The following is a 121896-nucleotide window of genomic DNA, read 5'->3' on the forward strand; positions in this document are numbered from 1 at the left end:
GTAAACGAGGATGGTATTCCATTTGACCTCGTTATGCTCTTGAGCCTCCATAGCCTTTGGCGATCTAGGATAAGAGTTCGGAACGATGGCATACACGTGAAGCCGATAAGGCTATACTTCAAGGAAAGTACGAATATAATTACAGCTGTGCATAGAGTTTCAAGCCTCAGAGCCTGAATGGCTCCCTAGGGTTGAAGCATTGTTAAACATGCGCCAATATTAACGGATTCACGCAATAAGGCCACTTTCTAGAGACTGGTTCCCCGAATGTGTGTTATTCTGTGCTAGTGCTGCTGAATGTGGCAATAAAGAAAAGAAAAAGAAAAGTCACCGTACCGTCGGGGAAGCGTGCTCGTCTAGCGCGCCTGAGGCCTGTGCTCGACTCACACCGAAATTTGAGAACTTTTCTTTTTAAATCCAGTGATTTACTTTGTTTACAAGAACCTACTTGGGAAATTCGACGTCACTCCGAGCATTTTTTATTTTATTTTTACTCCACGCTGTCGACAATTTTTGGTCGCTCAGTGGCGACGCCGACGGCGCCGGATTTTTCGCATAATGGAGTATATAATGCTTTCGCATTGAAAGTAACGACTGTTTGGAATGACTCGCATGGCTCGTAGCCAATTTTCACTGACTGATGCCTGTCGGTTAAAACCGAATTCCAGAAGAACAAAAATGGTTTGGCGTACTTTCTCGTTGTTTTATTTTTCTCTTCCTTTAAACCCGGAAACGCCGAACCGTGACAAAAACTAAAACTGCCATTCTTGTACAACAAGTTTTCTAATGGCGCCTTTTCTCGCCGACGAACGCGCACTTCCGAACTGGTGAAAACTATCACCCTGTCAGGAAGATGCGAACCCACGGAGAAAGGAACAGCCATCCATGAGTGGAAGTTTTTCATTCGGGCGCTTCTGCAGCAAAGCAGGCAAACTCGCTCCAATTTCTGTTTGTTAGCATAGTGCGTTTCCAAAAAGAATGACAAAATGATGAGAGAATAAAATATCGTGCACTATAATAACATCTTTGGTCATTCGGACAGGCGGAAAGTAAACGACGGAAAGAGTGCATTCCCGTCGACTTTTTGTTGTTGTTGTTGTTGTCGTTAACGTGATATATTTGAAAGAAACGATGCTTTCTTAATAGCCTTCTGGACTGGAATCAAACGCACACCGGCACTCCTACGTTGCGAGGAATATTTTGCTTTATTTCAGGCTTAAAAAAAAGAAAAACACAAGAAGACTAAATGAACCGTATTCAGTGACGTTTTTTTTTTTGTTTTACATTGCAGGTTGCATTTGCTAACGCCGTCGCAAATGAATAGACGATCACTTTGCGCATTAAGCGAGCCTTCGATGAGTCTGCGAGGAGTCGGAATTTCGCTTTAGTAGAAAGTGATCACGGCCCATCGTTGATTTTGTTTGCTAGAGCTGTTAGACTCTGCACGGTCATTAAAAACACATGACGGCGGGCATCGAGATATGTATATTTGCTTACCGTTACACACATGCTATGTTCAGGTGAGATGCAAGGGTAGCGTGTGCGGATCCACGCCTTTCCAGTGAACGAGTTTTAATCACAGCAAGGCTTCGCGCACTTGTGTGCAACGTGGCACCGCTTGGCAAGCGATTTGTGTACGCGCCGGTCAAACACCAAGAAGAATGTCGTGCTGAAATATCACAAAGAAGAAAAAATATTATCGGAATCAATTGTTGCCAATGTTGCGGGTGGAAAGGCTGCACGTAATGCATCAACTGCTTCGCCATTCGTGACGAAGTACCGATGGTGTTTCTTTACATAATGCGCATAAATAAATCTAGTTTCACAGGGAGGCTGTGGGCCATTATTCGCGGAACCTATTTCCTCATTTTCCAGCATGGAAGAAGGAAATACATTGGTAAGAGGCATTATATTCTGCAGTCAGTCTTGGCAAGGCAACTCTCCGTGCAGCCATTCACAGAGATTCCACCCTACAAAAAGTGGGCCCAACACGTGACGTCCGGGTCTTAGCTTCTTGACCGATAATGTTTGTTTCCCGATAGTTTCTAATCGATGCGCACTTCTTCGGCTGTTCTGCCTCCAGAGTGCGGACGGACCGGGAGCACAAAAAACAGCCCGTGCTATGGTGTCACGATCACGTGTTGGGCCGACTCGTATGGCTCCAATCATGTTTCGCCAATGCTCCCACCTAATTGTTTCCTATTTCCCACGTTGCCCATCGTTCAACCGCACCTTATTCATGATATTGATCGGCCTGACAACAAGACAATCAGCGCGGCAATGGCATGTCCTGTAAGGAATTTTTTTTCCGCGGACCCGGTCTGGTGTTTCGCGTTCAGTAAAGTTCTCAATGCCTCCCCCATGAGGAAGGCTCTCGTTCACTGCTTGATGTGGCTCCTGCGGTTCGCACAGCCCATGAAGCAAGAAATATTTAGGAGTGGAAACTCCGCTGTTTGCGGCGACCAGTAAAGGTCACAAGCCCGCGGATATATTTTCATGCTGGCGGCACCTGGCGCCATAGGAAGAAATTACCGCCGTTTCGGTTGCCAGGGCAACCGGTTGAGCGTGTTGCTCCCGTTCGACCGCGCGCGCCTGACTTCTACCACGGAGCGGCCGGAGCTGCCGGAGCCGCCGAGCCGCCTGCCGGGCGCTGCTTTTTTTTTTTCGCTGCGGCTTCTACGACGCGCCGCATGGTGCCGCCACTGCATACGGTAGCGTCGGCGCATGCAACAATTGTGACTTTATCTGGTCGCCCGCGCTCGCTCGCGCTGACGGGAGTTTCACCTCCTATATGTCTTACTCAGTGGCACAGCCCAACCATGGGAACAGCAAATCTCGTGTCCACGTCGGAGGAATCACTCGGATAATTGCTCGTTCATGGCGGAAACGAATGTTGGAGGCTATATATAGAAAGCTTATTTGTCAGGAAGAGATCTTTTAGGAGGGGTGGTCGGAGCGCCCCAGTCCAGAACCCCATTGGCCTCTGCCACCTGCCTGCAAGTCGGAACGGGCGAGTTCTGTCTCCCACTGCTCGATTGTACCATTGCTATTTGGCCTATGAGGGCGCTTAGTGCATTCCCAGGTCACATGTATTAGGGCGGGTATGCCACCGCACCAAGGGCAGTCGGCCCTATAGTGAGTTGGATAGATGGCGCTTAGCAATATTAGATGGAGGAATACCTCAGTCTGTATTTTGCGCCAATCGGCGGCCTTTTCCTGCTAAGCTGTGGGTGAGGCTAAATGGCCGTCCCCCACAGAGGTGCGTTCTTCAATATAACGCTGTAATATACATTATTGGAAGTGTTATTTCTAATTATTACTTTGTCAACAGCGGGTACTGAGCAAAAAGTTACTTCCGATTCTGGGCCCATATTCACAAAAATGTCAAAGGCCTTCGCCGCAAAAGCAGCACAGTCACAGCGTAAGCTGGAGGAGCGGCTCCATAGGAGCTCTATTAAAGAGAAAGCTTTACTGGCCGCGAACTTGCGATTTCGCCGTGGCCGTGCTCCGAGAAGGCTCATGACGTCACACCGCGTTCCTCGTCGTTGCGTTTGCCTCCGCTCGCTTCGCCAGCTGCGTCTCATGTCTGATAACATGTCGGAGGATTGAAAAGGAGAGCTCGCGTGCGCCGCAACCACAGTTCAGGCGGCAGTATGGACGGCGACAATTCTGATAAGCAGGAGGAGGCCTGGAATCGACATCGGAATCGCCATATATACAGTTGAAATGGTTACATCCCCCAGCTCCGCACACTGTGCGTTCTATCGATTGGCCAACATTTCAAGAATCTGTGAACACCGCATATCAAGCCATCCAAGCACCGTCCAATATTGAAGATGTCATCGCGACAACATTACGCGACACAACAAAACACCTCAGCGCACCTTCACCTAGATCACCTATTGATGACCAGTACGAGCGACTTCGCGCGATACGGCGTCGAGCAGAACGGAAATACAGAAGGACCAAATCACCATTAGACGTCACTGCATCACGCCGGGCTCAGCGTGATGTCCTGCGCCACCTTGACAAGCTTGACAAACAACGCTGGAGATCATGCTGTGGCTCTCTGGATCCGAGAAAACCTCTTTCTAGAATTTGGAAAACTGTACGAAGCCTCCACTCGCCTCCACAACAGCTTCACCCGTTCAGCGCTGTGGCCATACGGCAAGGCCGGCGTGAAGTTGAGGTCGCCGATGACTTCTGCAAATTGCTTGTGAGCTCCTCTAACGATATACCAACGCAATCACGACTGACTTTCCCACCATCTAGTGATCACCGTCTGGACGCGCATTTTACTATGCACGAGCTCGACGCTGCGATATCTACTTCCCGCCGGTCAACTTCTCGAGGACCAGATGGAATTACATAATCCGCGATTTGTCATCTTGGAGTAAAAGCTCGTGAAATTCTCCTGACGCTCTACAACTCTACGTGGGACATAGCAACTGTGCCTAATCACTGGAAGTGCAGTCATCTTGTGGCTTTGCTAAAACCTGGGAAATGCTTATCGGCCAATAGCCTTGGCAAGCTGTGTCGATAAAGTGATGGAGCGGATGGTACTGAGCAGACTGGAATGGCTACTCGAGAAAAGTGGCCGACTTCCTGATTTTATAAATGGATTCAGAAGAGGCCGATCGTCGATTGATGGTGTGATCGACATAGTATCTTTTGTTCAACAGGAAAAGAGACACCGTCGTCTGGCATGCGCAATATTTCTGGATATCAAAGGTGCCTACGAAAACGTTTTCCACCATTCGATTCTTCGGGTGCTTGAGGATATTGGAGTTGGTGCTCGGATGTATGCATGGCTGCAGAGTTACCTCAGTGGCCGCACCATTTTCATGTCCACTTCGGATGGCGAGACTGATAGACATGACGTTCGCAGGGGTGTTCCACAGGGTGGTGTCCTTATCCCAATATTGTTCAGTATCATATTGGTGGTCTTTACAGACGAGCTACCTGATACAGCGCGTATCATTACGTACGCGGATGATATCTGTATCTGGTCATCTGGGGTCACACGTCCACAAGTGCGTGCAAGGCTTCAACGTGCGGCTACCATAACGGCGAAGTACCCTATTTACTCGATTCTAAGCACCCCCTTTTTTTCACGATCGCGATGCCCAAAGTGAGGGGGTGCTTAGATTCGAAAAATCTAGAATGACCTCCCCCCCTCCCTCTTTTCGCTGCGACATCACGACAACACGGGAGCGAACCCGTGAACCCAGCGCTTGTGTCGGATGCTCAGTTACTATCACTGCCACTCGAGTTCGTCGCACCGCTTGAACCGCCGCTCTCGGTATCCCACAGCAGGTCGTCTTCCGTTCCGTCGAAGTGGTTTGTGATCGAGCACTTCTTAAATGATGTGACCACGACGTCCACTTGGACCCGCTTCCACGCGTCCGAAATCCACTGTGCGATGGTTGATGGGAACACTTTCTGCAGCGTCCGCCGTACAGCCGTACAGTACGGCTGTGCGACGTACTCGCGCCGCAGACGCCGTGCCACCTCGGGTCTCCAACGGCTCCGGCTCGATGACAGAGTGAGCAAGCGCTCTTGGCGGCCTTGGCTACGCGCTCTTCCTAACAAATAGGGGGTGCTTAGATTCGCATGCAAACTTTTTTTCCAGTTTTTTTCGCGAAAATAGAGGGGGGGGGGGTGCTTATAATCGCAAAAATACGGCACTTGGGCCGTAGAGGCATGCAACTCTCAGCAACTAAGTGTGCAGTCATGGCATTCACGCGCAAATCAACGTCACATTATCCAATCGTTGTCGACGGAACGGCGCTCCCTCTAGTAACCACCACACATTTCTTGGCGTGATAATATACCGCAGACTTTCTTGGACCAAAGATGTTACTGTGCTTAGGGCTAAACTGACCAACTTCATACACGTTCTTCGTGTAATACCAGGACTGAGATGGGGCCCCTCTGAGCGAAGTTTGCTCCATGTGTACGAGGCACTTTTTGTGGGCTACATACGCTACAGCATGCCTGTGTTATCTAACATGGAGTCATCTTGTATACGCACGATGGAGAGCCTTCAGGCACAAGCACTACGGATATGTGTTGGCTTGCCACGCTGCACGTCAACTAAGGGCACAATAGCGGAAGCACGGGCTTGTCCAATCGACATATACAGGTCTTGTGAACCTGCGCGAACCTATCTTCGCTTGCTAACCAGACACCTACACCATCAACTGTCAACACTTCCAAGCACCAACCTTGACTGTAGTTTTTCTAAAGCTATTGCATGTCACGCAAGCATTATACCTGCAAGATTCCAGGCCACCGACATCCCCGCGACACCTCCATGGACATTGCCAAGACCACTAGTGAGGCTTCAGATCCCGGAATTATGAAGAAATCTCACGTTTCCTTCATTGGCTTGAAACAGTTAACCCTGTCCCATATATTTACATTATATAGTGGGACTGTACAAGTATATACCGATGGTTCGGTCAGGCCATCTGCCACAACGGCCTCATTTGTAATCCCACAACTTGGAATTACTCGACGATTTAGATTAGACCACAAATCGACATCTACGGCTGCGGAACTTGCGGGAATACGGGAGGCTGTCCGTTTTATGAGAACGCAGACACCTCATAAATGGACGATATTGTGCGATGCCAAATCAGCGCTACAGGTGCTAAAATACTTTTTAAAGAGAGGAACCTACTACCTGCTCGTGCAGGAAATCGTCGAACTTCATCACAGTGCCGAGTTAAGTGGCCACGTGATCACCTTTCAATGGGTGCCTAGTCATTGTGGCGTTTTTGGCAATGAACTCGCTGACAGTGAGGCAAGATCGGCCTCCTCTTCCTCTGATGAAGCACGGATTGCCTACTCGCTACCTGACACCAACTCCATGATCAAGGCACTCATGCAGGACCTTACAAAAGCTTACAGAGCCCACTATGACAACATTCACAGACGTCTACATATGACAGACCCAGACGGTAAATTCTGTTTGCCCCCGAAGCTTACACGGAGCAAAACATCATTGCTACACAGGATTCGGCTGGGCGTTGCTTTCATCCGTCGCTACGCGCCAATCGAACAGCCCTGATTGTGAACACTGCCAGAGGCCTGAAACACTGCAACACGTACTGTGCGACTGATCAGCATATATGCTGGAGCGAAGGACGTTAGAAAGTTTCTTAGCCAGCGTTGGCACGCAACCACAGTCGGAGGAAGCTATCCTCGGCCCATGGCCTGACACTGCAATTTCAATGCGTGCAACAAAATTATTGTTGAAGTTTCTGCAGGACACCAAGCTCGACGAGCGGCTCTAGCAAGACAACTGACTCATGTACATAAGCACTCACCACTTCTCTTATCATCATCATCCATCCCAGTACTTTCACTCCCCTTCCCTCTTCCCCAGTACAGAGTAGCAGACTAGAGCGCACTAGCTCAGGTCGACCTCTCTGTATTTCCTATAAATAAATCCTATTCCATCCTTGCACACGTAGACGCTACGCGGCGCACATTTCACGTGGCGGGGCGAGTGCCACATTTGGATGCTGATGATGCTGATGATTTATTGGTAAAATGGCAAAGCAGGCTAGGTAACAGTCACCTAGCCTGCTTGAGCTAACCAAGTATGCTTTATCAGTACGTGTTCTTCAACCTAGCATTTATATACATCTCCTTAGCAATTGTATGGGCACTCCAAGCGCATTTCTACCACCGGCGTCGCCGGCGCCGTGAGGTTCCGTGTAAAGTCCAAGGGCGCGTACGGCGCACATACGGCGCGCGGGGACGCGTGCTGTATGCGCGTGAAAACGCGTGCGAAGATGATTCGGCGATCGCGGCTCCATCTCGCGTACGAGAGGGAGCAAGCGCGCCGCCTTCCGTCACGCGCAAGGCTCAAGGGGGAGGGTAGGGAGGGATATAGCTTTTTCCTCCGGGCGGCCCGCGCGCGCGCCTGGGCCTCTGTATCCTGAACATCATCTTGAAAGACGCCTGCGATGGGGGCAAGGTCAGCCTTTGGAAGGAAGGGCATCGCGTTACAAGTGGCACGATACGATGTTAATGATGATGATTGTAATGATTTATTAGCATCGCCTTTGAACAGGAGCGATGACAAACAGTCACCTGGCTTGCTTGATTTATTTAGGTATGCCATACACGTATTTCCTGTATGTATGGCGTCGACCTATGACTTCTTTCTTCCTCAAGAGAATCCAACCATCTTTTGCCGATCTCCCACAGTGGGTAGGAGCCTGGCGATAACTGCGATGTACGCCGGAAACCGGCGGCGGCGGCAAACAACATCGCCAATTGAAGCGGCTATTGGAATGAGCCCATTACAGCTTAGACTGTGAAAGCTCTTACACTGTAGAATTGCTCCTAAGGGCGTATGCCGTTACGAGCTCGTGTGCTGCTTAGAACCTGAATCGCTGAACGTTTTACTGTAGCGCAAGCAACAGCAGTGGTATAAGTAATATCTGCCTGGATTCTACTCAACGAGACATCCCACGACGCTGTGCGCGCGCTTAACGACCGCGCCGTCACCCCCGGGCAACAACGTCACGAGTTGGAGGCAAACAGGGATGCCCCAGTAATGTACAACGAAATCACTATACACTTTTACCTGGGACGACGTCTCTGTCCGCCCCCGCACCCCAAACTAAACAGGCCGCAAGCGCTAACGCTACGCTTGTTACAGACCCATACCTGTCCCAACCCTGCCACGTTACACATCATCTACCCGGACGCCTACCCCGACGACGAGTGCCCCTCGTGCGGCGACACTCAAACACGTGCTCTGGGAGTGTAGAAACGCTCCGCCCGACTCTACCTCGGATAAGTGGGAGAAGACCCTACGTAGCCCGCTACTGCGCGTGCTAATGTATGTGCTGCAAAAAAATCCCGGTAAAGACTTGGCACATCGTAATGGAATACCAAGGTATTCATCCAGCGAGACCAGTAGGGAGTGTCTACTTTCCAGAATTCGTTGGGATTCAATGAAGATGGAAGAATTAGCTGCTCAGCTGTCACGATAAGTAAGAGACGATTAGAGAATTGGTGGAAAAAAGGCAGGCAACAGATTGATAGAAGCGTAGCCATCGCAAGCGTAGGTAATGGTACAATATAGTGACAGAGTTCTTAAATACGAAATATCGAGAGCAGATGGGCAAAAGGCTAGATGGCGCTTTATGTAGTAAAACCTGATTAAATCAAGCAGGCTAGGTGACTATTTCTCCCCGCCCCTTTTCAAAAGGGTTGCCCCCGTAAACATGCCCATCAACGGATAAGAGGAAGAACTTGAAATCAAGGATAATTTGAGAAAGCGGTGGTAAACCAGCTGAAACAAAAAGTGAGCCCGAGTCTCGACATTAACGCATCGAAGCAAATCATGTTTCAGTGTGACAGTGGCTTTGTTTCTTTAAGTGACTTAAACTGCCACATGCGGCAATCGAACCAGGGTCAATAAAATGTAGCGACACCCCCCCCCCCTCTCTCTCTCGTTCTGTTCCTTTCGCATCACCCGTAGCTCATGACAGATCGATCTTGATGACAGCGTATGCGGGGCACCGCCTAAACCTCTGATGAAGCGCGAAGAGGAAACGAATTGGAATAGAATTGCGGCGTTCCACGCGCTGCGTTGTGCACGAATCGTTCCCTGTACTTTCTCGCTACAAATCCGTCAATACATTCTTATCACGTGAACGCTGCTGCAGTACTACGCTCCTCATTAACGCTCCTCGTCTTTCTCATACGGAGCAGCGACGCATCGGGCGTCCAGTTAGAAGCAAGCGAAGGCTCTCGCCCGCCTCCATCCAGCGTGCCACGGATGCACGCAGACCGCAGCTTCCGGAAGACTCGTCCAGAACCCATTCCTTACACGAAGCTCCCCGAAACGAGCTTCCTATTTGTATTTTTTCGCCCGGAACGTGCGGCCACCATAGCTATCGGCAGACCTTCAGCAAGCCCGCGGTCACCAAATCACGCAGCCCCTATAATGATCGCGTGCGGCCAACCCAGTTCCGGGAGTTGCGGCTCACAAAAAAAGAAAGGCGGGGAGGGGGGGAGCGGTGCCTCGTTAGCTCTTCCTCGTCTCGAAGGCGGAAGTGGCCACCGCCGCAGAAATGAACACAAAGCACCAATCCTGCATACAATCCTGTATGCACTCGCAGCTTAATAACGACCACAGAGGAGCAGGAACACATCGAATTCGATTCTCTGGAACAAAGGGATCTCGTTTGCTCGCAGCGTATTAGTTCCTTCTATAGGCATAGCTACGGCCGAAAAATTTGCCTCTTTGAGCCATTTCCACATTCTATGTTTTTGGACGGTGTCACGGGCACAAGTGCATGCATGGAGTTCTCTTTTCCTCTTGCTCACACCTTTGGCGCGGAAAGACAGGGTTCTACTTAAGTTCTCGACAATATATTATATTTTCCCTATATTGGTCTCACAGATAATCGTGAACGGTCAGTGCAGCTTACTCGTCGCATGTAGCTTCCAGCGCTGTGACCCCCGTAAGTCCAGGCGTGGTCACAGCATGAACGTGACGCATTAGCAACACAAACGAAAGCTGAATCGCTTTGGAGCTGATCAGGTACAGACGAGATGCGTATAACCCCTATGCGCAATTCTGTGACACGTGCGCTAGCAGCACCTAATATCTGCCTTGCATTGCAATACCACCTTACGCAAATTCCAAAAACCATGCGAACGTCATACCTCCTCCTTCTTTTTGCATATCTTGCTTTTTATAGATACTAACACAAGGATAATAAATTTTACATTAGCAAACGCGACACTAGAACAAACGACCAGCAACCATACCCGAAACAACCTCGAGGAAAGGCCAAGCTTAACTTAATGTAATACAAGAGAATCGCAAATTCATGCACGAGAGTTGAGACGGACGGTATCCCTGGAAACCGCCCTTGAAATAGAAGCACAGAGAAATCACCACAACACTCAACACTTATCAATAACGCAACTGTACCAGTAACGGCTAAAAACGAGAACAGAAACGTTGTGAAGGCGGTGTCATGTAGCATTAAGACCGCAGGCAAAATGGCCGTGAAAAGAAAACATAGCCCTTCGGAATATAAAAAAAGAGGAGAAAGAGGTAGATGTACCGCATAAAAAAGAAAGTGAATCTTAAACCGATCTCTTTCGGTTATGCTATTTTCCTATAGCCGTATAGCGATGAGTGGCCGAACCAGCTGATAGGGCGGCGCAACGCCAATGACGAATTAAACGATAGGAAAAAGCAAATAGTTTAGTAATATCGACGCATGTAAGAAATGGACGATGACGAGTAGGGTTTATGGGTCCAATGACCAGAATCCCGTTTGATTCGTTATCGCTTAGTTTCCCCAAGCTCTGGCAAGGCCTCCTAGATAGCACAAGGCCTGTGCACTTCGTTCTACGACGTCATGCTACCTTACCCGACTGCCATAAAATCTAATGGGGTTGCTCCAAAGTAAGGCGGGGTGATTTTGACGTCACATCTTTCGTTACGTCGGGCTTGACAGTAGAAATTTCGGTCCAAGTAGCATGACATTATAATGCAGAGTGCACAGGCCTGCTAGCGGAGGCGTTGGTTCAGCTCACCATCGTCCATTTCTGTCAATGATTCAAAGATAAAGCTGATGGTGGCAGTGCATTGTTGTCGTTGTTGAAGCAAAGGCCATATATGGCCATGACAGTCCGACAAAGTGATCCGATATGGTTCAATGACCGAGTGTAACACGAGGGTCTATGAGACACGCAGTAGTGGGGGCCTCCTATTAATTGTGTCGTACAGCGAAAGCTTGGCACACGACCGTTTTCGACTTCTATTCCTATCGGCCGAGAATCGAACCCACGACCTGGCTGCTCTGGCTCAGCGGCAGAGCACCCCAAACAGAGAGCCACAGCGGCACGCCATGTCTACAAACATTGAAAGGTATCTGTATAGCGCAACAAAACAAGGACACAAGAAGAAACGAAGACGAAGACAAGCGCTTGTCTTCGTCTTCGTTTCTTATTGTGTCCTTGCTTTGTTGCGCTGTACAGATACCTTTCAGTGATGACTGACCAACAAGCCCATATCGCCACGCCCATGTCTACGAACGATCGGCAGATTCCCTCTGCCACAGTGAGCCTAGCAGACTTCAAGCAAGCGATGTCCCGCCGTGCGTAGTCTGAAAGGGCGGTGAACACGTGCATTTCTCAACTGTGATGACCAACGCGTGCTACGTATTTCCGATTCTTTCGTAGGCCTCCCAAAGCTGTACAGACATGTTCGGCGTTTCACGAGCTCGTCAACTTGGCGTCACCACGTGCAAAAGTGAGAAGAATGTACTGCAGTTCAAGATGGCAGCGTCCATGACCAAAATCATGGAGGAAGAAAAAAAAAGAGGAGGAAGCATACTGCAATGCGATTGAAGTCGAACATGGTGGGCTAGTGGTGGCCCAACACGTGATCATATGTCAAAGTGTGCGGTTGGTTTTAGTGTTTTCGCTCTGCAGGCAGAGCCACGGCAGGGCAGCTGAACAAGTGCGCACCAAATAGAAAAGACTGACATAGCTACTAGGAACAAAACGTCTCAGCAAATCTCGATTCTTGCTCCGTGATCTTGACACAAGATGTCACGTGTTGGGCCACCACTGTTCGCTTGCCAAGGCTGTCTGCGTGATGTAATGCTCCCTCCTATATTTTTCCTTCCTCCATGACCAAAATCAATTTAAAGGACATTCTGCCCTCATCTACTAATACAAGGAAATGTGACAGGCTCGAGATCGGCTTATAAGCATAGTGGCGGCGTTGCGGTTTAGGTCGTTTGCACTGACATCATCGTGGCCGTCATCTTGGGGTACTAACACGTCGAGAAGCTGCGTAAACAAGAAACATGACAGCCCGACAGGCACTTCTTGCGCTAACCGACAAATTGATAACAGTGGTAATCGGGTGAAGTACAGCCAACGTCAAAAAGCCAAGCAATGCAAGCGTGGCAATATAGTGAGCTTACGTCATCGCAACCGGCGCGTTGAGACATTGGCATGATGAGAAACAGCGTCCATGACGACACGTGAAAACTATTCTTACTCATTTGATCCATTTCAACCTACCTAGCCTATACGCACAGAGCGTCGCGGCTTGAGCGCCTTCCTCGATAGTAACGTGCCACCTTTTCTTCGGCCGACCGGATCTGTCCCTGCCACTAAAATCAATCCTCGTTTCTTTCTTACCTGTGTACTTCCCGTCCATTCACAATACGCATTCAAACCACTTCACCCTTTCTTAAGCCTTACGCGTGACTGTTCCTTTTACGGAATCATTTGAACCCTGTCTTTACTTTTATCTCTCGACATTGTTACGGTTGGCGGGGACGGGGTGCTAGAGCACCCCGTCCCCGTGCAAAAAGGACTCTCGCCCACCATGCCTCATCGAAACGAAGTGCGATTGCCTAATTCGCTATGGTTGTTTCGAGTGTATGCCGGTCTGGTGAAAGCCCCGCAGTGTTTACAGACCCCTTTTGTGTGTGCGCGACTTTAGAGGGACCCTTTCCTCGGACTGTCAAGCTCTGCAGGAGAACTTCCGCGAAACAGCAACGCGCGAAAGAGTTCAGCTGTCTACTATTCCCAGGACCGCGGACTGCCGCCTGCAGAGGCGCGCTCGCGAAATCGTCAACTGGGAGAATGGATCAGTCGCCCTTCCGCAACTAGACGCCCTTCCCGCGAACCAACGTCGCCTAGAAGAAAGGAAGAAGCGTCTACATTCCCAGACCTGCGGCTTGGTATATCCGGAGGCGGGAGGCTCATTCCTTGCTGCAGGCTTGGTATCTGCGGTAGCGGAACACCCTTTCCGCGAACCAACGTCGCCCAGAAGAAAGGAAAAATGTCGACGGACCTGCGGCTTGGTATATACGGAGGCCGGACGCCCATCCACAAACCAGACTCTGTGCCTGTCACCTGACGTCGACGGGAGCAAGATCCCTCCCACGATTGTAGAGAGCCTATTTAAGGGGCTCCGAAATGTACTTTTAGAACACTTCATTCTCTTCTAGTCATCTTTCACCAACCTTTGAATAAACCGTGCAAGTTTCGCACTAGAAATAGTCTCGTCCTTGCCTGGTCGCCATGGTCTACCGCATGCCTGCAGCCCATCGACAACGCCACGCTACTCAATAGTAATGTCGGTCGAGCTTCGATAAACAGGCGCCGCTACAACTCGGCAGCAGTACGATACGCTACCCTGGAGTACGCAACAACATCCACCTCCATCCTCATTTGGCCTCCGAGTTATATTTTTCCTTTCCTTCGTTCATCCGTTCCCTTTTTCTTTCTATTACATCTGATTAGGAAATTCCGGCGTTCCGTGCACCTGAGAAAATGCCACGAAACCGCTTCACTGAATATTTACGTAAACGGCTATCCCACCACGGTTTCGCGAGTGCAACAGGAAGCGCAGGTCACGTTTTGCTGGCCCTCTTGATCATTCACCGCTATCACAAGCCAGAAGCATACTTCTTGCAGCTCGAAGTGGGACAGCTATACTGCAGTCATTTCTTTATCGTTCAATGATGGCAGTCGCGATAGACTCCTGAATAAGGGACCGCATCTGTGCTCCTACTTTTCTGTCAGAGATTAAGCGCAAAAATACGCGAGGCTCCTCGAGCTATATGTGCGCGCTGAAATGAAGTGCGAGCATTATCCTGCAATTTAAAACCACGCGAAGCGGCCATCCGGTCCATTAGGCGGCTCTTACAGGAGCTTCGGAGCGAGCATTAATGGTGAGGCATATACTCCAGCACGCGATAAGACTTTACGCAATCCAAGCTATGGGTCCTAAACATGCTGCAAGTATTTGGGGCGGTATCGCGTTCAAAATTCATTAAGCCACGTCTACTAGACGTGCCGTAATTCTTTTCCTTGGTGCGAGAAGTGGCGGGAGCAGAACGGGGAAGAAGAAAAAAAAAACACATGCAATTACCTCTCTAATTTACAGTGCTTTCTTTCGTGGCTGTTATTACCTCGTATTTTCAAGACTTTACCTCATATTTCACACAGATGCTCAGGCAAGTGAAAGCACCCTGCTCATGCGCTCTGCGGTTCGTTGTATGGCACCCGTTAAGTGAATGCAAGAAATGAAGAAATTTCATTCTCTTCTGCGAAGGAGTCTCCGGGAAACGCTCGACTATAGCACCTAAGATGACTTTCACAACACATTCTCGCGTATTTTGAGCTTCCTAATACCATTATGAAAACTTACGCGCTCGCTCGAGGATAATAATGGATTTATCATGCGCCACCATAGAAGAATGGGGCAACAACTCTCAGAATTTTCCCCTCCGACACTCATTAAAGGGCCACTGCTAGCATAAAGGAGAGTACAGACACAGCTGCTTCTTGGTAGTATGAACCATCAAGACGGCTCAAGGATTAAGCAAGGTTTAGCTTCGGTGGGATTGCTTTTACCTTAAAACATGATAGTCAGCAGTCTTTCTCTGTATGATACCGTAGGAGTTTTACTATTGAGGCTTAGAATTTCGCCGTGCTTATTAGTATATACGAAAGTTGACAGATGCTCTTCAATGCTAATTTATTTATTTTCCGAGAACAGATGCATTTCGGTACGCTGTCTTTCGAAGGTATCGATGCTAAGCGATTATCGGGGAATAGTAAAAGGAGAATGGCATTATAAAAGCGCCGAAATAAAACTTATCGGCTTGATTGTGACCCCATACACATTCGCATGTTTTAAAAAATGGCAGGTTTATCCAACGTAGGCCCTTTTCCCAATAGTAATTTCGTGTTTTCCGGCAAGGATGTTTGCCAAGCTAAGGGCGGCGTATAGTCAGTTTTGTTTTGCTCAATGTTTAGAGGTTTTGAGAGCAACTGCTGCCGACGACATTTTGAAACACCGTGTTTAACTACAGCGAATTCCAGAAGTTCTTGAACAGCACGGCTATTATATAGGTGGGAAAGATAAATCAAGAAAAACGAAAACAGCATACTACCATGGCTGCGTTGCTACGTAGAGAGAGAGAGAGATGAAATAAAACATCAAGGGCAAGTAGGTCAATCAGATTAACTGTCCGGTTAGCTATAATCTGCCCTGGGAGATCAGGTAAGTGCATAAAAGACGTAGAAAAGAAGATATGGTTAAATATGTCCGCACAAACAAGCCGAATGCATTTCACAAGGACTATGGTTTTCCAACAAGTCCCGACGGATGCTTGTAAAAAATACACTAGCGCTTTTTGAACAACTGGGGCTGACGTCAGGGTGGACCTGGGTCCAGAAATTCTGGTTTTCCTAAGGGGACGGTTCTGACTTCTCTCTGTGCACTGTAACGACCATAGTCGTACAGAATGCTGCCGAAACCTGTTAACTAATCACGACGCACTAATACATATACAGGGGCGGACGGTACCACCGTTCGCTTAAGTTTCTGCATTTGCGTCACGCGGCTCACTTCTGTCATTTTTTTTTATTGCGATAGCACTTATATGGACACTCCAGGCGTATTTCCGCCGTCGTCGTCCCCGTCGCTTGACATTCCGTATAAAGTACAAGTGCAATAACATGGTACCGCGCGTGGTATGCTGTACGTGCGAGTGAAAACTTGTGAGGGCGAGCCGAGGATGGTGACTGGATGGTTGGGATTCTGCTCCAGCGGCAACTGCGTATGGGACTTCAGCGTACGGTGCAGCTGAGTGCCGCCGCGCGGGACTTTCTAGAAAGCGATCCCCGATGGGGACAGAGTCTAGGGACACCGAGGGTTGATAGCTCCGTGTGCGCTGTGTTCTCGCCGCTTAGTTCGCGTTGAAGTGAGAGGCAGCACGAAAGGCAATTCGCTCACTGCTGCTGTCGCGCTTCCTCAAGCCAGGGTTTTGACAACGAGTGTCCGCGGTCATCGAGTGAGATGTGTTCATGTTTGCCTGTGCACGCCTGACACCATTCGTGCTAATTTAGTTAGTACGCAAATGTTTACAAGTTTATACGGCCGATAAAACTACTATCCTTACTTCGTATAGATGTCTAATAATCTGCTATCGCAATCGATGTCTCGCCTTTCCAGCGAAACTGCGACTTTTTTCTTCCCTTCTTTTCGCCTTCTATCATTTAAAAGCCACCTTTCGCGAAATAAACGTTTCAGTCGTTAGTCAGCGCACTGTCTTCAAGTATTGCTCTCTTTTCAGCTTTGTTTGCTGCCAAAACAGAAACCAACTTACTCAGGTAGGCACGTCATTGATGCACAGTGAAGTACGACACATATCTAGAAACGTTTCTGATTATAGCGGATTGGCGAAGCATAGGCATATATATACCCTGTGGCACATATTCAATGGCCCAAGAAGCCCAAATATTTTGAAAAGTTAAGAAAATCAGAGATAAGTCTTCGGATATCTCATGCCTTATTACATTAAGAGATCTGTAGACACACCAATAAGCCGACATTATACATACAAGTTTTATATCGTGATTCATCGTTTGATTACGCAGCGCAGAAGTTCGCTCATTGTCACTGCTTTGTCGGTCGACATTCAGTAGCACGAAGTCATTCATTAAGGAAGAAACGTTACTTACGCACGGTGGGGGAGGGGGTAGGTATAGAAATTTTCGCTTTAAAGTTATGTATAAAGTCTATCGACAGCCCATCAAAATCAGTGACTGAAGGGAATAAAAGCGCTTTCGACTGCATTCAGCGGGCACAAAGAATGCGCTTCAAGCACTCGCACACAGAACGCGGCAGTGACGTTGCCTTGCGCGCTTCCAGACCCGGGAATCTCGTCTCCACGAAAAAAATGATGCTGCAGAAATCCTGAGAGTTGTCTACTATTGCGTAAGCATTCTTTGGCTCGACTGGTACTTCGCTTTTGTTTACTTATTCAGCTAGCTTATGCATGTCTACCCATCGCTACCAATTATCTATTTCACTGCTATAATGATTAGATCTCTAAACTTGGGCACTTATGTATTTATTTTGCAGACATATCGTATCAACTAAGCCGAACCACCGTCACACCCGTTTTTTTTTTTTCTGCCACACCACAGTTTTCTTCAACATTTTCCTTTTTTATTACGACCTTGACGCGACGGCGACGGTACTCTTTTTTAACGCTATAAATCATATAATATTACGCTATTATAACGATTACATGTGTTAACTCGACCAATTATGCATTTATTTTGCAGACATCAGGCGCCGTGAGACGGACATGTTTCGCCGGGGTACTCGCCAAAGAATGCTTACGCGTTAAATTACGTGGCAGCGGGAGGTAAGTTGCGCACCACGGCGCCCAGCCACGCCGCAAAATGCGATCCCGAGCTCAGCACCACCGCGCCCGGTTCGCTACGGGTCCCCCGGCATGCATACCAGCACAGCTATCAAGAAAGATGCACACAACCCACCGTCGGGGGCCTCCTACTCCGGCTGTCGACGCCAGTAAGCCAGGCCATACACAGGCGTCGTCGTTGGCGCAATGAAGGCAGTAACGAGCCCGCAGCACCGTCCGGAAAGCCACGGCGACACGTCTCAGAAATTGCGAGCAATGTCCTCTCGTCTTGCACAACATTCGCTTCCACCGTCGCCCTTCCCTCTCTTTCTCTCGCTTTCTCGCCCTCTTCGATTCAACATCTGGTGGCACAGAAGCGAGGAAGCGTCCCAACGACAGCGGTGTTTTGTCGGCTTTTGAATACCGCGGTGCCGCTCGGTCGGCGGCCGCTCGAGGCATGCACATAAATTAGAAGCCTTGTTACCACCTTCGCTGGCACGAAAGCCCCCCCCTCCCCCCCCCCCCCACATCTGCGGATCGTGTCGATCACGGCCGATGGCGTTACTTGCCTCCTGTCAGTCTCTTTATCTTGTTTTTATTTGTTTTTTTTTCTCCCTCCCCTACCCCTTTTCTTATAGCGACGTTACCGGCATTTTCGGAAAGAGGCTCCACACGTGATATAGTGCGTCCTGGTGAAAAACAGCGCGGCTATAGGTAGCAGCGTTACACATATATACATATGCCTGAGATGACATAGAACACTTGACAAACCAGGAGTCCCAGCGCACGCTCAAGGTCTACATGTGCGCAACACGCAACGCGTTGGTTAATCTACGCAGACGTTTTGCGATCGCAGCAGAAAAGAAACAAGGACAATAAAAAAAAAATATCGTAGGAAGCTTGGGTGACACACGCAGCAACATTGTAAATATGCCTGCCTTAACGGCAACGACATGCTATGAACACAGTTTTGAAGCCGATGCAAGCACGACAAACCGCACCATATCGTAACATAGCTTTGAAGCGATCACGTGACATAAACGAGCTTATGTTGAATTCAGTGATTACCGACTGCACAGGAAGTGGCTAAGAAGGGAACTCAGACTTTTTTTAACCAGGTCAAAGAAGTGGTTGTTTCGTTGTTTTTCTTTTCTACGCCTTGCCCATCACAGCTATTGTGGCTAGAGCGCAGAGCTTGAGGTCCCGAGCCAGCATATCTGATATTGGAAGAAGTGAGCTTATCCACACGAATGCGCTTGTTAGCATTGCTAACAGCCCCACTATCCGAGTCTACAGCGCTTTCTTTTTGTTTATTTACTTATGTATGTAGTTCGTTACCTACTTACTTAGTCAGTTAGTTCTCCCTTTCTTTCTTTGGTCCTCTGCAGATTCCACTTTTTTTGCTTGCGCTGGCTTCCTCTCACACAAACCTTTATTGCAGTGGTGCACCCTTTTCAGGAGGCACAAGCGTTGCTTTCGCAGCGCAATTTCGACTTTTTTCTGACATTCTCTTCATTCAAGGGTTAAAGTAGCTCGGAACACACGGGACGGAAAGAAAGACATGGGAAACAAGAGCGCTAACTGAAATTACAAGGAAGCCAACCGCCCCCCCCCCCCCGGGCGTACCGTTGCGCAAGCGCAAAAAGCAGCACCATCTACTAAAACGTTTACGATAACTGCTGATAAAACACGAGCTTACAATGACAAAACCAACAGAAAACTAGTTGATATAAAGCATAGAAAGAACCAAGAACGTGACCAAATTAAGGTTCACTTTTCCTTTTTTTCTTCTTTTTTTTCGAACCCCTTAGGCGGGGGCAGGACGCGGTTGTTAGTATGCCACCTGTGTTGTTAGCTGAAAAAGAATTGTTTGTACCAAGTGACAGATAGGCTTTTTCGGGCGTGTGCGGGGGGCGGAGACATTTCTCGTAATTTCAGTTGTAAGTCAGCGCTCGCGTTGTCCATGTCTCCCTTTCCATCGATGCTAGTTTAACACTTTTAATGATGTCGATGTACCAGATGTGTAGAGCCGTACAATTGTCGGCTGCAATTTTATCAACATTCTACGTAATAACTGCATGAATGTATGGGATAAAAAATTTAATTCCCTAAATGGCTTCTGTGCAGTCAGTATGTATAAAGTGTTCCATTTGTATTGTTTGTATTATGTTTTTATCAGTTTCATGGTGTTGAATAAAAACACTGTCTCCTAGTCCTAGCAAACCGTCTCTTTATCATTTTGTTGTGTGACTTCACTAATACGGTGTGTTGTTTCAGCTGCACAGAACTTTATAAAAATGTTAACTTTGTGAGGTTATTTTCCGATATTCCATCATGTTATGCGTTTTTGTGACCACTATGAACTTGGTATAGTGCAAAATATGGCAGATAATTAATAAGGATATCTTAAATAACTGCTTAATTACCAATTATAGAGGAAACATTGCAATTTGGTAATTGAGGACCTAAATTCATATTATTAGCTCAACAAAGACTTCTCTAAACAAAACTCTCTTGGGCGCTAGAGCCTGCAGTACTTCGGCACTGCGGGCGGCCCAGTATGGCAGTATCAAAAGAAATACGAAGTAGTGCACAAGTGACATCGATACCTCCATACTCTCTATTGCGAGCGCATACCAACAGTATAGCGCAACCTTCCGCTGGCACGGTCTCCACAGCGGCCTTCCTTTTTTTTTTTTTTTTTTTTTTTTGCATGGTGACGCCAGTAATCGACAGGGGGCAAAGCGTGCTCTACTGCCGTTGCCAATCTTGGGGCAGTACCGCATCTCTGATAATCACGTTTGTCAAAAGCAGCTCATAAAACAAGGCTTTATGGATCAGAATGAAGACAACTCGTAATTGTCATAGCATTGGCGCCCGCGAAGCACGGAAGAAGCTGGCGTTTTCTAATAGGGTGGGGAGGTCAATGTCACTGACACGCTATTTTAGTTTGGGTTCAGGGCTGCCCACAGCCAAAATACTGCACGCCGTATCACCTACGATGATTTTTGTGAAGTTGTTGGACAACACATGACTGTCGGGCTTCAATTTCGAAAATGAAATATAGCCTCTAAAATCGCCAATTAAAACTTTATTAAATATTTTTGTTACTTGTGTGCCATGATTTCCACGATGCGGCATCTGTAGTGACTGCCGAGCTTACAGTCGACAGCAAATGTTCAAGTGCGCTTATCACAAGTTATCACTGCGTTATAACCCTGTGTTATTTGGTGAAGAAAATAAAACCGTGTATACCTGCTACATTCGCGATCTCTGGGAACGAAAGCGAGAGGGGGGGGCCCCGGGGGACATGCGCGGTATCTGAGGCAGCTGCGCTGGTGCTGAAACATCCCCACAAATTTTCGATATCCTCGCATTCCTGACTACACACCGGTGGGTGGGTGGGGGGGGTGGGGGGGAGTGACAGAAGACCTAGGGGCCCCGGGTGCCAGACGACCTAGCTACGCCACTACTGGAGATAAGCCAAGAATCGGGCGACAAGAGGGTATAAGAATGTACATTAAGTTTAGAGAAATATATATTACGATATGAATAAATAATTGTTAAGAAACGAAGAGAAATGACGCGAAGAGGTGAAATTAAAGGGATCACCAAATGGACATATGGCCTTAGTAATACTGCCTAATTCGAGTCTACTCACGCCAATGGGGAAAGGGCAGCGCGGGAGTCTCTTTGCCCTCACACACAATATTGCTGCCTTCCTGTCTCTTCCCGTTATGCCCAACATTTTTCTTTCCACCGTCCTTAATTTATTCTCAAGCTACTTTGTTAACCTCCATGTTTCTGCCCTACATGCTAGCACCTGTAGAATGCAATGATTGTACACTTTTCAAGGATAGTGATAAGCTGCTGGGCATGCTTTTGCTCCAACACATTTTTATTCTTCTGTTGCAATTTCCTTATCACTATTAGGGTCTTCTGGGTGTAATTGGCATCAATAAACACACTTGCATAGATTTATTGCATATATTCATCATTCTCTGTATTCTTGTCTGGCTACTTTTAATAATCTTAGCAGAGAAAATGCCTTTATGACAAACCAATTAGCCTACAGAGCAGCCTTGCTGGTGCAGAAAACCAGAGAATGAAATGCTGCTCATATTAATAAAGGTTAGATTCCCCCACAACTTTGCTGTGGGATGATCGCTTTTGTCACATCACCGTCGTCATCTTTTCACTTACTACCACTAACCACACATCCAGTGCGACTGGAAAGGAGACAAAGTTTGTTTTCTGTTTCTGCCCATTTCGGCTCCAATGTTCCTTCAAAAAGCTTTGCTTTCTAAGACAGATCGTCAGTGACAGACCATGATACAGTGAACAACCGGCCAAGATCTGTTAGCTATCAGCCTTAACAGTCAAACTGCTGCCATAAGGAAGTCGTGTTGCTGCTTTGGCAACAAAAACGAGGATGGAGGGTGACAATGCAAACAGCAGCAACATTGAAAACATTGATCGAAACATCACGGGGCTATCATTTGATGCTTTTGCTATGATCCATCAGCACAATGACTGGTAAATCATCGCCGTGAATGACGCTGCCACCATTCGCGTCATCACCTGTATCCTTGCGTTCCGAAATTTTTGCAGACTAAAACTAAAATTTTGTGCTCTTCCAAGCATTTACAGATGTCACAGCAGGCCTCAGAATCGTCAGAGCATATGTGCAATGTAGTTGTGTGTTGCCTTTAGTTGCTGCTTAAACGGTCCTCATCCAACATAAACAGCTTAATGCCTGCAAACCTGACCTAAAGTGAAGTGAATGTATCAGTTCACGCTGACACAGAGGTGTGGAGGTTCAACACTTACACAATGTAGACTGCACAGACTGACAAATGTGGCTGTGGCATTGCGTAAGCATAGGCAGAAATAGGGAAGTGTGAATTGAAGCCATTGGAGCATGACAAAGGCACCAATCAGCAGTGCCACATATCAAGGACATGAAGCACTTCGAAATTTCATTGTTCCGAAATTCAACCTTTTATGCAAGGTACAGTCACCGATCGATTGCCCAATAATTTTCCAAATTATTGGGCAATCAAAAAAACGCAAATTTCAAAGAGAAAACTCATTTTGTTGAATTTGAGAATCTGCGACGAATGATACACTTTCTTGGCATGCCAATGATATCTTCATATCGGCAGTACGAACTAATCGAAGCCAGCCAAACTTTCGCATTCACTCCGCCTGCGTGACCGACAGGGTTGCCCGCACTGGGACAACGCTATTATCAAAAGCGCCGGCAGCGGGGAGCGTATGCTTCGTCGGCTTCTCGCTTCAATGGGTCTCCAAAACTCAAGGTTACGCAGCCTCCAATACTAAATGCGCGGTAAGCCAGCTTACACGATGTCATGCCGTCTCGGCACGCCCACTCTTTGCAGATGCGGCAGATTACATCTAAAACAGCGTGCGTGGCTGCGTATGCACTCAGGCGCGCTTACAGCCATGTGCTGTCATGGCAGAGACGCATGCCAACTTAGCCCCACCGCCCTTCGCGCACCCTTGATCGCGAGAACATCAAGTAGTGGGCTAACTGGACATGTGCATCCAGAGTATACTAGACATGATATAGTTGCTCTTTCTGTCAAATGTTCTCACTAGGACAGCATATTGTGTAAACTTGACAAACTCATTGAAGAATTGAAAATGCTTAATCCATTTTGCAGTTGTGCACCTTTCACAATTCTGACGATTCAAGAAATGTGGTGGAACTAAACTTTCTATGGAGAATGTAGTATTGGCGTTTGAAGAGAACAACAGATAGGTACTCTAATGCTTAGGGGCTACCGCACATGCTACAGCCAGTAGTCGCGGCTCATGGATTTGTATCACATACAACGGCACGCAACAGTGTTCAGGTCTGGATCAGCATAACAGACTGGTTGTTTCAGGGTGCTCCAAAGGTTGCATAAAACGGCAATTAAGATTGAATGCCAGCATGAACAGGCTCCATTGGCAAAGCCATGTTATCTCCAATAGATTTTTTTCTTGTAAAACAGCTTTCCAGCTGTGTTATACAAACCTCCTGACATTGCCAGAGCATTCTACAATGACCAGTAAGATGGGCAAAAAAATTCTTGCAGCATACATTTGCTTGGGTATTTTGCATATGCTTTGTCATTTGCCATAGCTACCTTTGCTAATTACACATTGTAAATGAGTGATGTTCTAGATGACCTAATTTTCTAGATATTTGTGAATGCTTGATTTCTTAATAGTTCGTTCCATTAATTCAGGAACCACTGAAGTTTAATGTCAGTAAATTATTCTCATTCTGCAACTCGTACGAAAACTGAAATCTGAAAAAGAAAAGCATTCTTGAAGTAAACTTGCTTGCCATAGCACACGTCGAGCTGTCACATTGAAAGAGGCACCACCAGCTTTTGCAACATTGACATGTAGACTTTATTCTTGACACTTTCATCATCAGAAACACCAAATAAAAAAAAAACAATTGAAGTAAATGGAGGAGTCCAAATATATCACTTTCAAATCCTGTGCCATCCCAGAAGCTCACTTCATTAAATGAGGTAACAAAATTGGTATGATAAAAGCGCAAAAATGCTGCTTTAATTTACAAAAAAAAGGAACAATAAAAAAAACTGATGCATCAGAAAAATATGTACACAGACCGTCGAGCACCAAAATCGAATGTAAAGGAAAACAAAAAAATGGTATTGCTGCTCACAGCTTCCGCACTGCTAAGGCAGGCCACTAACATCTAATACACACAGACTGCTCTCCCTCGTATGTGTGCAAATCGTCTGACACAGTTACAGTACGAGCCTACTTGGAATGAGGTTGAAGGAAACGACACCGGAAGCTTTAACGGGGCCAAGCAATCGACGCTGTTCTTTGGCTCCCTTCTTGGCAGTGCTAGTGAGGAACGTTCCTTTTCAGTCTTCCAAGTTGCGGAAGGCCTGCTGGATGTTCTCAAACAGCTCCTCAAAGTCCTGCTTGATCTTCTTCTCACCTTCCACAGCCGGGTCCTATGACAGAACACAGCATAATATAATTTGTTGTTGCCTACAAACTTAATTATTGCAGCCCAAACAAAAACATTTGAATTGTCCTTAGACAATTTTACAGCACCTAAAATAGAGTCATGAAATTTGTGGGCTCGTTATGTTAAACTATGTGGGGATGCATCTCATGTGTTCCCTGATATGTTTTCTCGCGTAGCTCCTGTCACCCGTAATCCAGCTTCGTCGTGCGGCTTTACGGCAGCAGTCAGTGTGCTTGCAGGGTAGCACAAGAGATGGCGCGAGTGTTGCTCTGCTAACGCCACCTAACGGCGGGGTTACTTGGGCACAAAAAGGGGAAGGCTTTTCCTCTTTGACTCGGGGTCGCCAAGCGGCGTGGACACGCGTGCACCGATCCATGCTTCTGTGAAACCGTCTAGTGAGGCCTATACCGGGATGGACGAACACGATCGTTCGAATGCGCCGCCATTCGCATGATCGTACGCACAAATTACCAGACATTGGTGTTCAGCATGGGGCAAACATATTCGCTCGCTATCCGGTCACGGTGAGTTGGACTTCCTGGACTTCTAGCGCGCCCATCGGCATGTTCTATCGATAATAATGCGGTCGACTATAGATTGGTGTATAAAAGGTGCAACAAATGCCCTTGTGATTGTCTGCATTACTGTGTTGTCATTCGTTTGTCCCAAGAGCACGACTAAGATCCCAGAACTAAAACAGGTGTCTAGCAAACCAAGTTTACTATGTCCACACTATCGCACTGTACAGTTAAACCTAGATATAATAAACTTCAATATAACTAAATCCTCGATAAATGAAGTATTTAATAATTTATTAAGGGTGGTGCGAATACCAAATAGTAGATTTCAGATAGAATACCAAATCAAATCAAGAATAAAAGCTGAATATCAAAGCAAATATTGAATATCGGAAAACGTTTCACAAAATTTAACACTTGCAAGTCTTGTACAAGACACCACTACACATGCTTGCAAGTCTCCTAGCATTGCATAACAAGAATGTAACAAGCTATCTCGATCATGGGTACATCGAAATCAAGATATATAGTATATACCGTATGGCCTACTCTTAATAAAGGGAATTCGAAATTAGTATGCCAGCAGTGATTACAGCCTAGTTCTACTATATGAAGGTCTGCAAAATTTTTTTTGTCAATAGATTGATGAATAAAATCAAGCATTTTTCTTCCTCTGACGCTAAAGAATTGGTGAAACCTCATTAAACAGTAGTTGGCCGGAGCTCGGAAAAAGTATGTACTAAACAGTAGTACTGCTTAAGAGGAAGCTTCAGCTCTGGCCCAACTCCGACCCGACCTATTCAAATACATGTAAAACGCAAGAACATTTTTCTGTGATAACCCCTTAACCGATTTTAATTAACTTTGTAGCATTTGAGAGAGAAAGTTAAACTATAGTGACTGTTGGAAGCGGAATTTTGATCTAGGGCCTGAATTTTGTGAAAATGATTTTTGAAAATTTGGAAGTTTGAAAAAAAGATGCACGAACTTTATAAATAGCTCTGCATCAAGAACAGATATCGTGGTTCTGTAAACAGCAACCATTAGATAATTCAAAGTGGACGAATTCTATATGTCAATCTATATGTTACATAAATTAGGTTGTGTACAAGGGTTCTGCAAAAGCTGTATTTCCATATTACCGAATTTTCTTAGATTCATGTGTAAAATATGAATTTTGTCTGCTTTATATGTACAATTAGATGCAATTCACAGAGTTGTATTATCACATTTCATTGCTGTGTTACAGAGTTGTAAATTTGATATGTTTTCTGAAAATTGCAATATTTACCAATTTTTAATCAAATATTGACGACCTAAATCGAAAATTCGAAACAGTCACTAGATTTTAAGTGTCTTTCAAATGCAACAAACCTCGTCAAATTCAGTGCAGTGGTTGCCGAGAAAACGAATTTTGCTTTTACATGTATTTAGATAGGAGCACCCGAGCTAAAGCTTCCTGTATTAAGAGGCACTTCTGGCAACTTCGAAAGCAAAATTTAAGGACATTGAAACTTCAAATGACTGTGTGAAATGCAGCTATATCTGTGGGCTAAGAATAAGGCCCACAAAATGTGTGATGCATGTATGTGCTTGTGCTGCGAGTTGTTCTTGCTAAACCTGCACCTTCTGCCTTTAATAATATTTGGGGCTTTACGTGCCAAAACCACTTTCTGATTATGAGGCACGCCGTAGTGGAGGACTCCGGAAATTTTGACCACCTGGGGTTCTTTAACGTGCACCTAAATCTAAGTACACGGGTGTTATCTCATTTCGCCCCCATCGAAATGCGGCCGCCGTGGCCGGGATTCGATCCCGCGACCTCGTGCTCAGCGCCTTCTGCCTTTGAGAAAGGTTGGTGTTCCTAGTGGCTTAAGTGCAAAATTCTGGAATGAAAGGAACTCGAGTAATGCCTGCACTTTTTTCAAATATTTGGCAGGTTGCTGCAGGCCTTACCCAAAGCAGTCTTATGGTACTCACTCAAGCCTCGAACTCTGCTCCGACTGCTATGCAGAATAACGCAACCACTAACAGCTGACTATGAACACTTTCATTAAGTGGTCCTCGTAACTTTGCCTGCCCTTGTTGCCATATGAACTTGCCTCATTGGCTTTCTCTCAGAGCTAGTCATCCTTCATGCCGTTCATTACTATTTGAGATTCCCTTTGCCTTGAAGCTCTTGACAAGGGTCTCTAACAAAACAGCACGCCTTGCATTCAATATCCATGTATGTATACACTTTCTGTGGTGCCTTAATGCACCTGAAAACACAATGCAGCTAAAGGTGCGTCAGCGCTGTTAATAAATTTGAGGCATGCTGAATCTATGCCACGCCATCACGATCTGGTGGGATACGATCGTGCTATGTAAGAATAAGATGGTACCATAAGATTTGGCTATCTTCAGCAGTACATTAATTAGTGCCTCCTTGTAGTGGCTTGCAGAAACTGACCAGTGTGTGTGTATGTATGTGATGATTACCAAAGCTTTTTACCAAGTTTTCGCGCTCCAAAAAGAAGGTGCAGGCCTTAGATGAGCAAATATCGTATTGGGAGCATGGTTCCGAATATAATTCTTGGGACATTTTCTTGATCAAATTAATCTTGAAAAGAAATTGTACTCATAAGAGAAAACACAATAGTACACTTGAAGCCCGTTGCTTACGAATATTTATGATTTGATTGTAAAATGCCAGATTTTTGAAGTTTCTTTTAGGGTTGTGCGAATTGTCAAATATCACTGAATTGAATCAAGTGAACATCATAATTGCGAATCAGGTATGTACTGTTAGATTTTTTGAATATTCGGTATATTCGGTGTAGATATTCACATAGTTCTGCATGTCGTGTTAACTGCAAAGCCCCTCATGCTCAACGTGGTGCAAGCAAGTGTCTCGCGTTGTTTTCGCCGCAAAAGGAGTGCCAAGCGCACCACAAACGGGCTGCCCCGGCAGATGCAGTAGTGGACTTCGTTACTGCGAGTGCTTCTGCCTAGAGCCCCTTCATCAACGCTATTCCGAGCTTTTCAGCGGGAAACGTCACGGATGGGCTTAACTGCCCTGCTCCATGTACTCCCCTACGTCAACCTGATGTGGGGATTGCACACACGGCACATGAAACGGTGTCGTGCCATTTAGGGCCACCTTTGCAGGTATAAGGTTCACATAAGTCGACAGACTGAACCAATTGAATCGCAACGTGGACAGAGGGAACGGCAACAAAGGTAGCACATATTTTGGAAAGTGTGAAAACCTGTGTGAAGATAGGCCCACTTGGCCGTTTCAAGGCGCACAGACTGTATTGCTGATACGCACCGATAAACTTAACACTGCTTCGACAGTCGCCAATCTAACTTGTATGCGATATCTCTAACAGGTCACTGATCGGCTACACATACAAATAAACATGTTAGCAGCAGGCATTCTACAACTTTTTGTGGCAAATACACGTCACCGTCGCACTGCCTAGGCTAAAAGGCCTAATCGGCACTGCTTCATCGGACATTAGTGATTTAAGTTACGGTTTGGTGCTAAATCATAGGAGATATAGTCTCAGCAGCCAGGCAACATTCGTAAAGCCAACAAACTACCTCGCAAATGAAAGCAAGTGTATAGAATGGCTTCAGAGTCACTCATGGTCGCTATCTTTGCGACATGCCATAAGATGGACTATCATTGCCCACACCATTTGTAGACGCACAGTGGTCTTTTTGTAGCTTCGAGCAACCTGTCACAGGACTAGCCTTGAATTTACATGGCGGGCACAAAAGTCATGCGAGTAGTGCGCTGATCACTCGGCTGCATATATTTGCACAAATGTATGAAGGGGGCATGCTGAGGGATGTTGTGTAAGCTTGCTGTGACCCTCTGAATATTGGAACCTTTGCCAGGTGGCAAATCACGCTGAACTTGACATTGAAGAAGTGCGTACTCTTCACTGTTAGCACTGACCACGGTCGACACGCACAGTGGCAACGATGGCCATGTAAAGAATGCTGATCGAGTCCCCGCCATGCATGGTCCCCACTTTCGTCTGTCGTACAGATTGACCTTACGATGGCCCACTTGACATAAAGATGGGAGAGCTGTTTTGTGTTTTGGAGCAAAACTGAAAAGCAATACTTTTGATGCTATACAAGGATGCCATGAAATGCAGGTCTGCTATTAAACTGAGAACCTCATTGGTATGCAATACAATATAATATCACTACAGTAAAACCTCGGTAAACCATACCTGCTTAAACAGTAGTTTCATTTTAAAAGTTGTGAAGTCAAATTCCTGACTCGGCGGCCATTGAACCTATTGCATTCTGTATCCGCATAAACCATACCAGCTTATCGCGTATGTATCGGTTAACATGTAGTGTTTGAATGTTTCGTAGCGCAATCGTGGCGATAGGTTGGCCAGGTAGAAAAACGAGCCTGAGAGATCAGAACGGCCTCCAAGTGCAAAAGCAGAGGGCACTTGGAAGGGTGAAGCCACATTAACATCAACATAATTTCGGCACCAAGCCAGAGAGCATTGTGGCTGGCTAGTGTTAGCCTGTGTTGTGGCGTCGTGCAAGCTAGGAGAAAACCCAGGTACTCAGCATAAAAGAAAAATTGGACATCGTTCACGCTATTGAACGTGGCACAAAGTCGGCACAGGCACGCGAGAGGAATCTACAGTTGACTGTTGTGTGTGGCATTAGGAATGCCAAGGAGATGTTCGGCAGTGCTGCTGGGATTGCGAAAAGATGTCAGCTAAGAGGTTCAACTTTTTGCCATTGTTGCATCTGTTATTGCCGAAGTGTCGCCTAACAAAAGTGATTAGGACGACACGGAAAGCGACAGCACGGCTGATTCAGGCCCGGCAGTGGCAGAAGCTCTACGTTATGTCAGCCTCAAGCGTGTATTTGCTAAGAGGGGGCTGGCAGAAAAGCTGGCTTGCAAATTAAAGGAGTTTGAGGTCACTATCAATGCTAGGCTGCCGCGGCATCAAACTAAAATAAGACTTGTTGTGCGAAATGAATAAAGATTGCATGTTTTCTGCCCTTTTATCGCACTCTCTCCAAGTTTGGTTTTTGACAGGTAAGTGGGCTAGCTCGCGCTATTTCGGTTAAGTTAGACAAACTCACAAGTGCAACCTCATTCATGTTTAACCCAAACATGCCTTAAGTGCTTTTTTGTTTCTCCTGCAGATGACAAGAGATTTCTGCTTAGGATGCCTTGAATGTGCTCTGAGTCTTCCAAGGCATTCAATGATCACTGCTTGCTGCCTGTACTTGCTAAAATTTGGGCCACTAGAGATGCATCTGCATTGATCAGGTTAGGTCTGTTGATGAACTACAGCAGAACTGGACTACTGACACCACGGTGCCCGCAGAAACTGCAGGCCTAGAATGTGGAGGTCAGCACATCGGTTGAGTACACAGCATCACCTTGAATTTCATGCTGCTGAGCTGGTAGAGGAGGTCCCCGAGTGCCTCGCGGATGAGCGCCCAGGTGATGCGGTTCTCACTCTGGGCAGTTGACTCCACCGCCTGCTTGGCCAAGTCATACAGGCCAATCATGTTGCGCAGCATGCCCACCGACTTGTAGAACGGGCAGAACCGATCGTACGGGGTGTAGCTGTTCTGCTGCAGGAAATCATCCTTCAGCAGACGCGCAACCTCCAGCGTTATCTTGTCAGTCTCAGCCAGGGACGCCTGCACAAAGTCAGCAAGGAGGAATCATGGAGATGCTATATCACACTCTCAAAACTTCGGTTGCAGCTGTTCTCAACTTTGACCACAAAAACGAAAGAAATTTAATGTCAGCACAGGAATTTTTGATGCCAGTAATGCAAAACTGCTTTTGATTCTGCATTCTGCAATACCCTGGCTTTCTCACTAAAGCTGTGGACTTAAGTCATTTCAATTAATCCCACAAAGCCTAATGTATCATTTGTTATACTGCGTTTGGTACCTTGAAGTCCTAATTTCAACATGCAAAAACTTAACAGAGAGCCCATATTTTTTATATGCCTAATGTGGAATTGTGTTTGGGCTTAGCGGGGTTAAACTACAATTAAGCCAGCTATTCTATGCTGGAAAAAGTTAAATTACAGTTCCTACTACCTGCAAAGACAACTGGAAGTCCAGATGCCTGTCTGGCACAACCGACATAATGCAGCATCTCAATCACAGTACATGTACTTCTTAAACGAGCTGTTATTAAAACCTTGAAACAAAGTGCCTGGCTATCTTGCAAATTTTCCTCTTTCCTGTGGATCTGCAGCTACCTATAATTGCCGAAGATCATCCTTTCTTCTTTCCCAAAAACAGACTGGTTCCATCACCAAGCAGCACAAGCTATATGCTTGTACTCTTCTCTTTGCAACAGCACTTTGATCTTGTCTGGAATTAGCAGCTCTATGGCCAGTTCCAAATGAAAGCTACACAGCAACTTAACAGAAAAATGTGCCAAGTTGTCAATAGACATTGTTCTTCACAGCTATCAAGCACAATTCAAGAAAAAGATACGTACATTAATGCATAGCATGCCTGACAACTGAAGCAACATGGCAGCAATTTGATGACATCTGCAGTAACGGCTTTTTTTTTTTTTCATCTGCACCCTCTGGGAACATTGCAGCACTCATGCACATTGTGCACATTTCTACCAGTGTTGTGGCAACTGTACACATGAGCCAGAATGCAAAGGCACAGGAAAGGCAGCATGGAATACCTAAAAAGCCTTCAGTTTTTGTTGGCCACATTGCTACCCTCAAAGTGACTTTCCAAGTGTAACAGTAAAAGGTCAAACCCAAGGTGGAGATTTAGTCGCGAACTGCTTCTCTTGTGATTTCAAACCGATAAGAGTGCAGAGTAGGCAGCATTATTAGAGGAAACGGCACGTAAAAAAAAAGAATGGACAGGTGCTGTCAACATTGACATTGTCTGTATACTAGCTGCATTATTCAAGCATACAAAAGGTCTCACGGGAGGTTTGGTTGGTTCCAAACCATATTACAACTTTGGCGAGATGTGGCACTACACAAATACAGAAAGTCAACTGTAACCACAACGAGTAAACTAGGATATTTCACAGGGCCAAAAAGGTTAACAGGACGAAACTAAAGTAAGGAACATAAGATAACGAAACAACACGAAAGGAACAAAGGTTTCCCTGGTGAACCTTTTCAGCATCCCACTCTTCCCACACCTGCAGTGGCCCACGTACTTTGTCAAAATAATACTACTGCCCACATGGCAGTGTCTTACTCCAGGATCTCTGGTCAGCCTTTTGCTGCCTCTACACTGCCGGATAGCTTGGAAAAGGAAGGTTAACTTTTTGCCCTCCCTCTCCACAGCTTTTGGCCCTACGAGTTCTATAGATGTAGTATGATGCAGCCAGTAAAGAACTCTTGCTTCTAGTGGCTTCTTCATTTCTTTTAACAAAGGCTACACAAGAGACAACAGCTCGCACTCTATGGCATTGTATATGTGATCTTCCACATATGCCTAACAGCACTGGAAAGCACTGGCAAAGTTTCTTTTCTTTCTTAAGTTTAACAGAAAAAAGAGCATTAGCTATTTGTCAGGCTCTGAACTCATTTACCACAATAGCCACACTTTGCCACTTTCCTTCAATGATCCCAAGTTGATGCAAAGCTCCCCAAACTCTGGAGCATAGTGACATAAAAATTTGGCCCACAGCTTGCAGCAAATTCTAAACCTCGGATGGAGTAATGTGCTAAAGACGTGCTATAGAACCCGGCTTCCTGTTTTTTAAATGCATAACAGGTCACACATAGCGATGTAATGGCGGGAAATCTTACTTTACCTTTCCGACAAGCTGGACAATTTCAGAAAGGTCTTCTTCCTCCTGTAGGATCTGCTGGCACTGTTAAAGAAACATCATAGTGAAAACCAAGTAACAGTGCAGAAGCAGCAAGCTTTGAACGCCAACAAGCCAAAGGCTAGATATAGATCTCTATAAATTTTTGCACAGGGAAATAAATGATATAGGCATAGGCAAAAAAAGCAAAAAGGAAGGTGCAGTCCGTTGCATGAATGAAGAGAAAAGGTCCTTGGGCCCAGGCCATCCCAAGCATCCTAGTGTAGGTTGCATCACATGCGTTACCCATTTCCTCTAACTTCATGCCACTTTCGGGTGGGTGAGGATAACCCTTTCACATGCCACTACATATAGGACGAAACGATCAAGGCCGCAGAATAACAGCTCACCTTTGTTCGAAGCTGTACAAACTCGGGAAAGTTCCTCTCGTAGTAGTCATCGAGGGCTCGTGTATACTTGCTGTAGGAGATGAGCCAGTTGACAGATGGGAAATGTTTGCGCTGGGCCAACTTCTTGTCCAAGCCCCAAAACACTTGCACAATGCCCAACGTCGCAGATGTAACCGGGTCCGAGAAATCACCACCAGGAGGCGAGACACTGCAAGGCACGAAGGCATGGGATGTCCACAATCCTTAAAGGGGCATTGAAACACGTTTTGAACACAACAAGAAAATGTCCCCTTTCTCTAGACAATCAATGCTGCCATGAGCATGCGACCAAAATCTGCATCATTCTGCTGCATGCCACAGGGAACCTACAATCCTCACATAATATAGATTCCTTGCTCCTTCTGATGGCTTTAGAGACCCGCCTTTTTTTTCTCACCCCACATGATGAAAGCAATGGTGTTATAGCAGACAATGCCATCCTGTCAACTTTTTAGTTGCTCTTGGGCACAGTTGTCAGACACTAAACTTGAAATCCTACTAGCAGCACACTACCGAAAGACCACGAATGGAGCAATAGGCATGACCTGGCTATCAGTTGTACCAAACCCACCGAGAAGAAACTGAGTTAAGAGGAAATGGGAAAAGCAAACATTATTTCACTTAGCCTATCTTCGTTCATACTAGGTCCGTTTATGGGATCGACAATTCACCAAAATGTGTTGGGAGACGATGAAAATGAAATGACCCTGATTTATAGTGATAGAATCTAGTACGCCGTTCACGTAAAGTAGGAATTTTAATTTTAAATTGGCAAAGACCAGTACGTGGCGAGGCCTGACAGTGAAAACATGGTACTTCGAATGTAGTCTACGAGATTACGTAAGTCAGTTACAATTAGGTACAACATAACTTTTGCTTAAAATTACAGTTCCTATACTATTAGACACTTGCACTTTATTCTATGCTTCAGAAATCAAAAGTGCATGTATGGCTAGGGCAGTACGCTGAACTGCGTATCACGTGCAAAAGCATAGTTTTGTTTTCAATCCAATTGGCTTCATTTTGACTGGTCAAGTACCAAAGCAGTTGGACAGACCACGAAAACACGTAGCTATCATCGCAGAAATACTTTGACAGTATGGAAAACATGAATCGCAGGAACATAGACTTGATAAACAAAATACAGTTAAGCCTTGATATAATGAACTTCAATATAATGAAATTCTTGATATAACAAAGTATTTAACTGTTCACAAACTCTTATCCATAGAACACAATGTATTCAGAACCTCAATATAACGAAGTGAGTTTGTATGCAATTTCAGTATGACAAAATTTCACTGCCGCCACAAAAGATGCCGACACAATAAATGGAAACTTCGGCGGATGCAGATAGTCAAAGGATTTTATGTTCCTATCGTGCCCCGAGCACTGTGCTTTAGGTGAGAGCGAAAGTGTGCGAGGGTGGTAAAGAAAGATGATGGCTTCACGAGTGAAGCCTTCCTGCACGAGCAAAGGGAAAGAAGGGGGGGAGCGAGCTCACGGTAACGGGATTAAGTGCACGCGAGGGGCTGGGCGTGAGGAATAAGTTGGCGCACGTCTCGGCCGTGGCGTCTCAGTCATGGCTGCTCATGACTAAGCTTGGTTGGGTGCACACGCAACTGTGCACCCTGCTTTAGAAGTAATCTCCACATTTGCAAAGAGTGGCATACCAAGATGGCGTGGCACCACGTAAGCTATCTTCCCCCGCGTTTAGTATTGGAGGTTGCGTAATCTCCCGTTTTGATGACCCGTTGGAGCGAGAGGCAGACGAAGCATTCACTTCCTGTCGCTGGCGCTTTTCCCGTTAGTGTCATCCCAGTACAGGCAACGCTATCAGTTGCAGGGGTGGAGTGCATATGAAAGTGTGACTGGCTTCACTTAGCTCGCACCGCCGCCGTGAAGATATCGTCGATGCACGTGGCATTAAACTATCATTTGTTGCCAACTCCCAAAATTTGCTTTTTTCGATTGCCCGATACTTTAGAAAATTCAGTGGCCCCTTTCCATGTAAGAAAAATCAATCGGCGACCGTACTTATTTGCATAAAAGGTCCAATTTCAATACAACAAAATTTTCATATAACAAAGCAAGTTGACGATTTCACCAACTCTGTTATATAGAGGTTTAACTGTAATACTTTCTCCCAATTACAGCCGCACTTGTCTGGCTCCCACTAATGCCGGCATAAAATGGCTATCACGCTCACCTATTATGGTTCGGAGCTTGTTGCCCTCTGAGGTGCCGTTAATTATATTAACAGGCTAATCAGTGGGCAATATTCTGCGACTCGAAGGCAGCCTTACAATGTCTTTTGTCATCTCTTCTTCGCGGGTCACGTGAACAACTCGTGTCGGAGATACGAGAAATGCACCATCACAGGGTCGCAAAAGGACACGACGTCGTGTTTCAGTGGCTGCCTGGTCATTGCAGTATCTCCGGCAACGACCTCGCCGACGAAGCTGCTAGGAAAGCACACGAAGGAGCAACCCTTGTTTCTGTACCTTTATCGCGGACTGACGCAGCCCAACACTTAGGCAAGCTAGCGCACCGCATGCCATTGGAGAAGTGGCACACACCTGATTTCACTCAACATCAATTGCGTTCCCTCGACCCCTCTAGGAAACTGCGGCTGTTACCAGGGCTTCCGCGAAATGAGGAAACAATGCTGTGCCGCTAACGCTTGGGCGTCGCATTCACCAATGCATATACGTTTTTGATTGGAATGGCTGATAGCGCCGAGTGCAATGCCTGTGGTGTCAAGGAGACTATAGAACATCTACCGTGTACTACCCATCATTTGAAAATGAAAGACATGACCTCTGCACAGCTCCAAATCAGATGGAAAACGGTTCACCTTGAACTAGATCTGGGGACCATGGCCTCGCATATCACAGCTACAAAAGGGCACAAAAGCGCTGCTGCGATTTTCGAAAGCTACCGGATTGAGTCACCGTCTGTGATCCGGACTGAGTAACCGATCAATATCCCCAGTGGTCTTTCTCTTCCTTTAATCTTTCCCTCCCATTTTCCTATCCCCAGTGTAGGGTAGCCAACTGGGCTCAGTCCTGGTTGACCTCCATGCCTTTCATTTATCATTTGCTCTCTCTCTCTGGCTCCAATGAATGACTACATCCTGTTACGATTGGCCAGCGTGAGTAGTGACCTTCTGGCCTCTCCTGCACCACTGCAACGAATCGCTTCATGAAGCTAACACTGTGGCCCCTCGAACAGACCTGCGGCGGCAACAAGGCGAGAGATGTTTAGAGGATCGAGTGTTGATTGTTGGTTCACTGTGGCCGTCACTGATGATGGGAGCAAGAAATGCCTGGAAAAAGGTGTTCTATGGCATTTCCTCACAGACTCCGGTAACCACCCCATTCATTTGACAGATGTTACAGCTAATTGGTGGGTCATTCCAGGAACCAAGACGTGCCAGTTTAAGTCAAGCGTGACAATCCCTACCTGCGAAGCTCCATTCCTTTCTGTGTGTTTAGCGAACAAAGGTGCAGGAGTGATTATGTGAACCCTCGCCCTCAACGCAAGTCCTTCGACGACTTTGGACGCCCCGAATGGACAAAGGTGGGATGGAAGATTTCCCTAGCCTAGGGATCTAGGGAGGACAGAGGGGATTTAAGTGGACTTTTTCGGCTCTTTAGTGTGCTTCAATTCAGTCATGCTAGATTTACGACTTTCTCCACTCCTCAATAAAGGGAAAATCAGACATCCACCTGTTCATAGCAATTGCTACAAAGGAAAGCCATATGGGTTCCTCGAAAGAAAAGCCTCACAGCTATAGAAAAATTCGTCCTGGTCCGGGACTCGAACCCAGTACCACCGCCTTTTTGGGGCAGCCGCTCTACCATCTGAGCTAACCAGGCGGCTAGCAGATGGCACAGCGATGTCGAATTTGTCAACAACTCGAAGCAAGAGCAAGAGTGATGTAATAGTTATGCAGAAACCCGCAAGGTGCTTGAATTTTTCTTCAACTCAGGTTTTTCTTTCGAGGAACCCCTGTGGGTTTCCTTTGTAGCAATTACTACGAACGGGTGGATGTTCGATTTTCCTTTTATTATTTCTCTCCACCTTGCGGGTTTCCGCAGAACTATTACGTCAAACTCTTGCCTTTCATCATCATCATCATCAGCCTGGTTACACCCACTGCAGAGCAAAGGCCTCTACCATACTTCTCCAACTATCCCGGTCATGTACTAATTGTGGCCATGTTGTCCCTGCAAACTTCTTAATCTCTAATCTCATCCGCCCACCTTTGGTTCGAGTTATCGACAAATTCGACTTCGCTGTGCCATCTGCTAGCCGCCTGGTTAGCTCAGATGGTAGAACAGCTGCCGCGGAAAGGCAGTGGTCCCGGGTTCGAGTCCCAGACCAGGACGAATTTTTCGTCAACTGTGAGGCTTTTGTTTCGAAGAACCCGTATGGGTTTCCTTTGTAGCAACTGCTACAAATGGGTGGATGTCCGATTTTCCCTTTACTAATTACTTCTCTCCACCTTGCGGGTTTCTGCAGAACTATTACGTCATTCTCCACTCCTCATGTAGATATCGTAAATAAACCCAGTACTCCTCGCTCTTGATAAGAACATGTTCCTTCCTTTAACATCATTAGCGTGGATGAGTCGGACGACAGCATGGGGCAGCTACCCCTTTTGACACGCCTGACTCCAACTCTTACAATCCTCACTGTAGATAGAAAAATTCCGATAAAAAAATGTTCCACACCATTTTCCGCTTTACCAATTCATGATTAGGCACTCTGACCGGTAAGCTTTCCATTGCATTAAAAAAATAGGTACCGTGCACCCGGTACCTATTGCACCCGGGGCCCACAGCCCCCCACCCCCCGCCCTTCCCCTTGCTCCGCCACTGTGTTTAGCAAAGTTGTGCAGTAAGCAGTAATATGCGAGAGTGACGGTATTTTTACATTCAGACTTCTTTCTGATTCGAGCTATGCACAAGCCCTTGAAATGGTCCGGCCTGCAATACTCATGACAACATATGCATATTTGGCTTTTCAAGACAGCAACATTTGGTAGTGTGTGTGCTCTACTTGTTCTCTGGGTGGATTTCTGTGTTCCTTTTGCTACAGCATCTTCTGCTATGCACATGCTCTTAAGATTTCCTAATTAGCGCAGTCGAGTTTCGTTTTTTATGACTGGTGTTTAAGTTGCTCATGTTAACGGCTAAACCTTAACATTGCAACAGAATCAGCAATCCTTCAAAGGCCCTCAAAAAATTTCTGTCCAGCTATTATGGCAAAGTTCGGAACTACAAGCATCTTGGCCTAGGCGACCGCAAATTTTGGAATAATATGCAGCAGCTTGTGTTGCCTCCGTGCATACAAACCACCTCACAAGTCATAACAGGCTAAAGTGGGGCGGGCTCACCGTGAAAGGAAAGCCGTTCTATTCAGGATGCCTTTCCCTGCTCCACGTGACCAAAAATGCTTGAACCATTTCGTTCCGAACCAGTAATCGTTATATTTTTCGGTTCAGCTTTGGTTCGGTTTCAGCCGCGTTTCATAATTATCGGTAAGAAGTACAGATTCAGTTTTGGTCAAAATTTCGGTTGGGTACGGTTGGGTTTTTTTGGTACAGGTTCAGTTTGCCACCCTGATCAACACCATAAGACATGCATACTCACGCCCCCACAATGGTGATACTGCCTTCTCTCTCTGGGTTTCCAAGGCACTTGACCCGGCCAGCACGCTCATAGAAGGATGCCAACCGAGCAGCCAGGTAAGCAGGGTAGCCAGAATCTGCCTCAGAAAAGTTTTTAAAAAAAGGACAGTATTAGGAGTCAACAAGAGTAAGTGCCCAGTTTCAACGCGTACTGAAGGACAATGAACCAAATCAATGAACCAAATGCTAACTTGCAAAGCTACTCACCCAATGAAAAGAAATGGTCTTACAAACAAGTTTTAGGGAATATGGGAGTGCTGCTTGGTAAGTGGTAGATTAAAACTTGCCATCACTTAATGCGTCATTCAATCTCATACATTTCTACTGGATGACGCTGCACTACATGGTAACTCAGCAATGAAAACTAAGTCTGGTGCTTTTGTATCTTTGCTACTAGCAGAGCATGTCTTAGCATGATATCCAGCTAACGAAATGAGGCATACTGGACAAAACATAATATGATGGCAACTTTGTTGATAGACCCGATGTTTGCAAAGTTGTGAGCTAGTGTATCAAGCAAAAAAAAATTTAGCAAGACACCACGTGTCCTCCAACATTACAAAGTTGCCATTACAAAGAAAGCCGGCAGATCACACGCCCTGTGGGAATCTATGTAATGTGAAGCAGTGCGCAAGGAGCCTACCAAGTTAACAAAACGCCTATGAGCACCAAGATGTAGGCAGCTGTTTCATGACCTACATAACAAACGTCACAATATTCATGTCATGACTGATCATTTGTGTTCGTCGTACACTCTTGTCACACTATGCCATTTTTGTATATACCAAAACGTAAGCGGATGTTCCGTGATACACAGCACACATGTCCTGACATATGATCTATCGTTTATATAAGTCACACATTCTTGTCATACTATGCCAATTGTGGCACATATCAAGTTAACGAAACAACCATGAGAGCACCAAGACGTAGGCGGCTGTTTCATGACCTACATGACATGCACGTCCTGACAATCATGTCGTGACCTATCATTAGAGAGTTTTAGAATTGGGGGCGCAAGGCACTGGGCCCCCAAGCCGCGTTGCGTCGGTTGCTCTTGGGTTTAGATGAGCAGCAGAGTTTGAGGATTGGGTCGAACGCAGACAGCGTTGGGTTGAGCGCTCGGGGCGCCGCAGTGTGGAAAATAGACAGGTGCTTGAAAGCAAAAAAAAAAAAAAAGAACCTTTTTTCTTACAAGTGAAAACGAACAGAATGCATTTTTGAGCAAAAAGAGCGAACAATGTAAGAAACGTAATCACTGTGTTAGTACCGGTTAGTATTACAAATTAAGTGTGCGATTCTAAGCCAAGCAAAGCCAATCGAAGCGAAGTGCTCTTAGTTGGTGTTTTCTTGTGTCGCGCTGCGAAAAAACTGAGTTCACTCGCGTGAAATGGCGAAAATCAGTTGAAGTAAATAAAGTTTGCTCTGCGACCATCTGCTGTACGTCATCACTGTCACCCGCGAGGGCGGCCCAAGACGGCTTGGGGGCCCACGCTAGTTTTCGATTCTTGGGTCTTGGGTTAACGCGAACGCAAGAACCCAAGACTGGCTTGGGTTCTGCGCATGCGCACTTGTGGCGCGCAATTTTCTTGGGTCCCCAAGCCGCTTGGGCCCCCAATTCTAAAACTCTATTTACGTTTGTCATACACTCTTGTCATACTGTGCTGATTTTGGTACATACTAAGTTAACGAAACGACCATGTGGAGAGCACCAAAATGTAGGCAACTAGATAGACAGATACAGTCAAAGTGGCAAATGTTTGCTAAGAAATGCTTTGCCATTAGTAGTTTTATAGGAACATTGCTGTGCAACGAGAAAGCTAAAATAGTCAAGCAGGTGTGAAAAACCTGGCTCAACAGAATTTTGCCCATCACCGCCCTTGAGAGTACACATGGCAGTTTGACATCATGCAATGTAGGGTCAAATATGCTGAATACAAACATGGCACTTTCACACTTCGTAACTTGTGCGGGGTTTTGTGTACATGCAGGCCGTGAGAATGGCTAAGTCTGTGCATGTATTTCAGAAGCCACACCAGACAAAAAAATTCTGAGACGATTACGATACTCCCTAATGCGAAATTTGAGCGCAGCTCTATGTTTTCATTTCGCAATATACTGAGGCAAAGAATTTGAGAGACATGTAGCAGAGTCGCCAATCTGATCTGCATGTCAAGTGCATCGGCATTTATACATGACTCGAAGGTTCTAGTGTAATCAATGGTGCCACGTGGCTTCGAGAAAGTACTACACAATTTGCATCACGCATACAATTAGATTACAAAACAATTGCAATCGAAACAAGTGCATCCGCATGACACCTGTTTCCTGCACGCATGTCACTGAAGGGGCCACTCTCATAGGTCTCTGCCGTTCGCGGCTCGCGTCTTTTATCTCAAGTGATGCATTCGCTCTTTCGTCTTTCGCTGTGCTCGTTCACTCGGTTACAATGCCGACGCTCGCAAGAACGGCTGCCTAAATGCTGCGCTTTAAAAAAAGTGAGAAGATGGCACTGTCAACTGTGAGAGCCTCCTGCTATTGCAGTAATAAAGTTCAAAGCTGGAGGAATTGCTAAGTGTGCTGAATTAATTTTTTTCCTGCCTCTTCAAGGTTTCCTTCACCAAAGTTTCAACTGACCTGCTGGCATTTCAGCCAAACGTCCCGAGATTTCTCTCAGAGCCTCGGCCCATCGAGAGGTGGAGTCTGCCATCATTGCCACATGGTTACCCATGTCACGGTAGTACTCTGAAAGTGTGATCCCTGGAAAACATAATAGAGGTAATAAGGTTTGATGTTGCAAAGCTCTACAGTGGGCTACAGTATACGATTCAACCTTATTTTCAACCACCTGGGCTGCTCTAACATGCACCACAATCAAGCTAACACAGACATCAGGGACAGGGGGTAAGGAACACCTTAGAACAAAGAAGAGGCAACAGGACAGAAAGGATGCTGGTCCTTAACTGCTTTTACTACAGTGAAAAATACACCCTAAAGACACCCTAAATACACCCTAAAATACACCCTAAAAATACACCCTAAAAATACACCCTACAGCAGCAAAGTGAAATGTCCAGAACATAATGCATGTGTCAGACCGCTTGTGACTACACAGTCACAGGTGTGACAGACACCACACTACACCATGCTTGACTAAGGTAATTTAAAATAGAGAAGGCCAATGAATCTTGGTCGGTTTCTATACCTGTGTAGATGGACGCCTCACGGGCAGCAACAGGCATGTTCGATGTGTTGGCGACTAAAGATGTACGGTCCATGATAGACACCCGCTTTCCGTTCTTTTCAGTAGTAAGCTGAAAATCATTCATGACTTCTGTGAGATGCCAAAGCACAACATTTTAAAATGCATAATATGCAAAGAAATGCTGTAAAAAAGTAGGGCACCTACAAGTATGCTGTATGCCCCACAACTTGGAAGGCAAACTAAGACTTCAACGTTATATGTATGAAGAAGTACACACTAGTATACCAAGCAAGTTTACAGACCACATGTACCAGCAAAACAGTACAGTCGAACCTATTTATAACAATGTTCAAGTGCCACGAAAATTCCATTGTTATAACTGACAGTCGTTATAACTGGGCTGCATGAAAAAAAAAAGGCAAAATAGTGGTACAGCAGAGCTGCTGAGAAAACTATAATGGTGTAGATGCCAGTGCCCCCCCCCTTCAACTTTCTGCATCAGGCTGCTGATCGTGTTCGCTCGTTTAGCTGTTTAACTGCTTCCTGCGCAGTGACCACACAGCTGTCGCGGTCAAGCCGCAGTTTCCGGCATTGAAGAATGGCACTGCTACAACAACTGCAAAGAGTGGTCATGAGCGGCAAGTGACATGTGAGCTCCGCCGAGGCATCGCTATGGTGGCCCCAGAAGGGGCCTATTTAAAATATGTGAGAAGGTTGCCGTGGCAGCCTGTCAGCTTGAGGAATCCAGAAGAAACACTGGGGCGAGATCGCCACGACCATCTCGCCACGTGCTTGCCACTGGCTTGCACAAGAAAACCTCATGTCCATAAGCCTTGCTTGTCTATGCGAAGCTTGTCAACCTCGTTCCCCAAGACATCCAGGTGCTCCACGTAGTGCAGCAAAAGGTCCCTCACGAAAACAAAGCCCCGGAGGGACTGAATCATCTGCAAGACCTCCTGCGACGACAATGTTGAGGCAGCCTGCCCTACCAGGTCATCACTGCCGTCGTCACTGTCGCTGTCACTATCCGATGCAAGCATGTTCACGACAACTGCCTCATCGGTGAGTTCTAATGTTTCTAATGCACCGTCCGCATGTAGAAACTCGGAGTCCTGAAGCATCCTTGTCAACTGCAGACCAAAGTTCAGGTATCACTTTGTCAGTAGGGCCTTCACAGGCTTCGCATAAGTCACTGCTACTTCACAGAAAGCACTCTTTCCTAAAGCAGGGGTGGGACTGCCCAAAGTCAATTTGGAGCAATTTGTAGAGCAAGTAAAATTGCATTTTGAAGCAGTTGGAGAAGACAAAATTGCATTTTGGAGCAGCTTGGAGCAGACTAAATTTCATTTTGGAACAATTCGGAGCAGATAAAATTGAATTTTGAAGCAGTTTGTAACAGGCCAATCAGAATTTGAGAGGAAATATGAAATATGGCAGCGCACTTCGAAACCAGGATGAAACAGAATAAACCAACATGAGCGCTGTACCGTAACTGTCTTAAACAACATTGTAAATGAATTTTGAAGCAGATTCCTCCCCATAGTGAAACCGTGTAGTGCATGCAAATTTTGGTAATAGTAGTGCCTTCAGATTTTTAATTAGTGGTAGCAACCACAAAAAACATGCATTCTGCAATAGTGAATCTGAAATTTCGAAAAGTATCATAAGACGCTTTCTATGAATACAATATTTTTTTATATCGTGACAGTGTAGGTGAAGACCTCACAGACAGACTGTATGAAGAAGCCAGAGTTATGAACTACCACGTTTTAATATTGCGATAGCAATTATATGGACACTCCAGGCTCATTTCTGACATCGTTATTGCCAGCGCTATGATGTCCGGAATAAAGTCCAAGGGTGATAATGTTGTCGCCGCAAGCCGTATGCGCAAGTGAAAGCATGAGAGGGTGAGTCGATGAAGGCGACCCAATTTCGAGCACGTAAGGGGGGAAAGTGGGGAGAAAGCGTGTCGCCTTCTGTCGTGCACGAGGCACCAGCGGGAGGAGAGGGGGAACATTTATTCCAGCGGCTGCTGCTAATGGCATGGCTGCATGAGCCCTATCTTGAAAGCGATCTGCGACCGGGACAGAGTTCATGCGCCAAGTGCTGATAGCTTCGTGTGCATTGTGCTTTCACCGCTTAGTTTGCGGTGAAATTAGAGGCAGCACGACAGTCAATTAGCCCGCCGTTGCCACGCTTCATCACTCCAGCGTTTTGACAGCGAGCGCATGTGGCAATAGTGTGAGATGTGTTCACATTTGCTCATGCGCACGTGGCATCATGCTTGTTACTCATGCATCATGCAGTTACTTAAAAAATGTGTAGAAGTTTATACAGTCGATAAAACTACTATCCTTACTTCATATAGCTGTCTACTAATCTATCGCAATCGATGCTTCGCCTTTCAGGTGAAACTGACTTTTTTGAAAGCCATTTCTGCATAATAGACCAGGGCAATTCAAAAGCACTTAATGATTAACTTTTTGGTATAATGTAAAACTACTACAATCTGTTTTTATTCTAAATCCGCCATTAGACCTTTGCGACAGGTCAAAATGGCTCACACCTCGCCACGTGGGCATAAGAACAGATTGGAATAGTTTTAAGTTATATCGGCCCTAGGGACAAAGACGCTTGCCCTCTGAACCTGCTGTGGCACGTCCCTCCCTAATATCTAGTTCGTTCGCAGCACCCTCAGCCTAATTTTCATTGTTTCAAGCCTCAAGGAACACTGCACTGCTCAGTCCACTCAACCGTATTCTAGTACACTAAATACAGCGACCCTGGCTGTTTCAACAGCAGCAACAACAGCTAGGAATGATCACATGCACACCGGTAACTTGCCGGAAGCACCCAAAAGTCCAGTGTTATCAGCACGAAAATTACGAGAAACTGTGCGGGAGGCACCATCACGCAGTGTTCGGAATGTGAATAGCTGCACTCTTATTGAAAGAATGAATCTGCTCGTTCACGGCCACTGCAGGAGCACCACATATGCCGAAGCCGTTCTGGCGCGGCGTGGTGCAATTTAGGTCACTTTTCTGTGTTTGTCACAGTTTGGTGCAGTTTAGCCCAGCAATTCGCATTTGTATCAAAACATCACAATTGGCGCAAGAGTGCCACTCCTGCTAAAGCAGTTCCATACCGTATAAGCACTCACTTCGAACCACGCACCACAGATAAACTGCACAGCTATCAACAGGTTGATTTTCAAGTCTGGTTGCTATCTGCTTGTCTGCGTGGCCATCATCGAGAAGACTAACTTGTTCAGGACACGGTGATGATACATGACCTTAAAATTGACGATCAAACCGGTGTCCGTGGGCTGCAAGCCTGTTATGTTTGGCGACAGGAAAAAACTTCCATGCTTGAAAGCTTAGGCATGGAGTGGTGGGCACTACAATTATCTAGGATGAGCGCCACCTTTCTCTTAGATTGCTCAATACATTGATTGAACTCCAAGAGCCACTCAATAAAAAGTTCTCATGTCATCCATGCCTCGTGGTTTCGACGGTAGCGTACTGGTATCCGGAAGCACCGCGGAAGCAGCAGGGATATTTTTATTTCCCAATGACAGATGCGGGGCACTTGTCCCTCCCGTCCATAACGGCGTACAAAAACACCGAGGCGCAGCTTGTTGTATTTTGCCACCCTTACACACGTCTCCTTTGAGTGCATGCATCCTAGATGGCAACATCTGGAAGAATAGCCCTGTTTCGTTGCCATCATATACGTCAGTGTCAACGTAGTTGTTGAGGATGTGGGGCAGCGTTTCCTCCACCCACTCTGCTTCTCCTCTACGTCAAGTGAAGCTCCCTTGCCGGTGACCAATCTGTTAGTGCCCTGCCTCTCTGAAGTGCTGTACCAAGCCGCCACGTGGCTTGAAGTCTACATTGTTGATGAGCAGGGAAAACTGCTTCGCCTTTGTGGCCAGAATTGGCCTAGTGATGGACAAGTACATGGCGCAGGCATCGAGAAACCCGTTGTAGAGGGCCTATTCCACCTCTCTATAGGCACCTTGTCTAATGTGTTTGAGCCCATTGTCTACAGAGCAGTTTTCTTTGTCAAACTTCTCTGCAGAGTGGATGATTGTCAACACTGTTGGTTGTGACATTCCATGCTTCTTCACCGAGTCACACACTTCTTACCATCTTTTAGTCCTTCGCAATACTGCACTTCACTTCCAAATCTGTAGCAGTGTGCTTTCTTTTCACCAGCAACATCATGCACAGCCAATGATCAGTGGGCAGATCAGCCATCTTCCACTTTGGCGTCACGTCAAACAAGGTGGGGAAACCCAATGAACAGGAATGACTTCAATGCAACCAACAAAGACAAGCATGCACGACTTAATCTACTGGCAGAACTGCACAAAATGAGGGGCCAGTGAGAAATATGGGAGCAGCGTTGTCAATGCAATTGGTGCCGCCCATTTGTGTTTCAGAGGGTGGCACGACACAGAGCTATGGACACCGCCCATTCGTGTTCGAAAGGGTGGAAGGGCAACAGGAGAGAAGCACGCAAGGCTGCCAACATGGAGAATACTGGAAAATAGGTTCTACAGCATGAGCACATGTTAGTCACTGGGGCAACGGGCTAGGGTGCAGCAGCTCAATTTTCTCTTTCTTTTTGAGGATTTCACATTTCATTACCTTTCAGCACAGACACACGGCAGCCAGACTTCATTATAAAGGATAATGCACCACGGGGGCATTCCAATAAGCAGGTTATTTCCCCATAGAAAACATACAAAAGCTGACGGTACAGCAGCTTCTCAATGTTATAACCAATGTATTGTTAAAACCGGTACCATTATAAGTGGGCTCGATTGCATTTACTGCCTAGGATCGCAATACGTAATGAAGTCGTGTACCCTATTCCAAGCCTAGAGAAGCGCAAACTAAAGGTCCTCAACTTCACACTGGATTCCGAGAGGGAGTCAATTTTTCACAATACGATGGGGTCGAAAGCTTGTTTCTGCAAGTATATACACTGCATGCTTAGAAAGTGCAGGAGTCGCATCTTCCATTGAGCCCTTTCAGAAATATTTCAGAGCACAGTGAAGAGCTAACAAAGTAGAAATGGTTATAACACAAGGAATGACAGACCTCATGCTAGCATAAGTTCCAAGTCTCAGAGTTCTCAAGTGAATTAAAGAAACTCCCGTCACTGCTGTGATGCCTGAAACCAGATCTTACATCACACAAGAGTGACATATGCCCATAAGAAGTCAAGATTCCATCCCCAGAGTGCCCGTTTCTACTTTAAGCTTCCACAGCACTTATAGGAAACCACGTTAACTCAGTTCTTGGTCCAAATTCCACTTGAAAATACTTCAGTTTCTTCACTCAACCTTTATCTAATTTGGAATGCTTCATTGACATTTTAACCAGTGTGTCAAAACAGAATGAAAACCAAAACAAAAACTGAAAAAAAAAACACAACTAAAAAACAATATTTCAGCCCGGAACGAGAACGTAACTGAATTGTTATTTTGTTTCGGAGTGAAACTGAAATATTTTTGATCAGTTTTCGGTTCGAGGGCAAAGTCGGCAGTCCGAAACAATAGACGTCAGACGACGTCAGAATTAGTCCATATATCTCGAGCAGGGATAGTGTAAGCAAAAACCGGTCAAGCACTCCACTAATCTAAGACCGTCACTCAGTGCACTAGCAGGTCAGCATTGTGGCAAAACCCAAGGCTTACCATTTTGTTCTCTAAGTGTACAGCGCCTTGTTACCGAAGATTTATCATTTGTTTATGTTCATTTCGCCTGAAAAGCAGTCTTGCATTTACGCGAATACACTCGATGTGCTGCTTCTGAAATCATGCTCAGTCTGACTCAAGGCACTGAGAGCATACTACTAAGTTTTTATCACTACTTCAAAACCGTTATGAACCATTATGGATCACTTTCTTTTTCGTGCTGGAGCAGAACCAGAATGGAACGTTTTTCAGTGGAAGGAAACAAACCAGAATGAGAAATGTTTTGTTTGAACACCCTTATTTTAACCACCAGCTTTATGGATGAAGAGAAAGTCACATGGAAATGTATCATGGAACCCTGCTGTCTACTTAATATACAGTGTCATTATGAGTAAGCACAGTTACCTATTGAAGGAATCAAATAATTATTTCATATTTTCTTTCTATGAAATGGCATGTACTGCTAACAGAACCTAATATAACAGTGCACACAAAAAGAAAATGCCAAAGAATGTTTGCGAAAAACGTCCAATGCAAGGTACAGTTAATGTTCTTTTAGGGCATTTTTTTTACAATTTCTAGATTATAAAGAGCCAAGTTCACTTTTACCTGCACAAACAAGCAGATCATATTCTGATTCTTTAAAGCAAATTTTTTCCCACGAGTGATATGAAATCCAGAAGGGTGTTGGGCCGGAATGATCCACCAATTCTATTCCAATTATTTTCCTTTTCGCACTCTTAACGGTCCAAATGCCAATCCACCCACAATATCACAAGGATCAGCCTGCTGAAAGTATTGGACAATAAGAATGGAGTAGAATAAAGCAAAACAAATAGTGAAACCTCGTTAATTTAGATTTCATGCCCCCTCCCCCCCCCAATGTCCAAATTAACCAGATGTCGAATTATTGAGGGTACATAGAAAATGATAAACAAATGCTTATCACGTCAACTCACTCTTGTTTACTAAAGAATCAGCAAGTCCTGTTTCTATTTTGCACAAACGCAGTGCAGAAGCTACATTAATCATCTCCTGACTGGTTAGCGCTCGCAGTGGCGAAGGCCTCGTGACTTCCTGCGCAGCATCGCTGCAGCGTACATCTTTGTCCAGCAAATGCATTTCATACTCACACGCACATCCCGATTAATTTCTTGCCAGTGAGCTGGTCGCCAATAGACCAGCCATCCCTTGCAATATAGCTGGTACTTTTTATCCTTGACAGCACCCCACGTGTTGAAACTACTCTTTGCCGCAAGTGCTCCGGACGAAACCAGTCGCTATTGATGCAATCGTGGACGGCGACCGAGCAGTTCAGAAGGCACTCAGCCGATGCGTGCACCCCCCAGAGTCAAAATTAAACTACTGCTTGCCACGACAACTGCGGACAAAACCGTGGTTTCTATAGGCACGATCATGGATGGCGACTACGCAGTTGTGACGACATGCTGCTAATACGGTGTTATGCACGGCAATTATGGCAAGAATAAGGGATATAAAGGCACAAATAGGCAGGAGGCATTCAGTCGTTTCTATCATTCATGTATGATTTCTGCCGATGACTGCGGCGATGTGTACTCTGCTGCTTTGTTTCGGTTGCAACACTAGCGCCGCTTTTGCATCGCACATTTACAGCCCTCCGCATTCACCAAGTCTTAACAGTTGTCCGAATTAACCAGCTTGTGTGGCCAAATACGTCCCAATTAACGAGAGTTCGATTACACTATATAATACACATGACTGCTGGTACCAGAGGACGAGTCTGAATTATCCAGATTTCCCAAATTAACGAGGGTCAAATTAATGAGGTTTTACTGCATGCTGTTACATTATGTACCAGCCCTGCCTTTCAACCTCTGCATTCACATCACAGTTAGCCCTACCTACCTAAGAGGCCACTTCCAGAACATGTTAACTATTTCTAATGTGTATACAGTAGAACCTCATTCATGCATGTTGAGAAAAAATGCGAGAAAAAACTTACTGACCGAGAAAATGTACAATTGAAAGTCACTAAAACATCAGACAGACTCAACTGTAGTTGACATCTACGTGATGCGAAGCATTGCACGAATTGTAGCAGCACGAGATGCCGATGCACATCAGGCAAGTGGGGCGCAAGCAGCCCGAGCCACATGTGGTAATTTTTACAGTTTCGACAAGCATAAATTGGTGCTTCTCAAATTTGGCCTTAGTCAGCAGTTTCTTTGAGCAAGGCATTTTGGCAGTAAGTTCTGACATGCCCACTCAGCCCGAATTGCTGTGGAATGAGACACCGATGTGCATCAAGCTGGAAGAACCAAAGCGACCAGACATGCAGGTTGCTTTCCTGTTGCGTGAACGTGAAACGAAATTGACCTGTTGGGTGACACTAGAATATGATGCTTGCAATGTCACCAGAGCGATACAAGATGCTCACTGTGCACCACCTGCAGAAGGGAACAGCGGCACCGCGTTTGAGCTATCACCTGTTGAAAGTGTGTAGTACACTTCCAACATCACTACGGGCCACGTGCTGTGAAACATAAGCGAAGATGCCTATCGCAATAGGGTTGGGAGCGAAGCCGTGAATGAGGTGTGCGACAACCGTGAGGAGATTTGTAGGTAGTACATGTACGTACTGAACAAGATACTTAATGCACACCAGCTTTTTCATGTGAGACAGGCGGGTGAGTACTGCAGGGAAGCTGCTACGGTTGTGGTTATAGTTTTCGATTGTGAGCACCTTGCGCCTCGATCCCATTTACATGGTACCTAGCGACCGGAAACATACCATACAGTCGCAGTTTGGAGATGTACTGAACATTGGTGCTGAAAGATTGTGTTTTCCAGGAATGTATGAACAGGTAAAAAATAAGCATACCTGTATTGTGCGATCTTGTGTTCTCGATTGCAAACTATGGGGCTGGGAAATCGTAATGGGATCACATCAACAATTTCTGCTGTATTGTTTCACTTTATTCTGGCCTGTAGGTTTGGATTGCATTTTCAAAACTACCTTCTCTGGGGACATTTCCGAAGTGTCATCAGTCAACCAAATATATCAAGCTGTGCCAGCTTTGAGCTTAAATACATAAGCTATGCTACATGATCAGCCAAGTAATGCATATTCCATGTATGGATGTATATGCCTGTACCCAAATATGTGCATTCATGCTATGTATGTGGGTTTATTACATCCAGCTTCAGTCAGCACAAAGCCAAATTAGGCAGTTTACATTTTGAAGCTGCACTGTGGAATGTGAGAGATGCCAAAGTGGAGGGTTCTGGATTACAATATATACTTTCGTATCGAACGCACTTTTTTTCCCCAACTTACCAAAGCGAAGTTACGGGTGCATTCATTATGCCGGGTAAATTTCATGGAGACATTCCGAAACAGCAAAAATTGAAAAGTAACACGGTAATCATTTGGAATATGCATAAGCTAACATATCTTTGCAGTAAAAATACATGTATACCATTCGCAAACCGTAACCTCTATCTGCATCGGAACCACCAGACCTGCCATTCAGGTCACTGGCCACTTTATCCGCATCATGGTTCCACCATAGAATAAAGAACCAAGACGTGAGCCGCGAGAAGTCTGTGCGACGTAGGTCAATCGTGTATGGTGAAACTGAATGTGTGCTTTGAGTAGCGATCTCTGATCACACCCTAGCACATCCTCGCAGCTGCTTCCAGCCGTCTGCCGTTATCACAAGCATCACGTTGAAGCCCACACCTATTTTGACACGCATGCCATGAGAGTCTCTTTCCTCGACCATCCTGCTCACCCACATGTCAAAGTTTATCGGTATCTGATCAGCGTTTGTTTTGTGAGCAGATAAACTATGTCCCGCAGCAGGCTTATAACTCGACTTGAGGCCCACCACACACATCGAAACAAAAGGCAGGCAGAAAAGCAAGCCATAGACATGCGAATTCACTACTACACCCGACTATGACAACTATGCCTATCAAGTGCCGACCGCCCCTTCTTCACTTAACGCTCCCGTGTGCCGCGCCCGGCCGCGCATCCCGTACGCATGCTCTCCTATCACTTCAGCGTAAAGTATGTAAACTGCACACGTTGCAGAGAGCTAGTTGTGTTTTCTTTCCTCTCTCGAATCTGCGAGGTGCCTTTACACCAGCACTGGTGGAAAGGATGTGTTAAGCATTAAGTGTGCTTGCTTTAAACACATGTGCGAGAGTCAAAGATTGTAGTCTCTCCAAGAAATTACAGCATGGTCATTCGATCATGGGACTGCACAGTAGCAAAGTTAGGGGGTGCATTCATTACGCAAGGAAAAAAAATTCAGGTTTTTCGCGACTAGTTTGGGGGTGCATTCGTTGCGCGAGTGTTCATTAAGCGAGTAAATACGGTAATTTTGACCACCTGGTGTTGCTTACTGTGTACCCAAAGCGTGGTGCACAAGCATTGTTGCAATTCACCTCCCCCCTCAGAACGCGGACAACGTAGTTAGCAGTGGACCGCACTACCTCATGCTAGACAGTGCAATTTTACAGCCACTCAGTCATTGGCCACAAGATGAAAATGAGCAGCTTAGGCAAGCGCTTACCTCAGGGAAGTCTCTGAGTACTTCAGACATTTCATTGCCCCGCTCTCCGCAGCCGACATACACAATCACATTGCTGTTGGAATACTTGGAGAGGGCTTGAGAGATGCATGTTTTTCCACAACCAAAGGCACCAGGAATGGCAGTCGTGCCTCCCTGGACACACCTAGAAAGAAGTTACATCATACAATCAACGAGTACGCATCTCAAACTCTTTTCATGAATATCTGGGACAAAAGGAATTTGAAAACGAATGGCATCATGATATTCCATGAAAGGTTGCTTACCTCAAATTAGAATTGCTGACTGGCAATTTTTCAATCAGCAATTTGCAAACTGATGCAAACTGATCATTTCATGACAAGTATTTTAGCCTAAGTGGATAAGCAAAATAATTTAAACACAAACTTGTTAAAAGTTTGTGTTGGCAAGTTGTGACAAGTTAACAAGTTAACTTGATATAGAACATTGGAGGCATCCAGAAGCAAATCTAGACATAATACTTAGTTGCAAGAAAGGCTTGAAACAGAAAAGGAAAGCCATATTCAACAAAGAGATGTGACTTCCAATTAGCACTGGATGTTATAGGGGTATTACTCAGGCTCGCGCGTGCGCACCTGACCCTTCTCTGGATCGCACAGCGCCGGCGGAGCGGCAGTCGCTCACTAGCACTTTCGCAGCAGCCCTAGCAGTCAGAGCTGTGACCCCTAACCCGCGGTTCGCAGTGAGTTGCGACCACGGCAGGTTCAGGCCAGTGGGGACAGGGTGAGTCTCGACCTAAGGTGTTTATTCACCTTAGAGTACAAGGATACCAACTGACAACAACAGCAACAACACATACAAATACCACACAAAACCTCAGCGGCGGAGCATTCCGCACGTCTGGGGTGAAATAAACCGCACAATGTGGGAACCACAAAAGAGGCTGATAAGAGTTCAGCTCACCCAGAGTGGATCCGCGCTCGGGCCCTGGGGCGGTGAGTCGCACACAAAGGCCGGGCGCAACAGGGGGACGGCGTGCGGCGGTCTCAGCGGCTGAATTGAGATGCGGCCAGTCACAAGCTCCTCAGCCGAAAGACAACGGTGCATCGGGGGAATAGCGCTTCTCCCCGAGCGGCGGAGAGGGAGTCTCCCCGTTTCCAAGAAAGGGAAAGGAGGGAACGGGGTGCCTTGGCTGCAGCGTCGCGGCCAGGCGCGAAGAGCAGCGGGAGCGGCGAAGGTGCCCTCTCCCCGCTACCCTCCGCGAGTGAGCACGTGATTATCGCGTGATAACCGCGTGGCCGCTCCGGAGATATCGGGACGCGCGTGCGATCCCCACATCGTCTGAACACCTTTTAAGTATGAAATGGTTCTCTACATTTACTGGTTTCCCAGGAGGAACTTATGAATCAGTACAATCCAATTAAGGAAGTCAAAATTCAACACAACCCTGTGTTCACCACGTGGTACCACATGGTGTGGTGGAAGAAAAAGGATTGCTCGCTGATACCAGTGCAGATTGAACCCAGGCAACTACAGGCAGCATGCACAATGGCAGCCTCAGAGTGTTGCATTATATATGCATAGGTTTCAGAGCAAGCAGGAGATAACAGGCCAATGTGGAGAATGGTGGTGCTCTCTGAAACTTGTGACATCAGATTGGATGACAACCTCACAATCATCAAGGATAAAGTGATTCGCTGGGCAGATGGTAGACAAAGGTGCAGGCTCCACGAACAGTGTGAAATGCGACAGGCCGGTGACAACGTAGTGACTTCATGGTTAGGCGATTCAAGTTTTTTTTGTTGCTTTTGGGTCAGACTGTAGTAATTATAGCCATATACAACATGTGAGATCAGAAGGGAAGTCACAAGACAACGGTGAGTTTGCTCCTCACTGGCTCAGTTTTCGGACAACATGGCGGGTTAGGTGGAGCATCTGATGCTTACGTCTGAGTGACGTTCTGCATTGCCCACAAGCTTAATATTGTTTTAGTTTCTCGTCGCTGTGTTAGAAAACTACACAATAGCAAAACAATAAAGCATGTCTCAGACCCCTGGGGCGTCCCAAGCTTAACGCAAGTCAGCATCTCACTCTGCAACGATTTTCGCCAAAATTCCCCACCCAAAGAAGCTACTGACATGGGCCAAATTCGAGGAGCTCAGATGTAAGGTTGGCAAAGCCGCAAAAACAATGCATGTTTTGTACCGCTCGTGCACCACGAGGTGGGTCCATGTTGGAGTCTCATGTTGTAAGAATTCACATTACGTAGATGTCAACTACAGTTGAGTCTGCCAATTTTTCTTATTGTTACTTTGGGTGATATTCAAATGAATTCTAGGGTTTTACGTGTCAAAACCACAATCTGATTGTGAGGCACACCATAGCGGGAGACTCCGAATTAATTTTCACCACCAGGAGACCTTTAACGTGCCCCCAATTCACGGGACACTGGCGTTTCTTAATTTCGCCCCCACTGAAATGCGGCTGTCGCAGCCGGGATTTGATCCCACAACCTCCTGCAGCACGACACCATAACCGCTTAACCACCGCAATGGGTGCGACTTCGGGTCGTACGTTTTCCCGGTTAGTACATTTTTTTTCTCATGTTTTTTTTTTTTTTTTTTATGAAATATATGAAGGAGATTCTACCGTAAATACAGTGTGTGCTTAAAGGGACACTAAAGCGAAACAATAAATCAGTTTAGACTAATGAAGCATTGTTTGAGAACCCTGCAGGCAGTCATTTAAAAAAAATTGTTTGATTATTAGATGAGAAAATGAAGGTCCAAGTATCAGTATTTAAATTTCCCGCCGAAACCCCAGCGCCGCTACGTCAGCATGACGTCAGGGATTCCAAAGTATGTTTTCGCATTTGGGCCACGTTGGCTGAATAAAGGTTCCAGAAACTTGCCATGTTTAATATTTGGTTCCTTTAGAACACAATGTAGTCAATCTGTACCACTACATATAATTAGTAGGCCCTAGAAGATGCCTTCAAAATACAAGATGTCACAGCCCCCAGATGCAGGAACTTAAGTAGGCGTCGCCACCCGTATTTCGTTCATGCGCTTTTTCTGGCTTACCAAACGTCTTAGCGTTGTAAGAGTGGTGTTTTTGGTGTTATAGAAAGGTAATTTACTGATGCAGAAGAAATCCTTTTTCACTTTAGTGTCCCTTTAAACAATTGCTGGATATGATGAACTTTTATGTCTGATGCGACTTGGTTATGAAGAGGTTCAATTGCAGGTGGACAGGTTTACTAAGACCTTTGCTGGTGCTTTCCGAATTACTCAGCCACTGAACAACACTAAAGTACACAGTGAGAAGGACAGGCATCAAGAAAGACTCCTTACGGGAACAGGGTGTCAAGAACTCTCTGGCCGGTGAGCAGTGGATGATTGGCGGCCAGTTTTTCAGTCACAGGGCGCATGTTACGCACAGGCCACACTTGCATCATTGTGTAGCTGCTCTTCTCACCATCAAATTCGATTTCCAAGATCTTGTCCTAAAATGGCACAATGACAGTAGAGTGCTACAGTACATTTAGCTTAAGCACAGCGCAACAGTTCCAAGCACACAAGAAAAGTTGAGCTGCAAACATACTGCTACACCCAGCACAACCTATAAGATAAGGGAATACGTAACTGAAGTTTAGCACTACAGGAGTGTACTGCATTGCAATTAAAATCAAGAACCACAACGCTTTGGCAAGCCTCTATCTATCACAGAAGTTATTTCCTTTGTTGTCCCCACTCACACACACTGCTTAATGCAAGCCGCACTCAGTTTACCTACAGCATGGAACAAGCACAGCTGCATATAGAGAGAGCATGCAGCTGTTAATGATTGACTGATGATGATTGATGTCCCAAAACGACGTTAGGGCTACAAGAGACTGCAGTGGTGCTCTGGACTGACTTATTACTTTAGGATTTTTAACTTTTTTTGTGCATTTAAAGCACAATACATGAGTAGGTTTGCAGTAAGTACCCTTTGAAGTTCTAGAATACCAAGACCTCGTGCTCAGCAGCCATAGCTGCTGCAGTGGCTTCATGCATGGAAATGTTAGGCTGTTGACATCGGTATGGTACACAACTGCTAGTTGGTATTAATTCACAAGTAGCCACAGCACAAAATGAGAAAGCACATAACTAGACAAGAAAGCAAACGGTGTTGAATAATAACTGAACATTTATCTTGAGTGCCTGCAGTTCCAGCTGCATTAGACAAGCTTTCTGGTGCTCTATGAAAAAAAAAAGGAGTGGTTCCTCCAAGACCACCTGTCAGTCCATTTTTTATGAAAAAAGTCATAAAAATAACAGGTTTATGCCAATCAGTTCACTTTTTTTTTTTTTGCATTACAGACAATGTGCACTGGGTTGGTACAAGTACTTACAACAACAAAAGGCCCTCATAGTAGAAAAACACTTTGAACATAGTATAAGAATGAGGATAAGTGTTTGTTTGGGCCTGGCATCCCAACGCTAGTCCAGCAAGAACACTGGTCTGGAGGATGATGGGTAATTCTGACCAACACCCTTGGTAGGGGTGCACGAATATTCAAAACTCCCGAATAAGGAATTAAGTAGTGCCCTATACGATTCAGTCTTCAAATCTAATAATATTTTTCCAATACTTTTAGAATATTTCAGAGCTTCAACAGTGCCCAAATAAACACAAAATTGAAGCAAAAGGATGGTAAGTTTTCCCCCCAACGGACATGGCAAAGACAAAGCACGAGAACTTGCATAGTGGAGCATGCTGTCACTTAGTTAGCCATACTTTACAGGCTGTACTGCAGTCATTCGCACTCTTTGCAGAGCCCTGTACTTGCAAAGAAACTACTTGTTTGCTCCTAATGCTCCATTTGTGCTTTTAATAAAAAATGCTTCAAGATGTGTTATGTAATGAAAGAAACTTGTTAACTTAAAAATACTGAGATGTGAACATCGCTTTATATTATTGCGACAACAGCTATTCACTACTCGAAAACTATTCGAAAGGTATTCGATATTCGATTCGATTCGCTTTTGGCACTATTTGATTCATATTTGATCTCAAAAATCACTATTCGCAGACCCCTAGTTGTTGGCAGTGTGCACAAACATATTTCCAGTGCACACTAGAATGTGGATGCTGCAACTAGAAGCCTAACCTATGACAGTGTGCTAGACCGAACTTTGTCATAGCCACTGAGCCCCAACTGTGCATGAAAAAACATTTGTTTAGCCCCTGATGCAAGATGTACTTCCTTAGCCCCACGAATATGTCCTCACGGAGTGGGAACACTCACATTCACAGCGTAGTTGCCAGGTTCAGCGATGTATGTGATGGTGCCCTTTGACTTGGGTGGCAGCATTATCTTGTGTTGCACAAGTGTGTTCTCCTGGACAATGCCATAAATGTCACCGCCAGTCACGTGGCTGCCAACCTGCAAGAGAGCACAGAATGGTTCAGCGACTCATGGGAAGGCAAACAGCTTGTCGGACAAGAGTGATGCCGTAGCTCGGGGACGCTCTGAATTTACACGACATGCATCTAAAAATTCTAGTGCACTTTAAATGGGTCGCGAGACCAAATTTTAATGTTTGAATTGTGCATTGTATGTTAATTCGTGCATCTTCAACAGCAAGCTGGCAAAATGCAAGAGCACTCACTGCAGTAGAAATATTTGTTCCAATTTTTTTTTCACATTGCAGTTAAACTGTTCATCAGTCTGGCACTAATAACAAGCGACAAAATTAAATCACACCCCCAGCAACAGCTTTCTCAGAGTAGCGTAAGCCACTCTTGAAGGTCATGCCCTTGTTTACTGCAAGCTCCCAAAGCAATTGCAGGAGCCAGAAATATGTCACGATCGCCATGCGTGGTTTTGTTTTCACATGTGCATTTCACGAGCCAGCAACATTTTTTTTTTTTTCAAGCTTGCAAAGAGAACACACCTTCTGTAGGGTACATACACACTTTATTAATCATGACTTACCTTTAAACACAACACACAGGTTGCAACTTGAACAGAAAGGTCAAACTTCGAACACATTGTTCTTTAGATCAGCTATATTTTGCAGTGACATTGCTACTGCCTATTTTACTTGCTTCTAAAACTTGTTTGGATAAATTTGCTCAAGGCACGCATCACTCCTCTTACCATCAGAACAGTCCTAAGGCTATGGTTGGAGACTAATAAGCAAAACACCATTCACGTCTTGTTTGCAGTACTTAATAATCACTCGCAGTCAGCATTAGTGTGACAAATTGACAGTATCTCCAGCATTATCATTGAGATTCTAAGGAACCACAGCAATCAGTCACCTCAAATGTTTCTGCACTCACTGTACGTCAGACCTCGGTTAGTTCAATATGTCCAAAGAATTGCATGAATTTTTCTTTTTTTGCAATCTTATGCCACCCAATCTTTCAAAAAAGCTTTTTTTTTGCCAACATTTTGGAAAACTTATGGAACATATCTGAAATTGTAGAGGAGCTCAAACTTGTAAATATTACCGTATACTTTGAATACTTGGCAGGCACAATATTGGCATCAGAATCAGCCTACCAAGTCACCCTCCTTGATTACACTGTCTCTGAGACCAGACCAGTTCATTCAGCCAAACAACCGTCCGAGCAAAATAGGGGAAGATCCACTGAAAGCTTCAGTTTAATATATAAACAGGAACTTAAAGGGAAACTCCGGCGATTTTTCCATGTCAACAGATTCCAGTGAATTCTCTGAATACATTACTCTGCACACTTCCGTCATGTCCTCGGAAAAGCAGATTTGAGAGCTGTGAAGATTTTTTTACAAACACATTTAATTGCCTCTAGTGCCCTCCCTTACCTCCTTCTCAGTTACAGGCCACATTGTGTATTACGTGAGGAGTTGTACACGCAGAGCATACTGGGATCACACAGACAGCAACGAGAAAGTGGAGTCTACGATCGTGAGCTGGTGGTTGGCGCGAGAAGTTGCATTCCCTGTGGACGGGCAAGAGATGGGAGACAAGTGGTGTTGCATTGTTGCCTACGCAAACGTCAGCCCTTGTCATCCACACACACAGTTGGAGCAGATGCCGACAGTGTTCAGCCGAGGTTAAGCCTATCACAGTCGCCAAGTTCATGCATCGACTGCTGGCATATCTGAGCAACTGACCTGAAGCTAATTAAGCCATTAGGATGAAAAAAACTGCTTCTGTAGTTTAGTTTTGACCACATGGATTTGAAATAAACTATTCCTTATTTCATACAGTGCACACGCAAAAAGTTAGAAGCAATGACACGATGTGCTATTAATGTCCACACATTGCCATTCTCAAAGGTGGCCAGTCGCACTCACAAGCACTTCCCTAAATTAAATGCACCTACATTCACGGGTCTACCTTTATGTATTGTTATGCTGACTCATTATTTAGCTTCCGAAGCGCACTCTTTGCTCTGTATCTCAAATGGGCAGCAAGTGGAGGCCTCTCCAATACAGCAGCATAAACAACCACCTCATTCAGCCGCCAACAGTGTCAATGCTGGCACTGGCATTTTCGCGTGAAAGCTGCACATTCTATAAATGGACGATCATATGTGCAAAGTCCTCATTTGTGTCTGCTTTACGGAACACATTAATTGTGTGCATGAAGAGAATGAGAAGAATGGTAAGTGGGCAGCATAACAAAGCTCCCACACTACGGTTTCTCGCTCGTTTCCGTAGGTGTGAGGTCGCTCATAGTACCGTGACTCAGCGCTATAACGATGCTTACATGCACAAAATTTGCATATTTTGATATGTTCCGACATTTTACCAATGAGCGGCTAACATTATATCTCAAGTGAATGACGAGCACTGTACCTGTCGATGTAAACAATTGCACCACTCGGTACTTTCGACTATCATAGGCATTCTTGCGAGATACAAATGTGGAAAGTCGTGCTCACATCTTACAGTGAGTATGCAAAGCACTTCCCTGAGAAGGGGTAAAACACCTAAAAAAGTAAGCATCACATATAAAATCAGTGGTTAGAGCTACCCTTTGTCGTCATGTTGAAGTGCAATATGTTGGACATGAGCACTGGCTCTCATGGTGGCGGCTTGAATGCTAACAGTGATTCGTGGCTACTAAATTCATCATAATTATAGCTGCCACTATTTGAGAGATCCAAAGAGCTGGTGCAGCCGACATAGTCACCCAAAGGTCCAGTGCAGTCAGGAATCAGCTGTCTGCCTGCTCATCGTCGATTAGTCAGTCCCACGAACGATCCCTCCATGTCTTGCACTCTGTCCCCGCTAGGGTACCTCCAGTGACGTCACACGTAGAGGTTCGCTCAGCTGCTTGGTCAAGCTTCAGTTTCATTTTTGTACTTTTTTGCTTAATTAAGATTATTTTCGAATTTGCAGAACAATTTTACTATCAGACGAGTGACGGGGAAGTCTCGGGAATCTGAATATTCCATTACCTCGACATGGTACCCTTTGCATGGTACCCTTTACATGTTACATGGTACCTTTTACAAACACAACTACCAAGCACATGCAACTACACTAACTGCTCGCATGACTACCGAAACAAGGCAACATGTCACCTTGAAGTTGGTCGGCTTGAACTCCCATTGGACGTCTCTCCTGAGAGCCGGCGTGCTCACACCCTTGGGCAGGTAAATACTTTTAAACAGTGCATGGATCTCTCGCAGGGGCCGCTGGATGCCGTCAAAGATGTTGTTCATGATGCCCGGCCCCAGCTCCACCGAAAGGGGCTTGCCCGTTCGCAACACAGGGTCACCAACAGTGAGTCCAGCTGGGCTCAGGCCGTCAAGGAATGTTAACAACCAACAAATCCTCCGTGTCACCTACTCACCGTTTAATTGGCAGCTCAACAAATGCTGCGGACCCTTTGATAATGCCCATAAAACACAAATCTCTAAGTACTAAGAACATCACCTTTACATTCAATTTTTAAAAAATTGCAGCGAAAGGAGGCTCAGTAAGCCACAAACACAAACGAAAGCAGGTGGCACTCTGGTTTTTTCCCAAACGGACTTCGTGCAAACTTCATACTTCACTGTTTAGAAGTGAAGAATTCGTGGGTACTCCCAATACAGTATTCAATGCTATAATTTAAATGAGAAATTTAATAAGGAAAGCTACCCTTCGTCCTCTTTGCCAACAGCAAGCTCCGCTAGTGCAAGGTAGACTCAAACTAAAGCTTCGAAAGAGTAACCTGCCTATCTAAGTTGATTTGACAAGTTTTGTAATTTTTCTTTATCACTTTAAAACTTGCTTGGCAAAGAATGAATGGTGAAGTCCAGGCAAACGTGCTATGTAAACACTTGATTGACACAAGCAAGGCCACAGGCATGCAAAAAGGAAACAGGTCTCTTCGTAGACTTGGATGGTGGCCATGTCACCATCAAGCTTGATGATTTCACCGACCAGCTCTTCATGACCCACACGTACAAGTTCGTACATGGCAGTTCCGGCCATCTTTTCCGCTGTAACAACTGAACACATTGATTCTAGGTCAGTGGAAGTCCCCAATGCAATATTAATGGACACACTGTCATGACAAATAGCAAAAACATATGAATCAACTAATTAACTGAGCTTCTCATATGAAGAGGATGGTGGCGGTTAAAAATAATGGAGAACACTCATCTTTTAAGAATCATGCGAGACTTTGCTGGCTTTAATTCATGTGGAGCTGCTGTTCCTGGCATGAAATTATGACAAATTAGCTCCATGCACTGAAATCGCTTAAACAGGACTATTACACACAACATTCAGTCAGAGTATTTACCACGATGGAAAAGCTCATCGCTCGGCCTCGATGTTCTTATCAGCTCCACAGCTACCTAGCTAGTTCATTTTGCAATTAGGCAATCTAGAAAAACTTTTGTTAAGTTGAAGTATTCTAGCTCTAGGTTATGTGAACAGGGCATTCCAAGAACCCTCACGAAGCACCCCACTTGAATTTTCCTACCCAACACCATTATTTAATTTTTTTTTTCAAATTCTATTCTCTGATGACAGCAAGTATTTCCTCCAAAGAAGTGAAATCCCAGAAGTCTTAATACAGAAGACTCCCATTAATTCAACTCTTTGCTTAATTCGAATGCACTGGAACGTTTCAGCAAAAAACCATGCATTGATACTATAAGGAAAGCTTGTTTAGTTCAAAGGCAAAAGCATATCGCTTTGGTTAATTCGGCCTCCCAACAATGCCCCCTGATGCACACAAAAAGCTTTCTAAAAGCTTGAAAACCCAAAAAATTCCATAGAGTTCGTACACTAACTAAAGAAAAACCTGGATGAAAAAGTGGCAACTGCAAAGGCACAGCTATGTCAATACCCCTCCTTGTATTCAGCACAATCATCTCCAGATTGGCTCATACAAATTTTATATAATGGCAACAATTTTCAATATATCATGCAAAATTAGAATTTGCACTAGCACATATGTAAAACAGGGAGTAAGGTTTATTCCATATATTTTTTAGAAAGATCCGACGGCTATTTATAACATTTACTATGTGCGAGAGGGTGTGTTTGCATGCGCCATAACTAGATGGTGCCACCGTATCTAGCAAGGCATGGGATCCCATCAACCGTGCATCTCATCTGAATCGCATCTCATTGTCTGCATTTGTTGTTGACTCTTACTGAGAACTCAACTTCACCTGTACTAGACTCGACAAACGCAGCTTTGTTAAATATGATGAACCTTTATTGTTCCACCTCACTATACAATCAATTTTTTATTGAAAGATTGTTTTATAATGGCAGTGCCCACGCGGTTACCAGTTTCAATGCATAGGCACCGTGGAGAGTTTCCTCTAGAGTTGGTTATATCAGCTCTATGAGCAGACAGCGCTAGTGGTTCCCTAGACAACAGCAGTGACGGCAGTGACCTGTTCTGCAGAAATGATGACTAGCACTGTTCCCTGGGCAACAATATTGTTGGTGCTGATGATAGTGCTGGAGGTATGTGGGCTACTGACTGATGACATATGTAATTATTGCACTAACATATTGAAACATTCTGTTAATGACAGACTGCTTTGAGCAACAAAAATATTTGAATCTGTCTTAATTGGACCTTTTGGTTAATATGACCAGAACTTGCGGTCCCCCAAGGGTAGAGAGGGCAGGAGTTGAATGTAACTGTAATAATGGTAGAGCATCAAAGACACTATGCATTACTGTGGACATATCCATTGTCATTGAGCCAATTCAATGTCATTTCAATAGAAGTTGCTTCCTTCAAAATCCCACTTGCAGTAAAGTACACCTCTGCAAAGGGATGCTTCAAGATTATCACAAAAGGGGCTACAGAGGCACCAGCCGCAACTAATACAGTGAAACCCTTTTTTGACGCTTAAAAGACAAAGTGTTCCTGTGCTTCAAATTTGGAAAGTTTGTGAATGTACGGAATTTGATGGTGACGACTGAACGTATCCATGAGCCATTCTTAATGGTACATTCGCTATACCCATCCTGAAAGTTTAATCAACATTAAACATATTCGAATAAAGCCCGAGTCTAAACTTTCTGACGTTCTTACAGTGAGCGAAATGTTTATGGTCTTTCAGTGTGAGGTTATAATAGTTTACTACGCATTGGGTCACAGAAGGTGCCGCTGTCGCGCAGCTCATTTTCTGAGCACACGCTCGACTATACAAACCTATTAGTGCTTACTTTACAACGGTTAGGATACGCTGCACGCGAAGCAGACTATCTTGCAGTTGCAACGAAATTTCAAAAGGACTGGATAAAAAGAAACCAGTTCGCTTACCGGGACCGGAGACCGCATACACATATCCGAGGTTTGACTCTTTTTCCACATTCTGGATCTTTGGTAGAGACATCTCGACTTGTTCAGGTCAGCAGTCGTTTGCTGAAAGTCACGAGTTCGCGATCAGCTGTCAGTATACGATTAGACGCGGCTGGCACAACGAGCACGCAGCAACGGCACAGATTTTGTGGTACTGCTTTAGATATTTCGTAGAAATGACCGTCGCAGGAGACAGATACACCCGCTAAACATTGAACGCAGCGCATTCACAGTGCAGTTTATTCAGAGCCGCGCGTCACATGACCTGGCGACCGCGGCAACTGCGGTCTGTAACGCCGATTTCATTAGCATCAAAACACAGAGGTTTCTTATTAATTAAACGTTCGCAAACCCCGACGAATCTCGACTCGTCCTAGCGCGGTTCTAGTGGGTAAGGGGGGCGGGGATCCAACCGAAAAACTTATTTTTACCAATGCGGCGGCTCTGCGTCGTAAATGATAACGAACAAGCGCTCGCAGACGAATTCCGGTTAGTTTCCGCTCACAGTACAGGTGCGACGCAACTCCGGCGGCCTAAAGAGGATCACTTCTAATCAAGCAAGCTTTACGCAGTGGCATGGAAACGCAAAAGCAAGTCAAAAGAGCTGGCGCTGGCGGCTCATGCAGCCTGAGCCGGTAAATGCAAATAACCTGCGGAACATTGAAAAGTTTCACTGTGTCAAACGAAAGCCAGCTGAAGCTTTAAGCGAAACGAATGCGCAAGATGTACATGGTAACTGCAACGCACAAAACTAAGACCCGAAAAATAAAACAGAACCACCATCGAACGGTAACACCTACCGCCAGACCCCTGCTTCTCCTTCTGCACTTTCTCTACTGCTGCCTGCTTTGCGCGAGAAATCACATGACCGTGCGCATGAGCGAGCGAACCAGAGCGAACATTACTTTTACGTCTCATAATTAATTCACAATATCACTGCTTTTTTATCAACAATTTGAAATAAAAATGCGTTTAGTTTTGCTAGACAAATTCTTACTTACAACAGGGATTATACGTTGCTGCGGCTACGTAAGCTACGTTAAAATCAATTTCACAGACTTCCGTCAGCTTCCGCTGGGTTAGTTCACATGCCTGTATGTTGGCGCGAGTGTTAGGCTGCTTGGTTTCTTTCAAACCTAATTCCCCGGGGTTTAATGAATTAAAATGACAAAGTCAAGGTGAGCGTGATTTTGATACGTTGCTTCACCTCGCAACGATGCAAATGGAAATAGTGGACTCTCTGCGCAGCACGATAGATGCACAACAACCAGCTCATGCTGTCTCCTTTTTAAGCGCACAGTGCGCGCGGCAAGGAAAACTGCGGCCTAAAATATTTATTTGGCAAATCGAAGACAGCAGAATTTTTTTTTTTCGGCCATATAAATAATTTTTTGTATATAGGCGTGACTGGCTTCATTTTACCACCAGTGTTTGCGTTGGCGTCTTGCGTTAGCGTTAGGCTTAAATGAAACGAGAAATAATCTGGCCGCGGTTATTTACGTCTTTTTGTTTGTTTCGCAACCGGTGTCGTGTTCTTTTCACGTGGTCGTAAATACGGCAGAGGTTGAAGAAGCATGTGCATCAGGTAGGTTAGCCTGTTGCAGTGGAATCCTAAAGCACTTTTTCGGCTGCGATTGCTTGCGAGAGAACTTGTGAAACTTGTACGACGCTTTAGCAACGCATTCGCGCGGTGCTGATGTACTGTGTAGTGGTGATCGGTTTTGCGCCGGCGCCGTCGGTTTGTACTGTGTGCTTATTTTCCGGTGCTCGTCTCTCGACAGGGGATGTAGGATCGAACTCGGTGATGTCACGCCTCACAACATCAACCAGTTGAAAAGATTAAACCAAGTAGTTTTCCCGGTCAGCTACAACGACAAGTTTTACAAGGATGTACTCGAAGCGGGAGAGCTCGCAAAATTAGGTACGTAAATCGAATGACTAGGGTTTTAAAAAGCGTCATTTTTCTTTGCTCACTTTAGCTGCCTGTTTACGTAATTAAATACTCATTTTCTTGGCAGCCTACTACAATGACATCGTCGTCGGCGCGGTCTGCTGCCGGATTGACACGTCAGAAAATACGAGGCGCCTTTACATCATGACCCTGGGCTGCCTTGCGCCATACAGAAGATTAGGCATCGGTGAGTTTTGTGAGAATGCTCCCACAGCGAAGTTGAGATGCGCTCATCGCCTTGTAGCAGTGAGTCATAACCAAGAGCCCTTGGTTATGAGTGGTAGGAAGGCAGTATACATACCAGTGTCGCAGCTTGGAATCGTGGGAAAGTAATCTGCCATTCCCAAGAACCACTGAACACTGACTGACCACCGCTCACGGTATAGAGAAAGAAGCCAGTCTATGTCATGCCATGCATAAATTCATCAATTCAGGATTGTTATCTGCGCAGTTGTGGGGTGCTGCAACTGCAGTCACAGCAACACGAGGTAGAAGGAGCCAACATACACTAACATATTAGCCTGCCGAAGACAGGGGAAGATCAGTGCGAGCACACAAAGTTCCTAAGCACATGACGACACAGTTTGTGACTGACGTGGATAAAGCATGTGAATTTAGACAAACCATGCCCTGGCATACAGTTTGTTGTGCACACTTTGTGATAGCTAAGCCCATAAGAGGTTCCTGCAAACTAGGTGACATGTAAATTTTGGAAACAGTGTGAAGTACGCTTTTGACATATTCACAAGGAGATTGTGGAAACGTTTCGAGGGTACTTATCTAGACTGGGCTCCAACCCTTCAATAGGGCTACAGCACTGAGCCAAAATGTTTTGTACATTACCAATGCCAGGCAAAGCAACATGCAATGAAGCAGGTATAAGTTGTACAGGTACTTCTAGAGAATGCAGAGGGAGCTGTGTATCCACACATATTCTGCTCTATTGACCGATGATGAAACAGTTCTCCAAGTCTTTCTCAGCCCATTTGGCTGACAGACTTTTCACCAATCCACTCATAAAACGGTTATGAGATTCCAGTGACTTGTAGGCTTTTGTTTGTTAGAGGGCGACGAAGTTGTGCCGAAAACACAGGATAGCTAAAGTTGCCATCGTGAGTTATCTGCAGGAAGACACTGAAATTGGCAATCGTCGTCTGCTCCCAGTATCAACATGTTGTCACAGTGCCACATTTTTTTTCCTCACAGCATGAACACGTTGAAGTGATCAGCTCCGCATGAAAACACTGCCTACTTGAAGTTGGCAACATTCTGAGCAAGAGGCTGGGTAGCTAGTATCACATCACCATTGCCAGTTTACCGCTGTTGTCGCAGTAATGGCCATCGCTGTGGTTCGTGAGCATGGCTGCCGCACAAACAAGCCAGCGGATGTGACATCACATGCAAGCTATGTATAAATTGCTGATGGTGTTGTGCATATTCTAATGATGACTGGATTAGTGCTGAAAGTTATTGTGAGCATGAATCAGAATTTTTGCATCCACGTACTCAGTTGAACTAGCCTATTGTAATGTCTTGCTGTTGTGCTTCAGCATTTGGTTACCCAACGGTTTCTGATTTACGCAGAAGTAGTGATCTCCAAATGAAACTGAATGAGGGTACCGACTCATTAACCGCGCATAAACCAAATTGTAGCATGCTTTTGTTAGAGAAGGTGACACTGAAGCTACCACTGCCATCATCAGCTGTTGTGCTGCATACAAAACACCAGCTGCCTGACAACAATGTAAAAAGGCAACGCTGAGGGGCAAAGAAGATCTATTCCTAAGCAGTGGGCTGTTGTGTTGCTGATGACACTTGTGCAGGTGTTTGCTGTTCCGAGCTGTCAGAGAGTTTTAGCCTGTCAGTATGCATATCACCGTCTGCAGAATAATTCAGAAGTGAGCAGCAGCCCTGGGGCCAAATCTCAGGCAATCACTTCCGCAAACGTTCGCGTGACTCGTCAACGGACACATCAGCGCCTATGAGCAACAGTATTCCTCACACAGTGCTGACGACGCTGTTGATCGCAGATGCTGTGCCGAGTCAAAAGATTTTTTGGATCCTAGAAGGTGATCAATCAAGAATGCTGCTCCTGGTGAAGCCATCTTGTGGTTTAAGGTTCAGCCAGATGTCGCAAAATGTTATTGCGAGGTTCCACTAAGCTGCTGGTGTAAATGCATGAGTAGTAACACATAGTGGCTTCTTTTCTTTGCTCCTTCTAGAAGAATATTCATACACTTTTCTAATGCATTGGGGTTAAGCATCAAAAGGTGTTTAGTGCTGCTGCTGCTGTCTTTGGCGTATGTATTTAAATATTGTGCTACTATTCCACGAACAGTAATACATTCAGTCCAATCTTATTATAAGAAAGGGGCATCCGGCACAAAAATACCTTCATTATATCCTTCATTCGTTATAAGTACACATGCTGATATTGGCAAAAAATATCAAATTCTATAGTAACTTCATTATATGTGTTCATTACATCAAGATTAAACTGTATGCACAGTCAACCACAAATGTTTATGATCCATAGGATCTCTGGAAAGCATCAAATTTCTGAGCAGCCTGTAGCAATAGCCAGTAAAACCGCACATTGCAGTGTTTGAATATACTAGTAGAGACTGGAACTCTGAATACCGGGCTGCACAAATATTGAACTCCTTTTTAGATACTGTGGTTCATGAAATTTCGTAGTTAACTGTGCATAGTTAGACTGAATCATTTGACATGTGCCCTATGTTGTGAGGCACGATGGGAAAAAAAAAAATGGAAGCAGTAATTCTTGTGCGGTTTCCTGTGCGTGCGTGGGCTTACAACTTGCAAGTGTTGCAAGTTGTAAGGATAGCCATTATAAGGACAGCCATTGTAAGGATATACTGCGAGCACACATGTTGCAAGTCCAACTTGGCACTTTGTGCATTTTGTCTTGAGCTGAAAACAAGTTTGAGCAAAATGAAATTGCTGGACTCGAGTGACGTGTGGCAACACTACACGTGCACATTGTCAACCAGGTGTAATAGCAAGCAGTGGATAAAAATGTAATTTAACCTTGAAGGCAATTCAAGCGCTGTTGTCAGACTATTGCACTCCGCAACATAGAAATTAAGTTAGCTCGGATGAGCTCCATGACGTAGGCAAGCTTTTGATGCATTCAGAGGGTTGCGACTTCAGAAGAAAAAGGTTGGGGCCCTTTTGATAAGCGTATTCATGGGGCCTGTACGCGCTCAAACTTCTGTGGCACATTTTGGATATGACCTGCGATACCCAGTGGTAAGTTGCTGCCGTGGCCTGCAGTGTTGTAGCACTCTCAGCTTTGAAGTTGAAGCTGGCCACAATAAAAGAGAACGTAGGTAATTGTCACGTGCAAGAGTATATGAGGTTTAATACCATCAGTGGCTGCTGGTAGCAGAAAAATCACTTGTCTTGGTACTCTTTTATGAATGCATAGCCTTTTACTGATGTCATATTGCTATTTCTTTTGTTCCAGGCACAACTATGGTTCAGCACGTCCTAAATTATGTTAAAAAAGATGGGAACTTCGACAGCATATTTCTGTAAGTATCCGTAGCTTCATTGAGCACACTTATGTATGTATTACATACTTCACTATGAGCAAACATCCGCAAGCCATGTAAATAATACTGCACTAGTTATTCTTTAAGCAGTTTGTAAGGGTTACCATTCAGCTTCATTTCGATGCTGTAACACATATGGCACATGTGCACAAAAAATGACACTAACTTGCCGCTTTAATTTGTAATGCCACTCGGACAAACGAAACGTCATTCATTATTTAATGCATAAGCCTGAACTCATTTGATTGAGAAATGCATGCTCTTGACGCCATGGCGTATGCATTGCAGTATAACTGAAGTATACGAAGCAGCGTCTTATGATGTGAAAAATAATTGGACACAACTTTCAACTGCAATGCTCCTGACAGAGGTTGTACTCAGCATACTTCCTCAGGTAGGCACTACAGCGGCCTCAACGCGACAGGTGCCAGTTTGCTTCTAAGCTTTGGATTGACAAGTAATGGCCGAAGTTGCTATGGTCGATTGCAACGTTGTAAACTAGTGTTGTAAGGTAAAGCTAACTGCACCACAGTATGCTTATTTTTGCATTCACTAATCGTCAAGGCAGATTAAAATTTTTTTATTAGTGCCCTACAATTGCTTACTTCAGAATGTGCCGCCACACATGTTGGATGTGTGGCAACTCCACCTTAAGGGGACTGACAACTGGTCAGAATGTGTTGCGAGACATTTTGATGGAAATGAAATGACCATGATTTATAGTGATAGAATCCAGCACGCTGTTTGCGATTTAAGTAGGGATTATAATTTTAAGTTGGCAAAAAAAGTCTCAAAAACTATTGAGTGGCGAGACCTGGCAGTGAAACCTTGGCACTTCCGATGTAGTCTATGAGATTACGTAAGTCTGGTGTTATTAAATACAACATAATTATTGCTTAAAATTTGCAGTTGCTATATTATTAGTCACTTGCACTTTATTCTGTGCTTCAGAAATCAAAAGTGCACGCATGGCACGGCAACACTTTGAACTGTGTATCACGTGTAAAAGCATCGTTTCATTTTTCAATTTTAATGGTTTTGTTTTGACTGGCTAAATACCAAAGCAGTTATACCATGAAAATTGGTTGTCAGTCCCCTTAAACATTAACGATTGAATGTCATTTTTTGTGCCTGTATAGCACAGGTATGAATCAAGCATGCCTTCTTTAGGATGCAGCTCATCCTTAGTTTGAAAGAGATGAAGTCAATTGCATTTATTGCAAACGCTCACCCAGCTGAATGTGTTAGCATTTGCGAACTGAACATGCTAGTATACTTGATGTTATATGGAGTGCATGGTTTTGCAATGACACCCAGCTATGCAAATGTAGAAATTGCATACAAACTGCACCAATAGCATGCTTTGTGATTGCAGTTGGAGAATCTGCAGGTTTAGTACAGTTAAACCTCATTAAACTTACCCACTTAACAGTAGTTTCGTTTTAAAAGTAGTATTCAAATCCCACACTCGCAGCCATTTAACATATAGTGTTTTGTATCCGCATGAACCGTACCAGCTTATTGCGTACGTATCGGTTAACACGTAGTGTTTCCACTTTTCGTCATGAAATCATGTCGGTACGTCAGCCCGGCAGAACAATGGGCTTCAGAGATCGGAACGGCCTCCAAGCGCAAACGCAGAGTGTCCTGTTGAGGGTGAAGTCACCTCAACATCAGCATCATTTCAGCGCCGTGCCAGAGTTGGAGCGTTATGGCCCGTGTCGTGGTGTCATGCAAGCTAGGTCAGAAACTGGGTGCTCAGCATAGAAGAAAAATTGGACGTCATTCGTGCTGTCGAACGTGGCACGAAGAAATCGGTGCTGGCACCGAGAAGGATCTACTGTTGACTACAGCGTGTGGCATTTGGAATGCAAGGAAGTTGGTCGGCAATGCTGCTGCGACCATGAAAATATATCGGCTATGAGCTTCGACTTGTCGAGGTTTGACTTTTCGCCATCCTTACCTCTTATTGCCGAAGTGTCGCCTAACGACAGTGATGAGGACAACATGGAAAGCGACAGCACATGCGATTCGGGCCCAACAGTGGCAGATGCTGTGCGTTAAGTCAGCCTCATGCAGGGACTGGCAGAAAAGCTGGCTCGTAGCTTGAGCGAGTTTGAGGCCACCGTCGTCGCTGCTAGCCTGCCGCGGCATCAAACAAAAATAATGTGCTTTTGTCAAACGAAGTGAATAAATACTGCATGTCTTCTCCCCTTTCATCTCCTGTACTTCCGTTTTTCACATGTAAGTGGGCGATCTCATGCTATTTCGATTAAGCAGCACTACCGTTTAGCACATACTTTTTCCGAGCTCCGGCCAACTATGGTTTAACGAGGTTTCACTGTACTTTTACCTTTCTGTTTTATGGTTGCAGAGGCACATCTTGGGGCCATTTACTGCTTTGTAGTGTGGTGCACATGACCATGTGGCTCTTGTGCTGCACAGTGTGTTGGGTCTTTGTGTGCACTCGTTCCTGGTCGCATATCTCATTTCCAGCTGTCATCTTGCAGGCACGTCCAGGTGAACAATGAGAGTGCCATCGAGTTTTACAAGAAGTTTGGCTTCAAGATTGTTGAGACCAAGGAGCACTACTATAAGAGGATAGAGCCAGCGGATGCTCATGTTCTGCAAAAGACACTCAGGCCGACAAAGACTTCGCTGCAGAACGGCGTGGCCTCGGACAAGGAGCGGTCCTAGTGAGTGCATCCACACGCCGCCTCTGGGCGTCGTGCCACTGGGAGACACACACACACAGAAAAAAAAAGAAGGCAGCGCCTGCTGGCCGGTCCATGTTGAGGGAGCTGCAAGGGCAGTTTGGATGGCTGCCCTTGCCACGTCACCATGAGGGTGTATCGCAGCCCTGTTGTCACTGGCTTCCCTCCTGCCGCTGGAAAGGCTGTGTGGGGTGCCTCCTGTGGTTGTGCCGAACTTGCCACCTCCTAGCCTTGTCAACACTGTTTTCAGCTTCCCCAATACTTTGCAAGACCAAGGATGCACAGATGATGGTGATGGCGCATGCTGCTCAACTGTGTTAGGGTCTGTAGTTATTAATGCCTCCTGTTGGTGAAGAAAGCTGCTTCAAGTTGCAAATAGTGTGACAACAAGACAGACAAAGGCCAGGGCCAAACACCACATTTAACTGCTCTGAAGACTAATGACTTTCAGTGTACAGTTTACAGAAGCCTCATGGACGCATTAGACTATAAGTACTAAAAATGCGGCACAATATTACATGAAGCCAGATGTGGCACTAGTCCCTGATCTTTGACACACCTTCACTCTTGTTTTCTTACTGTTTGTGACAGATGTGTGCTATCTATGCACTTGTTTGCCCTTGACTGACTGGTTTGAACATTTTGAGCACCAGCGTAGCATCTAGCTGGCTTATCAACAGCTTTTTGTAACTAACAGCTGCATCAGCTATGTATCTTTTGTGCATCCTTGTTTCTCTAAGCACCTATGAACATCACTGCCCAAGCTTGAGGGGCAGATGTCTGCTATTGTCAGCATAAAACAAATTTGTGGAGCTTGATGTGTTCCTTCGCAAAGGACACATTGCCTGCACTTGAACGTCAAGCATGCTCTTGAGTCTCCTGCAAGAAGCTTGCATTATGTTGTTCAGATGTGACCTTATGGCATTTGTGCTTCTTTTTTTTTTTTTTTTTTTAATGAGGGATATATGTGCATAGATATGCATTGCAGAGCTGTCTATGAGGTGACATTTTTTTCGTAGTTATGTTATATTGTGCTGTTAGCTCAGGAACAAGCTAAAGTACTTGTTTGTGTTGTTTTTGACAACTTGGGTGTTTAAAAGATTATTTGAACCCCTTTGTGTCACCTACATGGAAAGAGCATTCTGATGACGTACCTTAAAATTCGTTGAGAAAGCTGAGGCAGTGTTTGTTGTATCTATGTATTCTGTTAAACAGGTGCCAAGTGCTTGTGATTATTTAAACAGTGTTAATGTAATTTTAGCGGACACGTAATATGCAATTAGAATATTTTTCCACCTGTTAAACAAAAATTTGTTTCTAGATGGTGTTTTTTGTAAACCGATTGGTACACGGATGCTATCCACTACGAAGTTTATATCTGCGTGAGTATGCATGCACATCAAGATGGGGGGGCAAAAAAAACCCTTAACGCTGCTGTTTTGAAATCGTCCATTCTATTTAATTAAAGTACTGTATACAGCAGGTGGTCTGAAGTTTATAAACATGCCTGTGACTTGCCCGTTTCTTTTCATCAAATGTTGCGCTTTGGTTGTGTCATATTTCCTTAAATCTGTGCTCCTTACTTCTTCATTTCAGTCTTATGCACATTTTTGGCTAGGGTGGTGGCAAGAGCAGCATGTGCCAGCATGTTGCACCGTGCTGGAACTGTTTTTTTCTACCAAATGTTGCAGCATTGTCTGCCGACGAAAGAATGTGCGCACAGTTGCCGTGCAAACAGTGAGCCTTCTGTGTGCCATTCTGACCTGTGAATAAATGTGGCCTAGGAATTTTTTATGTGAAACGAGGTGTTGGACTGTTTGATTCTCTTGCCGTTTGTGTGCAGTGATCCACTGTATGGCCTTTTCATGGTAGTGTCTTGACCCAAGCATTCGTGAATACTACCATGAAAACATGATACTGCAAGTCTGTTTGGGTACAGATTAAACCACTTTTGGATGTTTGATAGGGTTCAGTATGTATGGACAGACTACATAAGGCGAAAATGCTTAACGATCTGCATGTTCATTGGTGCTTGTAAAGCATGCTTCTGTGAAGGACAACAGCACTTCATAGGAAGTGCTTCTCTACTGAGCAGCAACATACATGTTTAGTACTACTACCATACACAAAACAGCACTACACCTGCCTTCTGTGCTTGTGCACGCCAGTCATTCCGGAGGGCAGCCGATATTGAAGGTTCTTTTCCACTGTAACATCAGAAAAATCGGTGAATGGGACTGGCTAGCTCATCTGTAAAAATTCTGGAGTTCGGTAATGGTACACTGCTACTGCATGCTTAGGTTGTCATCAAATATAGTCTAGGAGAGAACTGTCGAGAAATAACTCCAATTATAACACTTTCTTTCAGTGGCATAGTGCATTGAGAGCCTTCATGCACTGAAGATTTTTTTTGCAGATAGTACTTGCATGGCTACAATCGTGTAGTGGACATATGCTGAGCAGCACATACATGCCATCTAGACATTTAGCTCTGTATCAACTGCAAACCAATTTCCTTTTTAAGGAAAGGCCATTCCCTCATGGTCATTCCATCTCTAAGACTGCAAGGTGTTTTCATGTAAGCCCAATCCCTCTGAAAAAAATACATGGATGTTTACTTTTGATGCAAGGAACAAGAAGATGAAGTATATTTGCGCCTTCCCTTAAAAAAAGAAACATTGAATGCAAGCACTGTTAGAAATTGGCAAGGGGCTGCTTCTTCTAAAAAATGTTGGGTGTTTTCATTTGCGTGTCGCAAAAGCACAATTGTAATCCTTAAACTCTATTGCCTGGAGATGTGGGCATTACTTGCACAAGGAATCAAAATATGTAATTCACTGACAAAATTTCAATATAATACAGTACTTTTTATCTTCCAGCACATTTGAATTTATGAATCGTAGCTGGTAAGCTTGTAAGGCATTTCCATTCGTAACGAATTCTGTGCACACCTGTTTCGAGGTGTGCACAGTAAAGGTGTGCACAGTATGCATTGTAAAAGCACAAAACTAATGAACGCCACTACTTTGTCGCACATCCTGGGGATGAATTCTTTGAAATTGACATAATCCTGACAATTCGTTTCTAGATATACGCCTAGTTAACTCACCGGCTACAAATGGTAAATTGCAATATGTGCTGTAAAGTAATAGCTAAAAACCTAATTAGTGCAATTTTAAGACAAAGCTTTCCTTGCCTCTTTCCCTCGCATTTCGGATGCTGTTTTTAATTGGTAATATACCAAACTGCAACATTGTGTCCCTCTTCAAGGTAACAGGCGAGCTTAGTGGTTACAGCGCATCGGGCTGTCAATATCTGATGGGCGCCAGTATTTATGTGTTTGCAGCTGTCACCTCATGCCGAAGGATTACTATTACAATAGAGATTTTTAGTGTGTCTGGTCTTCTGGTAAATTTAGGCGGACTGGGTGTTTTGCCAGATGGGCGGAGGCACAAACACGAGCTGGCTGCACCATACAAGCCGCTCGGGTGCCTCTGCCCATCCACCAAAACACCCAGCCTGCTTTTGTTTACCAGAATATGCTCAGCACTGCGACAGAACACTCGTAATACATGCTGTTTGGATAGCTCTCGCTGGGGATCAACGACTGTGCAGCTAAGGGAGAGGTTGGAAAGGCTTCCAGCGCTGGCTCGAAGATACCGAAAGTAGACACAACGTTGCATCATGACGAAGAGCCAGTGAAGTGGAGTTTAGCCCCGATCGCTCGGCGAACAAGTTGAGGAAAAGCATGACTTGAGAGGAGCATAACTTGTAGTCGTCCGTAGCTCTCTTAGTATGGGACGATTCACTTAAATTGTGACACAAATGTTTTCTTGTAAATCTTGCAGATTATCACGTATGCAAAATGCAAACAAGCACCGGATATAGTCAACGTTGCCTAGAAGAAGGTTCTAGGTGTTGATAAGCTGCAAACTAAGGTCATGAGGCAGTAGATGTACGTAAGCGCGGACGTGAAGTCTAGCACCAACATGCCGTCATCATTTAATCGCCTTCATGCTTTTGTCATAATCCGTCTGCCGCCTTCACTGTTTTGATATTGCGCCTTAACAGTCGTCGTTCTGTCATAGTACATGGTTTCAGTGTCAACTCATTGTTGTCATGCCTTTTTCATTGTGTCTTCACTATTCTAGTTTTGTAATCACTCGACACCCACCATGGTTGCTCAGTGGCTATGTTGTTGGGCTGCTGAGCATGAGATTGCAGGATCAAATCCCGGCCACGGCGCCCACATTTCGATGGGGGCGAAATGCGAGGGCACCCGTGTACTTAGCTTTAGGTGCACGTTAAAGAACCACAGGGGGTAGAAATTTCCGGAGCCCTCCACTATGGCGTGCCTCATAATCAGAAAGTGGTTTTGGCACGTAAAACCCCATAATTTAATTTAATTTTGTCATCACTTCAGCGTCGTCATCCCTTTGCATCCACCTTCATCTTCCCATTGTCGTCACACTATTGTCAGCCATTTGTCGTGCAGTCATCGTCACTTCAGCATCGTCGTCAGGCATGAAAGAAGGAAATAAACTAGGAGATAACATTACGTCACACAAGCACCCTTGTCAAGCAAACTCTCCATGAAGCCATTCCCTTCGCTTTTTCCATAGCAGTATTGGCCCAACATGTGACCTGTGAGACACAGTGTATTGGCTAAGAATGCTTGGTTACTGGTAGTTCTTAATTGGTGCGCTTTTGTTCGACTTCATTCCCTCCAGTCTCCCGTTTTGTCCGGAAGACTTCTGTACTCCAACCAGTTCTCCCAGTAGTACAGAAGAGGCTATAAATCAACCAAAATCTTCCCCAACCCCTCCGCAAAAAATTGAATAGAATAACTAGCAGTGATGTTGACGGCAAGTGTTTAATTTCTTAACATTTAGTGCAGTACGAGAGGCGTTTACCTTGCGTGCACTATAGCTGTTTTGCGTAATACACAAACACACATCAAGAGATGTTTTCATAAATCGTCGTGTGCCATTCGTAACAACCTCCGTGAAGGCTAGCATTCTTGTTGCCTTCTCAGCTCTACCAAAATCAGCATAGCCGTTTTCACCAGCCCCTGCAAAAGGGCTATCTAAAAGCGAGGAGCGCTCTGGCTTCTCCACTTGTACGCCAACACAGTACTGTGCCCGACAGTACTCAATTATTTTAATCCTGCATTTAATGGGGAGCGCCCACACTGGGGGTTTTCGTTCTCAGACGTTTACCACATAGTGTTGGCTTGACGTTCCAACCCTGTTTACCCTTCCCTCACCCACCTGAGAGAGCTGGCAGGCTGCCCTGCTCGGCTGCTCTACCATAGATAGCCAAAGGGCTCTCGTGGCTAAGGCCCGGGCCGCAGCAGAAGCCACAGGGGTCCCGGACTAGGGACCCCTCCTAGACTTTGTTAGGGGTTGGCTCTAAAGGCCTTCCCCAACTCTCTCTTGTATATATGTCCATTAAAAGTTTTCCACCACAACCCACGCTTGTCAAAAAAGACAGTGAACAGTGTCATTACCTTGGAATTTGACATCGTTGCTTCTTTGGGGCACAGGGGGTTTACAGTGTGCCACTCCGAACTTTGTCTCTTGGTCTCGGGGTCGTACTGGAATACCTATGATTTGTCGCCTGTTATTACACCGTCTAAAAAGTCCTGTTCACTTTCTAACTGCATCAACATCTCACGGGAAATGTCAACTTGTTGTTTTTGTTCATTACCCAACACTTTTGGCACCAGTTTCGTACAAAGCTTTCACATGTTACGATTTACAGGAATGATTTCGTGACCTGTTGTTTTGCACATGTTCAGGTTTTTGGCGAATAATTTGGTACTCAAACGACGCTTGGAGTCCAGGAAATTTTTACTTGGGCCTCATTTTCATCCAAACTGCTCATTGAAGGGCGTCCAGATCACTCCACGTCTTCAGCGATCTCCCGTCCTTTCTGTACAACCGGAAAACCTTGGCCCTTGACAGGGTGTCACCTTTGTAAGCCTCCTTAACTAAGGCAAGCATCTCGGATGCTCGTCTTGAAGTTCCCGCTTCAGCTCATCGTGACGTCACACATTTTGATGGCATCTGTTCAAGCTTATTTGTTGGTTGAGATGGAATACGTTATATTCTAAAGGATCCCAAGACAGAACTAATGATGCATCCTCGACAAACGGCACCAGTGCACACCGCGAGACACTCTGGTGCGCCGTTTCATCCAACCATCCTGACACCATCGGCACACTGGTGCAGTTTGGTGATGATACAGTTAGTCTCGGGAATGCTTTACCGTCGCCACAACAGCCCAAATACAAGAAAATACTTTGAAATCCGTGACGTCACACTGGCATGCTAGCACTGGGGGTTGGGGCGCGGAAATATGCATTAAAATATAGAAGGTTAACCTTTGTTTTCTTCTCTAGTATTCAGCCTCTTACCGCAAAATTAACTAATGTTTTGAAAGGCTATCTATCTGAACTAATTCAGTGTTTCTATTCAGTGTCCCTTGAAGGTGTGTTTGCTGCTGCATTCTGTGCATGTAAATCACAATACATGTTATTTAGCGATTCATCTATAATACAAAGAGCTTGTGTTGAAAAGCGTGAGGCAGGTCTTTTATCTCCCTCTTTTCTTTTGACCCGCAGTGGTGTCATGTTGCGGGTTTAATGTTGTGCAATTGTATAACTGACCTCGGGGTGTATAGCAGGCGAGCAGGCAAATGCAGTAAACGAGTGCGTTGACCTCTGCTTCGCTGACAGCCGCTATAATATTCATTGATATATAGTAAGCTACCGAAAACTTCTCTGAAATACTATAGGGCAACTGCGGGGATAATTTTCCCTAATCTTTTGAGGTCACAATTGTGCTGTAGTTCTTGATATTCCCTCCCTCCATTACACTAAATTGAATTGTAAATCAAATCTCTAAAATGATTTGAACAACAACAGCAAACCGAAGCTGCTGTCTGGCGTCATTGCAGGTGATGCAGCCCCCAGACGTTGCTGCACAGAGCTTTCACCTGGAAACTTTTTTCCAGCATATCGGGCAAACGCTAAGCTGACGTCTTTTGGAAGCTCTTGGAATGTGGCGTGGATTTGCTGAGCTGAAGCACAGCCTTCTATATATGGACATGTCTAAAAATAAAGAAAGTGGGGGGGGGATGTTCATGACGCAATTGACACTGTGAATTGCATCACGAAAAAAATACCCTAATTGCTGTGTAATTTTGCGTAAATGGTAAGGACACAGAGCAGAATATTCAGTAAAATTTTCTGTGACATATGTAAACCTCGAGGAGACTTGAACTTGTCTTTTGAATTCCAACAATGTGGAACATGATTGACACGTGCCTCCATTACCACAAGATATTTGCACTGGCACTCTAAATATGCTCCCTGTGTTTAACTGCTGAACCGATACCCTATGGTGCTCATTTTTTTTGTATTTATTTATTTATTTATTTATTTTGACAACACATGACATTTTACGATATGACGCTGGAGCTAAAGGCAAAGAAACTTGCTGGACTGGCTCATATAGTGCTGTGGTAATGCAGTGCGCAGCCAGACATACAGAACGTGTAATCAAACAACACACATGGATTTGTCTCGCAGTAATTTGCATACAATAAAACACCAAGCAACAAAATCTTGATTGCAGCTACCAAACTACACATTTCAATACTATGAAGCAATGTTCTAGCGAACTGCTTTTTACATGCAAAACAGTGAACACACAACAACATAGGCAACTAAAATTAGAAGCATTGCATAAAATGCAATTTCGATTGCCTCCTGAACGTAAGCAGAGATGAAGCTTGTTCTACAATTAGGAATCTGCAATTTTTAATAGCTGAGTGCTGTAATTTGTTCTTGTTTGCATTTTAGCAACACTTTGGCTATAGGCAGTGCAACTATGGCGCAGTGTAAAATAGGCGCACCAACTCCCAAGCTTAAAAAACATTGTAAGCATGTTCCATATCGTTGTCACTTTTCAATAAAAATCATAGTAATAATAATGAAGACACCTATATTTTCACGCTATTCCTTAACAAGTGAATTGGCAGAGCCAGTGGGTCCTATATATGCAACTAATTCAACTACATATAATATGCAAGTGAATATATTGCTGTACAACCATATACAACACTATACATCTGATGCCACGTAACAAACTGCACGCAACATCACAGTTCATGGTGCGAGGCATTGTATAGCGTAGGAAAGCTGTCACCCTGCTTTCCCTTGATGATGATGATATGACCATTCCCTTTGAAACAGGGCAGTGGCACATATAACCAAATTCGTTCCTTAACGCTCCCTAGTGCATTTATATATTTAAATATCTTTACACTCTAAGCTACATTATTCACAGTGAATGAATGAATGAATATGTTGTTAAGTGATGCAAGGGCCAGGTATGGCCAAATAGCACCATGTGCATTATTCAAAGTGTATAGAAAGTTCTCTTCATTGCAAGTTGTCTCTTACTTTGTGCCACCAACCTGCCGGCTATATCTCGCTGGTCTTCACGCGCAGCCAGTTTCATTCATGTATTTAAAACCATGCACGCCAAGATCAAATCTACTGTCCACGATCAAACCAACTGCTTGTATCCACTCCCAGGTGAATACGCTGATGTTCTATCAGAATATGCTCAGTGGTTTCACCATTTCCACATGCTACATGTAGGTAATCTTCAGCTGAAGATTTTCTCATATACGTATGCATCCTTGGATGCCTTGATCGGTCTTCAAACAGCAAGGTATTGCCCTTTACTTTATCATAAAGCTCCGTTCTCCTGATTCATTTTTTTTTTTTCTGTTCGATATTGTTTCACGGCTGGCTTCCTCCTCGGTTGCTCCTATCTGGTAAACTGCTTCCATGTCTCTGAATTTACATTTAGCATCCATTTCTCTGCTGCCATACACCCCATTAAAATGCATGTTCATGTTTACTTGTTAATTTCCTGCACTTTGAGTCAACATTTCCCTGTACAGGTACCTAAATTTCTTAGCCGCCCATCGATTTCAGTTCGTGTTCTGCTGCAGTCTTTCAAAGCAGATTTTGCCCTAAGCCTCCCGGCACTTTGAAGGATGCGCAACCTGTTCTGCTTGATTCGTTATTTTTCCATGTACCCCAGTGCTAGCAATCTGACAGTCATTTGATTAATCTTCAGTCCAGACTGCTCTTCTGATTTTAAGCATGGCACCAAGTTAGCAAACATTCAACCACAGACGGCCTTGTTGTAGAGCATCTGACGTGGCTATATGGGAGGAAGACTAGAGCTTCCAGCCAGATGTTCAGCCATTATGCGATATTAATGCCTGGAAAGAGGCGTTTCTCACCAACCCAACCGTGTCTCCACCTAAAAGGTGCATTGAGATGTCACATGGGAAATTACTGCCGTGGGAGCAGCCCAGACCCACTGCCCCCTTTACGTACACCTCGGACTACTCCATATTTGTTGAACCCCCATAAAGTGTTCTAGGGTTTCGTTATGACCGTGTTCCTCTTGCCTTTAGCTTTGATTACTTTGTGTTTTTATGTGCCTATTTCCCCCTTCGATCTGTGCTCCTAAGTATTTGTACTTGGCTACCTTTCGTATCTAATTTTCCTGTACTGTGACGAGCAGATAGGTTGTAATATCCCGCTGCTTCTCTCTCAGCTTCTACATGCACTGGACATGCACACACATGTAACGGCTGCGGAACAGAATGACGCAAGAACCTAAACCAGCAGCTGTTGCTGTCAAGGACACCACTGCGAGGTGAATGTGCCAATCCCGAAGTCGGTGCAAGATCGGGCTGACCCACTGCAATTTTCGTAATGTAATTGTGAGTCTTAGTAATATTCTAAGGTGCTGATGATGGGCCTAAACAGTTTTGTGGTGCTTTTGAATACATCTGGACTGTTTATACAAATTATTTTTGTGTGCATTTGGTGCCGATAGAGCCTATTTTATCGCAGAAGTGGTTTTTCTCATGGTCCATCACAGACTTGCATCTCACGGCGACTACATCATCCAGCATGGCTCAACACAGGACAGCACACATATATAGCCATTTTTTGTGTGTGTAGTCGGCATATACATGTAGCCATTTGTACTACTGTTACAGAGGCGCCGGTCACCGGCTCCTTTCTCTACGGAATTATGCAATGAAACATTAAACGATACCTAAACACCCTCGCTGCAATAAATGTATACCCCACCAAGCCGCATCGTTCTTTCATTAAACTGAATTCATTTTTGACTCCATCGCCCATTTTCGTACTCGGACTTCTGCCCTTAGTGGCAGAAGTCCAAGTATGGTTTGCACATGTTCTCGTGCAAACCGAGTTGCGGGATACATAGGAAAATGCCAGCAAACTTGAAAAAGGGAAAAAACGAGAAGTAGGCATAGACAAAGCGACAGGAAGGTGGTCTATGTCTAGACAGGAAGGTCTATGTCTGCTTCTCTTCTTCTTTTTCAAGTTTGCTGGCATTATAGTACCCAACTAGACCAACAAGCCCCTCTTATGAACGAGTTGCGGGATGCATGCTGTCGCGTAAAAATTTTGTGACATCTGAAGTTTAAGATGCTGTGGTTGCATTGTGTCGCATTTCTCCGACGATAAGTGTTTTCTTGCCTTGTGGTTTATGCTCTCGCAATGTGCTCTTCTTCCATGGGTAATGCACATTCACTTAGCTTGGCTCCGAAATCAAATTGGCTTTTTCTTTTTTTTTAAAGGTTGTGTGCGAACCAGGAGGCAGTGCAATTCGCGTTACACACTGGCTTTACTTTTATTATGGTGGCTAGAAGCGGGCAGTGTGACGGGCGACGTATCTGCGCCGGGCGAGGAGAGGCGCGATGGGCGATGAAATTTCTCGGCGCCGCTAGGGGCGCTGAAGCGCGCCGGTGTAGGGCTTTAGTGGGGTACAAAGACAAGCCATGGACAGGCCGCGGCGTGTCATGGCGTGTCCCTTACCAGTGTACCACGGAGGAACGAAACTAAGGAGAGGCCCTGACGTCGCTCTTTGTGAAGCTAAAGTGAAGCCGGAAGTTGGCGTTGCTCATGGCGTTGCTCCGCCTATCGGGCCAGCTCTCCTCTCTTGTTTACATTTCTCGCGAAACCACACCGCGCTGCGCGCAACCGTGCTGCTCGGACCCGCGCGCTCCGCAGCAATACTAAGCAATCGTTAGCACGTTAGCATGATTCCGCGAAAAAGGGCAACATTTCCCGCGGATATTCCTTCGTCCGTAGCCATTGCCGTGGCGCGGTACATTGCGTACAGCGTTGCATGCGCGTTCATTTCACGAATTTTAGTTCCTCTTGTCCCACCTGGCCACAGCAACATCCGGGAGAGCACAGTCCAGATAACGCAGCGCAACAAAACACGAAGACCAACGCAAACGTGCCCGCACGGCGCCTTTGCCACGGTACGAAACCTACGGAGCAACACGTGCGAGCGCACAGAACTAATACAAAGCCGCCATTGTGGCCCGAAAGGCGTGGCCGCTATGGCAAAGAAATAAGACATCAGCAAAAAAGAGGAGAACGTACTACGTCACTTCCTCCACACTTTTCTCCTAGCGCGCGGAGGGGGTAGGGCCTCTCCTTGCAGTGTACCATATGAGTGTACCGCCAGCGGGGCCTGCCGCGCAGGCGCGTACACCGCGGTTGTTTGCAGGTCGATCGCGTCGCACATGTGCCGCTGATTATATTGGGGTGCGTAGTGCGTGATATTGTGCAGTTACTGTGTTATCTGTTAGATAACGCGGCGCGCGCTCATGGCGTCGAAAGCACGAGCATGTTTTGTACCCGGGTGCAGAGCGTGCAAAGCCAAGTTGGCAACAGAGTGTGTCATCTGCGAACAGCCTATTGTACCCTGGAGATGAGTTAGCCACACTCATTAAAGTGTTAGGGGATGCATTCACGTTTTCTTTTTTTTTTTTTCAACAGAGAAGCTTCACGCTTCCAATGTACATGCTTTTTTGTAAATTTCTTGAGCACTTTAACACTACACCAAGTGAGATGCTAACTGCATCACAAAGAGCTCACTGCAATCCATCTTGTGGTGTATAATTTTTCACAAAAGCTTTGAACAAGGACAAGCCTCTTCAAGGGGTGCGCCAGAAACATTTGACTTAAGGAAAATCAAGTAGAGCCTCCTGCTAGGGGGGGGGGGGGGGGGACTCTCGGTCTGTCGGGTGCATGTGGATTTCTGTACGTAATAAAGTGTTTCCTCTCGTCTTGTGGACCTGTACAACAACAGCAGTGATGGAAAGTATTTAGTACACCCGTCGCGGTTGCTTAGTGGCTATGGTGTTGGGCTGCTAAGCACAAAGCCACGGGGTGGAATCCCGGCCACGGCGGCCGCATTCCGATGGGGCCCACATGCGAAAAAACCCGTGTACTTAGATTTAGGGGCACGTTAAAGAATCCCAGGTGGTCAAAGCTTCCGGAGTCCCCCACTGTGGCGTTCCTCATGATCAAATCGTGCTTTTGGCACGTAAAACCCCATAATTTAAAATATTTAGTGCATGCTGAGATTCGCGAAAGCACCCACATATGTGCCTAATTTTGTCTCACAAAGCTAAAGCTTTTTAAAGGGCACGTTGTTGGCACCTGCGGACGCGGAGAGTGAAATGAACGACGCGGTGATGTTATTCCCCGGTTTATTGCGCGCCGCCCCAGCGTGGTTTTTGTCTGTTTGCGTGTGTGATTTTCTCTGCGCCCAAGAGCTACATTTGCGGCACATGACCTTAAGACAAAAGTTGAAAGTCGTCCACGTTCGCTTGCGCTAACACAAATTAAGCCTTTCAGTGAAAGCCAACCCGTCCAGAGCGGCCTTCAAATGTGATCTTCCTCATTACTAAATCGCATGACTAAACATCTGCTGCGCGTTCCGGTGTTGCAAATAACGCATCTTTCCATTCTCTGCTCTCCGAAGAAGCGTCGCCCTTTCTACAATGCATCTCTGAGCTGCAAAAGCCTCGTGATGTTTGCACCGTGCACTGTTTATTTATTTCAGTATCCTAAAGGCCCTAGTGGACATTACATATAGGGGGGGGGGGGGGTGATTTCAGGTGAGTACATAAATATCATTTATAAACGATACAGATCGAACGCGAGAATACTAACAACTAAATAAGAAAAAAGGAACAGCAAGTTGATTCGAACCAAGGTGTCCAGAATAGCATACGTTAAAAGAAATCAACCAAATACAATGAAGACAACTATAGAACATTTTGTTAAACAGCCAGTAAAACACCAATCATAAATACATTGGAAAGAACACTGCATACATATAGCGTACAAGGACTATATAAAACGAAGACTACAGATACGGTTATCAATGTTTTTCATTTTGTAAATAGCCCAGGAGCGCTGAGTGAAATATTGAAGGCTCTGATATCTCGGCGATGTTGGACGGCAGGGAGTTCCATTTGCTTATACACGCTTACTACATTAAAAATTCAAACGCGACGCAAAGCGAACGCGACGCGCATGTTAGCTGCCGTGCGCCGCCCCTTTAAAAAGCCGAGAAGGCTGTACGCCAGCTGCAAGTAGCGCCATCTACAACTTTCATCGCTCCTCTGCGCGCCCCACCGGCTCCTGCCCGTCGCACTGCTCCCTTCTGTCCAACAAGCATGGAGTTTACTATGTAGATGTCGCTGGGCCAAGCCACGGGGGATGGTATACAGCAGCAGTCATACATCAGGGAACACAGGTGGATGGGCTCACTTTTCGTGCACCAGGTACAACACAAGCAGAGGAGATAGCGATCGCCCTAGCTGCCTCGGCCTCTAATTCTAAATATATCATTACGGATTCGCGTGGCGCGTGCCGCAATTACGAGGCTGGTTGGGTCACCCTATTGGCCGAGCGAATACTGAGAAACTGCAGTAAGGATGTCGATCCCACCCCCCGCTGTGTAGTTTGGACTCCTGGCCATCAGGGCCTTCAAGGGAATGAAGCTGCTGACGCGGCAGCCCAAGCACTCACTCACCGCCGGCGTCCCCTTTGGCCCCTGAGGTCCTGGAACAAGAAGGCGGAATTCTCTTAACTTTCAAAGACATCTCTACCTATTATAAGGATAGCCATCGCCGGTACCCAGCCCCAGCTAAGGGACTGGGGAAAGCGAACGAACGCGTTCTAGTTCGCTTATACACTAACACAATGATGTGCCCGGCAGTAATGAAACATTTTGATCCTGCGATCACTGGCAGGTGCCAACACTGTCGCGAGGTGGCTGACACTTATCACATGGTGTGGGCCTGCCAGCAAAATTCGGCTCTCACCCCCCACCCCAACCCTACCCGAGAGGACTGGGAGGCGGCCCTGCTTGGTTGCTCAGACCTTCAGGCCCAAAAGGCCTTGGTCAAGAGGGCCAGGCTGGCGGCTTCGACCAATGGGGTCCCGGACTAGGGACTCCCACCTAGTATGTACGGCTCCTGCGCGAGTCCGTACCTCTCTTTCTTAATAAATGCTTTCCACCACCACCTTCTATCCGCCATACGTTTATCGTTTTCGCCTGGGCTGTAGGTTGCCTAATGTGGGAATGACACCGTGCACATGTCCTCTCATGAATGTCGTCTATATTGGCCCCCTGGAATAAAAACCGGGAAGCTTCAAATAGCCCCTAGTAGATTTATGGAACCTTTAATATTCCAAACACGGTGTCTGCTAATAAGTGGCACTCTCCTGCCCCTCAACTCCCTGCAATCATGGCCTCCAAGGACAGCGACGCGATAACGCGCCACCTAAACTCGGATGCCATGTCGAAAATTAGAGTTTCTTACATACGTTTCTCTCTTACGAAAGGGAACTCTGGCGCTGCGATCTTTCAGCTACCATGGGCATGATGGTTAGTGCATGAAATAGTCATACTCGTGCTTGAGGCTTCAGACGTTATTGTGACGTTGCTTATTACGCTCTATCTGAATTTCCAGTATACTTTCCAAACAACGCAAATCAATTAGTCTCTGTGCACATGCGTAATATTTGCGAACTGTTGCATTCATAACGCAGTATGTTGTTGAAAATTACCGATTTGAAAATCACAAAGCTGTTCGAAGCCAGAAGCACGAAGTAATTAAGCAAATCCATGCGCTACCCATATACAGTTCCTATGCTGGCTGAAGCGCCGTACTTGCCGCAACCCAAAAACATATAGCGTCAGACTCCTCCTCGCAATTTTTGTAGGAAACTTGTGTGCTGTGTTGTGTGCTCTCTCTCTCTCTCTCTCCCTTCCCCATCTTTCATCTCCCGCTCCTATGTGTAGGGTAGCAAACCGGTTGGGCTAAACTGGTTAACCTCCCTTCCTTTCCTTCTCCACTTTTTCCTTCCATGCCGGCAGTGTCCGCGATTCTCTCCCAAAACTTCGTGCAATCGTAGCGCGCCGCTCTTCCAGCGTGACTCTCGTCGATGCTCCGGCCAGTATGACGTCCGGCAATTTCCGCCTCTCCAATATGTCACTGGATTCCCTGGCTGTACGCGCTGCCCTCTAGTGGCCGCACAAGCACGCTACCTTCATTTAAGTACATATAATATTCCCACAAATGTTTTGAAACTACCTTTATCGCGCAAGAGGGCTACGCGAGCTCCGTGCAACTTTTCAGCCGATCAGCTCTTCCCATTTTCTCTCAGCAATGACTTACATTTTTAAATCACTTCGGCGCTATACCTAATAGCGCGCTGTCCATGTTTTTTTATCATTATTAATCACTTGCAGATTTTGGATTCAACCAAACCTCTTTAGATTCCCACCGTCATCTACACGTGCACAAACTGCTTTTTGTGTGCGTGCGTGCGTGTGTGTGAAATCAATCTCATTGCGGCGAAGGCTAGCAAATGTGAAAAGAGAACAAGGGTTTCCCTGCTGTCCGCCTATAACCGCCGTCCGCGCGACACTGGCCGAACGGAAGCGTCACAGAAGGACACTATAGGCGAACCCTCCTCTTTGCTCGGGAACACGCAGCCGGTCCTCGGATAGGCTGTCACAAGCACTAGCCTTCACAGCACCTCAGGAGTTGATGTTCTGAAGGGTAGGACTCAAAGTGTGCGTCAACGTAAATTTTTCTTGCACCAACATCAGCTCCATTGCACCTTGGTGTCGTCGCAATCTGTAGGATCGTACTAATGTACATTGGATCTGTCCTCGAGGTATAGTCGAATGCTCACGAGAACGTAATGCCGTCGGTCATGGACGTGCATAATCTGAATGCAAATCCGTCGCACAGAGCCCGCGCTGTATGTGGCAGCGGCAACCATAGACTGGATTGGCCCTTCCCAGGAGCGTCGCTCTGTACGCCCTATAGTCGACTGCTTGCCCCGGGCCAGGCTTGATGCCCCGTTGTTTTGTGTGGTATCACCTGCAGTCAAAGCAGATTCATATGCATTACGCATGTATAGCCGCGGCATTTTAATCCGTGTGTTTTGATTGAAGGCAGTATTTAAAAAAAAATGGCGCACTGTCGTCCGAAGTGCAAATAACTGACAGTGGCAGCAAGGCAGCAGAATTATACGAAGTAAAGCTCGTTGTTTTACGGACAGCAAAAGAAATTGCGGTAAAAAAATTGCTTACTGTTTGGTGTCACGCGCCCAAAGGCGCGCAATTCAATTATGGGGTTTTACGTGCCAAAACCACTTTCTGATTATGAGGCACGCTGTAGTGGAGGACTCCGGAAATTTCGACCACCTGGGGTTCTTTAACGTGCACTTAAATCTAAGTACACGGGTGTTTTCGCATGCTTCGCCCCCATCGAAATGCGGCCGCCGTGGCCGGGATTCGATCCCGGGACCCCGTGCTCAGCAGCCAAAAGGCGCGCATGACCAGTGTTCACTCGATGACCGCGAACCCTCGCGGTCACAACGGCGATGGAGGAGCGCCGGCAGCTGGAAGCGCGCGTGCTTGTCCCAAAGCGGACGTTCAGTGCTGCCGTTCCCGTCACTACTTCACTGTTCCGCGCATGGAGGAAGGAAAAGTTCCGCACCTCCAAAACTCTGCAGATCACGTGACCTCCGATTTCTGGCCCGCTAGGGTGCCTCAATGTGCACCTCCTCCCCCGCTCCATACGCAGCCTTGGGCGCGCGGTAAGACAGCTCGCACCCGGAGCAGGTCACTTATCGTCCAACCTCGGCAAGCGGACCGCGGTTTTTCTGATAAGAAACTGGGGAACACTTGTAAGCTTCCTCGTGTCTTAGCTTATCTATTTCCTTGGCTTTTGGGCGCGATTGGGGCCTTCATGTCAGAGCTTGATTTGACCATGCAGCAGGTTATCGACACTGTAAAGAAGAAGCGCTCCATCGTCTGTGCACGTGTTTATGGTGTGCGTCCGTCTTAACACTTCGATAATTCAATAAAGAACAAGGTTGCATTGATACATGCATAGACAAAACAACGACCGCATTACTCTTTTTGGGCAACATTCTAGTTTTACGCGTTCTTTGTTTGCATGTTGCCGAGCTAATAACCGCGATCTTTTTCTTGGCGCGTTTGTCGGATTGTTATGGCACGGCAGCATTAATACCGCATCTTTTTGACTCGCTTCGTTTCAGTAAGTGAAAAGGAGTTCAGTGTGATTAAAGCGTAACAATGACGTTAATTGGTCAATTCATTCAATCCATACTAATAAATTTGAAATTGACTACGTCCCTGCTTAAGTGGAAAACGTCCCGTTTCTGCCTCGATGGTGCCATGTTTCATGCTTATGGTCCATTTTCGTCTTATTTTAGTGCTCGTCGCCGCCTCGATCGGAAATGCGGCTGATGCGTTTGCAAGACGAGTCAGCGTATTAATTAGGAGGACGTACTGCATGAGTATTGTCGACTGCTTAATTAACAGGGAACAGTCTGTAAAAGCAGGAAATAAAAAAAAAAGGCTTACCTTTAGGTTGTCCAATTCTTGTGCCTTTTCCTCGCCAGCCATCAGGCTTGTGGCGACGCATTTCACGTATAAGTGGGCGTCCTTCGTACGTCCGTTACCTCCTGCAGTATCGCGCGTGCGGCAAGTTAGCGCACATACGTTTTCTTTGTGCGCACTTCAGTGTAGCTTAGGCGAGAGTGACAGAAGCATGACTGGTGAGCCTCAGTTAAGAAGAATGCGAATCTCGAATGTTGCGATTTGAAAAGTTCCCTCAACTTGAGGGCGCGCGAGAAAATTTTGGGGCCAGATGTGTGACAATATACACGTAACAAAGAAGCGAGAATGAGTTTGTAATTTCGTCAATTCGAGTAGCAGACTCGAATGTTTCACTTGTTTCGGCTTTGACGCCGGACCCATTCGGCATCACCAAGATAAGGCGGTATACCGCGTCACCATAGCAACCCCGGCCATTCGCATCCCGCTGGGGTTTCTCGCTGAATAGCTCAACACAAGGCAGCGTACTGATAACGCAGAGCAGACGCGCTTCAAGGACAGAAGAAGTGAAAACGCTTCCAGATGTTTCCGGGCGCTTGCAAGAGGGAAAGAGATGCGTTCAGTGTTACGGATGTGATTCAACGCAGTATACAGTCACACATGCCGTGTGCTTCACAAGATGCGTTTGAAATCACTTGAACGTAGAGAAGGTGAGGTAATTAAATAATTTCCTCTTGGCTTTCGTCTTGATGCCGGCCCCACCGGTAGAAGAACATTCAAGCGAGTGTCGTAATCAAGTCGCAATCTCGCTCGCTGCGTGCTTGCCCAACGGTGCGGCGCAATCAGCCGCGTGACAGTTGCGCTCTTCGGCTGGCCAGTTTCGTTTTTCCGTGTGACATTTATTATACTGTAAGAATTCGCGGCATCAACATTTTTGGAATTCTGGAAATGGATACGATCTCTTCGGACGGCGCGTCTTCCAGGAGGACAAGTCGCGTGGCCCTTTTGGTCAAAAAGGTCATTAGTCTGATTTGCATAATTACTTGTCTGTAATTGCTGCACGGAGTCATTTTCAAATGTATATATGCTTCTGTGGTAAAAGCAATCCAGAGGAAATCATTTCCTATTTTTGTGCGATTCCAAACGCATTTCGTGAGACACCCAGCGTAACCAAAAGCAGGTGTGTTACAACGTCGGGAGGCCGAAAAACGTAGGGAGGTGCGCAGGGACCTTGCGGGGCGTTGTGTGCGAGAGAAACACATGCGCACGCATTGTGTTTTGGTAGCTTATAACGTGGAGGGAAACATTGTCGGGCGAAAAATTGGTAAGGCATGCTTATACGTCACGGGTGTGCCTCCTTTATTCATTCTTTATTCATTTATTTATAGCAGATCGAACCCTCAGGGCCCGGGAGGGCGTTACTGGGGGTGGGTACAAAACAAGAAAACTAGAATTATCAATATATATATATATATATATATATATATATATATATATATATATATATATATATATATATATATATATATATATATATATATATATATATGTATGTATATATATATATATATATATATATATATATATATATATATATATATATATATATATAATGAGAAGCCAACAAACAACAACATCAAGGAAAACATTAAAGAAATGATAAATTAATGGCAATGAAAGTGTATATAAAAAAAGAAATTGCCGCAGGTGGGGAACGATCCCACGTCTTCGAATTTCGCACTCTTGCCTTTGCTTCTGAGTTATTGATAAATTCGACTTCGCCTGCCATTTGCTAGCCGCCTGGTTAGCTCAGTTGGTAGAGCGGTTGCTCCGGAAAGGCGGTGGTCCGGGGTTATAGTCCCGGACAAGGACGAATTCTTCAACTGCGAAGCTTTTCTTTCGAGGAACCCGTATGGGTCTCCTTTGTAGCACTTAGCTACGTTTGGTTGGATGTCTCACTTTCCCTTCATTAAAAAAAACGTATATTTAGGTACGAAAAACCTCAAGCTTTTCGCGACGCATTCACCCGTATTTCAAGCGTAAAGTTTTGCACGGACGCTGTTTTAGACCTACTCGTAAACTATCTGAAACGAGGCTTCTTGTGGGCTCCAAATTTTTGCTGCAGTTGGCCTTTAAGAAGAGGCAGAAAAATGCTTATGAAGACGGCGTTAATGCCCAAATGTCCAGGCGCTAAGTAATGGGTGATTATTAAGTATAAGTGGGTAAAAGAAACAACGACCCATAGTAGCAAGCGATATGGTTGATAGGAAGAGATCGTTTTCGAGCATTTGAGTCTGTCAGCGCAGTGAGCTCCACCTAATCGAGCATTTATTTTTATTTGTCTACCTTTGGGGCCAACGTCATATGTTGCTTGTGTTGGCGTTGCTTTGATGTTCTTCTCGCGCGCACGCTGAATGGGCAGTAACTATAGTAAAGTAACTCAGGAAACAAATAAATATGTTGCGCGTTGAAAAGAAAAGGATGATTTGAAACTTATATCAACCGATGAAGTAGGCAAATGTCTCGCTTATGCTTTATTTTTATTATTATTATTATTATTATTATTATTTGCTTTTTGCCTGCGCATGCTTTGGCCTCCGGTTCATAAAGCGCCTGTTCATGTAAAAAGAAAAAAGCGAGAGAGAGAGAGAGAGAAAGGAAGTGTGCCTTTTGCGCACTGAAGCCATTAATTTTTTTTATTTGATAACCATCGACAAACGTGGGGTGAAAAAGCATTTCACGCTTAAAAGCGGCTGAAACGAAGAGTACCACAAGCCAGACAGAACCATGACAAGCTCACCTGTAAGGATGCTGACAATGATGCCCGCTGTCATAGTGACGCAGAACCCCAGGACGGGAACGAATAAATGTGACAGGTGGTACAGCTTGAGAAGTCCCCTGGACAAAAGGAAATGTGACGACTGTAAGCTTTATTTCCCAGACGCTTGTGTTGTCGTGAAACTCGAAAGCGCCGTTTTATCATGCGGGGACTCCAATACCCTTTCACGGGCGATGATCTGCCTCACACAGGAAGTGACCTGAAAAATGCTAAAGTGCGCTTCTTACGTTCTATTGCATTATAACGATAACGAAAGAGCGTTTCATAGCGTCCACATTAAGCGAAAAACACCGGAAACAAGCAAACTCTGAGACGTATACCACTGGTGTTATTTTATCTTGCAAGGAGTCTGCCATAGGTGCACTGAAGATCCGCTAGAATGCGCTGAAAATCAAGGAAAAAAATGAATTTTTTTTTCATCTGAAAGTATCGATTTACACGGCGATGCTGTAAACACACGAAAAACATCATTGTCGAAAACACTTGGTTGCATCGCTGTAGTTACACGTGATATAATATTTTACGTCACACAAAAGTGGTAGTATTCCAAATAATGATGAAATAGTATTACTTATTATCTTTATGCCTTTGAATACGGAATTTCTTAAGAAATTCTCTCCATGTCTTAATATGCAAATGCGCGAAAAATGAGAGATTAGTCCTTTCATCGCTACGTCTATATCATAAAGAAAGTTATATTTTTTATTATCAAAGACAATATCCTTTCTGAAACGATGTCAGTCCCGCTTGCCACTCAGCTCACGTGGTAGGTTCCGCTAAATTAAGGCAGTCCATTAGCATGCTTCAAATGTTCTTGCCAATACGGCGAAATTAGCTGAGAAAATAAATCATGAGAAATCCCCGCAAATTCATTATCCGCTAATAGGGCATTTTCTCGCCGTCGAAGGCGCCACATATTGGCTACATACGTACCACATGATGGGCTAAAATGGCCACAGTAATGTCAACCACGACGGTTATCGCGCAGCGCAATGTGTGTACGTGCCTGCGGCGGTTGTCGCTGCATGCGCAGAAAATAGTGCGGAAACGCAATCCGTGGGGTCGTCATTCTAATTAAACTCGTGGTTGGCGATTCGGCATGTTGCACCTTATAGCCCACGTCATCTTACACTGACAACCGCTTGCGACGACACAGCGGTGAGGTTTGTGAATGTGGCGTGCGGAAAATTCACCTCGGTTCTTTGTGTATTTGAACGAGCACATGCCGCTGAAATACATGTCAGTCGAGAAAGCATGTAAGAAAAATTCGCGCGTAAGCACCTCTGGGAGTTGTTTAAGTATGCGTAAGCACTGTGCCACTCGCTCATCTCCACGCAGCCCGTATGTTACGAAACTTGATCCGACCATCGTAAACGACAGCGCTGCGGAGACACGAACTGCTGCGGACGGCGGCGCAAGGCGAAGTTACGACGCAAGCAAACTACTGCAGGTGGCGTTGCCAGGTGCGCTGGTGAGGTTTCTATCATCATAAGCCGTTATCGCTGTTCAGCGCCTGATCCATCACGTCGAGCCATTTATCAACCGTGATCAACCATACTCCAACGGCGGCATCGTACGGCGCGGGCCCTATATATCTTGAAAACGATCTGCGATGGGGACAGAATACACCGAGTGCTGATAGCTTCGTGTGCGCTGTGTTCTCGCCGCTCACTTCGCGGTTGAAGCGAGAGTCGGTCCGAACATATATTCGCTCGCTGCTGAGGGCTCTATCTTGAAAGCGATCGTCTTACGCGACAGAAAGACGGACGGGTTTACTCGTTCAGTAGGCACAGAGACGCTTGCGCATTTAAAACTGTACCTATATCAGTTTAGTACATAGATGTTGTACGATTATCAAAAATACCGCCTACCACGAGGAAACAAATAGGCGTAGCGACCGACCCCAGTAATGGTTGTTTTGGTAGCAGTGTTTGTGTTTTTAAGACTCGCTCACTCATCCATCTTAAGTGCCCATGTCACCACCCGTAATAAAAGAGGCGCCCTTGCGAGAAGCGCTACTGTTGACTTGGGAGACGTTTAGCAGGGCCAGTGTTCTCGATCGACCACTACTGCACTAAGCTACGGCACTGTCTAGTGTCGTAGCTTTTAGTTTTACATCTCACTGCTCCGATAGGCACCCCGTGTATACGCTCGAGAACTGCTATACGCGAGAGTAATCCTGACAGCAAGTGAGTCATTGCTTTCATCATATTCGTTTCTGCTATTTTAGCCAGAGCACACTTAATTTGATGCCACAGAAAGTGGCCCGCAAAAATCGAGAGGCGAAAATAAACTTTAATTTTCTGAAACGGTAATTCGAGTCGTCATCCGGTTCATCCTATAGGTGAGAGGATTATTCCAGGAACCCTCTGGCTTGGGCCGCCTTGAGAATCGAGGAAAAAAGAAACACCCGCTTTCTCTGACAAGCTTGCTTTTACTTACTGTAACTCGCTCGCAGGCGAAGCCTGCCTTTGCGGGATCGCAACTGGTCACGACGGTGACAGAGAAAATGGGTTTTCTACCCAATGAGTAAAATGTGGAACATAATTTTGGAGGAGGAGGCCAGAAGCCTCCCGAGGTGTTTGTTTGTGAGAAACCAGGAAAAGTAAGTAGACCCTCACTGTGGCTCCACCGGTGACCGGTGCCGTGACACGTTGAAGTGACCGCCGACGGCTGGAAGCGGCCCGGCTTCACACCCTTCGACGGACGTAGGAAGGTCCTCGCTCGGCGAACCGTACAGCAGGGACCCCACCACCACCCACATGCACATGGCCTCGCCCAGTAGCAGGCCCGCCAGAGCACCCTGAGAGTTGAAAATGCGCGGTGCCTCTCAGAGAATGGTGTAAATGAATGCATGTCCTCGCAAAAAGTTATTTCGGACATAGTACTGAAACTCTTCAGACGTTTACTGTAAAGGCTACGAAATGTTAGTGCATAGCATGCGGGGTCGTGGGCTCACTCACGGTCTTTCTTCACCGCTGTCTGAAGGATGTGTTTACCGCTGCAAAAGACGACACACAGATAGAAACGAAAACGACGCCGCCGCCTGTGTCATCGTTTTCGTTCCTGTCTCTGTGCCAGCTTTCTTTTTTTCATGCCCTTTAGTAAAACACTGACTAGGCCGAAAACAAAGTCTTCTGCTGTCTAATGGGTTGCCTGCAATCCAGGCCATTTCAAAAACGCAAAGCACTTCACTTAAAATAATACGGACAAGCTAAAGACTTCCTAAACCCATTTCTCTGGCAGCACCGTACCGCGTTTTTTACTCGTGAGAGAGCCCAGTATTCAAACGCCCATTATAACTTAGATTTGAAAACGTCTGCGGATGATTCTGTATTCAATAGAACCCTGCCTGACGCATCATGTCGGCAACTTGCGTAGGGCCGAAAATTGCACGCAAACTTAGCTTTATAACTTCAAAATTTAATTAAAGTATGTCTTACGTGCCAAAATCACGATATGATCACGAGGCACGCCGTAGTGGGCGACTCTGGACAACGTGCGCCTAATGGTACAGGTGAGTTGTTGCATTTCGCCTTCATTGAAATGTGGCCGCCGCTTAGCCGGGTATCGAAGCCGCGACCTCGTGCTTAGTAGCGCTTTATTACTAACTAGGCGCAGCCTCAAAGTGTGGTACACACTGTACATATTCTCCGATCATCTCGAAACAAAATAAATTGATCATTGCAACCGTTCCGACTACTGCCAGCTGTAGCTGTCCTTCTAATTCTACAGCGTACGTGAAACTTGGGAATTTTCTCGTTTGACAACCACTAAACCAATTTCGTTGAAATTTATTGCATTAAAATAAAAGCTCAATTTATATGAACTAACTAAATTGAAACGAAGCTGCACACTATTAAAATATCGGTAATATATATTATATATAGTTCGGCTGCGGCGTGCATGACTGGCCGCATTGAAAAGCATCCTTAATCCCTTTAGTTTACCGAATGCATAGCAAACCTATGTGCTGACATTCCTTCGTTACGAATTCCATATTTCGTGAACAGCCATTCGCAATGACTGGTCATCGTGCAACATAACATAGCTCGACTGCTAAAGAGACAGGACGCTTAGCTCCCCTCACGTGGAGATTGTTAACTCTGTTCGCGCACCCTAGCCGCTTTCAGGGATCCACGCGCGTCAAGAACTGTCGTTCCACGAACACCATTAAGGCGTTTCAATCTACATTTCCAACATGTCTTGCGCGCTATGGGATTACGTGCCCCTTAGAGGAGTTCGATACAATGTTAGACTTATTTGAGGTCTGTGTACAGCGTACGCAAGGTCACTGGCTAACCCTGTCGCCTTAGAATATCTTGACGTCGGTCTAGTTGGAGAAACATTAACTCTTTCCGCGCTGCTATAAGATTCACACAAAGGCGGCGTCTTGTCCAGGCTCCGTCTTGCTTGAACGTACCTTCTTGTTGCTTAACGGAAAGAGCAGTCCCATCGTGAAGACTCCCAGTAAAGGACCAGACAGAGCACCAGACATTGCGAAGGCTGCCTGCAAGGACAATGTCCTGAAAATGAAGCGCGCACATTCTGAGCTAATCGGCACTCTCCTTGGAATCAAATAATCCTAAAGATATGTTTTTATTTACTTCCTCGTATTACACGGGGCGTCCCATCTAACGCGGGCCAAGCTATCAATATATATATATATATATATATATATATATATATATATAAGAAAGGCAGGGATGTTAACCTTTCAAGAGTCCGGTTGGCTACCCCACACTGGGGGAAGGAAGAAGGGGAAGGGGAGAGAGAGAGTACAGAGACGTTCACAGGCAGTCATTGAGTCAAAGCAGCTCGTGCAAACCAGACGTTCTCAGAAAGCACAAAATTGCCTTGACTGCTTTCTGAGCCGATGATCGGTGGGGACGGTGCTCTAGTGCTGTCTGTTCACTCAGAGGACGATCATCTAGTTTCCTGAATGTGTTGGACAAAGATTGTCTTTGTGCTCGAAAATGAGGAAAGTGGCACAATAAGTGGTAAATGTTCTCTACTAGATACGTGGATGGGACTAGCGATATTCTGTTAGTAGTCGCTTTACGCAAACTGGATAATTTTTTTCTGTTATCATTGATTAGCTAATTAGACCTCATGACTTCAAAGAACAAGTTAATGGTTACTGTAAAATGGCGCCAAACTCGACGCGAATGTCGTCTGCGCACACGAAAACGTAGTCACTTTTTCCTGTGCGCTTAATGTAAGTCATGTGTTCTCCATAGGTTCGCAGACACAAACAGTTAAAGTACAGATATAGTGTGTGCTTTTCTAAGCTTTTTCTTCGAGCCGCGAGGAGGCGTCACGTCGCAGAGGCGTTAAAGATAGGTAGGCCATTAGGCAAAATAAGCACAAGAGCTTGGTTGCCCAACCCACCACCCCCTTTCAAAGGGGACGCTCATAGTATCCATCCGTCCATCCATAGCATCCATACTGTCCATCCGTTTCCCATGTGTCTGCTATATGGCTCGAAGCTTCCTCGGCTGTTTTCTTAGCTGTCTACGTAGACTTTCTCCGACGCTGGCCAGAATTGCAACACACTCTACGTAGGTTTCCTCGCCGCTTCATTTGCCTGACTTCAATGTTCTCGGACGCCGACATGGGGCGCGGTTCCTCTTGTTATACGGCAGCGTCTCCGCCACCACCCAGGCCGAGGATGACGACATAACACCAACTACTTCCCATTTTAAAATATACCGGGAAACGTCACAATACTCTAAATAGTTTACTGCAGCTCTTCTTCAATAAGTCAGTTTCGGTTTCATTGCCCAGAAGATGGATATGTTGTGACGTCATGACACATTGCTTGCTTCGTTCCAGCGGCTGCCACACATCAGCGCAGCCAAGAGAGACACAATTTTTGTTTATTCTTTTTTTTAATGAGCAACGTTATCATATCTAGCCTTACTGTTACACGACGTTAGCAGTTTTTTCGCTGTGTGGTGACGTCACGAAAATATCGACCACGCTTGGTAGATCATTTCCTTGTCTACTTTACTAACAAATTAGAATATCTTTTAACTGTTTCCCAACATTCAAACTTGCTAAGTGTCACAGTTTTACGTGCGAGAAGCGTGTGGTGAAGGTTTTACAACCTCAAAAATATGTGTCAGCACTAAACAGGAAAAAGATGAAATGCGCTGAATCACATTTCCACTTTTCGATCTATACAAGTACGCCAACTGGTAAGCATGTATAACTTCAGCGATAGGCAGTGTCACCAGGCACGCCGGAAATACGAGTAAGAAATTTCAAAAATTGCATATATCACAGCAAGTCGGGCGACCCCGACGCTGACACAATCCACGCTTACTTTGAGGATGGATCCCACTGTACCGGCGACAAAGGCAAGGCCAATGGTCAGAAGTCCGTAGAGGGCAGCTGGGATTCCAAGCAAAAACACCAAACACAATTATTTACCAGAATTCTGATATTTATCCCCATAATGATTCGAATCAGAGACCGCGCTTTCTTAACGATCCGTTTAATTTTTAATTTTTTTTCGCTCTCCGTAATCGGCTCAGACGTGGCTCGGAGGCCTGCGCGCCGCCATTATTGCTCGGCGCTACCCATCACAGGAAAAGAAAACACGTAAAATGGCACGGAACGTTACGCCTATACGGGCCCACAGCAAGTTCGTTTGCCCAGGTTCTGATGAGAGCCTCGGCACAGCAACGATAGATGCAGCCGAGTGTGTTAGATCTGTGGGCGGTCAACTTAGATTCGACAGCCGCTGGTAATGCGCATAGCTTCGTACGGACTTGACAAACAAGTCGGGCAATGCCGACCCCTCCGTCTCTTCCCCCGCCAGCCTCCGCTCGCGCTGGAAGACCGCACTGCTCAGCTCGAACCTGACAGCACAACTCTGGGCCGTCCAGGAAGCCGAGGAAGCCGCTTCGAGACAAGGTCTCGGAACCGCGTCCGCGGCGGGTGCCCAGACCCACTAAAACGACGCCGGACTCGAATCTTATTGATTTGAAAATAAAGTTTACGCTCATATGGTAGCTAGTTGAGAAAAGGCACTTGTAATGACACCCACCTACGAGCTTGGTGACATACGCTTCCTGGCGAGGGGTGAGGCTGAGGTGGCGAACAAGAAAGTCCTCCCACGTGACTGCGGCCAGCGAGTTGAAACCCGAGGAGAGCGTGCTGCGAGCGCGCAGGACCGCAAGACAGCGCGTCACTGCAAGTTCATACCCACATAACCGCCGAGGATTGGCAGTAATTGTAATTGTACAGTGCATCGATGCTTGCACTATTGTTCAGGCAGGTGACCAAAGCACCTCGATAGCGCTTTCGCCAACAGTACTTTTACAGTCGGGAGCCACTACAACGAGCGCCTCTACAACGAAGTTACTTGTATAACGAAGGAATAATTCTATACCGGTTCTATTGTGAGCTGTGCGGTGGGGCACCTATTTAAAACGAAGCTACCTGTGTAACCAATGACTTCGGAGGCCCCAGCCACTTCGTTACAAAGGCGTTCGGCTGTACTCTCTCTCTATTCTAGCCGGTTCATAAGCTTTCAAATCGTAGCACGACGTTTCTCGTCAAGATTTGTATATTGTATGCAGTCCTATCACAACAACACTGACTGTAGTCCATGCTTGATTTGTGCTGCGTTCTGGTCGCGGGAACGTACCAGTCGCGTGGCCGCATCAGTGCGCGCGCCAAACGCGTCACGTTGTCGAGGGGAATATTTCCCTTACAGTGGGGACAGTACCCTTGTTAGCGTTATGTAATCTTCAGATTTCCCTTGGTCGGCGCCGGCAGCTCCCGCCATTGCCCTCTCATGTACTATCTGGTGCTTCTCTTTCGTCACTCCTGTCCTCGTATCGGCTAGCGCCAACTCCGAATCCCGCGTCGACAGTTGCCACGAACGCCGGCGACTCTCCTGGGGCGATATTCTCAAGCGATCCCGTTCGAAGATATATACGTTCACTTTAGCGAGATCTCGCGTGACTCGATCGGCACCGGACGCGTCGAAGTATGCGGCCGATGGCGCTCCTGGCCCTATGCGATGATAGCTTGGCACGGTGCTAAAAAACGTTGCAGGCTGTATGGTTTGACGCGTGCGTTTGCCGAGTCACGCAAGATCTCGCGGACGTGGTGGTGTTCAATAAAAAGTGAACGCTTGAGAATTGATACCCTCCCTGTACAATAAAGTAAAAAAAAGCAAAAAAAAAACCAAGGTAACAATCTCTTCGACGCTAGCAACACTCTAGATCGCCTGAGGTTGGCTTTAGTTGATGTGTGGATGTACTCCCATGCTGTCTCATTACTCAAAGCGCCTATCCACCCCGTCACTGAGAATAGAAGTTTAATAAAAGTCAGCAAAATAGCGTAGAAATTTAGTGGTCTTCCTACATGGTACCATAAGGTGAACACAGCAAGTTGTACTCGACAAGCCAAGCATGACTGATGCCCGTTTTATTAGGACGAAAGTGAAAGCTGGCACCCGCTTGAAAGTAGCACGAATGCTATAAAGGAAAGTTATAGAAATTTCTAAGAAAGCTTCGCAGCTCAAGATAAATTCATCCTCTTCGCGGGATTGAACCCAGGACCAATGCCCCTCCGGTGCGGGCGCTCCACCGTCTGAGTTAACCAGAAGGCTTGCAGATCACAGTGCGAGAGCGTCTTGACAGTCCGAATACGCTAAATCACTTATGAAGGAATCCGTACGGAAACACCCATATTCTTCGTTTCTAGCTTCGTGTTACTAATAGACGGTTAACAGTTCTTCCTTTTCGTGAAACTTCATTCGATCACCTTACGGGTTTCTGCGTAACTGATGTGTCAAAGAAAAATAAAAAGAAAAATGAACGAGCAGAAAACGATCAAGTGCACTCATCCTTCAGACGGCTTTCATTGGCAGCCGCGTAATTGAAGGTATGTGCTGCGAAGATAACACAACGGTGAAGGCGCTGTTGCGGTCATTCGCTCTAACAAATGCTGCAAATCGCTTTACATGGAACGGATAAATACCCGTGCAGTGAGATTTTGGCGTCAGTTAAAGAACGCCGTATAGTCGAGATTAAACCACAAACAGCCCCTACGGTGTTTATATTAGCCCATACACAGCCTTACGACGCATAGGTCATGAGCAGTCTGTTTACCTGAGAGCGCTGCTGAAGACGCACGCCACGAACAGACCAGGAAGGCCGGGCACGCCGCTAACGGTCTTCATTACGAAGTAGGGCACAAGCTGCACGAAACGTCAAGGATGCGAGGATCTGAGTTTATGTCACACTGAATCGCCTGGAAGACCGCGGATGGCAGTGTACAACTTTTCTGCCGGTTCTATTTTTTCAATCAATCAATCAATCAATCAATCAATCAATCAATCAATCAATCAATCAATCAATCAATCAATCAATCAATCAATCGATCAATCGGCCTTTATTTCAGCAAACATATACATCGGTGAAAAAGAAAGACCATGAAAAAGCTGCAAATAATGCAACTTAACCAAGCGCCAGCCACGTACCCAACAGGAGCAATGGCTGCGTGACAACAATGTAAAAGATAAAACTGGTGAGGAGAATTAAGTGAAATACACTGATACATAACAAAGCAAACTTATACATAATGCATTACACTCGTACATAATAAAGTAAAATAAGATAACTAGTGCCGTAGTTTCAAGTAGACTGAATAACAGTGTACAAAAGCAATACCATATATAGCATTCGTGGCTACAAAAACATTTCTATTGAATTAGTAATGTTTAGTGCTTCAATTTTTATACATTGCTTGGCATATATATTAGGTGAGCTTATTATTCATTTTGTGGCTCAGCCATTGCAGTCCGTAAATAGTGCGTGATAGTGGAGTTTTCTAGAGGGGCTTATACCTATGGAAGTAGGCACTATAAGTTTTTGACAAGATTAGCAGGTGGCAGAAATACGTCGAGATTCCCGATCTTACCTTCAAAGCTTACCTTCAAAGCTCACCTTCAAAGCTCACCTTCAAACTGAATGCCCAATATTGGAATTATAAAAAAAATTAAGATAGGCATTGAGTTTTCATTCATCCTTACGACAAATAGAGTTTTAGATGATGAAACATAGAAGGTTTGCTCAAGCAGGAACCCAAACTTCGCTTGTATGCTCATGAGAGCCAAGAGGCTTCCGCACGGAATAGCGGCAAAAGTATGGATAAGGACAGAAAGTACGGGCATTGTTCTAGTACCTGTCAGACCTGACACATCTACGGGCGGCTGCTTGAGGTGCAACACCGGCAAGCGAGCCAACGTCTTGCACCTCGTGTGACAGTCTTGCACCTTCACCCAGTGCCGACGCAAGATTATAAGCCAGCTACGCGCAGCCCTCCCTCCCTCCCTCCCTCGTTCCCGCAAGTTTACCGCAATGGAAGAGGTCAAAGAGGTGAGCTATAGCACAGAAAGAGAATCATGGGCTCTCTCCTTGAGTACTTCTAGGAGGTGTGTTTTTCCGCGTAATTGTAATTTTGCCCTATGCAAGTTCCCATTCACTCTTTTCTTCCTCTCCAGGTGGTCACCGCCAGCGGGGAGGTCGTACCCGCTTGTAAGACAAATCCACCAACAAGCGGAACCCAAGCAGTTTGAGTCTTATAATCTATGGAAACATTTTGGTCCACACTCATCTGTATCTTGGCCGTCTCTATGCATCGCTGTACACGCAGCTGAGCGCTTACGTGGCCCACACGCCGTAACTTGGAGGTAAATCTGCGGCGGGTGCGAAGATTAATGGGCGAGCCGAGATGGCTGGTGGCGTCAGGCACGCTCTTTGTCGGAGGTCGCGTAATCTCAAGTTGCTGAGATACGGTGAAGCCCGAGGCGGCACAAAGCTTTCTAACCTTGATGTTTACTTTGCTTTATGTATTCATCGCTTATCTCTATGAACAATTTAACACACCTTTCTGTAACTGTCCCCCCTTTGATAATGCCTTCGAGGGCGCGCAGGTATTCTGTAAATAAAAAGAGATAAATTGCAAGGAATACGGATGTTATCCGGAGTTTACTAAAACGAAGTTTATAGGCAGAGCTAGAGATAAAACAGAGCGGGAGGTCATGGAGGTTTTTTACGACAAGCGTAGGATGATGCCTGTGTCAGCATGTCATCTCTTTTCTTTCTCGATAAGGAACTGCTTTTTCTCAGCAACTCTTTGTGCCTGTCACTTGTTTAGATTAGTATGGCAGCTCATTACTGAGCATTGTTCTTGTATTTGGTTATTATGTTGTAGCATGTTCACTGTGCTCACGTGACTTGGCTGTGGCTACAATATATTTCTCGTTATGGATAAGCTCAATAGGAAGTTTGGCGCCCGTTCCGTCACTGTGTTCTCTGTCCTTCTTTTTTATTGAAATTATCTGCAAGTTCCTTCGCTCGTCTGACTTACTCGTTAGTGCATGGCCTCCGAGGTTTCGCCCGCAAAACCTGCGCGCGCTATCTCGGAGGCCATGGTTAGGGCACTCTGTCTTTCCTATACCAAAACTGACGGCGCCAGCGCCGCCGCACTTTTCCGACGTCATGTTTCACAGCTTGTTTCTTTTCTTTTTTCCAGCTACTTTATTCCGTTAACCTGTGCGCATACACACCTGGTCAGGGTTGGATATCTTGCCTGCCTTGAGAGGATCGCAGTCGGCGTAGTGTGCATATATCACCAATCCCGCCAGGCAGCTTAAGCTGATGTTTATCATGACACCCGGAATGTTTATATACAGAGCCCTGCAAGATAAAGAAGAAAAAGAGAAAGAATAAGCGAATCTTAGTCACGCCAGATGAGATTCGAAGCTGTATGTGTGTAGTAAAGTTACAATACCCTGTCTCTTATTTAGTCTTTTTTTATCTTTTGGTATTGGTTTTGGTGTTATCTAGAATGCCTGAGCAGGAGGAATCAAGAATAAACGGAAAGATAGGGAGGTTAGAATGCCTGAGAAATCTATATGCAATTATGCCAGGGTTAGTGGTCGTGGTGTCTTAGTATACCAAATTTCTTTTTTTTTTGTTCGATGGTTTGCCCTTATGCGTAATACAATGCATGTCAAAAGTACACGAACAAATTTGACTCGTGCAACAAATCTAGAAGTGAACGAGGTGTGAACAGGCCGAAGGCCTGTAGCTCCGAGGTGGTGGAGATAGTTTAGATGAAGTCCTGAGCACGTCCGTAGTAGGGGTGTCACTGTCACATTTTAGATTTTTGTATCACAAAATTGGCACTATGTATTGTAAGGGCCATGGCACTGTTGTGTCGAGAGAGTGGTCACAGACGAGGTGAGTGCGACCCGGACACGCAGCCTCCGTAACGTAACCACCTCTCGGCGGGTTGACCTACCAGGGAGGTCTGGCCCACAGGGAGGTATAAGAGCTCGTGTGATACGTAGGAGGTTTTCTTTTTCCCAGGTCAGTTGTCCGCAGGCGTCTTCAGGAAAATGCGGAAGTGGGTACGCTATAAATTCTGGGTGGGTTGCCAAATCGGCTTCAAGGAGACCCAGCAGGGCAGTTCGAGGCATCCACTGGACGCTTATCACGATATTCATAGTGGCAGCAAGACGGTGAATGCGATCTGAGAGGGGAGTGGACCGAGATACCGTGCGTATGCCGTGGATGGCTTGAGTCGAGTCCGTACGAACGATGACCTGAGAATATCGAGCAGCTTGTATAGAAGGGAGCAACGCGGCCAAGACGACGCCTCCTGTGTCGGCAAGCTCGGCAAGATAGGCCGGCGGTGCAGGATCGGCAACATACGAGAACGTCTGGCCTGCACCTGGTATCAACGAGCACACGAGAGCTGTGTGAATCATTGTGCCATTAGCACTGGCATCAGTGCATGCAACGAGGGTCGCGCCGTCTTGGTTATTATCGGCGCGACGAAGGCGGGAAACTTGAGCATTCACCTGGCGAAAAACCGGGTTATGGAGATGACCAAGAGGCTTATTGTCGCCGAATGGTACCCTGTTCCACAGAGCTGCATCGGGCGTAGAAACTGGATTGTCTATTTAATGTACCATGTAGCGGGACAATGCAGCAACCGATCAAAACTTTGATGGCTTAAAGTCGCGCGCGTACCTGTTCGTCGATAGTGTTGAGTTGGGACTCGGCCTCTAGGGTGGCAGCGGAGTGAGACGTGGTACTCCCGTTATGGCTCGGCTGGCTTAGTGATTAATGGCCTCAAGGTAAGCCCAGTCTGCCTTCGTGAGCTGATGAAACTGGGCTTTGTAGACGAGTGGTGGTTGCAGTGCAGAACGGACAAGAAGGCGAACCATGTTCGTGCTTGCTTCGCCAGATTTCTTCGCAATCCGACGTATCAACCGTATCGTTTCTGCACCCTGTTGCTTTGTATTTTTGACCCGTGGTTAGCCAGACCTAGAGGAATCCATTTCAAGGCCGAGTTGAGGCCTCTTGTAATGGCTGCTGATCCAGAATTAACTGAAGAGGCTGGAGTGCCAGTAGACGGCGCCCATATTTGTTCGCTACTGACATGTACGTCTTCTTGTCTTTGTAAATTTTGAGCCCTATTTGAGCACACAAGTAGTTCGTCACGTTTAGCGACTCTTGAAGCGCTTGTTCTTGGTGGCAGATTTCAGGATAAACTGACCAAACAGTGATGTCATCTGCATACATTATGTATTGTGCGTCATATATCGTCGCTAGCTTCCACGCTAGTGGAAGGAGGGCGATGTTGAAAAGAACTGGTGCGAGCACAGATTCCTGTGGGTCACCCCGATGGGCGAGCAACTGACCTGCTGCTTGGCCAGCCAGGCGAATTGAGAGTGTGCGAACGTGCAGAAAGGCTGCAACGAATGTGCAGACACGGCTATGGAACTGAAGCCAATGGAGAATTCCAACAATTGCTACTTAACTTCTTTATTTATACCAGTGTATATGGAACATGGAACTTCTATTAATGGTGTAGGCTTCTGTTACATGCAGATTTGTTGTACTGTATTCTACTGGTGCAGGTTGTACATTCATTACTGTCTTGCTGGCTCCCAGTGTAGGCCATACTCTAAAAAAAAAATGAAACGCTGTTAGTTCCTTTGTGTAGAGGTAACTGCATGACTTGTATTCAATTTGGTACCATTGCTGAGCGTTATTGTATTCTTTGACAACCATTCAGTGTCTCTCAATGGACTCCTTATTGTGCTCTTTAGTTCATTACTAGGCCGAGAGCCCTCGAAGCTAGGCATGGGAGGAGCTGGTACTGCACCAAAAGAAGCTGTCAGCCATAATTTCCTACAAAAGTTACTGGAGAGAAAGAACTCTGGCGCTACCGGATAGTTCAGCTACCATGTTGACGCGATGCATCACGCGTGGCAACTGCATGCGGCACAGCAGAAACAGCTCCCTGGCAGCCGTCACTATGCGCCTCACAACGCTGGAGTGATGAGTAGGGCCGCCAGCGCTGTTGCAGGCGTCGAGCCTTGATGGCGCACGAGATGAGATCGAAGGAAAAGCGTCTGGCGCTTGCAGCTTGAAGTCTATTGCGTATTCCGCTCAGACCTGTGCATGCACCAAGAAATAGATACGTTTTCATGAAATGAAAAAAAAAACACATTCGAGTGAGTTTTTTTCCCTGTTGTGTCATTCACGGATTTTACAAATGATTTATGCGGAAATCTTCAAAGCTCAAGAAGTTTCACAACAGGGAAAAAAAACTCTCTCGAATGGCATTTCTTTTTTCATTTCATGAAAATTGATCTATTTCTTGGTGCATGCACTGGTCTGAGCGGAATACGCAATAGACTTCAAGCTGCAAGCGCCGACGCTTTTCATTCGGTCTCATCTCGTGCACCATCAAAGTTCGACGCCTGCAATGGCAATGGCGGCACTACTCATCACTCCAGCGTTGTGAGGCGTCTGGTGACGGCTGCCAGGGAGCTGTTTCTGCTGCGCCGCATGTATTTGCCTCGCGTGATTCATCGCGCCAGTATGTGCATGGTCCCCACGGGTATATATTTAGAACACCGTCATTTAGCACTTTCAGCGCTTCATCCTTAAGGTGAAAGTGTAAGATTTTTGTTATATACACAAACGACTAGCTCTCTCATCAGAAACGATTTCGTATGAACGAGAACATTTCGCTCGCTCTCGGCAAGGCATCGAGCGCCGCTGCTCTTCTACAGTGTAACTCGGCAAGAACCGACACGGGGACTTACTTTGACGCGTCACTATATGCGGTACACACACTCACGCCTTGGCTTTCTTGATGCTGGAGACGCTGCAGAATCGTTGTACCTGCGTCTGGCTGGTACCGTACGAAGCGAGCCAGACGAAGGTTGTGCCGAACAGGACGGTCCACAGCGAGCCCGAATGGTGGACATCCAACTGCGTACTGAAAGGTGCATGCATGGTCTATTCATTAATTAGCTTTAGTTGCGTTAAATTTTGGTATGACAAGCGACGTCCAACTGCGTGCTGAAAGGCGCATAGCCCATTCAGTAAATAGTTTTGGTTGCGCTAAATTTTGGTATAACAATTGCGCGGGAAGCAGCCACAGATATTTTTGAGAGAGACGACTAGAGAAAGATAAATTAGAGAAAAGCAGAGAGGTGCGCTTGAGCTTTCCTACTCCAACCGCATACTCGGCACTGAGGAAGGAGAAAACTAGCAAAAATTAATTTCTGGAGTTCTTACGTCCCAATACCACGATCTGACGCCGTGGTGGCGGACTCGGGATTAATTTTGACCACCTGAAGTTCTTTACCGTGCACAGAAAATACGGCACACGAGTGTTTTTGCTTTCCGCCTTCGTCGGAACGCGGCCTCCGAGGAGCCGCACCCTCGACCTCGCGCCAAACAACGCAACGCCATAGTGAGCTACCGGGACGGATGAGAAAGCAAGCAAAAATTATGAAGCATGGAAAAGAAAGACGAAGGATGCGGATTAGAAGACGTCTGGCAGAGCCCGTGGCTGGCTCTTCTTGTTGGTTTCGGTTCGGGACAGCTGCAAGATATGGGGACCGTTTGAACCACGCGTCTTTTTTCTAAACGAGGCATTGCCCGCCGCTTGCGTGTGTACGAAGGGGATCGAAGCGCAATACCATCAGTGTACCAACACTTAAGACACCTGGCACTTGCTTGCACCATAGCGCATGAGAAACAGCTTAGTTATAACCACATTGGGTTTTCTGTTTCGGCCAAAGGCTTTGCAAACTCTAAGTGCCTGAACGAAGCTGTCGCTTCACGTTCTGGCCGATGGCCCATAGCAGTTCGGGGGCCACGAGATAGTGGCGACGGCTATCTCGTTCAATCAGCAGGGCTTTCGAGCCCCGAAAATATATAAAGTGGCAACTTATGGCTGAACAAGCGGCAGTTACAACCATGCCGACTTCATGAAAGCAGATGTTTTGGCACGAAATTGAAGGTAACCTCGGCGTACGTTGTCTACGCTAATAACCCACTCTTTCTGCCGACGCCTAAAGAAATCACAGAGACGGCTGAAAAAGCAACATGTCAATATGGACTGACTTAACGTCTCCCTTCAATATCCCATGAGCTCCAAATATTAAATGACAAAGCTGCCGTGCTGCTGTGGTGCATGAGCTAGCGTTCCAGCCATACCCTGACAAGGTCTCTAAGAGTCTCGTGGAATTCTCCCTGTATACGTATACGTGGCTGTTGTCGTGAAGCCTCGCCAAGCATATTTCGCAGACGGTAAGCAAAGCCGAGCGAATTCTACACCGCTCGTTTCGCTGAGAATTGAATCCAGGGAATCCAGATTCCCAGACCGGCGCAGTATGTGAGTTTGTTAGCGCTAACATGTTCCTTGCGCGAGCAAGACCTTACGTGGTTGCAAATCACACGGCGCACTTCAGGTATATAAAAAATAAAGAAGGACTTCCGAAAACGAAGATGGAGTTGGCAATCACTAAGACACGAAGTAAAGAAGAAGATGGCGATTATGACGACACCGAGATGTGCTAGAATTTTAAAAAAAAAGATGCCAGTGCCAGCGGGTATAAGCACTCCGCCGCAGCGACAAAAACGGCAGCGATGTGTTTAATGCAGTGAGAATAATTTGATGTTTGCGCCGACTTGAGATCGGGAGACAAACAGTCTTATTTATTTACGGAGGGCAGAGAGAGAGAGAGAGAGAGAATGCAAGGAATCAGGTTAACCAGAGGCGAGTTTCCGGTTTGCTACCCTGCACTCGGGTGGGGGATATAAGGGTTGGAAAGAGGGCAGGGAGAGAAAGGAGAAAAGACGAAGAGAAAAAGAAAGAGAAAGAAAGAAATGACAGTGCTTAAACTCACTTGAAGAACTGCACACGACCTCCGCTGACGGCCGTTTCCCAGACCTGACCGAGACCGCCAACCTTCATGGCACCCTGCAGTTGCCAGCGGGAATAGTCGTTCATGTTAAATGTCACTGACAACACAGCACACAATTGTATGAAATGGCAAAAAAGAAAAGTCTACACAAACTAAAGGGGGCTGGACCGCCCGTAGAAAGAAATGGTGAAGTCTGGATATGAATGTTAACCACTATGATTAACAGCGAAGTAATCATCAAGAAATACAAGCCTTTCCAGATAACAGACGCATCGGTGTGCGCAAATGAATTATTCACTTTATGCATGGGAAAGGATATATCAACTTTGCCACAACTGCCATCCGACATCTCACCGTGGGATGACATTGCTGTCGTCGACACTACACCAACGCCCCGAAACATGGGTGCCCAACATGCGCGCCGCCGGGCAGCATTCGCTGCGCGTCATGTGCAGACATTGGCAGACGCACCGCCAAGCCATGAACAAGTGTACACTGACGCAGCTTTCGACCCACGCACCAACGAGGGAGCAGTCGCCTACCACGTAGTGGGTTCTTGTGAGACACATTCTACCTTTACAACTGCTGATGCTGACGACCCAACGGAACTTGAACTCCGCGCAATAGCCTGGGCATTAGATAGAGTTTCAAGCACCACGCAAGCAAAACACATCGATATATACACCGACTCTCAGTATGCGCTGCATGCCTGCAAGTCGCGCCACACATCATCATCGGAAGTACTCCTCGTCAAGCAGGCCTTCAGGCGCGCGGAAGCCCACGGGGTCACTGCAACACTTCATTGGATCCCTGGTCACCAGGGCATCGAGGGAAATGAGAGAGCCCACGAGGCGGCGCGCGCCCTTCTTTCCAACCGCGTCGTCTCCCGGGATCCTTCAGAAGCCCTTACAACCAGCACAGACAACACGACAAATGGAGCCCCGTATGACCCCGACAGAGCTCTGAGAGCAGCAGCCAACCGACGCAAGAGGGAACTCCGTGCGAGTGTGCCCTCAGACCCAGACCCACTTCCAGCGGGCCTTCCCAGGTCGGGACAGGTGCTGTTGCATAGGCTCCGTTCCGGCTTCGTCCTCACACCGGATGTGCTGGAACGGTGGCGACAGTACCGGCCACGCCGGGAAAGACGCCCTCCATCTCCGTCTCCCAACTCCCTTCCATCGCAGGAACCCGGCCATCCCACAGCCTCCGCGAACCAAGAAGCGCTCCATACGCCACACAGGTGCCCTGACTGCGACATGGCTACGCGGCCATCCGCAGCCCATCTGTTTTGGGAGTGCCAGCGACACGCTCAACAGCGGGACCACCACCTGAGGGCGGTGCGAGTGTCGTCCTACGAGGAGTGGATTAGACCGGCAACTGGATCGATGGATTCTGACAGGGCCATTCTGGACTCGCTCTTGGCTTTCGCCAAGGACGCGCAGCTCCTAGGACGGCTCTGAATACGCCTCCCCCCTCCTCTTCCTATTCCCCATTATAGGCCTTCGCGCCATCCTTTAATAAATACATTTTGTCATCATCATCATCATGCACATGCCGACATCAGCGTGTAATCTTCGAAGCAAGTAGTTAATCCCATTAGGCGATCAGACTCTGTATGCTTGGCGTCCTCAACCACCACTGTGCCGAAAATTCTAAACAATCGAAGCCCAAAGTCCGGAAGCACGACACGGGCTTCGATATACGCCATTACTGCACCGAACGTCCGATTACATATGCCATCGATAATGTTTGATGCGCTTTGACATACACCGACATACCGGTGCGTGGGGACCATTAATTCCTTTCTGCACCTCAATGACATTTGCATGCACACGTGCGACCACCGTGGCGACCAATTAAACGCTCGACCGTGTATTCGGCGCCAGGAAACCTCGGCTCCGGATCTAAAACCAGGGTGCACCCTGCCATGCGTTCGGACATCAGCCAGCCAACACACTGTTGTGCGCAAGTTGTTACGGGTTGTTTTTTTTTTTCCAGCTACCTTTGCCACATATTTTGACAGTAAATCGCTGTATTCTCTCTGAGAGTGGTCTTCGACACCTGAACTGGTGTGTAATAATAAAGTATCTTTCTGCTCCTGACTTACTGTTTTAGGTGTACAGAGCTTCAAGTCGTGTAACTGCTATTGTGTGCGCTGCGCCAGAAGCGTGTTTATGGACCCACAAAACATCCGGCCATGCCTTTTTCACAGCCCCAGTTAGCCAAGAAAAAGCAAGTATTTTGTCCCATAATTCACTACACCTGTATGTTTTTAATGTTCGGATTTAAGGAACGTATGTCATGCGTCGAGATCACGTATGCAGCTTTCTGCTTGCACAGCAGTAAAATTCCTTTGTCAAACATTCACAGCAAAACTTGTGCCAGCTGGATAGTTCTGTATTATTACAGGCTATTGTAACATGGGTTGTTAAAGAGGGCTTAACCGGAAGCCGTTTGAGACCTGTGTGAGTAAACACAGAAAGGGTCTAAGGGCGAATTTTCAAAGTTTCGAATACGAATCGAATTTTACCCATGAACTATTTGTATTCATATTCGAAAATTAACTATTCGGTATTTTCTAATATTCGCAACCAACCAAATATATCTCTACAACCGACTGTTAAAGTATAGTTACTGTTTTCCGTCTACTAAAGAAAATATCGCAAATTATCAGAAGAGATAAAAGGAGTGAATTCTGAGGTTTTACGCACCAAAACAACGATTTGATTATGAAGCACACCGTAGTTGGGCACTCCGTATTAATTTTGACCACATGGGGATCTTTAACGTATCTCCAATGCACGGGACATAGGTGTTTTTGCATTTCACTTCCATCGAAATGCGGCCACCGCGGCTAGGATTTCATCCCGCGACCTCGTGCTTAGCAGCGCATCACCATAGCCGCTAAGCCACCGCGGTGGTAACGACAAAAGCTTTCGAAGCAACGCAGAAACAAAATGCGTAATACAAACTTTGTTTCCGGTTTCGCGGCGGCAGCCTGCACGGAAACCTGTGATCCTTGCTTGTAGTTTGTCATTTAATGTCTTTAACATTCTAGTCATCTTGCATGTTCATCTTTTAAGCTACAATTGGTTATATCTTTTTCCCTTGCAACGGGCTCTTTTACATGTGCCTACAGCGCACAAGTCCTTAAGCAGTTTTTTTTTCTCTTCTTCTTTTCCACAACTTCTGATCATTTTCTCGGCAGCCTTATGTAGCGTTTCTGGAAAGTTATTCCTACAGCAGCCATACATTCTTGGAAAGCTTGTTTGCAACCATGATTTGAACATTAGTAGCTATAGTTAGCAAAATGTTTAGTCTAAAACTGATCAGTATCATCCCTGATAGTTGCCTGTCTTCTTTTCGCAAGTCAGTAGAAATGTGGTACCTAATTGTAACAAGATCAAATATTCTCGCTATAGATATATGCGTCTGCGTTTGCCCATTCGATATTCGATTCGATGTGCGATACTGTACGTATTAGATTACTATTCATAAACGTTGGTATTCGCCCACCTCTAATCCCAACACAATCATGGCGCAATCTGCACACTTCTCAAAGTGACTGCGACATACAACACTCACCCACACGACGACGCTGAGCATGCCTACCAGCATGATGGTCATCTGGAAGGCGTCTGTCCATACCACGGCCTTCATGCCACCCTGTAGGCACAGCATGGGTAACGTTCTCAGAACACACAAATCTGAGTATCAATGGCCCAAAGTGCATATCGCTTCCTGTCTGCAGCCCAGATCGTGTAGATAAGCAAAACGCAATATACAAGGCAGGATAAGCAAACATGGTGGCAATATGGCAAGACATTCGGATTAATACTTGTTGCTGGGCTAGTTGGTTCATCTTACTGCGCAATATTAGGAAACAGGGCGGAAATAAAGTTTAGTACAGGAATGAGCGTCACTTGCAAAGTTGCAAGTGGCACTTTTTCCTGTCCTGAACATTTTTTTCGCTCTCGGTTGTGTTCTAACATTGCGTAATAAGACACTCAGATCTGAGAACATAGGCTCACCGATTTAGCATACAGCGCTTTACCAACGGACGCCATTTATTTATAACCTCTGGGATCAAACACTAGTCTGTCAGGGTCGCATTCAAAGGGGCGTAGACATTTATTCACGAACGTAGCTACTCACTTCATCGCGCAGCCTCTATACTTGACCCATGTATACGTGACGAATGGCTTGCGCGGACATGCTCTAAGCAAAACATGATAGAATCATGCCACGCAAATTTCGCGATCGTTTGCGGCACACTCACGGCGACATCGATTGACGCGCCTGTACTTGCCAGCTATTTTTATACGCCCCTTCGAACAAATCCTGGTTGACCTCCCTGCCTTTCGTTTATCATTCCAGCTTTCTCTCTCTGACACGAACGCCATGCCGACTGTAAACTTCGCTATGGGTGCAACGCCGAAGAGAGAGAAAATACGGTAGACATATATTTTCGGTAGCTAGAATGAACTGGCGTTAGAAGGGGTATCATTCCTACGTTTTTCAGAATATTTAAAAATCACCTGTTGCAGATAACATAATTTTAGTGCTTGAGCTGGATTACGCAGAGAGGCGGACATTACTTGACCGAAAAAATTGAAATACATTTAAAATAATTAATAGAGGTATCTAATTATCTTCGTAATTAATTACATTACGACACATGCTGCAACTTTCGAATTGTAGCCAGTGAGTTTACAAGCCCTATTCACTTAAGATGAATTTCCAGAATGACGCCAGTTTGAAGATATGCGCCACCAAACAGGCCGCAAAAATTCGCTGTTGTTTCATTTACTTATTTACCAAAACTCTATTTTATGCACTGTAGCACAAAAGTAACTGGAACGCCCATGCATGTCGTCCCACGCTTCGGGAAATAACGTCTCGAAACTGGCGTCGTCATGGAGATTCATCTCAAATGGATACGTCTTGCAAGATCACCGGCTGCGATTGTAAATGGCAGCATGTGTTGCCGTGTAATTAAGTAAGAATGTTCATTAGCGATTTTAGTTAATTCGTTGAATATTTGCTTCGACTTCTCGAAGTAGTGTCCGCCTTTTCGAATAATCTAGCTCGAGGACAAGAATTGGGCTATCTGCCACAGGTGCGCCTTTTTGAAAATTCCCGTAAACTTAAAATGATCATGCCGTATCTGCTCTCGCAGCAGTGTTATTTCTGAGCGCATGCGATATACGAAGTGAACTACATGTTCTCACCAGCGCAGTGTACAGCGTGCAGATCAAGCCAATGACCACGATCGACGACCATACAGGAAATCCAGTGACTTGAAGAAAGGACAAAAAGGAAACGAACAAAAGGTGTATCGTGAAAAGATTTCGGTAGTGCTGCCTACTCTCGCATTACATGAGACGTCGTAACAGGACCTTTTGCATACGTCACCGGCGTCACTAAATGCGTACACGCGTCATGTAAAATCTGTTCCAAATCTGTGCTCCCGTGGACGCTTTTTAGTATCACTTTGCCTTGGTCTATAGCAACAGTAAATAGCTAAATGTCATCCGCATCACTAATTCGATGGTAGTCATCACAACTGAAGGTCAGCTTGCTGTTGCATTCCTCGGCCTTTAACAAATAAAATTATTTTTTTAGATTATTCGTAATTATTACTAAGCAGTCTGCATACGACTGCTCAGTGGTATTAAAAAAAGAAGCATCCGCGCACCCGTGATGTGTTCCACATGCTGGGAGAGCAGCAGTAAAGGAGAAAGCTTACCTGATTCTAATGCCAATGACGGTCCGTAGAGCACTACTCCCATGTACAGCATCTAGAATAGGAGGCGGAAAGGCGTATTCGGCTGCGTATCGATGAGGATTTTCAAGTTCTTGGCTCTCTCATGAGGTCACCGTTGACAAAAAAACGTTTATTTCGCCGTGGTTATTCGTGAAGTTGTGTCCACAGACACCTTATGAGATTGACCATTGGTTCAAACAGTCTAACAACAAAGTCCTCGGCTATAACCGGAACAAACGCTCACGCTATTTAGACACTGTACCTGGACCGCAAGAGTTAACACCAGTAGGAATGTGCATGCGCGAAAACAAAAAGAAGAAAAAAACGACAGCAGAAACGAGTTCCGGTGCTCATTGAAGGCACACAAAGGTGTGTTTTAAATCCATGACATCTGTGTACAGCAGAAACTCAAAGTTATTTCAATACATACATAATTCAACGCAGAACGGCGCTGTACACTCAAATAGAAGGCAACAGTTGCTTGCTTCGGAAGCCGAGAGGAGTTTATAACGAACAGGGCAAGACAGAGTGCCCTCTTTAGAATTTTCATCATTCAAACATGTCGCCAGTGGCTGATGGTATATACCTGTACAAATTTCATATACATATATACAAATACAGAAATTTATATACAAATTTCAAATTATTATTTCGTATGAGGGCCGTTGTCAATGATACTCAGTAAAGATGCTTGATACTTGCTAAGTTCAGTCTTTTGCTCTTCTAGAATGCAACCAGAGTTTCAGAGTAATATATTAAATGACTCTGGCACAATGTAGTCCATCTTCAGCGCTAAAGAATCGCCTACGCCCAAACTGACGCCGTCAAAATTTATGTTGTCACAGCGCGCTGATGCGGGAACTTCAAGGCGGCGGCGCCACCCGTATTTTGTTATTGCGACTTTTCTGGCTTACAAGGCCTGATCGTACACTAAGAGTCCTTTCTTTCTTTCCTTTCCTTTTTTTTTATTGTAGACAGGTAATTTGCTAATAAGGTGCAAAATATTTTTTTTTCTCTTATGTGTCCGTTCAACTCTAAACCATGCAATGCCTGTGCTTGAAATAGAAACACTTTGCAGGAACACTTTCAAGTTTTTCGCCCTTTTACAAAGCACATCGGTGGCAGCCCTACGCATGCTTCTAAATTTTCGCAATTGCCATACGAACTTCAGATTTTCGTGATTTCAAATTTCCACAACACGCAAACGAAGACGACACGCACGTACGTGTCCCATACGGCGGCGCGGCATTGAACGGTGCAAACTGCGCACAAATTTGCACAAACTTCGGGCTGAAAACCAAGTTTTCCTGGGTGATTCAGTTGCGCCACTCACCGTGTTCACGATGAATGACAGCGAACCGAGCAGACGAACAGCGATCGAGTTGAACCTCCTCTCCAAGTACTGCGAAAAGTATAAGGCGGGTGATGAGAGATGGCGTTGATTATGTCGCACGGTATTGACACTATAGCATCATGCAGAGAGCATTTAGCTTCTTTCATAGGAACGTGAAGCAATCACTTCGAAAAACGTTGCATCCTTGTTGACACAGTATGCCGCAAAAGTAACGCTTCCGAGTCGTTGCGGACTTGCCAACGTACGTGGCAACCTCCAATCCTCACACCCCCTTTCCCTTTGCCAATATCAAGGGATGGTCGTGTACAAAGTGAGAAATAAGCACGCTAAGCAACTAAGCAATCAAAGTGTGTGGTGGAGTCCTTAATTAATATCAGTGGACTTCTGAAGCTTGCGTATCTGAAGTGTACGTGGGGCGGTCTCGAAAAGCCCTGCTCCGCACTGACATTGTTCGACTTTATCTGACAATTGTCCAAGCGCTTTGCCCCATTCATACAGACATTCTTTTGACAGGAATACCTTCATTCCACTCTGATAGCTCCTTTAAAAAAAGGGAAAGAAAATATCATCAAGGCATCCTCTGGTTCATTTACATCGTTACAGCAAGGAAGGAAGGAGACTGGGAACAACAACGAGGACGGAAGCAAAAAGGAAAAAAAAATGGTTAAAAGAAATGAAGCAATTTTTGGATAAGATAGTGTGAAAAATAACACATCGGATTACATGAGCCAGTTCTCTGCGATATAAAACATTGTATTGCGCTATATTTGTCGCCAAGCAAAATGGGGCGTATACTAAACCTGGCGGCATGCGAGAAATGGAGAGCGTCGGAATTAACGACCAGGGAAACTCGTTTGCTCTTCGCAGAAGCAGCTCATTGAAATCATAGTATTCTACTATTCGCTTAGTGCAAAGCTCATTTTAAATGTCTAGCGTGAAACTATTGTAATAAAACTGGGAATAACTCTGCAACGCTGCTTGTATAAGTACCGTATTTGCCCCATTATTAGCACCCCTTTTCCACGAGCGCGTACGACGAGCAAAGTGAGATAGGTTGCCCAAATTCAAAGCAAGCTAAACTGCTGGAAAGTCTGAGCAAAAGAAGTATTTTCTTGTGGAAGAGCTAATTGCTTAAGAATACATGGGACCATCCTGGGAAGCCTTTAGACAAGCGTAAGCTGGCTCAACGGCGACGAAGGCGATGGTGGTACGACAACGATGACAACTCGGATGGCATGTCGAGGACGGAACGACGACTCGCAAACCCGAGGTTGACTTCTCGGTGGGCAGCAATAGACTTTTCACAACGATTGCGATACACCACAGCAAGTCACTCGAACAGGATATAGTTGGCTAAACTTGTTGCATGATATATAGGCCGCATGCACGCCCAGTCCACTGTGATTTGACGCGGAGCCTTCCAAGCAGAGCGGCTACTTTTCATTGTATCGACAATCTATAACATGTCGTCCTTCTGGATCATTGAGCATAAAAGCTCAATAACGTGCGGCGAAAAACACGTGCACGAGTATGAAAACAAAGGCGACAGGACGGACCGCAGGCTTCAGACTTTCCGTAAACTATAAATTTGGCCAAGACGATTGCTTTCGCAGGCTATTTGATTCACATCTCTGATCACTCGCTGCACAAAAACACGTGCCTCTTTCATAGGCATGAACCAACTTGCAGGCGGAATAATTCCTTTGACCCATGGAGTGTACTTGCGGCTGCTGCAAGCACTATATCATTTCACCGCTACACCTGTTCGAACGTCCTCTGGCCTTAGTAGGAAGCGTAAATATTGCTTATACGCTCAAGTACGCGTTATTCGTTTTTTTTTTTACTTTTGTTTCCTGGCAAGACAATCGGGGAGCTTATATTTGAGGAAATACGGTATGACGGCTTGCTAGTGGCCGGTGCCCGTGCGCCGGCCACATTCGATGCTCATTGATGCCGTGCCAGCTTTGCCACAACTAGTTGTCACTCATGTATCACTCCGAAAATCGTGACCTTGCTGCGAAAGTATAATTGCATTATTGGATGGTCACAGCGGACGCCTGGCACATACTACAGCAATACTTATAGGGCCAGGGCCCACGCACTCTGCGGAGCGCCCAGTTGACAAGGTCCTCCGACCCCCTCCCCCCCCCCCCCCAACACCAGACACTGATAGCTCCAGCTGATAAAGCATATAGCAAGATACCTGCATATTCAACTGCTTGTGAAGGCAGCCGACGCGCGGTATTGCGAGTCACGCTCTAGACACTGTGTTGTAACTGCGCGATGAGAACATGAACGCAAAAAAAAAAAATTGTGATATGGTCACTGACCGAGTTGACGCTGGTCAACTGGAGCCTGTAGAACACTGGGAGAAAGACCTCGGCCGCGATGACATTGGAGATGGCCAGTCCGAAGATGGCTACCCAGAACTGCGTGCCCCGGTAGTACATCTCGGCGGGGTAGCCCAGCACGGTGGTCGCCGACTGGAGGCTAGCCATCATGGACAGCGAGACGGGCAGGAGGCCCAGCTGCCGGTTGCCCAGCAGGAAGGACTGGTTCGACTGGTCGCGTCGATCCCGCCACGCGAAGTACAGTCCAATGCCCGACGACACGGACAACATCGCGCCCAACACGGCGTAGTCCACCCCTCCGAACTTGGGCGTGTCATCCATCGCTGATGCTACACGTGAACGAAACTCCACAGCGTTGCAAAATAAAACCTCAGTACCACACACAGGGTGAAACTCACGGTATAAACAGGCTGTTATGCCGGCAAGCCCACTTGAAGTCCCAATTTGGGCAAGGAAGACAGTGGGTCGACACGCGCAAGGTGTGGTCACTTCTACTGCCAGGCGTATGCACACGACAGCTTTCTTTGGTGTCCGCTAGCTGGTGACGCTGCAAATGTGGTGGAATAAGGCGCAGTGCGGAGCCCGTCGAATGGCAAGGGTAACAGCGCAAGTGTGCTTCGACACGCGCGGTCGAACGGATCAACTTCCTGGAAGCTGCAAGTCGCGCCCACTTCAGTCGTCAAGAGTACGCGGCAGCTTTAACATCGGTATCGGCGGCCCGCCAAGTGCAAGAAAGCTGGCGGCGCAGCAGGCACTATCGGCGAGCAAGCGATGTGGAGGGCTTTTCTTTTCTTGTCGTTTCTTTTCTACGAGGGGTAAATAGTCCTCGAATGGATTTCTGCAGCGTTGTCACATAATAGACTGGGGGCTGATGGGGGGGGGGGGGGGGAATACTTGCGGACAGGTGACGCGGGCGCATCCGGCGGGTTTCTGAAGTGACGTAAAGCGGCCCATCGGTTCTGCTCTGCTGAGACTCACAATACGTAATCGATCAGCCTCCACAAGCCGATAGTGTGTATACACCACTCATTCTCTCACCCCTCCCCCCCTTCGCCCCCGCGCTCTCGTCTTCCTTGCCAACGTTGTTGCAACACAGCGGTTGGCTCGCGTTTTGCTCTCCAAGGATGCGAGACGTGCAAGCGGGACGTGCATCGCGACGCCGCAGAGACGCTCCTAATTGGCGCTTTTAAGTAGGCCGGATTACGCGTGTTTTTCACAGCGAGTTGACGAGGCGTGCGGCTCGACTCCAC

General features: G+C 45.9%; 3 protein-coding genes across 6 annotated transcripts; 1 reads left to right on the forward strand and 2 right to left on the reverse strand.

The window, feature by feature from the left end:
* Positions 1–24641: 24641 nt before the first annotated feature.
* LOC142582790 (V-type proton ATPase catalytic subunit A-like) lies at positions 24642–65897 on the reverse strand. The gene is made up of 14 exons (XM_075692831.1): positions 65799–65897; positions 64960–65061; positions 62540–62668; positions 61754–61965; positions 58479–58616; positions 56539–56690; positions 53207–53369; positions 42935–43043; positions 42367–42489; positions 39692–39806; positions 33993–34200; positions 33589–33648; positions 31203–31469; positions 24642–25249 (listed from the first exon to the last, which is right to left on the reverse strand). The coding sequence occupies exons 2-14, from the start codon at positions 65030–65032 to the stop codon at positions 25157–25159; spliced, it is 1842 nt and encodes a 613-aa protein (XP_075548946.1). The 5' UTR covers positions 65033–65061; positions 65799–65897; the 3' UTR covers positions 24642–25156.
* A 145-nt stretch (positions 65898–66042) lies between these two features.
* san (Probable N-acetyltransferase san) lies at positions 66043–75042 on the forward strand. Its single transcript, XM_075692836.1, has 5 exons — positions 66043–66176; positions 66780–66919; positions 67017–67136; positions 70440–70506; positions 73038–75042. The coding sequence occupies exons 1-5, from the start codon at positions 66163–66165 to the stop codon at positions 73222–73224; spliced, it is 528 nt and encodes a 175-aa protein (XP_075548951.1). The 5' UTR covers positions 66043–66162; the 3' UTR covers positions 73225–75042.
* LOC142582791 (sodium-coupled monocarboxylate transporter 2-like) lies at positions 74864–121441 on the reverse strand. Of its 4 annotated transcripts, none has more exons than XM_075692834.1 (16): positions 120626–121439; positions 118275–118343; positions 116924–116975; positions 116406–116473; positions 114760–114840; positions 111157–111230; positions 109095–109235; positions 105499–105628; positions 103037–103125; positions 100960–101069; positions 100234–100301; positions 98329–98415; positions 96527–96708; positions 93867–93964; positions 91094–91194; positions 74864–75448 (listed from the first exon to the last, which is right to left on the reverse strand). In XM_075692834.1, the coding sequence occupies exons 1-16, from the start codon at positions 120965–120967 to the stop codon at positions 75410–75412; spliced, it is 1731 nt and encodes a 576-aa protein (XP_075548949.1). In that variant the 5' UTR covers positions 120968–121439; the 3' UTR covers positions 74864–75409. The 4 variants fall into 4 exon arrangements, 3 of the variants coding, with proteins under 3 accessions (XP_075548949.1, XP_075548950.1, XP_075548947.1); XM_075692835.1 differs by lacking the exon at positions 74864–75448 and adding an exon at positions 80803–87243; XM_075692832.1 differs by lacking the exon at positions 74864–75448 and adding an exon at positions 80803–89579.
* Between the last annotated feature and the right edge of the window lie 455 nt (positions 121442–121896).

Source organism: Dermacentor variabilis, chromosome 5 (genome assembly GCF_050947875.1).
Source record: "Dermacentor variabilis isolate Ectoservices chromosome 5, ASM5094787v1, whole genome shotgun sequence".
Lineage (NCBI taxonomy): Eukaryota > Metazoa > Arthropoda > Arachnida > Ixodida > Ixodidae > Dermacentor > Dermacentor variabilis.

Coding starts and splice junctions, on each gene's coding strand:
- LOC142582790 (XM_075692831.1), bottom strand. CDS start 65,032: ATGTCTCTACCAAAGATCCAGAATGTGGAAAAAGAGTCAAACCTCGGA. Junction 58,617..61,753: donor TCAAGCCGACCAACTTCAAG/GTGACATGTTGC, acceptor GCTCTCTTGCAG/GTTGGCAGCCACGTGACTGG. Junction 25,250..31,202: donor TCAGCAGCATGAAATTCAAG/GTGATGCTGTGT, acceptor GTTCTGTCATAG/GACCCGGCTGTGGAAGGTGA.
- san (XM_075692836.1), top strand. Junction 66,920..67,016: donor GGGAGAGCTCGCAAAATTAG/GTACGTAAATCG, acceptor TTTTCTTGGCAG/CCTACTACAATGACATCGTC. Junction 70,507..73,037: donor AACTTCGACAGCATATTTCT/GTAAGTATCCGT, acceptor GTCATCTTGCAG/GCACGTCCAGGTGAACAATG.
- LOC142582791 (XM_075692832.1), bottom strand. CDS start 120,967: ATGGATGACACGCCCAAGTTCGGAGGGGTGGACTACGCCGTGTTGGGC. Junction 118,344..120,625: donor AGTTGACCAGCGTCAACTCG/GTCAGTGACCAT, acceptor TACTTTTCGCAG/TACTTGGAGAGGAGGTTCAA. Junction 105,629..109,094: donor AGCATCAAGAAAGCCAAGGC/GTGAGTGTGTGT, acceptor TTTATCTTGCAG/GGCTCTGTATATAAACATTC.